Source organism: Neoarius graeffei, chromosome 25, assembly GCF_027579695.1.
Source record: "Neoarius graeffei isolate fNeoGra1 chromosome 25, fNeoGra1.pri, whole genome shotgun sequence".
NCBI lineage: Eukaryota > Metazoa > Chordata > Actinopteri > Siluriformes > Ariidae > Neoarius > Neoarius graeffei.
Window position 1 is genome coordinate 9,190,150 of NC_083593.1, and position 144,179 is coordinate 9,334,328.

The following is a 144,179-nucleotide window of genomic DNA, read 5'->3' on the forward strand; positions in this document are numbered from 1 at the left end:
AGACGTTGTATCGCAGTTGTGAATGCCCATGGAGGACACACCCGATATTGACATGATTTCATTAAGTTGTGACTCACAGTTTTTGATCATGAACATTGTCGTCGCATTTCCGGTGGAACCGATTCCATGACAAACATGATCTGTATGCTATAGCATCTTTAATGACAAGATAATTGAATACAATCGTTATTTCAAACCTATTTTCCAAAATGTTCAAATTATTGACTTTGAAACGAGTGTAAAGTTTTTATTTTTGTTGAGTATATTATGTCAGTTATAACCTTTTTTCTAGCTTCCTAGATGATAAACAAATGTTCTTTAGGTGTGTGCATTTTATATCTAACTAATACTACTGAGGCCATACACAGATAGCTACTTAACAGTTATTCAACGAAATGGAGTCGTACATGACCTGACACAGCTATAATTAATGTACGACGAGATTGAGTGGAATAACCGCTTTATTCTATCCACATTCACTGGATTTTGAGAAACACAGCATTTTATTTTTATTTTCTGCAAATTCGATAATTAAAACTTTATACAAAACGTCCGACAAAATCATTTCTGCTTAGAATGTAAACAAACTTGCAAAATGACAGGAGCAATTTGTGAAAAATGCTATAATAATAATTCTTGAAAAATAAAAGATACATTCTTACCAGCAAATACTTTCATTCCAAATTTTGTTGCTTTTTTTTGTTTTGTTTTTATTTTGTCCTCAGTTGGTTCAACAAAATGCGCCGCCATTTTGTTTTTCTCTACTCACCGTATATGAGCTAATCAGAGCATGCGATTGCTCATATCCAGTGGATGTGGATAGAATAAATTCTGTTATTTTCTATACATAGTGATTTGTATTTACGCCCCACCCTGGAATCAATCAATCAATCTATCTATCTATCTATCTATCTATCTATCTATCTATCTATCTATCTATCTATCTATCTATCTATCTATCTATCTATCTTTCACCCAACTGCCTCTACACATGCCCTCCATTGCTCTTTATCCATCCATTATCTGTAACCGCTTATCCTATACAGGCAAGCTGGAGCCTATCCTAGCTGATTATGGGCGAGAGGCGGGGTACACCCTGGACAAGTCGCCAGATTATCACAGGGCTAACACATAGAGACAAACAACCATTCATACTCACATTCACACCTACAGTCAATTTAGAGCCACCAATTAGCCTAACCTGTATGTCTTTGGAATGTAGGGGAAACCGGAGCACCCGGAGGAAACCCACACAGACACGGGGAGAACATGCAAACTCCACACAGAAAGGCTCTCGTCAGCTGCTGGGCTCGAACCCAGAACCTTCTTGTTGTGAGGCGACAGCGCTAACCACTACACCACCGTGCTGCCCTCTCTTTATCCATCATTAACATTCTGAGTTCTCCTGTACTATCCATTCCAGTATCTTCTTGCAAATTCATCTCATTATCTCTAGCCGCTTTATCCTGTTCTACAGGGTCGCAGGCAAGCTGGAGCCTATCCCAGCTGACTACGGGCGAAAGGCGGGGTACACCCTGGACAAGTCGCCAGGTCATCACAGGGCTGACACATAGACACAGACAACCATTCACACTCACATTCACACCTACGGTCAATTTAGAGTCACCAGTTAACCTAACCTGCATGTCTTTGGACTGTGGGGGAAACCGGAGCACCCGGAGGAAACCCATGCGGACACGGGGAGAACATGCAAACTCTGCACAGAAAGGCCCTCGCCGGCCACGGGGCTCAAACCCGGACCTTCTTGCTGTGAGGCGACAGCGCTAACCACTACACCACCGTGCCGCCCCTTCTTGCAAATTATTAATGTAATTTCTTTTTCTTCTTCCCGTGTTGGTATATCCATCTGATGGTTCCCACAAAACAAGATCACTTGCTATCTCTTCCTTCCAACCTAAATATGGTCAATGGGTGTAATTTGGTTATTGTAAAAGATAAACGCTTAACTCTAAATGCAACCAAAGGTACACAACATACTTCTTCCCATGTAAAAGTTACTCTAAATAAGCTATGAAAGTTGTACCATTTTCCAGCAACAAGAAAAAGTACAGTTTGGTACCATTATCACTATCATTAGTGTACTATTGTAACATGGTTCACACAATCCAAAATTGGTCGGAATTTATATTATCCAAAGTTACAGCTTACATCAAAATTTTAACCATTGGTTGCTTATGAATTTGACATAATAACACGGACTCAGTTACGAAGTCCAAGGTTGACTCAAATAGTCTTGTAGTTGATCAGATTCAGTTTTGAAGTCTGTTTTGGGCTTTGGATCATTCATTCATTGGACTTTTGGGAGACAGGAAGATGAGTATGTTTGGGCCACACACTTCATCGCCTACTCTATTAATCAAGTTGTCATTTGCCCAATGCGAGCTGTCTTTTGGGTAATGATGAGACTTATTGCCCTGAAATTGTCAATGCCGTTGGGCTGAAACATTGTACATTCCATTCTGGAGGCAATCAGGTTCCCGTTGGCTCTGTTAACCTGGCTTTTGGCAATGTGTTCCGGGGTCAGGACTCTCGGCCTGTTAAGATAAGACTGGAACATAATTGGTATTTGGGGTTCTTTATAGGACTGTTACCGCTCACAGCCTGTGCACAGCTGCTGCTCTGGAGTTTGGCAGCGGTGTGGAAACCAGATGGCCTGGGAGGTATCTGCAGGGTCTGTGCTATTGACACACTGCCCAATAGATAAGCAGAGAAGCCTCTGATGTAGGAATGAACAGACAGGAAGGAAGAACGGTGCATGGCACCAACACTGATCAAGAAGGTGAAAGTGAGAATAAGGTGAAAAAGGAGAATATGAAAGTGGAAGATGAAAAGGAAAGACTAATCAAGAATCAAGTGCAGCACTGGCTGTAATCAAGGTGGTTATGAAGGGCAAGAGCAAATCTCCTAGAATATGTATGCTGATACTCTCGGTGACCCTGTGCAAGGTTTTTATTGGAGTAGCTGTACGATTTTTTTCATTCTTAGCATTGCTCTTAATTACTGATATCTTCGGAATGTCATTTGAAAAAAAAAATTTCAATAGTTAGTCCTGCACTAAAGATTTATTTAACTCAGTTGTGGATATGCTTTATACTAGACTGTACATATACTGTAGGGAACAAAACAGAGAACTTTTGAGATGTCTGTATTAAGATAAATAATATTCAAGGTCTAGATCGCCTGGAGATTCTAGATCACTGTTTAAATTTTAAGCAAGTTTTTCATTTTGATGTTAAACATTTTAACTTTTTAGCATTTCCTTGAGTCTTTTACTGGTATCTTCCATTGTAGCACGTGTTCAGGCCACATTCCTATAGGCTGGACTCCGCAATATAGTACATAGCTTTCTTTTGCTTTTGATTTGCTTCAAGTCAAAGTCCCTCTCACACCAGAATCTGGTCTTCCCAGGCAGTCTCCTGTCCCAGTACTAACCAACTCTTTAAAGCGTATGGGTGCGGCGCTGATCTCCGTTTCGATAGCCCTTGGCCTCTTGCCTATACAGCAAGGGTTACAGTGGGGGGTTAGTCCTCTGGTAACCATGAGAGTTTGACTTCCCCACTCATGGTAGTAGGTACCATTTTTATGATGGTCTTTGGTATGACCCAATCGCAAGTAGAACTTGCGATCTCCCGGTCAAGAGGCGGACACGCTAACCAACAGGCCAACTCGCAGTTTTGATTTGCTTAGTACAATACTAATCTGCATCTTCTACTTCTGGTTATGCTTCATGGACTACTGGATGTCCCAGGAACCCAATTTGTGAACAATGGTTTTAAACTAGCAGAATGAACAGAGGTGGCACGGTGGTGTAGTGGTTAGCGCTGTCGCCTCACAGCAAGAAGGTCCGGGTTCGAGCCCCGTGGACGACGAGGGTCTTTCTGTGTGGAGTTTGCATGTTCTCCCCGTGTCCGCGTGGGTTTCCTCCGGGTGCTCCGGTTTCCCCCACAGTCCAAAGACATGCAGGTTAGGTTAACTGGTGACTCTAAATTGACCATAGGTGTGAATGGTTGTCTGTGTCTATGTGTCAGCCCTGTGATGACCTGGCGACTTGTCCAGGGTGTACCCTGACTTTCGCCCGTAGTCAGCTGGGATAGGCTCCAGCTTGCCTGCGACCCTGTAGAACAGGATAAAGCGGCTAGAGACAATGAGATGAGATGAGAATGAACAGAGAGTGCTTAAGTTTGAAAATTGCTAATAGTTATTTCTACTAACCAGATTTTCTAACTAACATAGCATTAGTACGATTACTGTTGCATTTATACAATTAACAAATTTGTTCAACACCAGCAGCCTGCTGCTTCAGCGCTATACCAGGTCGATGAACCTCCAATTCCTTCCCCCGCATGCTTGTTAAAGGTAAATATGTCTCTGGCTGGTGTGATATATGGTATTGTTCGATGTGTGAGTGCAAGTCAGACAGCACTATCCTGCTAACCTTCCATTCCCACACTGTTAGGGAGGGTCACAAGGGTTTGTTTACCCCATCCACCATTGTTTACTGCCATAGAGCAGAGACATTTGCCACTGTGGAATAGCATCCTGGAGCTGCAGTCCAGAAGGGGAGGGAGAGAGAGAGAGAGAGAGAGAGAGAGAGAGAGAGAAAGAGAGAATGGGGGGGGGCGAATACTGTATTGTTGTCAGAATGGCATGATATACTGTATATTTATATATAGTGTATAATCGATACACAGTTCTGTGCAAAAGTCTTAGGCACATGTAAAGAAATGCTGTAGACCAAAAATGGCTTAAAAAACAATGAAATGTTTCAGCATTAAAAAAAAAACCCTATAAACAGTAAGCAGTAAGCCATAATAAATGAAACAAAGTCAATATGTGGTGTGAGACGACCTTTTGCTTATAAAAATAGTAGTCTCAGGTACAGTGAGTGCAGTTTTATAAGGAAATGAGCTGTAGGTTTTACTGAGCATCTTACAGAACCAGCCAGAGTTCTTCTAGACACTTTGACTGTCACATTCGCTTCTTAATTTTGCACCAGAAAACCACCCTGAATGAAGAAATCATCTCATCTCATCTCATTATCTCTAGCTGCTTTATCCTTCTACAGGGTCGCAGGAGAGCTGGAGCCTATCCCAGCTGACTACGGGCGAAAGGCGGGGTACACCCTGGACAAGTCGCCAGGTCATCACAGGGCTGACACATAGACACAGACAACCATTCACACTCACATTCACACCTACGGTCAATTTAGAGTCACCAGTTAACCTAACCTGCATGTCTTTGGACTGTGGGAGAAACCGGAGCACCCGGAGGAAACCCACGCGGACACGGGGAGAACATGCAAACTCCACACAGAAAGGCCCTCGCCGGTCACGGGGCTCGAACCCGGACCTTCTTGCTGTGAGGCGACAGCGCTAACCACTACACCACCGTGCCGCCCATGAAGAAATCAGTGATTATTTATTTATTTATTTATTTAATGAGTGACGTACTCCAACAACAATTTGCCTCAAACCGATTGTCCGCATGTTAAATCAACCCAATTAAATTAATCATTAGAGTCAGCTGAGCGAACACAAGCCAGGCTTGATTACAGCCAGCTCTGCTCAGTGTCCACCTTTCCGCCTTATTTATTCTGACCCTTACCAAAATCCCACAATCAAAAGAAATTCCCAGAGCAGCCCATGATATGAGAACTATCATGCTGAAAAGGGCAACAGCGCCATTTTTTTAAGTCCCACTAAACCACGGTCTCCCGAAGGAGAACACTTGAAGCAAGCAATGAATCTTCTTAAGATTGGTCAGTCTGGCAAAGTTTCTCCATGAGTGCAGTGCTGCAGACTTCTTTGGCTTCAATTAAGGTCAGCGCTCGTGGCTCTTCAGTTGGAGATGGACAAAAAATGGGGGTCATGCAGGAGCAGAAAGATAGAAAGTGCTGTGAAGGGAGAAATTCTGTATAACTGTATATCATATAACACTCATCTGAGTTGTCGGTTTGTTCGCCTTTTGTGAAAATGTGAACTGGGCATTCGTGAAAGTATATTTTTTTTGACAGTATGTCCAAACAAAAAAAGAAATGTCACTTTTATTTTCCATTCAAAGCAAGTCATTGATATGCTTTATTCCTTTTATACCACGGCAATTTGTAAGCAATGACTTTTTATTTATTTATTTAATAACCAGTTCGTAACAACTCAAACAACTCAACTATACACATTACCGTGTATAATTGTTCATAACAAGTCGTACAGTTCCTCAACTTTTGTTTTCATCTTCGTGGGTGAATAAAAATTCTGAATGAATGTGGGCTCCTTTTATCGACTTCTCTTACATTTTAAGAATCGTGACAGTGAAAGACAGAAAGTTAAAAATTTGAGTCAAATTAGAAACCAGCTAAGAAGATGACAAGGCAGACAGTTTATTCTAATTAAGCTCTCTGGGTAGGAGGGGCTTACTCTGTCTCCCCTGTCAATCACGGCGACATTAGCCAATCGTAAACGCCTGTGGACTGACGTATGAGGAAGAGGGCAGATAGCGCTTTCCTCTGAGCATGTGATGCCACCCTGTGATTCAGCATGGGCATGTGTTCACCTTTCTTTGAGTTATTTTTTAAATTAATTACATTATTTATTTATTTATTTATTACAGATTTAACAATTTTAAAGAATTTTTAAAATCCTTTTATAGTTACATTATATTATGTGTTGGACCTTCTGCAAAACAAGTACTTACCATTCAGCAGCTGCAAACAATTATTTCCTCACCGGGTTCTCTTTCTTCGCTCTTGATGTTAATAAGATGGAAATAAAGTACAGTACTCATCCTTAGAGTTTATCATAGCTAAATAAATAAATAAATAAATAAAGCAGGGGCGGCACGTTGGCGTAGTGGTTAGCGCTGTCGCCTCACAGCAAGAAGGTCCGGGTTCGAGCCCCGTGGCCGGCGAGGGCCTTTCTGTGTGGAGTTTGCATGTTCTCCCCGTGTCCGCGTGGGTTTCCTCCGGGTGCTCCGGTTTCCCCCACAGTCCAAAGACATGCAGGTTAGGTTAACTGGTGACTCTAAATTGACCGTAGGTGTGAATGTGAGTGTGAATGTTTGTCTGTGTCTATGTGTCAGCCCTGTGATGACCTGGCGACTTGTCCAGGGTGTACCCCGCCTTTCGCCCGTAGTCAGCTGGGATAGGCTCCAGCTTGCCTGCGACCCTGTAGAAGGATAAAGCGGCTAGAGATAATGAGATGAGAATGAGATGTTTTTCATTGTTTCTTTGTAGACACACCTTTTAATACATTTATTAATAGTTCTGGAAAAGTGTTGAGCAGTTGATATACATCCAAGTCCCTGTGAATGAGCTGTTACTGTGGAAACAATAATGCATTAGAATATTTACTTCAATATTTCATTCATGACCTCTGAATTTTGTTGCTGACTTGAAATACCCACACGTTTCTTCTTATTTCAGCCCTATGTTCAGCCATAAAGTACTCAAAGTGTGTGTGTGTTCTAAATCAAGAACTCTCTCTCAGCCAAACACAGGCTCCCTATTCATATCTCCTCAGCTTTCAGAACTCATCTCTAATATTCACACGCCCAAAGATTAATAACTATGATGTATTGATCTTCGGTGTCTCATTCTCATCTCATTATCTCTAGCTGCTTTATCCTGTTCTACAGGGTTGCAGGCAAGCTGGAGCCTATCCCAGCTGACTACGGGTGAAAGGCGGGGTACACCCTGGACAAGTCACCAGGCCATCACAGGGCCGACACATAGACACGGACAACCATTCACACTCACATTCACACCTACGGTCAATTTAGAGTCACCAGTTAACCTAACCTGCATGTCTTTGGACTGTGGGGGAAACCGGAGCACCCGGAGGAAACCCACATGGACACGGGGAGAACATGCAAACTCCGCACAGAAAGGTTCTCGCTGGCCACGGGGCTCGAACCCGGACCTTCTTCCTGTGAGGCGACAGCGCTAACCACTACACCACCGTGCCGCCCCATCTTCGGTGTCTGCTCAGCAAATGATCTTCTGCGGATCCAGTTAAGTATCTATTGCTTAAGTATCTCTCGGTGCTAAATGAGAAGACAGCGTGCGGAACTGGATGAACAATACATTCTGCAAGAAGATATTGAAAAATGCAATTCTGATCGTCTGGCCATGAGCTGGAGCTAAGCAGAAAGCTTTGTGGGTCGTCCAGGAAGACAGTCATCTAAAACACAAAGGCAGGTCTACAGCAGAATGGATTAAAAGAAAAAAACACCAAAGAATAAAAGTTTTAGAGCAATGCTGTTAGAGGTAGTGGAGATCCAGAGATCAGCAGTGTATGGCTGAACACCTGCTTGTATTTTTTTTATTGACGAAATAAGCTTTGGACTATAATTTGTTGTGATATGGAATGATACTGAAAGAAGTATCAGGCTGCACAATAAAACACAATACAATAATGGATAAAATCAGGAAAGGGCCAGCACTTTTTCAGAGCACCGCTTCATTATGCTGAGATTGAGCTGCAAATCTGCAGCTGTCAGCATCAGCATTAAATCTGAATGAAACCCTCCTACAGAGGAATGTGGACGACAAAGAACACCTGCCGAGAGAGGAAATGGATCTCATTTGAAATCTCCAGAGCTTTATTATTACTATTATTTTCCCCCCCACATTGCATATTTGTGTAATCGTCCTTTTTTCCTGCGAAGGTGATCTCGTTGAACAGATAAAGGACGAGATGTCTGACAAAGCTCATCCAAGTGAGCCTAATTGGAGTCAGACATGACAGAGGAGATGACTGTGGCTCCCTCAGAGCGAGATGTCCACTCCTTTTGTACAAAAGAGTGGCAGATTTCCTGTGTGTAATCCTAGACATCCGAGCTTTTCATTTCAGTGGATCCTGCCGTGTCAGTTCAGCCCAGCGGAACCCACATGCCAGGTTTTTCTATCAAAGAGGATTTGATGGAGCTTGTGCATAAGAACTGGAAATGTTGAAAGGGTCGCATTGTGTCAGTGGGGAGCAGTAGGATAAGAGGATAGACTAATGGTGGGAGGAGGGCAAGTGGGAGTTACTAAAAAAAAACCCTGAGAGTATCATTCTCTCAACTCACTAATGAATCCTATTTTTTCCCCCCATCAGAACGACATTTTTGTGAATTTTGGTTCTTTTCCAGACTGATAGTGAGCTTCTTAGGGGCTCTGTGTAGTCCTCCAACTAGTTATTACCTCTGCCAATTTTGTTGGAGGAGGTTATGTTTTCACCTCTGTTTGTTTGTTCCAACGAAACTCAAAAAGTAGTGAACAAATTTTGATGAAAGTTTGAGGAAAGATCGGCTATGGACCAAGGAACAATTGATTACATTTTGATGCAAATCCATATAGGTATGCAGATCCAGGATTTTTTTGTGCGTGTTCCCAGTGTAACTCAAAAAGTAGTGAACAGATTGATGAAATTTGGTGGAAAGGTGAGCCATGGGCCAAGGAACATTTGATTAGATTTTGATGCAAATCTGACTAAGTATGTGGATCCAGGATTTTTTTTTTGTCTGTTCCGAATGTAACTCAAAAATCAGTAAACGGATTTTGTTGAAATGTGGAGGAAAGGTAGGCCATGGGCCAAGGAACTATTGATTAGATTTTGATGCAAATCCATCTACGTATATGGACACATCCAGATATGTATGCGGATCCAGGATTTTTTTTTACTGTTCTCAACGTAACTCAAAAAGTAGTGAACGAATTTTGATGAAAATTTGAAGAAAGGTCAGCTATGGACCAGGGAACAATTGATTAGATTTTGATGCAACTCCATATACTGTATGTATGCAGAACCAGGCTTTTTTGTGTGTGTGTTCCCAATGTAACTCAAAAAGTAGTGAATGGATTTTGATGAAATTTGGTGGAAAGGTTAGCCATGGGCCAAGGAACAATTGATTAGATTTTGATGCAAATCCGTATATGTATGCAGATCCAAGATTTTTTTTTTGTGTGTGTGTTCCCAATGAAACTCAAAGTCAGTGAACAGATTTTGATGATATTTGGAGGAAAGGTGAGCCATGGGCCAAGGAACAATTCATTAGATTTTGATGCAAATCCAAGCATGTGGCTTAGCGGAGGTATGCACTCTACAGAATGCCCTTCTAATTCATATCTATATCTGTGTTTGGATTTAAGCCCAAAGTTGGTATAACCTAAACTACTGCTTTCTTTAAAAATATATAGTATAATAATAATATAAACCCTACCACTATGACCATGGGGGAATAAAAGCAGTTTCTCAACCACAGTTACATCAATCAAGAGATGTGCACTGAACTGTTAGACTGTTTTTAATCTTGGTCACACAGTTATTATACTGGTTTGTACCTCAAATGTAATTGGTTGTAGTTCCTAAAATAGAAACAAACTAGTCATTCAAACCACCATAACCCTGACCAGGCAGCTACTAAAGATGAATGAACGGATGCTAAATGCATCACCGTGACTCACATTCACGTTATTTAATATCAAATTTCTTCCTACGAGCTTCATATCTAACCGCATGAAAGAAAAAAACCTTCTGTCCGCATGATGTGAGAATCCAGTTCCCAATGGTTACCTTTATTCTCAACCAGATGCCCTGGTTGGGCAAGCTGTTTAAAAAACAAAAAAACAAAAACACACCAATCCTGAGCCTCCTATTTATATATATTTAGAACACATTATCTTTTTGGGGCGGCACGGTGGTGTAGTGGTTAGCACTGTCGCCTCACAGCAAGAAGGTCCGGGTTCGAGCCCCGTGGCCGGCGAGGGCCTTTCTGTGCGGAGTTTGCATGTTGTCTGCGTGGGTTTCCTCCGGGTGCTCCGGTTTCCCCCACAGTCCAAAGACATGCAGGTTAGGTTAACTGGTGACTCTAAATTGACCGTAGGTGTGAATGTGAGTGTGAATGGTTGTCTGTGTCTATGTGTCAGCCCTGTGATGACCTGGCGACTTGTCCAGGGTGTACCCCGCCTTTTGCCCGTAGTCAGCTGGGATAGGCTCCAGCTTGCCTGCGACCCTGTAGAAGGATAAAGCGGCTACAGATAATGAGATGAGATGAGACATTATCTTTTTGTTCTCAGTAATGATTTTGCATTCGCCTCTGTCCCCAGAGCGTCTCTGCACACTACAGAAGCTTCAGAGACTTAGGTTAAGGAGATCAGCAGGAAAAAAAAAACCTTCCTTAACAAAAAGGATTGTTTTGAGATGTAGGTGCCTGGAGGTTCGAAGTGAACCAAATCTATTGAGAAAAGGCGCTTCTGGGTAAAGGATTAAACAATTTAGTATGTAATTGCCTGTCGTGCTAAGACGACTGAGAATGTCAAACCTGTTCCTGAAAGAAACCAACAGCGTCGTGTTCGACACAACACTCGACTTACTTGCTTAATATAAATGTAACAGAACATGTTTTGCAGTTGGCGCACTGCGATTTTCTCTAAGCTCAGTCATTTAACATGAATAAGGCTCCTGAGGTAAAGGAGCAACACATTCGTAAACCAATGTGAAGAACAAAAAAAGAAAAAGAAGAAGAAGCACACTGAAGAATCAGAAAGAGATCATTGTCAGTGCTGAAAGTGATGGGGAAGTTGCAGGACTTGAAAATATTCTGAGCACTTTACCCCATCCTGCCCTTGTTACCAGAATAAAAGAGGCTGCATCATGCATTCCAATAGAAAGAGAGTGATCACTACTGAGCGACACATTCACTCAGGAACTATACAGTCTTTAGCAGGAAGAGAGACTTTAGAGACTTCATACTGACGTTTAACATGCAAACCCATACCCATCCACAAGGTTTTAGCAAATAAAAAAAACCCATACTGTCATTAATGTTTATTATTTACTCTATAGTATAGGATTTCTAATACAGAATCAGCATTAGTGTTTAATCTGCGTCTGAACCTCTTCCTTTAATTTACACTCACCGGCCACGTTAATAGGAACTTGTTCTTGATTCCAAGTTTCCTGTTCTTGGCTGCAGAAGTGGAACCCAGTGTGCTCTTCTGCTGTTGCATGCTGAGATGCTTTTCTGCTCACCATGGTTGTAAAGAGTTGCTATGAGTTACTATATCCTTCCTGGTAGCTCGAACCAATCTGTGGTGGGTTTCCCAAAAGCCTCTTAACACTAAGAGCATCTTAACTAGGAGAGAGAGTGTTCATTGTGTTGCTCACTCGACCATTTAATGATGATCTTTGTGCTACGATGCTTTTGGGAAACTCGGCCGTTTCCCTCTGACCTCTCTTATCAACAAAGCATTAGTTTCCACCCACAGAACTGTCGTTCACTCACTCGATGTTTTTTGCTTATCGCACCATTCTGTGTAAACTCCAGAAACTGTTGTGTGTGAAAACCCCAGCGGATCAGTAGTTTCTGAAATACTCAAACCAGTCCAGCCGGCTCAACCCAACACCCATACCACAGTGAAAGAAAGTCACACTTTGAGATCACAGTTTTTTCCCCATTCTGATGTTTGAACATTGTGAACATTACAGTGGGGCAAAAAAGTATTTAGTCAGCCACCAATTGTGCAAATTCTCCCACTTAAAAAGAAGAGAGAGGCCTGTAATTTTCATCATAGGTACACTTCAACTATGAGAGACAGAATGGGGGGAAAGAATCCAGGAAATCACATTGTAGGATTTTTAATGAATTAATTGGTAAATTCCTCAGTAAAATAAGTATTTGGTCACCTACAAACAAGCAAGATTTCTGGCTCTCACAGACCTGTAACAACTTCTTTAAGAGGCTCCTCTGTCCTCCACTCGTTACCTGTATTAATGGCACCTGTTTGAACTCGTTATCAGTATAAAAGACACCTGTCCACAACCTCAAACAGTCACACTCCAAACTCCACTATGGCCAAGACCAAAGAGCTGTCAAAGGACACCAGAAACAAAATTGTAGACCTGCACCAGGCTGGGAAGACTGAATCTGCAATAGGTAAGCAGCTTGGTGTGAAGAAATCAACTGTGGGAGCAATTATTAGAAAATGGAAGACATACAAGACCACTGATAATCTCCCTCGATCTGGGGCTCCACGCAAGATCTCACCCCGTGGGGTCAAAATGATCACAAGAACGGTGAGCAAAAATCCCAGAACCACACGGGGGGACCTAGTGAATGACCTGCAGAGAGCTGGGACCAAAGTAACAAAGGCTACCATCAGTAACACACTACGCCGCCAGGGACTCAAATCCTGCAGTGCCAGACGTGTCCCCCTGCTTAAGCCAGTACATGTCCAGGCCCGTCTGAAGTTTGCTAGAGAGCATTTGGATGATCCAGAAGAGGATTGGGAGAATGTCATATGGTCAGATGAAACCAAAATAGAACTTTTTGGTAAAAACTCAACTTGACGTGTTTGGAGGAGAAAGAATGCTGAGTTGCATCCAAAGAACACCATACCTACTGTGAAGCATGGGGGTGGAAACATCATGCTTTGGGGCTGTTTTTCTGCAAAGGGACCAGGACGACTGATCCGTGTAAAGGAAAGAATGAATGGGGCCATGTATCGTGAGATTTTGAGTGAAAACCTCCTTCCATCAGCAAGGGCATTGAAGATGAAACGTGGCTGGGTCTTTCAGCATGACAATGATCCCAAACACACCGCCCGGGCAACGAAGGAGTGGCTTCGTAAGAAGCATTTCAAGGTCCTGGAGTGGCCTAGCCAGTCTCCAGATCTCAACCCCATAGAAAATCTTTGGAGGGAGTTGAAAGTCCGTGTTGCCCAGCGACAGCCCCAAAACATCACTGCTCTAGAGGAGATCTGCATGGAGGAATGGGCCAAAATACCAGCAACAGTGTGTGAAAACCTTGTGAAGACTTACAGAAAACGTTTGACCTCTGTCATTGCCAACAAAGGGTATATAACAAAGTATTGAGATGAACTTTTGTTATTGACCAAATACTTATTTTCCACCATAATTTGCAAATAAACTCTTTAAAAATCAGACAATGTGATTTTCTGGATTTTTTTTTTCTCATTTTGTCTCTCATAGTTGAAGTGTACCTATGATGAAAATTACAGGCCTCTCTCATCTTTTTAAGTGGGAGAACTTGCACAATTGGTGACTGACTAAATACTTTTTTGCCCCACTGTAACTGAAGCTCTTGATTTGCAGGGGCGTAGCTAGGGAGGGGTCCTGGGTTGCCCAAGACCCCCCCCCCCCCCCCCCTTGTCGGACCATATATTTTTTTCAGTAGCCGCATAAGAATATTAGAAAAGCGCCCATTGTAATTTTTCTAACTATTTTTTTTTTAAACTAGATTGTCACCTCAGCCTCATTAGGGTTTCTATAACCTTGTATGGACTTCCTGTGGTTTGGGCACAAAAACCCAGTTTGTCAGAGTGTGTGCGGGACAGGCGGATGTAAGTGCTGATATGTTAAATAATACACAGTGCGTTAAATGCACACAACAGGCAAACAGTCCGAAACAGCAGGCAAAGTCGTAATCGAAGAAACAGGCAGGAGGTCAATCGAGGCGCGGACAGAATATCAGAGGCAAAACTATACAAGATCAACGGACGAGAAACAGGAGTTGAAAAACCAGGAGGTCAACAGGGACAGGAAACAAGGCTCAGTAAGGCACACTAGACGTGGTGTAATACTTTGCATTGTCCTTGCATGGGCGCAGCCCTTAAATAGCCCAAATGTAGTTCACTGATTAAAGACAGGTGTTCTTTGTTAATGGCGCGTGTTCCGGAGCTCGTTAGGCGCGCGCGCAGCCCAAGGCACGCAGGACTGACACAGTTCTGTGCAAGCGCAACACGATCGCACTAGAAAGCATGGTCAAGCTGCCAGTGTCGCTGCAGTCTTTTTAGTTGCGAATTACAAGTATTTCCTCATGTTAATAATTCGCCATGTCAAAACAAGCGAAACTTTCCTCCTTCTTTCGACGTGAAGACAGGTAAGCAATTCATTATATATTTTTTTCCATCAAAATTGCATTTTGTGGCATTGAAGCTAAGTTTTAGTGTGACGTTTCTAGAACACATCATCAAGAAAACGTAGAAGAAACAGCAATAATGGAAGAGCCGGTTTCTAAGCTGCCTAAAACTAGCAATGGTAATTATTTTTTGTTACATCATGTACTCAGGCTGCCAGTCAGTGTGTGACCCCCGCTTTGAAAAATCCTAGCTACGCCCCTGATTTGTATCTGCATGATTTTATGCATCGTGCTGCTGTCAATAGATTGGATGATTAGAGAACTGCATAAAATAAACAGCAGGTGTGTGCATTTTCCTAATAAAGTGGCCAGTGAGTGTATATTAATATCAAATTGTAGCATTTAATGCTTTATAGATTTCATTTCCTTTTAAGGCTAACATTTAATATTGCACAAATAACCTCGTCACCGGACATTATAAGCATACATGTAAGGACAGTGTTGAAAAATAACACTCCATTCAAGCTGCATGTATTGGAGCTTTATACAGAGCAGGAAGAAAAAAAAAATCCTGACCCGGCCATCTGCATTAGCCTTTGGCTATCTCCTTCCTCCTTAACTGTAAATTCAAATGCTGTACAAGCATTCGTGCCACCGCCTTTAGTTAATTTAAAATAAAATAAAATAAAGCTGTCCACGTTGTTTGTCAATTCAATTCATTTAATTCATAGGGTCCTATTTCTCCTCCTGATTCGTAATGTAATATTCTAACTTTACTACTCAGAGAGAAAAATGCAAAGCTGTCCCTCGGCTAATCAGATATTAATGGAATAATGTATTGCTGCTGATGGTGGAGAAAAGTCATGTTGTAACAGTATACAAGGAATAATAAGAGAAATAAAAGAAAAGAAATATAAGGCAATATGGGCATGGGTGTGCTGTTAGAGGAAAACGAGACCGTCAACGACGGTGTAGCTCACGCCGGCCCAGATTTCAGTAGAAGCTATATGCACCCCAGGTTTATTCCTCTTACATCACAACAATTTGCCAACAAGTATGTTTTTTTTAATTAATTAAAGAATGATAGTACAACCCCGATTCCAAAAAAGTTGGGACAAAGTACAAATTGTAAATAAAAACGGAATGCAATGATGTGGAAGTTTCAAAATTCCATATTTTATTCAGAATAGAACATAGATGATATATCAAATGTTTAAACTGAGAAAATGCATCATTTAAAGAGAAAAATTAGGTGAATTTAAATTTCATGACAACAACACATCTCAAAAAAGTTGGGACAAGGCCATGTTTCCCACTGTGAGACATCCCCTTTTCTCTTTACAACAGTCTGTAAACGTCTGGGGACTGAGGAGACAAGTTGCTCAAGTTTAGGGATAGGAATGTTAACCCATTCTTGTCTAATGTAGGATTCTAGTTGCTCAACTGCCTTAGGTCTTTTTTGTCGTATCTTCCGTTTTATGATGCGCCAAATGTTTTCTATGGGTGAAAGATCTGGACTGCAGGCTGGCCAGTTCAGTACCCGGACCCTTCTTCTATGCAGCCATGATGCTGTAATTGATGCAGTATGTGGTTTGGCATTGTCATGTTGGAAAATGCAAGGCCTTCCATTTTAAATGAGCCTTGGCCCAGAGAAGACGTCTGCGCTTCTGGATCATGTTTAGATACGGCTTCTTCTTTGAACTATAGAGTTTTAGCTGGCAACGGCGGATGGCATGGTGAATTGTGTTCCCAGATAATGTTCTCTGGAAATATTCCTGAGCCCATTTTGTGATTTCCAATACAGAAGCATGCCTGTATGTGATGCAGTGCCGTCTAAGGGCCCGAAGATCACGGGCACCCAGTATGGTTTTCCGGCCTTGACCCTTACGCACAGAGATTCTTCCAGATTCTCTGAATCTTTTGATGATATTATGCACTGTAGATGATGATATGTTCAAACTCTTTGCAATTTTACACTGTCGAACTCCTTTCTGATAATGCTCCACTATTTGTTGGCGCAGAATTAGGGGGATTGGTGATCCTCTTCCCATCTTTACTTCTGAGAGCTGCTGCCACTCCAAGATGCTCTTTTTATACCCAGTCATGTTAATGACCTATTGCCAATTGACCTAATGAGTTGCAGTTTGGTCCTCCAGCTGTTCCTTTTTTGTACCTTTAACTTTTCCAGCCTCTTATTGCCCCTGTCCCAACTTTTTTGAGATGTGTTGCTGTCATGAAATTTCAAATGAGCCAATATTTGGCATGAAATTTCAAAATTTCTCACTTTCGACATTTGATATGTTGTTTATGTTCTATTGTGAATACAATATCAGTTTTTGAGATTTGTAAATTATTGCATTCCGTTTTTATTTACAATTTGGACTTTGTCCCAACTTTTTTGGAATCGGGGTTGTAATTTTTACCTTCATGCCAGAAAGAATCAAAATCGGTGAAGAATTGAGGGAGAAGAAGCAATTTGTGTGGAAACTGCTCGTTAAAGCTTAATTACTCCATATCTTCACTATTAATTGCAATTATACAAATTTGACTAGAAGCCACATGCACTGCAGGCAGACCTACTTTCCTGCCAAAAAGAATAAAAATGGGTGAAGAATTGAGAGAAGAAGTGATTTTTATGAAATGTGGACGACACCGGACGGACGACAGACGACACATCACCTGTTGGCTGAATGAGCTAATCATCATCGACTAGGGTGGGGTGGTGTGATGTGGCATGACGTGGCATTACATCACAACAATTTACCAACAAGTATGTATTTTTTTTAAATTAATTGAACAATGACAATAATTTTTAGCAGTTTATTGTTACTTTAACTGGTCTGCAAAACAGGTTATTTCCGGTTATCAGTTACATTACAGGTGATGTAAACAGTCAGTCATTCATTCAATCACAACCCTCATGAAAAAAAACATCAACAACGATGATGACAACAACACACACAGCTTTTCAAGTTACTGAGAAAGAATCCTGTCGCAAAAAAAAAAAAAAAAAAATTACAACTCACTGAAACTGGAGACGTCGTAAATCATACAGTATGCTTTGCTTTCTTTAATAAAACATTTGCTGAAACCTGTTTATTATTAGGCTTAGGTTATGTAGCACATCCGCTACACAAGATCCAAGTCCCTGGGTAAGCTGTTACTATAGAAACGATTGCAATATTACAAGGAGTACATTAATACAAACTTGTGATTTGAATTATGGCAAACATTACTGTCAGAGCTGCTGTTAAAGAAAATGCATAAAACACATTCAGACCAATCAGAATCAAGACCACAACAGCACCGTGGAATATAATGATATACTGAGAAACAATCGATTATTCCGTTCATATATTCATATATCATGTTGTTCTGGATTGTTTTGTTTATCCGAATAACAACATACAAGACCTTGAATCATTGTTATAATTTTAAACTAAACAGAAGCATGACTATAACCATATAATACATTATAAATGCTTTAAAAAATTATATTCGTATATTTTTTTTATTGCACATTGCATATTTTTATTTGCCCGATCTGAATTCACAACCAGGACTGATTACAATGATGTTCTGGTTTTCAGCTAAATTAAAACCGGTAAATAATCCTTCGTCGGAGTTAACGATGAGAAAATTAATTCCGTGAGACGATTTCATTGCTTCGGTAACAGACACATACAGTACATCCCTTCCATGATCTATTGGGTCAGCTTGACAGGCCAAAGTGGCCAGTGTTACTGATTGGCCTGAGCAATTGTTTGTGTAAGATAAGGGGGGGAAAAATAATGGAAAGGTCAACAAACTGAGGTTATCTTAGCGCACTCTCTCCCAATCAAGAGTGGTGCCAAACAAACAATTCTGACCCTATATCAAGAGAGGATGTATTTGCTGTATGGCAGGATACATGAATATTAAAATCAGATCATGGGGAGAAAAGAGAGCGAGAGAGAGAGCGAGCGAGCGAGAGAAACCACAACTCCTCATAAACATACAGCTCGATGGGCAAAATTCACACTGACAAGCACAATAAATTTCCTATATAAATCCTTTATACATGGGTCTATCACAGTAAAAACAGTTGTATTGAACACAGCTAGAGGCTTAGCTTCCACTGGAAGAAGAAGAAGAAGGAAAAAAAAATAGTGCTGCAATTAAATGCCGCATAGAACAACTACAACAACAAAAATGAGAGAGTGACAGAGAGCTACACACACACACACACACAAATATATATTCATAAAACATCTTTCTTCTCTTATGGTCTGTTCCTCATCCTTCTCTCCTCTCCTGGAAACTTCTGAGCCCAAAAGACTAAGGGGAATATTCAAACAAGTTCTGGAGTCAACTTCAAAGCAGAAATGAAAGAAGCAGCACCAGACACAGGAAACTGGAGGTCAGTAGTGTTCGCTGGGCGTTCGAACGAAACCAGCGTACTTCCTGAGAATCGTCTGCAAGCCAGAATGAAAGGGACACACAATCAGTGCATGTGCACACCCACACCCACACACCAAGCATTTGAGATGCATGTTGAGGGGAAATGGGACCATTAACACATGCTTAGACCTGAAAAACAAGCCCCTGCTGACTAATCCTGTAAGGGTTCTCTGGAATTAAGTGCCAGCCAGTGGGGATTCGCAACTCTATTTGGCCAGTGAATGAGGTGTGAAGACCTTTTTTTCGCAGCCTATTCCTGTTCCAGACAATCGCTGATAAAGAGCGGCTCGGCTCCGAGGAGGACTCTCTTGCTTATCAGGATATTAATGAGCGAGATAAACGTCTGGCATGGAGAGCTTGGAGCAAACCAGTAAGGTAGTGAAGCTCAAAATATGCATCGCTACAGCACAAATCCAGCGGGACTGAGAAAGGAAGTCGAATATACATCCCATTATATACAAACCATTTCTCATCTCAGTGTTTGGCACGTACGAGGTTTTCCATGGAGCCAAAACTGTCGCACTCTATTATTAATGCAGTAATGAATGATAAATCAATAGGTTACAAGAGTGCATTGTTTTAGACTTGGGTAAATTGTGGATCGTGTTTAATAAAGTACTAAGATACGTTGGCTAAAATACTATCGTTAATTTCGCCATACTGCTTAGTACAGCAGATGTAGCCAAAATCTATACTATACTATACTATTTTGCCATACTCTTTAGTCTTAAATCTTATTATTAGTAGTATTCTGATTTAGACTTATTTTAATTGTTTGCATACTATCTAGTATGATGTAGACAAACTGTCATACAATACTGGCATACTATGCTTGGACGTTGGACATCCAGAACAAGACTTTGTTCGTCAAAAAGTTACAATACGATTTCATATCGTATTAAACAGTAGGCCTTGTGTGTTGTTTTAGACTGAAGCAAATTGTCTACTATTTCAGCGTACTCTCTTGTACAACAGTACGGTGTTTAAAGTGCATATTCTGGACCAATTTCATTTTTTTTTTTTAATATGAAAGGTATGTCCCTTTACACACTCATCCAGAAGGGTAATTTTGCACAAGGCCATCTGTCTACAGCAGAAAAAAATAAAATAACAAAACGCGCCTGGAAAAATCCCAAGGGAGTCTGGAGCCAGATTCGTGACGTTACCTGCGGAAGCGCCAGCAGGCTGAGAGAGCTTTGCACGGTTTCAGTGCACAGCCTGTGTAGACCGAGCGCTCCCATTTCTCTCTCATTGTCCGGTCTTTTGGAAAACGATGAGTACTAATCTAATCAAGATTGGTGTTGCTACACCCTCCTATGATACATCTGTTAACCATTTTAATAATTACGCGATAACGTTGAAGAAATTTGCAGAAAACCACCAGGTCGTTTTCTCAAAAACAAACCAGCGCTGACGTAGGATTCAGAGGGAGGCGTCCCGCATGCGATGTCATGAAAATCAATGTTTGCCAGGAAATCCAAACGCCAAGTTTTTTCAGAGGCGGACCAATTCGCCTCAAATGGCTTGATTTCAACTGAATTTTTCTGGTATTGCGCAAGGTAAAAAAATTGCAGAGAATGCAGAATGTTACAGATATTTGACCAAAGTTTAATATAAAATAGGAGAATTACATTGATCTTGCTCCTGAATTTATCCGTGATATGCACTTTAAGATGCAGCCCAAACACCAGCCTGTTATACTGGCGTACGTTTTAACGTGGTGATTTTGTAGCAGTAGTGGGTTTTTTTTGACAGACTGTTTGCATACATTATATGTGACCCCTCACCGAATCCAGGGACACATGTCGGCCGAAACGAATCCGAGATAATCGCAAAAGAAGCATTTTTTTCTAAATTTGTGATTTTTGTTTTTTTTCCATCATGTGCAAGTTGAGATCTTGAAGAATGCAATCAGTATTTCAGATAATAGATTGTTTTGTTGGAAAAGCATACATTTTTTGTTGCAAATTGTCTCGTTTTTGTCAGGACTGTAGCCTGCTGGGGGGTGTGGGTAAATTACCATATGGGCCATTCACATGATGATTTAAGTCTTTTTTTTTTTTCGCGAATCAGCTGTATGATACGAGCTGAGCGCATGGCTACTTAAGCTGCATACAGGCGTGTGATTTCACTATGGAATGAGCAAGCTAAACAGAGCGCAGAGGAGCTGAAACACCGCGACGCAAACAGACACACGGTATTTACATCGGAGATCACCATTTCTAGCAAAAAAAACGCAACCTCGTTTTCCAGATTGAATGGAATACTTGAATGATCGGATGATACACGGACCGTTCTAGGATTACACTCCATCGGAGGCATTGGTGTGTGCAAGGCGCCGTTTCTCTTTCTGATGGGGTGAGTTTATTAATCTAAGGCTGTGTGGTTATTTTTGCATGTAACGGAGAGTGTTGTGGTTTGGTTAAGCCTAGGTCACAACCGGACGTACGATTTTTTGGCCGTGCGATTTTTGGCGTTTCCCAAATCGCTGCGTTTTTTTTTTTTTTGTTCATGGAGAAAGACGCGCGTTGGCCGTAAGTTTGTCTTGCAACCTGAAAAAACGTAAGCGCCTGTAGTGTTTGTTTGACATGACAAAGAACCTCTGCGGCCGGTCTGCGGCTCGAAAATCAGCACGTCACATGCGCGCTCTCGTGCGTTTCATGCGCGATCTCGTGCGTTTCTTGCGTTTTTTGCATGTAGACCACGTAGGAGCACGTACGGCCGGTTGTGACCGAGGCTTTACATGAAACTAGCGTTGTGTTAGTTGTGTCATCATCGTGCTATCTTTCTTTCTTACGGTGTGAGTAATTTTTCAACCACAAAACGTTAAAGTATACTTTAGGACTTATTTTTGTACTTCATAATTGTGTTGGGCATACTTTGCATGGAAGGAAAATTGACGTGGTGATCTTTGTTTACATGAAAGTAGTATCGCGCTAGCTCGTAGGGGGTAGGGCTTTCCTTAATATCATGCAAATGAGCACCATTATGTGCCCGCCCTACACCCAGAGTAGCTGAGATGGAAAACTTTGAGGGCGATTTTCTCCCTTTTCTGTTTTAAGAAGTATACACTTTCAAAAGGCCACACATTCTTCAAATATTGTCAGATCTCCACATGGAAGGCATCATTGGAAAGCTTAGAAACTGTACTTTCTGAATCTGTCAATAACTCAAAATGCCCCCGGGCCGACATGTGTCCCTGGATTCTGTTTTCTGATACATATGCTATCTGGTACTTACAAGTCAAAATATTCTCATGTTATTATCACTCTGCCGTTCTATTTGGATGTTACTGTACTATACTGGCAGTACACTATGAAAGAGCACCAGTGTGATCAAATGCACGTCATTTCGTCCAAAGCTTTTTTCATACACGCTATCAATTATTTTATATTTCAGGTATTTGTTCGAAAAAAGGAGGAATTCTCAATGGAATTCGACTGAAGCAAAACGCATTTTTGTAAAGCAAACGAGTGCCATAGTGCGTGCGCTTCGACACTAAAGAGTGTATTAAGAGGTGTAACCATGTCGGCTTGTGCCACTTGCTGACCCTGGGATGAGTTTAACTCCCTTGTCATTGCAGGTTGCTCGCTTGCATGTCTATGTTTCCGGCTGGATCATATTAAATCTTCAGGCGTGGAGCAGCACTCTTAAAGGGGCTTCGTTCGCGAATACCAGGCCGAGGCACGGTCCTACCGACCCGAGATCGTGCTCTTTCGTAGGGGGAGGCTTAGAGGGAGGTGCCTGTAAAATTTGGCTTCGCTGTGAGCTCCGTCGGCCGAGTTATTCATTTTTGAAGCCGCCTGGATCGTATTAAATCTTACAGCGATTGCTTTACAAAAATGTTTTCCGCTTCCGTCAAATTCTATTGAGAATCCTTCTTTTTCTAACAAATACCTGAAATAGAAAATCATTGAGAGTGTGTATGAAAAAGGCTTTGGATGAAACGTCTCAACTATTGGACGAAGTGTCCTGATCCTGCGTGATCAGCGTATCATCGTTGTGCTTACCACAGTCACCATGAAAGACCTGAGGGAAGCAGTGCAACACTCCATATCCACATCTGCAGTACGAGCAGCCTTTCTGAACCCATTCTCCATGAGGTATAACCCCACAGTTCCTGTGAAAGGACAACAATCCAAACCCAACTGTTAAATTCTGCATGACAGTAGTACTAATGTTTTATTTAAGCTGTACATAGCGGGCGAGTCGGTCACCTGACACGTTCGTCATACTCGCAGCTCCGCCCGGTGAAATGCTTCGGACAAGCGCAAAAACTCCCCAGAATGCAGGTCCCGCCGTTCTTACAGCAGTTTCTACTCTGTGTAGCACCTTCAGGAAAATAAAATATAAAGAAGTATAAATGAATGAATTATTGTTGTTTTTTTATTGCACTTCTAGATTTGGCGGCACGGTGGTGTAGTGGTTAGCGCTGTCGCCTCACAGCAAGAAGGTCCTGGGTTCGAGCCCCGGGGCCGGCAAGGGCCTTTCTGTGCGGAGTTTGCATGTTCTCCCCGTGTCCGCGTGGGTTTCCTCCGGGTGCTCCGGTTTCCCCCACAGTCCAAAGACATGCAGGTTAGGTTAACTGGTGACTCTAAATTGAGCGTAGGTGTGAATGTGAGTGTGAATGGTTGTCTGTGTCTATGTGTCAGCCCTGTGATGACCTGGCGACTTGTCCAGGGTGTACCCCGCCTTTCGCCCGTAGTCAGCTGGGATAGGCTCCAGCTTGCCTGCGACCCTGTAGAAGGATAAAGCAGCTAGAGATAATGAGATGAGACTTCTAGATTTGCACAGAACTAAACAGTCGTTACTCATACATCTGTTAGCAATGATGCATTAACGTGTGTGGATCTGTTCAACATTCCACAGCTCGAAGATGTTAAAGCACTTATTTTTTTTTTTTTAAGATTCCCTGACACACTTAGTTGTAAGATCCTTAGGGACGGCAAAGCAATCAGATTTTGTGTTTATTTCAGCTCCTAATTAGGGTGTGCAATATGGCAAAAAAAAAAGAAAACCAAAAAAAAAAAACCACATAAAACCAAATATGATATTATTAAGAACTGCACAAAACATAACCCAAAACAAGTTTGAATGAATCTAGCCCTTGAGCACAAAAAATAAATTGATTAACTTCAAAAAAAAAAGTTTGAGTCCTGCAGAGTTTGGAGCTTTCTTGGCTCAAATACATTTGATCCAGCTCATTAGTTACAGTATAAACCAGTAGGGAATCGCTAAACTGTGCTTGGACGTTGGACATCCAGAACAAGACTTGTGCTATTTATGACATTACCACGAGTACACAAGGCTTATCACTTACTTCCAGTGAGTCCAATAAAAGGTAACACAGCTCCAGAGCCCCGGTGCTGGCCAGCTGCAGACGGCGCGTTCATTTCATTAAACTGATTCTGCACGTCGCCGTGTTGATCACGCCTTCCTGAAACCTTAGCATTCCCACATCCTACTCCTTCACAACCTGGATGAGGAAAAACATGGCTGTCTTAGGAATGGGAATCGGTTCCGATAAAACAAACCACCTGCTGTATAAAAACAACAGATGCCGACGGAAATGGCCGGAAGGTACAGTACATTACCCGATCCCAGTGTGACTGTTTGGCAGGCCAAAGCTGCACACAGCAGGACCCTGTGGAGATCCACGAAAGGTGTTAGAGCCAAATTCACAGAGTTTGTGTACTAATCTATACAGGGCATGTCAAAAAATTTGATATCATTTTACAATCTAATAACTTTGCCAATCTGTTCATCTCATCTCATTATCTCTAGCCGCTTTATCCTGTTCTACAGGGTCGCAGGCAAGCTGGAGCCTATCCCAGCTGACTACGGGTGAAAGGCGGGGTACACCCTGGACAAGTCGCCAGGTCATCACAGGGCTGACACATAGACAAACATTCACACCTACGGTCAATTTAGAGTCACCAGTTAACCTAACTTGCATGTCTTTGGACTGTGGGGGAAACCGGAGCACCCGGAGGAAACCCACGCGGACACGGGGAGAACATGCAAACTCCGCACAGAAAGGCCCTCGCCGGCCACGGGGCTCGAACCCGGACATTCTTGCTGTGAGGCGATAGCGCTAACCACTACACCACCGTGCTGCCCCCCAATCTATTCAATTGACCTCAAATTTTAAAAGCGTGTCAAAATGTGTCAACAGGTCAAAATGTTATGTTTAATGTTTTTATCTTTTTAGGTGTAAAAATGTCATTCGCTGGAAAAGAAAAGGCGTTTTGTGAGTTAGAGTACGCTCGAACACAGTCAAACAAGACTGCAGCGTGCATTTATGAGAGAATTCTCTAAAAATGCTCCAACTGCAGCGCAGATTTGGACACGGCACAAAAAGCTCAAAGAGGAAGGCTGTCCGTGTGTCCGTGTCTCAGGCGGCGGGAATATTGAAAATTTGTGAAATCGTTCATGAAATCTACATACCTTTAAATTTCTCATTCAGATTTTGAGGAATAAATCTTATATTGCTCAACATTAAGCCTGTTCTCTCTGGTGACGGTGGCAGAGAAGAGGACTATGGACAAACTACTGAACATCATGGACGATGCCAGTCACCCTCTGCACACCGTCATCAGCAACCAGAGGAGTCTGTTCAGTGACAGAACGCTCCTTCCCAAGTGCAGGACTAACAGACTTAAAAACTCCTTTGTCCCTCATGCCATCAGACTGTACAACTCCTCTCTGGGGGGGAGGAGGAGTAACAGGAGGACAGAGGACGGGAAGGAGCAGTAGCCTAGCCTGGCAAAAAGCAATACCGGACAATGTGCAATATAATGTGCAATACCTCTCCTGCTAGATTTTTTTTATATTTAATTTTTTTATATTTGTATATGTTAATACTTAATTTATCTAGAAGTTTTTCTCTATTTTCTATTTATTCTGTAATGATGCTGCTGGAATTTTAATTTCCCTGAGGGAACCCTCCCAAAGGGATCAATAAAGTTTTATCTAATCTAATCTAATCTAATCTAGGGGCGGCACGGTGGTGTAGTGGTTAGCGCTGTCACCTCACAGCAAGAAGGTCCTGGGTTCGAGCCCCGGGGCCGGCGAGGGCCTTTCTGTGCGGAGTTTGCATGTTCTCCCCGTGTCCGCGTGGGTTTCCTCCGGGTGCTCCGGTTTCCCCCACAGTCCAAAGACATGCAGGTTAGGTTAACTGGTGACTCTAAATTGACCGTAGGTGTGAATGTGAGTGTGAATGGTTGTCTGTGTCTATGTGTCAGCCCTGTGATGACCTGGCGACTTGTCCAGGGTGTACCCCGCCTTTCGCCCGTAGTCAGCTGGGATAGGCTCCAGCTTGCCTGCGACCCTGTAGAAGGATAAAGCGGCTAGAGATAATGAGATGAGATAATCTAATCTAATCTAATCTGTCTCATTTGTCAAGGCAAGTTTATTTGTAGAGCGCTTTTAACAATAAACATTGTCCCAAAGCAGCTTTACAGAATTTGAATGACTTAAAACATGAGCTAATTTTATCCCTAATCTATCCCCAATGAGCAAGCCTGTGGCGACGGTGGCAAGGAAAAAATTCCCTCAGACGACATGAGGAAGAAACCTCGAGAGGAACCAGACTCAAAAGGGAACCCATCCTCATCTGGGCAACAACAGACAACATGACTATAACATTTGCTAGACTCTATAGTTTCTGGGATATTTACAGTACATATCAAATAATAATAGCAGGGGCGGCACGGTGGTGTAGTGGTTAGCGCTGTCGCCTCACAGCAAGAAGGTCCGGGTTCGAGCCCCGTGGCCGGCGAGGGCCTTTCTGTGCGGAGTTTACATGGTGTCCGCGTGAGTTTCCTCCGGGTGCTCCGGTTTCCCCTAAAGACATGCAGGTTAGGTTAACTGGTGACTCTAAATTGACCGTAGGTGTGAATGTGAGTGTGAATGGTTGTCTGTGTCTATGTGTCAGCCCTGTGATGACCTGGCGACTCGTCCAGGGTGTACCCCGCCTTTCACCCGTAGTCAGCTGGGATAGGCTCCAGCTCGCCTGCGACCCTGTAGAACAGGATAAAGCGGCTACAGATAATGAGATGAGATAATAATATCACAGGGTGGCACAGTGGTGTAGTGGTTAGTGCTATCGCCTCACAGCAAGAAGGTCCTGGGTTCAAGCCCAGCAGCTGGCAAGGGCCTTTCTGTGTAGAGTTTGCATATTGGTGCTCCGGTTTCCCCCACAGTCCAAAGACATGTAGGTTAGGCTAATTGGTGGCTCTAAATTGACCGTCGGTGTGAATGGCAGGCAAGCTGGAGCCTATCCCAACTGACTATGGGCGAAAGGCAGGGTACACCCTGGACAAGTCGCCAGGTCATCACAGGGCTGACACATAGACACAGACAACCATTCACACTCACATTCACACCTACGGTCAATTTAGAGTCACCAGTTGACCTAACCTGCATGTCTTTGGATTGTGGGGGAAACCGGAGCACCCGGAGGAAACCCACGCGGACACGGGGAGAACATGCAAACTCCACACAGAAAGGCCCTCGCCGGCCCCGGGGCTCGAACCCAGGACCTTCTTGCTGTGAGGCGACAGCGCTAACCACTACACCACCGTGCCGCCCATACTAAAAAGTATGCCAAAATAATATGGTAACATGTACAAAATACAATACTACTGTACTAACTAGTATGCAAAAATAGTCCAAATTACACACTACTGTAAGAATTATGCTTTTGTACTTTATTAAAGCAGGATACCAAACTAGTATATTAATATTTTAAGGGGGGGGGGGGGGAAGCCCACCATAGTGTTTTGTCAAAAGTAATATGAGGACATTTTAGGTTAGTCCAAAACAACACATTACTATACAAGTAGTGTACCCAATTATAATACTTACATACTGTAGTGACTGGAGGTTTGCAAAAACAAATGAGAAACATATCCTTACCTGAGCAGTAAATTATTCATTCCTGTTCGGGTGAAGAAAAAAAAAAAAGAAAAGAAAAGCCCACTGTGACAACTTTGTCCTTTAAAAAGTGCAGAGTAAAAACCTCACTGCTAGTTTTATTCTCCAAGCATTCTTCAACCTCCTTCTTGCAGTCCCTATGACGTCACTACAACACTCACACACCCCGCGCTCTTCATCCTGATTGGTTGTTGATCGTTTGGCTCGACCAATACCGAGCGCTCACTGAGTATTCACCTCACGCGCAGTTCACACCTGTAAGCCCCACCCCCTCCGGCTCTATAGACATGTATGAGGTCACACACAGGCAGCGCCGGAAATTATGGAAATATCGAAATGCAAAGAGAAAGAGTTCCGGCTGTTCAGCCTGAGCTCCCTCAAGTATCGACTCTTACTCATACTGTATAGAAATGCACATAGAAATAAAGATACAGATTTCTACAGTATCAGTCAAAAGTTTCAGGTGCTTGAAAGTTTGTGAACCCTTTAGAATTGTCTACATTTCTGCATAAATAGGACCCAAAACATCATCAGGTTTTCACACAAGTCCTAAAAGTAGATAAAGAGAACCCAGTTAAACAAATCAGACAAAGATATTAATTATACTCGGTCATTTATTTATCGAGGAAAATGATCCAATATTAGAGTAGAGTGGGGAAAAAAGCCCCCCTTAAGGAAAATTCAGTTTTTCTCCAAGTTGAAATGAACCATGTGTTGTTTTAATCATAGTTTTTGACAACAGTGACATGAACAATAATGCCACCTAAAGTTTGCCTAAAGTTAATACTTAATTTTATTTTTAACAAAAACAAACATTGTGCCAAGGGGGCCTTTTACCCCCCAGTGGGGTAAAAGGCCCCCTGAGGTGGGGCAATAGGCCCCCTCATTCAAAAAAAGCTGTTTGGATAGCAAAAGTGTTTACTTAAGCCTATAATGTGAAAGAAACAAGAAAATATCCCTGAATTAATGAATAGATGCATTATTTTATTATATTTTGCATTTTAATTTCAATATAATTTTGTGTGGATTGAACATGAATTAACAAAGAACAAGCTATTCATTAATTCAGGGATATTTTCTTGTTTTTTTTGAGTGAGGGGGCCTATTGCCCCACCTCAGGGGGCCTTTTACCCCACGGGGGGGGGGGGGGGGGGGGGTGTAAAAGGCCCCCTTGGCACAATGTTTGTTTTTGTTAAAAAAAAAATTAAGTATTAACTTTAGGCAAACTTTAGGTGGCATTATTGTTCATGTCACTGTTGTCAAAACTATGATTAAAACTAAACACATGGTGCATTTCAACTTGGAGAAAAACTGAATTTTCCTTAAGGGGGGCTTTTTCCCCCACTCTACTCTAATTATGATAAAAGGAAACGATGCCCCCTGGGGGCCATTTACCCCGCCATTAAGGGGGCGTTTTACCCCACAGACTACATTTTTACAAAAAAGGGTCTTACTTTCAAAATGTGATTCAACTTTTTATACCTAATGTATTTTTTTTAACGTACTGACTTGTCTACTCATACCACATACACAGCTGTGATATCTGACGAAATAGCAGCTATCTAAATACAGTTTTACTGATATCTGAAAATTATATCACTTACCATGAAATTTGATTTCTCTCCACTGCGTTGCTGATATGCGATCCACAGTGGATATTTGTATATCCCCGTTGTCAAGCCAGTCCATAGCAACAATAGAAATGTAACTTTGTGCCATCTGGTGGTTATTTTGGGTAAAACAGGCCGGGGGCCTTTTACCCCACGGGGGCGTATTACCCCATTCTACATATCTGTGAGTGGCAAAAGTATGTGACCCTCTAGGATTAGCAGTTAATTTGAAGGTGAAATTAGAGTCAGGTGTTTTCAATCAGTGGGATGACAATCAGGTGCGAGTGGGCACCCTGTTTTATTTAAAGAACAGGGATCTATCAAAGTCTGATCTTCACAATACATGTTTGTGGAAGTGTATCATGGGACGAACAAAGATTTCTGAGGACCTCAGAAAAAGCGTTGTTGATGCTCATCAGGCTGGAAAAAGGTTACAAAACCATCTCTGAAGAGTTTGGACTCCACCAATCCACAGTCAGACAGATTGTGTACAAATGGAGGAAATTCAAGACCATTGTTACCCTCCCCAGGAGTGGTCGACCAACAAAGAGCACTCCAAGAGCAAGGCGTGTAATAGTCAGCGAGGTCACAAAGGACCCCAGGGTAACTTCTAAGGCTACGTTTACACTAGACCCTATCTGTCTCGTTTTCTTCGCGGACGCACTGTCCGTTTACATTAACCCCCCTGAAAAAGCGGGGAAACGGGAATCCGCCAGCATCCACGTATTCAATCTAGATCGTATCAGCTCCGGTGCTGTGTAAACATTGAGAATACGCGAATACGCTGTGCTGAGCTCTAGCTGGCGTCTCATTGGACAACGTCACTGTGACATCCACCTTCCTGATTCGCTGGCGTTGGTCATGTGACACGACTGCTGAAAAACGGCGCAGACTTCCGCCTTGTATCACCTTTCATTAAAGAGTATAAAAGTATGAAAATACTGCAAATACTGATGCAAATACTGCCCATTGTGTAGTTATGATTGTCTTTAGGCTTGCCATCCTTCCACTTGCAAGTAATAAGTGATATGCGCTGGGATCACACACACAGCGGCTCAGTCCCGAATCGTGGCTTGTTCACTTCACTCGCGCGCTGTGTGAGCTGCGCAGGGCCGGAGTGCGCACCCTCCAGAGGGCACTCGCTGTTCAGGGCGGAGTGATTTGGAGCGCAGGATGCCTGCGGAGCCGAGCGTATCCGCGTATTGGTGTTGCTGTGTGCACGGCTAACGGTTTTAGTGTCAACGCGAATCGTTTTAAGAACGTTAATCTGATGATCCGCTGATTCGACGTAATGTAAACGTAGCCTAAGAAACTGAAAGCCTCTCTCACATTGGCTAATGTTAATGTTCATGAGTCCACCATCAGGAGAACACCGAACAACAATGGTGTGCATGGCAGGGTTGCAAGGAGAAAACCACTGCTCTCCAAAAAGAACATTGCTGCTCATCTGCAGTTTGCTAAAGATCACGTGGACAAGCCAGAAGGCTTTTGGAAAAATATTTTGTGGGTGGATGAGACCAAAATAGAACTTTTGGTTTAAATGAGAAGCGTGATGTTTGGAGAAAGGAAAACACTGCATTCCAGCATAAGAACCTTATTCCATCTGTGAAACGTGGTGGTGGTGGTATCATGGTTTGGGTCTGTTTTGCTGCATCTGGGCCAGGATGGCTTGCCATCATCGATGGAACAATGAATTCTGAATTATACCAGCGAATTCTAAAGGAAAATGTCAGGACATCTGTCCATGAACTGAATCTCAAAAGAAGGTGGGTCATGCAGCAAGACAACGACCCTAAGCACACAAGTCGTTCTACCAAAGAATGGTTAAAGAAGAATAAAGTTTATGTTTTGGAATGGCCAAGTCAAAGTCCTGACCTTAATCCAGTGGAAATGTTGTGGAAGGACCTGAAGCGAGCAGTTCATGTGAGGAAACCGACCAACATCCCAGAGTTGAATCTGTTCTGTATGGTGGAACGGGCTAAAATTTCTCCAAGCTGGTGTGCAGGACTGATCAACAGTTGCCGGAAATGTTTAGTTGCAGTTATTGCTGCACAATGGGGTCACACCAGATACTGAAAGCAAGGGTTCACATACTTTTGCCACTCACAGATACGTAATATTGGGTAATTTTCCTCAATAAATAAATGACCAAGTATAATATTTTTGTCTCATTTGTATAACTGGGTTCTCTTTATCTACTTTTAGGACTTGTGTGAAAATCTGATGATGTTTTAGGTCATATTTATGCAGAAATATAGAAAATTCTAAAGGGTTCATAAACTTTCAAGTACCACTGTAGGTTTTTCTGTATTTTTGATATTTCAATTTTCTACACTGTAGAACAACACTGAAGACATCAAAACTATGAAAAACCATCTTGAACATATATGGAATTATGTGGTCAACAACAAAAAAAGTGATAAAAACAAAACGTTTCATATTTTAGATTCATCAAAGTAGCCAGCATTTATCTTGATGACACTTTGCACACTATTGGCCTTATCTTAACCAGCTTCATGAAGTAGTCACACAAGAGTAAATAGTAAATAATATTTTTATACCCAGGTGTAGCCCTATTCATTCGACAACTGTCATAATCCATATTATATCAAGAACCGCTCAACGAAGTAAAGAGAAACAACATCCATCATTACTTTAAGACATGAAGTATCTTTTAATTAATACAAATAATAAAAAATGAAATTAAATTATTTAAAAATTAGAACATGGTTCTATGTGAAATGCAAAAAGAAACACCAGATTGTGGAAAAAGTAGGACTTTTTCCACTCATGGTACTAACACAAATCATAAACACAAAAAATATAGAAATACGAAATTAAATTCAAGAATAAATATGTAATATAATATAATGGTGTGGAATAATAGCATATTGTATACTATGGTATAAAAGTATAATAGTATATAATATGTTTATCATATGTAATAAAAAATACACCGAGAGAAAATAAAGTTGCAGATTTAATTAAAAAAAAACCCCACAACCAATCGACACAGGCTATATTTATTTTAATCTCCGCATCATTAAAATGAAAAGTCTGTCAGCCTTATGCTAAAAGTATTTTCAAATTAAACATACCAGTTTAAATGATCTGCATTTTATTCCTTTTTTCAGACAAAAGTATTTAGAATGATGAAACTTGGGCCCCTAGGCAAGGCCCTTAACCCTATTGGCTCAACCTATCCACATGGACCCCATATAGAAGTGGGAAAAAGACAGAAGAAGAAGAAGAAGGTAGTAAATACTTCGCAGTGCTGTAATGAACAGACTAGAGAACTTCTCTGTTAGTTGTCTGCAAAACTTCTCATCCATCTTTAATTTTTTTTGTATCAACATTTATCATACAGAGTCATTAAGCATGCAGACTTAAAGCTTTCAGAGTGAGTGATTGGTGACATGATGATGTGCCAAATGGGCCATGAAGCACTTGATTACAACCAAGAACACAAGACCTGTGATTTAATTTTAGGATTTAGTTTGTTGCTGCAGCTACATTTCCAAGTGAACCACTTCCAGCTGCATGTGCAAATTAAAACTGTGGTGTGATGTTGCCATCAAACACATGAAGTGAAACTTTGGATCATCAACTATTATTCACTTCTTGCTAATTAGCAACCAAACATCTTCCAGAGGGAAGGGAACATACCGTACTTAGTTTGGTATTTAAAACTATACAGAAAACACTCTTAAAACTGATATCTCTTTCATAGAAACTGATGACTTCAATTCTGGGATGATTTATTATTATTTTATTTTATTTTTTCAGAATTAGGACATTATATACAGTACAGTACAGTACTGTACAAAAGTCTTAGGCACCCTATGGGTCATCTCACACCAAATATTGACTTTGTTTCATTTATTATGGCTTACTGATTTCTGTTTATAGTAATTTTTTAATGCCGAAACATTTTATGTCGCCATTTTTGGTCGACAGCATTTCTTGACATGTGTCTAAGGCTTTTGCACAGTACTGTATATATTGGTACTTCATTGTGATATACTGAAATACAACAAAAGATTAAAAAGTCATGTAACCATGACTGAAGATATACACAGGAATAAATTTGATGTATGGAGTTGTTAAATTCAGACATACTGCATAGGTGTTGAAGAGCCCTCCTGTTTACTTCCTGGTTTTTCCTGCGCCACCTTGAGATACCCCCTATAAACGCTCCACACCTGTAATTAATGGTGTGTTTATCCCTTTTCGTTTGCACTGTGTGTCCCTGTGAGGTCATACATACAGAGACAATGCAAACACATTTACTGTTCTCCGATGCATCCATGGATTCTTGTTTCTTAGTTCTGACTATTAATTCTTGCTCTGATCTCGTAGTTGCTTTGCCAGCCTACCTTGTTGTCCAGTCCCTTTTCTTAGTTAGTTATGTGTTCAAAATGGCCTATAATACTTATACTATTCATCCTTAACCCCTGTATCCAGTTTCCCATATGTGAACAAGATTGTTTCCACTTTGACAAAGATACCTCGATATAATAACATTTTAGCTTGGTCCAAAACAACATAGCCCACTCTTGCACTAAACAGTATGCTAAAATAGCTTGCAAACAATGTACATACATTCGAAATAACATACCACTGGCTTACTACTTAGTACTATGATGCTAGTACTGTATGTTGTTGTAACTTTTCATTCTGTCTCAAATGTTATAAATGAGAAACGCGTCCTTAAGCCTGCCTGAGCAGTAAATTACTCATTCCTCTACCTTTGTGATGTAGCGCATCAAACAATACAACACGGTCATTTCATTTCCGAAATAAAACCTAGAAAACTGTGGTGAAGATGGTAATAACTACAGCTATTATGGTTACATGTAAAGACTATGACTGTGTTGTGGTATGTTTCCATCCAAATGTAGCAGATAACTGAAAATCATAGCTCATTCATTCTGCTAATTTATTGTCTAAGTGAATAAGCTAATGCTAACTGAGAAGTATTAGCAGCAGCCAAATGCAGTAGATAGTTAAAGGCCCGGTCCCACTGCACTTACGGATGCAAAGAGGATGTAAAACATAAAAAAATCTTTGCCATCCGTTGGAAAACGCTATGCATCTGTTGTGTACTCATTGCATACGTGCTTCATACGCTCTATCCATCGAGCATCCGTCCACTGTGATTTCATCCGCGCAAAAAGTTTTGAGCTGCACAAAACTTTTAGAACGGATGAACTTTCCGCCGTGTACGATGTAAATCCACGACATATACGAGCAACACACGTTCTATGTCCGTCATCATCCGTTAAACGTCTGCTGTATCCTCTCTGCATCCTCTGGGCATCCTCGCAACTCACATCCGCTGCAGCTGAAAACGGAAAGAGGGAGGAAAGATAAGGTACATGAAACGTCTATTCGTCGTTAGTAGCACGGAAATAGAAAGGATGTAAGCGTATGCATCTCGTATATAAAGTTTTCAAAACGGACAAAGCATTTATATCTGGGATGTATCTCGTATATTTAGGATGTCTGGAGTATGTCTAGAGTATGTAGAAGGACACCTAGCGCAGTGAACGGTCTGCATCCGATATACATCCGTGCAACATCCCCTTTGTTTCCGTTAGGCGTACGTGATGCATACCCTTCATCCGCTATGCATCCGCTCTTTCTGCTATGCGTCCGCTTCTCAGTTATCACCGGTAACCCCTTCGGAGCTGTCATCCACTTCCATCCGCTTTCATCCACTAGGCTTCCTATGAACATGCGTTTAACATCCCCGCTATATACTACCCACGACCGTTCTTTTCCGTTCTGTTTTCGCAAATTTTCGCCAATTTTGTCCATTTCTGGGGCGGATGAAAACGGATAGAGCCACCCCCGAAATTTTGCTCGTCCGCTGTGTCCTTTTTGCATACGTTTTGTGTCCATCGGCCAGTGGGACCGGGCCTTAATATGCGAGTTTTTATTCATTGCTGTTGCTATGCTTGATATAAAAGTAATACCTTAATTCATTTATTAAAAACAAAGCTACTGTATGTAATTCTTAAAGACCCACTGACAGTCATTTCGTATTAATTTTTAAACAAACAATATATGACTCTAAAGATAAATTCTGGTTTTAATTCTTGGTTTAACTGTCCGTTTTAAACATCAGAAGTAATTTTAAATTTCGCGCAGGGAGATTGACCTGGATATGAACTGGGCTCATTCAGAGATGCCGGAAGTGACGTCACATCAGTGTGTCGTTTTTGTTTACAAGTCACTATGTTGGTTCAGTTCTCACAAGTCTTGTGATACTGAGCTGTGGTTTTGTTGTGATTTCCTTGCGTGAAAAAGTTAAATGGCGTCTAACCGAAAAGGGATTATATGTGTGGCTTACGGGTGTTCTAACACCACGTTGGAAGGAGTGAAACTCCATTCCTTTCCTTGGAAAAAACACCCTGAAATAGCAAAAGAGTGGGAAAGAAACGTTTCTAAAACACGTGCGAACTGGAAGTCAACAAAATGGTCACGTCTCTGTTCAGCACATTTCGAGGAGCACTGTTTCACTTTGTCGTCCAGAACTCGAAGAACGTTTGATCCAACTTATCCACTGGCGTTGGAGGAGTCAGCTGTGCCGACATTGTTTGATAGGCCCGGGCCGAATCAATCTGTCAAAAGAGAAACAGATGACAGCAGACCCCCCGAAGGGGCAGTCAAAAAGCGAAAGTCCGGTGGTGCCTTTGCCAAAAGAGAACGAGCCAGGGCACGTGGCTATGTGTTGTTATTCAATACATGTATGTTGTTTAAAATTTGTTGTAATGTCACAAATGCGTCTTATACCATTGCATATTACTTATCAATAGGCCAAAGCAGCTAATACCAGTAATGTACAACAACTGAAAGGCCAATACCTTGTTTCATATATTTAGTTAGGATAATATACATGATATATGTGTGGAGTGATAGATATAAGATGTCATCCGGCATGTTTTTTCCTATACCATAAAAGAAAAAAAATTACAACAAATTCCTTTCATCACCCCCTCCTCCGTGTCTTATTATAGAAATCGAAATACTGACAGACTATAATATATAAGAGAATATATAATATCTATAATATATGGGCGGCACGGTGGTGTAGTGGTTAGCGCTGTCGCCTCACAGCAAGAAGGTCCTGGGTTCGAGCCCCGTGGCCGGCGAGGGCCTTTCTGTGTGGAGTTTGCATGTTCTCCCCGTGTCCGCGTGGGTTTCCTCCTGGTGCTCCGGTTTCCCCCACAGTCCAAAGACATGCAGGTTAGGTTAACTGGTGACTCTAAATTGACCGTAGGTGTGAATGTGAGTGTGAATGGTTGTCTGTGTCTATGTGTCAGCCCTGTGATGACCTGGCGACTTGTCCAGGGTGTACCCCGCCTTTCGCCCGTAGTCAGCTGGGATAGGCTCCAGCTTGCCTGCGACCCTGTAGAAGGATAAAGCGGCTACAGATAATGAGATGAGATAATATAATATATATAATATATAAGAGAAGTGATCGTCTTCGACATGAGCCATGTTTTGTTTTCATGCAATCCAGATCGACATACACTGATGTGACGTCACTCACCCTAGCGGCAAAAACGGGCAAATGGCTCATGGCGCTTGTAGAAGCCGGGGCAAAAAACACAAAATCGGCTCTGAAATTCTTGAATTTCTACAAAGACGACCCTTTATTCAAGTTGAGTTTTGGATATTTTATTTCACAATACAGCAATAAAACAATAAATATACATATTACGTGGTGTAAAAAGTTGTGTCAGTGGGTCTTTAAATGTCTGTGTCAAATTACGTGTGACACACGAGAGAACTAGAAGGGCACACGGTAGAGTGCATATCTCCACCAAGCCACATATTATCAATATCAAAATTAAAGTACTTGAACGCAAGATAATACTAAAGCTGTACACCAAATTTAATCAAAATCCGTTAACTGCTTTTTGAGTGATGTTAGGAACAGACCAAAAAAAAAAAAATCCTGGATCCACATACATATCTGGATCTTGGATCCACATACATATCCGGATTTGCATCAAAATCTAAGCAGTTGTTCCTTGGCTCGTGGCTCACCTTTCCACCAAATTTCATTAAAATCCGTTCACTAGTTTTTGAGTTACGTTGGGAAGAGTCAAACAAATGGAGGCAAAACCATAACCTCATCCAACAAAGTTGGCAGAGATAAACATGGCTGTTTATGCTTCTTGTGGTTTTATTTGAAAAATGAATCATATTGTTTGCACACGTATATGATTGCCTTTGATTGTTTTGGTTACTGAATGTTTTTTGTTACACTAGGTTGTGAAATCTTGCATTTGCTTTCTATAAGGGAATAAAAGCATCTGTGAGACAACTTCATGTAATTATGCGCTATTCACATAACACTGTAGTTCCACAAAAGCAGTTTTTAGGAAAAAAAATACCCAGGACACCTTGCATATCAGTATTTATAATCAATATTTGTGTCACACAGGCAGAAGAGGACACAGGTGCAGGTACAATAAAGCTTTATTAAAGCTTTCAGACAAATCCAAGACAATAGGCGAAAACAGAATCAGGAAATAGGTGATGGTCAGGCAATGTGCATGCAACATAACCTAGGCAAGACAAAGATAAAAAACCAAAACAAAAAGCAGAAAAACAACAATGAACAATATATAACAATAATAAGGCTTAACATTGACAGGAACACTGAGCAAATAATTTGCAAAGATTAGCAATGCTGTGTGATTGAGTCAAGGTGTGTGCAATCAGTATGAGGGTGAATGTGAACGGGACAGAGTCTGTGGTGTGTGAGGATTGTTCTCGCTGTGTTCTGTTGTAGTTAGACGCCGATTCCAGTGTTGACATGATGATGTGATGTTCAGTTGTGTAAAAGATTTACTTTCTGATTAGTTTTTTCATCCTTCGTTGGTCTAGTTTCAGGAATTCATCTCGTAGACTAGGTCAGAATTGCAAAAAGGGGCTTAAATAAGGAGTTGCAGGCATTTGTGAGTAAAAGTTGGCAAACAAACTTTTCTAAAGGTATTTTTTGCGCTGAATCCATTTTTGCTGTTTGCCAAGCTGTATCTCATACGTGGAGCCCAGTAGAGGGCACATTTGCATATAATTTGCATATTTCGAGTATTTCAATATAAAACTCTTCAATGTTGTACAGTATGAAAAAAGTAAAATAGCAGAAAGTTGCATATACCTCTTGGCTAAATAAGTACCAAATTTGGCTTCAATTGGGTGAAAGGAACTCTCAAAAACAGACTTTAGGTAGTGTGTGTGGTCCAAATTACCATATTAAATTATAAAATTTGTGGTCTTGAGTTTATAGACTATATAATAGACTATATAAAGGGTAATTCTTTCTGCTGAATCCATTTAGGCAGTCTTTTTATTTGTAACTCAGTAGAGTGGCAGTCTCATAGGCTAAAAAAATAAACAAATTTCTCAGCTCTGGCTCAAAAATAAAATCTTAAATTGCGACAGAAGATTTATTGGGTACAGAAAAAAAATAGGCTAATATTTAAAATACATAATATTTATCTCAGAATATTTTTGGTGAACACTGAACTTTTTATCCATTTTTTTAATATATATATATATATATGTATTTTTTTTTTTTTGGTCTTTCTTGCCTTTATGTAGGACATTTAGAGGGCGAGAGGAAATGATTGGGAGAGAGAGATGGGGAAGGATCGGGAAATGACCTTGGGTCAGACTCAAACCTGGGTCCCCGGATTTATGTTACAGCATCCCAGCCAACCAAGCCACGGCGCCTCCAGAACTTTGATTTTTTTTTTTACTTGAATGCATCCATATAGAAACATCAAAATCATATGTACATAAATGATCTGTAACTATGTAATGTAACTAGGGTGATGGTTTAACATATAAACATATATTAACATAAAACCATAAACAACAACATGACAAGATTCTCCAATATGACTAATTTTCACAAAACAGCAAAAATACCACAGACTGTGATATCATGCCTGGCCAATGATCTTAAAATGAAGTTAACTAAACTAAAATTCAGCAATTGCTACATTCTGCATCACTTGTTTTACACTTACATGCAGCAGAGCAACGTAAATGGGACTTTTTGCACATACATCGTGCACTCATACATCTTGAGGTGCAGCTGCAGCTGATCATATGGAGGAAAAACATATCTCGATTTCTTCTATATCTCGATATACGATATATATCTCGATATTTTCAAATCCCCCTAAATAAATTAAAAATAAGTAAAACTTCTGCTAGTAGGGACAGGACTGTATCAGTTTTTAAACTGCTGTGGGACAAAACTGTCTGTGCTGCTGCTCCGCAGTAAGATGTTTGCCTACTGCAGCATGGGCGATCGAAGCATGGGCAGTCTGAGTGAAGTCGCTGGAGTACCCAACCGAAGGCATGCAGTGGAAATATGTGAAAACACAATCAAGTAAATGCTACTGCACAATATTAAATGCTACTTATCTTTCAACTAACAGTGTTTTGAGGTGTTACAGAGTGATAGGGTGACCAAACCTCTGTAATTCCAAAAAGTAATTTTTTTTCTCGATTAATTCGACATCTCAAAATCCATATTGAGATACTTGTCCATCTCGATACATCTTAAATATCAATATATTGCCCAGCCCTATGATTAGCAATATTTAAACACTGTATGGAAATAGAAATGATGGCAAAAAGTGATTTTATTTTGAATTAAAGTTCTTGTGGATAAGTTTGAAGTTAATTTACAAACTCTGATGTGATGGCAACAGTTTCCTTGCATCCTCAATGAAATGACTCAGGAATGTAAGATTTTCTATTTGTCTGCTTGAAATATAGGGATAAAAGAAGACATATTCAGGACAACAATAAGAAATGAAAGTGCAATTGTCCTTGTCACATACAAGTACCATAATTCTCACTACAAATAAACCTCCTAGACTTGATCATTATTGTTGTACATGATGTAAAATAAAAAAAACGGAATTTACTGAAATTTTAGAGGTTGTCTTAGATTTTGTGCTCTACAGACTTCCACATAAGAGATACAGCTTGGCAAACAGCAAAAATGGATTCAGCACAAAAAATATTTTTAGAAAAGTTTGTTTGCCAACTTTTACTCAAAAATGCCTGGGGGTGTCACATTATCTGAAAATCGACCTAGTCTATCGATCTAAAGAGAGTGATGCAGCGGCACTTTAGTCCTTCAATCAGTCCAGCTTTCTCACGTCCTCATTTATACACTCATAGTCCTCCAAGTTATATACAGTGGGGCAAAAAAGTATTTAGTCAGTCACCAATTGTGCAAGTTCTTCCACTTAAAAAGATGAGAGAGGCCTGTAATTTTCATCATAGGTATACCTCAACTATGAGAGGCAAAATGAGAAAAAAAATCCAGAAAATCACATTGTCTGATTTTTAAATAATTTATTTGCAAATTATGGTGGAAAATAAGTATTTGGTCAATAAAAAAAGTTCAAATCAATACTTTGTTATATACCCTTTGTTGGCAATGACAGAGGTCAAACGTTTTCTGTAAGTCTTCACAAGGTTTTCACACACTGTTGCTGGTATTTTGGCCCATTCCTCCATGCAGATCTCCTCTAGAGCAGTGATGTTTTGGGGCTGTCGCTGGGCAACACGGACTTTCAACTCCCTCCAAAGATTTTCTATGGGGTTGAGATCTGGAGACTGGCTAGGCCACTCCAGGACCTTGAAATGCTTCTTACGAAGCCACTCCTTCGTTGCCCGGGTGGTGTGTTTGGGATCATTGTCATGCTGAAAGACCCAGCCACGTTTCATGTTCAATGCCCTTGCTGATGGAAGGAGGTTTTCACTCAAAATCTCACGATACATGGCCCCATTCATTCTTTCCTTTACACGGATCAGTCGTCCTGGTCCCTTTGCAGAAAAACAGCCCCAAAGCATGATGTTTCCACCCCCATGCTTCACAGTAGGTATGGTGTTCTTTGGATGCAACTCAGCATTCTTTCTCCTCCAAACACGACAAGTTGAGTTTTTACCAAAAAGTTCTATTTTGGTTTCATCTGACCATATGACATTCTCCCAATCCTCTTCTGGATCATCCAAATGCTCTCTAGCAAACTTCAGATGGGCCTGGACATGTACTGGCTTAAGCAGGGGGACATGTCTGGCACTGCAGGATTTGAGTCCCTGGCGGCGTAGTGTGTTACTGATGGTAGCCTTTGTTACTTTAGTCCCAGCTCTCTGCAGGTCATTCACTAGGTCCCCCTGTGTGGTTCTGGGATTTTTGCTCACCGTTCTTGTGATCATTTTGACCCCACGGGGTGAGATCTTGCGTGGAGCCCCAGATCGAGGGAGATTATCAGTGGTCTTGTATGTCTTCCATTTTCTAATAATTGCTCCCACAGTTGATTTCTTCACACCAAGCTGCTTACCTATTGCAGATTCAGTCTTCCCAGCCTGGTGCAGGTCTACAATTTTGTTTCTGGTGTCCTTTGACAGCTCTTTGGTCTTGGCCATAGTGGAGTTTGGAGTGTGACTGTTTGAGGTTGTGGACAGGTGTCTTTTATACTGATAACGAGTTCAAACAGGTGTCATTAATATAGGTAACGAGTGGAGGACAGAGGAGCCTCTTAAAGAAGTTGTTACAGGTCTGTGAGAGCCAGAAATCTTGCTTGTTTGTAGGTGACCAAATACTTATTTTACCGAGGAATTTACCAATTAATTCATTAAAAATCCTACAATGTGATTTCCTGGATTCTTTCCCCCCATTCTGTCTCTCATAGTTGAAGTGTACCTATGATGAAAATTACAGGCCTCTCTCATCTTTTTAAGTGGGAGAACTTGCACAATTGGTGGCTGACTAAATACTTTTTTGCCCCACTGTACCGATGTATATACACCATGAACCAATTGATAGAATATGCTATTTTGTCATATCTGTAATTCACTACCACACACTGATTTGATTATTGTAGCATTTTGTAATTAACGCAATAATAATACTGTACTCTGAATTTGAAGTGTGACGTTTGAGCACTTCATTTAAAAAATGTAATGAGCTGTAGTGACATGTTTTAGCTAATTTTTCTCACCCGATATTTGGCTCCAGCATCTGTATCGCCTCACAGTGAGAGCATTAAGAAGACCCAAAGAAATCAGACAGATTTAGTCACTTGAGCATCCATTTGCTCTCAATCTTTCTAGTTAGTGAAGAAATGAGGGCTGTGCAGAGATAAAGGCAGCACAGAACTGTAATATATTATTATTATTTAACAAGTTGATTTAAACTTCTGTCTTCATTTGCCTACAACATTTAATATTCCCCTTTTTATATCCGAACTGTTTAAATGTGCCCACTTATGTTTGCTCCACTGCTGAATAAATAGAATCACCAAATAAAAGAGTTGTCTGAAAAATGATGTTTGGCATGTTTTTTTCCCTCTTCGCCTTCTTTGATTCCTTCCTTTTTTACCCATGGCTTGCTGTGTTTCAAATCTCTTTAATTGGTCGCAATTTCAACTGGGACTGAAAATGAACCCTTTTTGAAAAAGAAATTAAATGCAAATTATGTGTCTTGGGTCGATGCATTTCTCATTTCCCAGCGAAACACTGCTATGGGGAGCATTTCTCTTTTAAAGGTGTTAAAATTCATTGCATTCCTCTAATTGTCACTGGGAATGGTTTCGTGACACGGTTCTTTCTGATATTTGTTAATTAAAAGCATCATCAGTAACATCATCTAAAGACTTGAACGTCATGATAATTATCTAGTCACTTTGAATTGTTAATGTTTTTTCATACATAGTATATATAGTTGCGATCAGAAGTTTGCATGAACGTGTATATACACACATGTGCCACTATTATTGGCACCCCCTGAATTTGATACTTTGTATAGCCTCCCTTTGACCGTGAGTTGGCCTAGTGGTTAGCGTGGGAGATCGTGAGTTCTACTTGCGGTCAGGTCATACCAAAGACCATCATAAAAATTGTACCTACTACCATCTGGCAAGGCACGCTGCAATACAGATGCGAGTGGGGAAGTCAAACTCTCGCAGTTACCAGAGGACTAGCTGTCCCACTGTAACCCTAATTGTATTGGTGAGAGGCTGAGGGCTATCGAAATGGAGATCAGTGCTGCACCCATACGCCTTAGTACTGGGACAGGAGACTGCCTGGGAAGACCAGATTCTGGCATGAGAGGGACTTTGACTTGACAGCCTCCCTTTGCTAGTAAAACAGCACTGAGTCTTCTCCTATAACATGTTATAAGGTTGGAGATACAGAACAGGGCATCTGAGACCGTTTCTCTTTACAGAATCTCTCCAGATCATCCAGGTTCCTGGACCCTATCTTGTGCTCTCTCTTCTTCAGCTCACCTCACAGGTTTTCAATGGGGTTCAGGTCAGGGGACTGAGATGGCCATGGTAGAAGCTTGTGCTCAGTTAACCATCTTTGTGTTGATTTGGACATATGCTTCGGATCATTGTCCTGCTGGAAGATCCAATAATGGCCCAGTTTGAGTTTCCTGGCAGAGCCAGCCAGATTCTGATTTAAAAATGTCCTGGAATGTCATGGAGTCCATATGGATGATGCCATGTACCCTAACAAGGTTTCCAAGACCTTTGGAGTAAAAACAGCCCCAAAACATCACAGAACTTCCACCATATTTTACAGTTGGGATCGGGTTCTTTTCATTATAGCCATCTTTCTTTTTACACCAAACCCACCTTGAATGTTTGTTGCCAAAAAACTCAATTTTTGTTTAATTAGACCATAGAACACAGTTCCAGTCAAAGTTGGAGTAGCGTTTCACAAACTTCATGGGCTCACGTTTATGGTTAACTGACAGACAAAGATTTTTATCTGGCAGACCTTCCAAATAATCTGTTGGCATAGAGGTGTCATCTGATGGTGGCTGTGGAGACTTGGAAACCACAAGATTTAACTTTTTCTTGTAATTCACCAACAGTGATCCTTGGGGATTTTTCGCCTCTTTTACCATCCTCCTCACTGTACATGGGGGCAAAATAAACTTGGGTCCTCTTCCAAGCAAGTGTGTAACAGTTCCAGTTGGTGTCCATTTTTTTTTATATTATTGCCCTAACAGTAGAAATGGACATTTCAGGTGATTAACTATTTGCTTTATAACCATTCCCTGACTTATGAAGGTCAACACACGTCTCCCTCATTTGGTTTGCGTGTTCTTGTATCTTTCCCATGTTGATGGACGAATAAGGGATTTTGGCCTCTGTCTCCTCATATTTGTACCCCAATTAATCAGGAAGTCATGGATTACAGCTTAAAAGTTCCTCCACACTCCAATCAACTCAAAAATACTGTGCAATTTAAATGGGAAACATAACATAACAGTTATAATTTCCAAATATAAAATGAAAAACATCATTTTAAATTTCTCGCAAGGTCCTGAAGACTTTCCTATGGAGGAAAACCTACTGACTGTTACAAGGTACTGATACTGGAGGCTCCTTCTGTACATTTTGAATAAACGTCTCCTTATTGAAAGCCTCATAATGGTGTGTCGTCCGTAGGAGTCTCTGTGAATGAATCGTTACTATGGAAACGATGATATACCTGTATTGGAAAAAGCGTGTTTATATAAACCTGTGATTTGAATTATAGCTGGCGGTTACTGATAATTAATCATTGAATTTTTAACAGACTCAAGCGGTCAACAGCGCCGTCATGTATTTTTTTAAATAATATTTTACTCCTACTACATACTCAGTAGTTGCTGACCTTCAAAGTTAGACAAATCCCCTCATCAGTCTTTCAGTCAATGGTGTCAAAATGGGAAGATTTATATATGCTATTTAACACAACCTGCAATTAGCTAATGGGTATGAATTATGTTCATGATTGCACTATTATGAATGTGGCCAAATGGAGCAGGCCAGGCTTATCTGCAGGACAGGAAAAAGCACAGGAGGGTTGAATCAGTCCATTTTGTGCTTTTGACAGAGAGATGATTGCGCTTAATTATTGATGGTAAAATTCTGATGAACTGGAATGATGAATGATGGTGAATCAAGCTTGATAATTGATCAGGAAGCGATTAGGGCATTTTGTTCCCCTAATCCAAGGTCAGGGATGTCTCTGCGCAGCCCCCATGTCTTTACTGAGTGACTGGAGGCTTGGGGCTTTGTGACAGAAATGGATCGAATTGAAAGGTGATGTTTCTAGCCTGCTCTCAGGTGCACTTGTGTTTGACGGCCTGTCATGTTTCCTGTCAGAAGCATATGGAGGTAATTACAGCGAAGAGGCAGACTCGGATCTACCGTTTGTTCAAGATATCTCAACAGATTAAGCTTTTCATAATGCCCATGTTTGAAAAAAATGAATGTCAATATAATTGTTAAAGCAGAGGCTGAACGGAATCGATTGCTTGTCATTTGATCAGAGCTCATACAAATAAAGGGAAGGGCTGAGACTTTTTGGTCAATATTTTGGACTAAAAGTTGTCCTTCATCGTGAAATTAAAAGCGTCTTAGAGTCAGAGGGATAAAACCACATGATTGGCAGATGCTTTATTTAGGCCAAGTTTACATTAGACCGTATCTGTCTCGTTTTCTTCGCGGATGCAGTGTCCGTTTACATTAAAACGCCTGGAAACGCCGGGAAACGGGAATCCGCCAGGGTCCACGTATCCAATCCAGATCGTGTCTGGTCCGGTGCTGTGTAAACATTGAGAATACGCGGATACGCTGTGCTGAGCTCTAGCTGGCGTCGTCATTGGACAATGTCACTGTGACATCCACCTTCCTGATTCGCTGGCGTTGGTCATGTGACGCGACTGCTGAAAAACGGCGCGGACTTCCGCCTTGTATCACCTTTCATTAAAGAGTATAAAAGTATGAAAATACTGCAAATACTGATGCAAATACTGCCCATTGTGTAGTTATGATTGTCTTTAGGCTTGCCATCCTTCCACTTGCAAGTGGTAAGTGACGCGCATGCCCGATATGCACTGGGATCACACACACAGCGGCTCAGTCCCGAATCACTGCTCGTGCGCTTCACTCACACGCTCTGTGAGTTGCGCAGGGCCGGAGTGCGCACCCTCCAGAGGGCACTCGCTGTTCAGGGCGGAGTGATTTGGAGCGCATGATGCCTGCGGAGCCGAGCGTATCCGTGTATTGGCGTTGCTGTGTGCACGCGAATCGTGTATTGGCGTTGCTGTGTGCACGCTAATCGTTTAAAAAACGTTAATCTGATGATCCGCTGATACGGTCTAATGTAAACCCCACCTTAGACAAACATACAATTCCAGTCTATATAGTGCTGTGCAAAAGTCTTAGGCACATGTGAAGAAATGCTGTAGACCAGGGGTCACCAAACTTTTTTCTCTGGGGGCCACATTGTCGTTCCTGACTGTGATGGGGGGGCCGGGGTCGGGTCAGCTATATAACATAGAATTGTATGACCCAGACAAATACTGTATGACCACCAGCAGGCCTCATTGTGTAGTAGAGATTACTAGCCTGGCACAGCCATCCCCACTACTATATCAACACTACTATATCAACACTTGATTCCTGGCACATATTTGTTTATCTTTACTAGTGGTTTGCAAAGTAGTAATCGAGTCTTCACACTTTGTTTTAATTTGAAATACCACAGATATTCCATTTATTTATTTTCTAATAAAAATAACATCAAAGCTGTCACGGTAAGAAACATCTGCCTAGTTGAGGTGATTGACACTGGCAAAGGTGAGTGGAAAATTATAAATTGTAGGTAGGCCTGTTGATATTATTAATAATACTAATAATAATTGTATGCAGCACTTAATAAAGGTCAAATAAATAGGCCTATAAAATAAATACATTTTAAAAAACAGTGAAATTATAATAATATGAGCAATAGATCAATAGATCACAGCAGTTGTGCTGTGTCCTGCACGTCATTGCTCTCATCCATGGCCAAAGCAAAAAACTCAAATTTTGACACTTTCTCATTCAGCTGGTCATACACGTTGTCCCCCAAATCTTCAGTTTGCAGTAGGTGCGGAGAGACTCACCGTGTTGAGTGCATCCTTCTTGTCGGGACACACCTCCTCGGCCACAGCAAGCATGCATACTTTAACAAAGTCCCCATCAGTAAACGGCTTTCCATGGGTAGCTAGTAGGTGAGCTACCTTATAGCGAGCTCGGACAGCAGCCTGGTTGATCTGGGTTTGGTGAAGGAATACATTCTGTTGTACAGCCAGTCCGCATTTCATCCTCCGAATCCTGTCTTCTCTTGTTTGCCCTCGCAAACTAGCATACTCTTTGTGGCGGGTTTCGTAGTGATGACGCAGATTATATTCTTTGAAAACCGACACACTTTCTTTACATACAAGACAAACTGCACGGTCCTTACACTGAATGAAAAAATAATCGGTGGTTCACTGTTCTTTAAAAACTCTGCACTCTCTGTCAACTTTTTGCTTACCGCTAGCCATTTTGCTGTCCTGAACACTGACAGTTCTCTGCGCGTGCGCTGCCTGTCACTGCTTGATCGCGAGCATATGATGAAAATTCGGAAAATATGAATAGTTCATTTTATAACTAAATATCAATTTTAATTGATAAAATCAACAAAATATAAGATGCAGACATGTTATTATGTCCCAAAAAGCAATTTAAAAAAATAGGCCATGACCACTTTTGGGGATTGCCTCATAGGGCCGGTTCAAGTGGTGGGGGGCAGAGGGGCTGGGGGGCCGGTCAAAGGGGGGTGGCGGGCCGGAGTCGGCCCGTGGGCCGGAGTTTGATGACCCCTGCTGTAGACCAAAAATGGCTTAAAATAATGAAATGAAATGTTTCAGCATTAAAATAAATACTATAAATAGTAATCAGTAAGCCATCTCATCTCATCTCATTATCTGTAGCCGCTTTATCCTGTTCTACAGGGTCGCAGGCAAGCTGGAGCCTATCCCAGCTGACTACGGGCGAAAGGCGGGGTACACCCTGGACAAGTCGCCAGGTCATCACAGGGCTGACACATAGACACAGACAACCATTCACACTCACATTCACACCTACGGTCAATTTAGAGTCACCAGTTAACCTAACCTGCATGTCTTTGGACTGTGGGGGAAACCGGAGCACCTGGAGGAAACCCACGCGGACACGGGGAGAACATGCAAACTCCGCACAGAAAGGCCCTCGCCGGCCACGGGGCTCGAACCCGGACCTTCTTGCTGTGAGGAGACAGCGTTAACCACTACACCACCATGCCGCCCCGTGAGACAACCTTTTGCTTAAAAAAAAAGTAGTCTCAGGTACAGTGAGTACAGTTTTTAAGGAAATGAGCTGTAGGTTTTACTGAGCATCTTCCAGAACCAGCCACAGTTCTTCTGGACACTTTGACTATCACACTCGCTTCTTAATTTTGCACCAAAACCCAGTAGCCTTCATTATGTTTTCTTTTTTTAATCTGAAAAGTGCTCTCATGTAATATGCTGCTCAGATCCAAACTTTTTTTTTCTTTTTAATTGTGTGCTGGAAAGTGAACGTTTGAAACTCTAAAATGTTTTTGAAATGTTTTGACTTGATAATGTAGAGGTCATAAAATAAAAATCAAGTTTGTATAAAAAAAATAGGATGCCTAAGATTTTGGACATACGATTGAGAGTTAAGCACCCGTTAATGGCTTTCTTGCAATTTTCGAGATCTCAACTCACAGCCTTTCAGATAACCCACCTGCCTTAACTTCTGGAGTGACAACTTGTAATCATGTTTGGTTCCAACCAACGTGTGACTTATAAAACCAGTAGTGTTCACAGTAATACATAAATGCAACAGCTCTTCCACACCACAGCAGCTTCCACTTGTGCTAAGAATCCCAAATGCAGCCCCCTGGCTCCTAATTGGTCCACACGCCATGTCTGCCACGCCATTCTTTTTTAATTAGTTTAACTTTGAGATAAGGTCTCGTTAGCTGCCAGAAAATTATTTATAGGGTAACATTCACTGACATTTTAGCAAGTGGTCAAGCTTGTTATTTTATTCACCTGGACACATTGTAAGATGATGAAATCACAAGAACAGTGCCAGAGGAAAGTACAAACTGTACAACTAGGATACAAAAAATATTACTTCAGAATGTAATAAATATAAGACTTTAATAATAATAATAATGCATAAAAACTAGTGCTGTCAAAAATGTCGCGTTATTAACACGTTAACTTGACTCAATTTTAACGGCGATAATTTTTTTATCGCGAGATTAACGCTCTGTGACATGATGCCACGCCCCGCACAGCCAAAGTCCTCTGCCCTCCCCCGAAGAGCCACGGTGCTCGGCTTAGGTTTCGTTTTCCCATCGGCGGCTCCAGCCCCACTTTGCAGTGGCTGTGACAAGACGTGTTATGCTCTGCAATAAAAAAAAAAAACATTGGTACAACCAGTGTTCGAACTATGCCGATATTTTCGGGGGGTCCCTTTTTTTCCCTTGGGGGGGTGCTTGCGCTTGTCTCAGAGCGCGGATCTCCATCGCGCGCTCACTTCGGATATGCAAATGCTTCCTGTTACACACGATTGCTATGTCAATAAACATCATTTTGCCAATATTTTAGAGACCCCCCAACATTTCCCAAATCATGTTTTCAAGGGATCTCATGTCTGTTTCAGGGGATCTCGGATCCCCCGAGTACCCCCGTAGTTTGAACGGTGAGCAAGCCCATTCACTTTTTTATGCTGATAAGAGAATTACAATGGTTTTTCATGTGACAAAAATGTGCGATTAAATTGCGATTAATCGCGAGTTAACTATGACAGTCGCGACATTAATCGCGATTAAATATTTTAATCGCTTGACAGCACTAATAAAAACACAATGCATAAGATCACGCAGATATAAACAATAATGTTTATTGCTGTTGGTGATAGGCGGACTGGCTTGAGCATTCAAGAAACTTCTGGTCTCTGTAACAGTCTCTAGAGTTTTCACAAAATGGTGCAAAAAAACAAAAACAAATCCAGTTAATATCTTGTTGAGTGAAGCCAGAGGAGAATGACCAAACTGGTTTGAATGGTCAAAACAAGCACTGTTTACAACTGTGGTGAGCAGAAAAGCATCTCAAGAAGCACAAGACATTAAGACAAGGCTGATGGAATCCAGTAGCAGAAGACCACACTGAGTTTCACTTCTTCCAGCCAAGACCAGGAATCCGAGGCTACAGTGGACGGTTGGTCTGATGCATCTTGATATCTGTTGGTACATACAGATGGTAGGATCAGAGTTTATTCATCAACAGTATGAATCCAAGGAGCACACTTACCTTGTGTCAAAAGTTCAGGCTACTGGTGGTGGTGGTGAAACGGTGTGAGGAATTTTTTCTTGATACACACTGGGTATGTTAATACTTTATTAATCAAGCATCATTTGAATACCACAGACTATCAGAGTATTGTTATTGACTATGTGCATCAGTTTATGGGGTGCACATATTTACTTGGTCCACAATTTACCATCAAATAATGGCAACTTTGAGCATGTCAGAAAGCACAAATTGGTTCCATGAACATGACAATGGGTTCCTCACCAATCCTCAAACCTAAATCCACGAGAATGTGATCAAACAGGAGATACATAGCTCATTTAACTTATAAACATTTTCTATTCGCAAGCAATGTCCTGTCTTATAGAAATAATGATCTAATGATCATCAAATCATATTATGATTATTCAACCAGCAATCCGCAAACCAGCACTTTGCCTGTCCTTTCTAAGATGCATTTAAAGTAGTTGAGAATAAACAAAGCTTTCTATTCTTACCAAGAAACAAAGAGTACACACACAGCCATCTTTAGTCTAAAGGCATCAGAAGGTCTGAGCTAATTAGCGATGCCATTTTTATTTGGAAAATTGACCAAATAAATGACAGCCGAAGAGAGACAATTGACACTTTCCCCCCTAATGAGCAGCTTCTACTGTGACTCACAATGCACTTTCCTCATACTGCATAAAAGCTTAGAAATCAGGATGTCAGGTTTTCAACACCAGCCTTCAATGAAGAAAAGAAATGCAGTATTGTGTTATGGAATGAATGCTTTATTATTTAGTAAGCCTCTTTGCTGACATCTTGCAGGGTCAACACAAAGATTTATGTCCACTGAGGACATACAGAGAACATTTGTGAGTCGGGAAAACCTGATGGATGTTCCTGCAGCTGAAATCTGGAAACCATCAAAGATTGGAAGTCAGGTTTTGACCGAGGTATTTTGAAATCTAAGAAATTAAAATATGTGGATGTGGAATGATGTGGAAATGTTTTTACTTTGTCTTCTGTCTAACCTTGCCTTGGCTGTCTGCCTGCAAAGATCATGTTGTGTAAGGAGCTAGTCAGTCTGCTAGTATTGTAGTCAAGACCACCTAAACAGAGATCAAGTCATGACCAAGACCAGAATGTATCAAGACCAAGACAAGACCAATACTTTGAAGGGTTGAGATCAAGTTAAGACCAAGACCAAGGTAGAGCCAGACCGAGTCAAGACCAGGACCAGTGTGTGTGAAAGGGGGTAGGGAGGGGTGACAACCATTAACAGGAAGAAAATTTTCAAATTACAAGGGTCACGTTATTGGTTGCATTTGAAGCAGGAAATTTTACATCCAATCACTCTAACTAACGTTAACAAATAGATCAGACAACGCACAGGCAATTTAATGATATTCACGCAGTTGTGGTCTTGACCGGTCTTGAAATAAAATCTCAAGTCCTCTTTGTCTGAAACAAAAATGTGGTTGAATCCGAGACAAGACTCAGACCTTCAAAAAATGGACTTGAGACCGGTCTTGAGTACTACAACACTACCGTCTGCCTAAAGAAGTCTAAAACCTTGCTAGCTAGGTGTGCTTTTTTCTCCTAGTACAGGAAAGCCTAATCAATTCAGTTTGTAATCAGACACCAGTTGTCAAAGTGTCCACCACCTAATGCTGCTTTTCCACTACCAACGCGGCTGAGTCGGGCTGAGCCGTGCCGTGCTGAGTCGAGCTGAGTGGGGCTGTTGGAGTTGCATTTCGACTACAACCGCGCTGAACCGTGCTGGCTGGAAGTGGGTGGACACATTGGGTGGAGTTAGCGAAAGTGGGTGGACGTCAGGTGATGTCGTTAGGCTGCGCAAACAGTGACATCAGTGAGCTTTTAAGCGGTAGTCTCACGACCCGGAGAGTAAACAATAAACATGGAGGACATGGAGTCGTTAGTGTTGCTGGTCTTGGTGCTGTGGCTTGTTGTCACCGACAACGCCAACAGATACTGGCAAGAGCGTATAGATGAGGCAAGGCGCATAAGGCTTCATAATTCTCGTAATTCGTAATTCTCCTTCTTCCGGGTTTACGGTGTTTACAGATTCCAGCGTGCTCACGGGGCGTGTGTGGGCATGTGAGGACACTCCTCCTCACCAATCAGTGCACAGGGGAGTGTCTGCTCACGCCCCTAGCCTCACTCAGCTCGGTTTGGCTCGCTTCAGCCCCACTCCAAAACCGTACGAGTTTTGGGTGCTGAGCAGGGCTGAAGCGAGCCGAGTCGTGCTGTTCTTCGGTAGTCGAAATGCGAGCCGTGTCGGGCTGAAGTGAGCTGAAGCGAGCTGAAGTGAGCTGAAAAAGGGTAGTGGAAAAGGGCCATAAATGAACCAGCAATTGGATGTTAGCATGAAGAACAATCAGGCCAGTGAAGACACGTGTTTAGAGTGACTTTTACCTCCGGTGATGAGACAAAGGCTACATCCACACGACAACGGCAACGAGATTTTTTTTAGCGGGTAAAAACATATTGCGTCCACATGGGCAACGGATCAGTAAAATATCAGGTACATATGGCAACACAACGCTTGCTGAAAACGATGCAATACATATGCCACACCTCTACGTGCGCTGTAAGACGGTCTCATCGGAGACACCAGAACAATAGAAGAAGTAAGGACGCATGCGCATAAACTATTATGCGCGAGACTTCATATTAGCCACAAAGTCAGGAAAATCTGTTTGTAAAATTACATTATAATGACCAAATACAATGAAAAGTATTTTTCCAGTCTCACCTGTGAAAGGTAATCCCATGTGATCTCGTTTGGACAGCAAACCTGTTGGTGCAGTTAAACGCAGTTAATCTTTATTCTCCGCTTTGACCTATCCAAAATGGTGGCGAGGATGACGTATGATTCTACGCAGAAGGCGGCGTCTTTAATGGTCCGGAATAAATTGAATGATACACGTTGATGGATTAATTTGTTGTTTCTCACCTGTGAAAGGTAATCCCATATGATCTCATTTGGATGGTAAACCTGTTGGTACAGTTAAACGCAGCACATGAATCTTTATTCTCCGCTTTGACCTATCCAATATGGCGACGAGGATGACGTATGATTCTACGCGGAAGGCGGCGTCTTTAATGGTCCGGAATAAATTGAATGATACACGTTGATGGATTAATTTGCTCTTCTACGCCCTTTTTGAGGAATGTATTGTAGGACTTAAACCAACATCTGAAGAGGTGAGATCGCTCCTTTTTTTTCCCTATTTTTGCTGGCGGGATTGACTCTGCCCTAAGTGCAGAGTCTCTCTCTCTCTCACTTTGCACCATTACACAATAAATATTCACAGTGAAAATATTTTGTAAGCGCGTTTCATGAACCAAGTTATAGGATTTGTTGACAACTTGCATCGAGTTCGTTACACTTCTACCCGGCATGAAGCACTCACAGTCATGTGGTTGTGACGTCATCATAAACAAATCCGTTCTACTCATCCAGACGACTTCACAACGGCAACGTTGCCAGATCTTTCCACTCTGGAACCCGTTCTCAAAAAGATTGCGTTTTGGGCACCCAAAACGCCGGTGCCGTGTGGACGCCAGGCCTAAACGATAAGCAATTGTATCGGAGTCACCTGAATCCGTTGCCGTGTACATATGGCAATGCAACGCTTGCTGAAAACGATGCAATACACATGCCACACCTCTACGTGCGCTGTAAGACGGTCCCATCGGAGACACCAGAACAATAGAAGAAGTAGGACGCATGCGCATAAACCCCTTCTTCTACCCGGCGTGAAGCACTCACAGGAACAAACACACAACAACAACAACAACAACAAGATGGCTGCGACTACACGAGGAAATCGTGCCTTCTGTGTGTACAAATTAGTTTTATTAGTGTGCATAGTTTTATATAACTTAATTTTCTTATTGTGTGTGAACATTTTGAAAAGCATTTTTATATAATTTATATAACTTTTTATATTGTGTGTGAACATTTTGAAAAGCAGTCTTATCCAATAAAAAAAAGAAATTCAAGAAATGGTTCAGTTACTTGTTTATTTAAAAGATATACAAAAGTGAACGCAATGCAGTGGTTCATACAAAACAGTCTGTTGAAGGGTCTTCTGACCCTTTTCCCCTCTGCCTCCATTATAGTCAGGTAACTGTTGCTTTGTGTGGAAGGCTGTACTTTCTGTTCATCAAAGCAGGTGTAAATTGTCTGTCTGGCAGGTCAGTCAGGTTAATGTGTAAACAATTTCAAAAGATTCTTATCCAAGAATAAAGATTCTTATCCATTGTTGCTGTTGTTGTTACGAATGATGCGCGCGAGAGTGCTGCTTGTTCTAGTCATGTGGTTGTGACGTCATCGTAAACAAATCCCTTCTACTCATCCAGACGACTTCGCAACGGCGCCGTTGCCAGATTTTTCCACTCTGGAACACGTTCTCAAAAAATATCGTTGTGGGGCACCCAAAACGCCGGTGCCGTGTGGACGCCAGGCCGAAACGATAAAAAATTTTATCAGATTCACCTGAATCCGTTGCCGTGTGGACAGGGCCAAAGACTGACGTAGATGATGCTGATGATCAGAGTGACAGCTCATTTCCCAATTAAAACTTACAACTCCTTGGCAGTATGTTTTTTTATGTTGATTTCTATGTATTCTGGTTTCCATCCATCCATCCATCCATCCATCCATCCATCCATCCATCCATCCCACTGTCTTTGCAGTGAATGCTGCATGCTTAACCTTATTCTCTTAATCTACTATTAAAAAAATGTCAGTGATTGCCTTATTTTATTACCAATTGGAGGCAGTATGCCATGTCGGGGTATTTATTAGGGCAGGTCAGACAGTAAAAAGGTGAAACACATGAGGGCGCAATTGCAGAACGCTTTGTTCGGAGCTATTTTTACTCCTTTTTTAAGCATGATATACCCCTCATATATTATGTGAAAGCCAAATGCCATTCACATTGCCATTGTAATAGAAGTCATGGACATACAGTTCATTTGGGTCTGGTGTCAGGCGGCTTCAGTATACTGGACTTACTCTATTATGTCATGCTTATATAAGAGTGCATGGAATTAGTCATAGTCATTAAACGGGGAATGGAATGCAAATGAGATGTGCAATCTAGGATATGTGCATCTGGTAATGTGAAGAAATCACTTGAAAGGTTTTGAAATGTTATAAAACGCCACTCTATCACACCATTGTCGGTGCATAGAATTTAAGCGAGCTAGGTTTACTTTTTTAAATACTGAATACTGAATGATTCAAGACATACAGAAAATCCAACTTCTTAAAACTGACCATGTCACTCAGACACCTGTGACCTTGAACTTCATGCAGTTTTACAGAATAAAGTCAAAATTCAAGCCAAAGCACACAAACCTACTCAAAATAACCGGCCAAAAGTTAAATTTCGTCTTGAAACGAATGATAAACAGCGATATTTACACCAGAACAAGCCCTGTGCTCTGAGATTTACCTGTGTATGGAAGAGGATGACAAATTTAAATGCACTGATACCCTGTGGAAAGACCTAATACATATACAACAGTTTTTTTTTTTTTTTAAGAGCGTCATAAATCCCTGAGCCAAAGAATATTTTGGTGCCTGTAAGGAATGATTGGGATCAGGAGCCAGCTTGCTTGCACGACGTTAAAAATAGAACAACCAAGGGTCTCAATCACATGGTTAAAAGTTAATTACAGACAACAGTAGGCAATATATAAGAGCTGCCCCTAAAGCCTGTGAAGAATGGCTCAGATTTGGATGGGAAGTCACACGGGTGAGAAAACTTTTTTTTTCATAATACATTTTCTGCAAGCGTAGGCCTCTATTAAGATTTAACAAACTACGCTTAATTTAGTGGCATAAATAATTGATGCACATAGATGAAATTGGGTTGAATATTACCACTAAAAGACAATGAAGATAGTGTTTTATAATTACATAAAAAGGAAGAGAATCGTACAAAATTACTATAATTTTGTTGGAGCATATCTGAGAATTAATTGCAAAAAAAAAATTAATATAGAATGGTTTTGCATCTTACATTTTCAAATGCATTTTTTTCCCCCTGCAGTGGCTTCTTGTGTTTAGTTATCTGCTCTTGCTTAATCAGATTGAACAAGCAAACTGTTATTGAAAGAAACAGACTAATCCAGATAACATGAAATCAATTTCAGAACAAAATCCATGAAAGTTGTCATACTTCATACTTTCAGCCCTCTCCTTCTTCTTCTTGTAATGTAGGTAGTCCCTTGAGGACGAGGATAATGACTCGTTGTGCTGTCATTTGTGTGATCGCATGTGGCTATGAAGTCTGGAAGCCGAAGCACAAATGCAACTACACACAGGGCAATGGGCACCCGTCCGTGGCACAAGATTGGTGGCTGCTTTCACGTGCAGCAGCTAGATGTTGGCAACGTCTGTCTTCAGAAGATTGTAACTCTAACTTCCAGTGGTCAACTCTACCTGTTGCTTTGCCACTCCTCCATCCCTGCAGGACTTGGAGTGTGCACAACGAAACCTGTGTGTGAGTGCTTTTATAGTGGGAAGGCCTTTGCACGTAGACAGACCCACTCTCTTGGCCTCGGAAGCCTGAGTCCAGAGGCATGAAGAATCATTACGTCTGGAGACTTCGTCGACTGCAGTGTATGGCTGCATAGTCTGTTGTGCTCCATCGCGCCCTGAGCACTCCACAGTGCTTTCACAGCCATTTCACAGCCACAAGGATTTCCTCTGCCCGATCTGCTGAGACAGACTTCACATGCTGGGACGAGCAGATCCCGGATTCACTGAGGGTTTGAGACCCATCAGCTACCCTCACCTGGTTTAGCCGGCCAGTCGAAGCTGGCGCCCGGGGTGTGACCGCTGTTGCATGCAAACAATTATGGGGAGCCACAGTTGAGAGCTGGGTGTCAGGTGGGGATCAAAGACGGACAGACTACTCCTGGAGGAGTACAACGCACCTCCCAATCAGAAGTGCTACCTCTCCCTGAACACCCCATACACCCGCATGTCTGAAAAGATGAAGCCTAATTATTATTATTATTATTATTATTATTATTATTATTATTATTATTATGTATGAAATCTCCCATGCAGTTTGCAGGTCCAGCTTGCTTTAAACTGTTATGTAGAAAAGGAGAAAAATCTGGAGGTGATAGTTTCTGGTGTGTCACTTATGAAAAATGTCTGGGAAATTAGAGTCAGGGAGTATAGCCTAAAGCTAAACATGGAGATGGAAAGATTGGGAAAAATGCACTGGATAAGGAAGCTCTTAAATAATATCATTACATCCTTTTTTTCAGTTCTGACTAATCTATACAGCCACGAGACAATTAAAATGATTAATATATATGAACAATTACAGTGTGCATGCTTGTATACAGTAATAGCTTCATTTTTTTTCCTCTTAGAGTTAATCAGGATTGGGAAAATCACATGTCTGAAAAGATGAAACCAAGAAAGCTGGAAAGAATAGCCAACCCCCCTGAGGAATCTCCTGTGCAGACTTATAGAGACAAACAACTGGCTTTAGGCAGGCAGAATGGATTTGTGAGTAGTCGACAACACAAAAAAGATGGGATGAAAAAAGATAACCTTGTACTGTTGCTTAGCTTAAATGAATATCAGCCAGAAATGAAGATATGGACAAAAGCTTGGAAGATCTCACAGCCTTTGCCCCAACCAGAACAGATTTCTCCTGCATCCATCAGATTGGAGTCAACTGTGGAAAATCTTGACCTAGTCACCCAGACAATGAAGGAAAATTATGGGTACAATAATATTAACAAATTGAGCAAAAATAAGCCAATGTCAGACTGGAAGCAACTCTGGAAGTATACAAAGCAAAGGAAGGAATCTAATAGTGCAAGAAATGGGCCAAAACATATAAGCAATGGCAAACTAGGCAAGCTCCTGGAATCCCAAAGCCACAGTGAGGAAAGGCAATCATTTGAGTGGAATAACTCCTGGATATCAGTGAAACCACGTGAAGAAGAAATCATGACTTCTCATTGAAGTCTGTGAATAAGAGCCAAAACGTTAAAGAAAATAAGAATGAGTCCGACATTTTCTTGGGTGAATCTTGGAAGCATTTAAAGAAACAACTCCACAGCAAGTCAAAATCAGCATCAATATCTCTTCAGTCTGGTTGGGGAGACTTTTGGATGCTTTCTAAACCAAACTCCCAAATGCAACAAGAGAAGATTTCAAATCTCTCTGAACCCCAAGAAAATTTAATACTTGATCCTAGAATCTACCAACCAATAGTGAATGTTTCAAGAGAAGAAAAATACAAAATATTGTGGAGCTCCCAGTTCCAAGTAGAAAAATGTGCTTCCATCTGTATGGCAACAAACATCTCATCTCATCTCATCTCATCTCATCTCAAGCCACTTTATCCTGTTCTACAGGGTCGCAGGCAAGCTGGAGCCTATCCCAGCTGACTATGGGCGAAAGGCGGGGTACACCCTGGACAAGTTGCCAGGTCATCACAGGGCTGACACATATGGCCCTTTTCCACTACCCTTTTTCAGCTCACTTCAGCTCGCTTCAGCTCACTTCAGCCCGACACGGCTCGCGTTTCGACTACCTCAGAACAGCACGACTCAGCTCGCTTCAGCCCTGCTCAGCCCCCAAAACTCGCACGGTTTTGGAGTGGGGCTGAAGCGAGCCAAACCGAGCCAAGTGGGGCTAGGGGCGTGAGGAGACACTCCCCTGTGCACTGATTGGTGAGGAGGAGTGTCCTCACACGCCCCGCGAGCACGCTGGGATCTGTAAACACCGTAAACCCAGAAGAAGAATAATTACGAATTACGAGAATTTCTGAAGCCTTATGCGCCTCGCCTCATCTATACGCTCTTGCCAGTATCTGTTGGCGTTGTTGGTGACAACAAGCCACAGCACCAAGACCAGCAACACTAACGACTCCATGTCTTCCATGTTTATTGTTTACTATCCAGGTCGTGAGACTACCGCTTAAAAGATCACTGATGTCACTGTTTGCGCCGCCTAACGACATCACGTGACGTCCACCCACTTTCGCTAACTCCACCCAATGTGTCCACCCACTTCCAGCCAGCACGGTTCATCGCGGTTGTAGTCGAAATGCAACTCCAACAGCCCCGCTCAGCTCGACTCAGCCCAACTCAGCACGGCACGGCTCAGCCCAACTCAGCCGCGTTGGTAGTGGAGAAGCGGCAATAGACACAGACAACCATTCACACTCACATTCACACCTACGGTCAATTTAGAGTCACCAGTTAACCTAACCTGCATGTCTTTGGACTGTGGGGGAAACCGGAGCACCCGGAGGAAACCCATGTGGGCAACAAACATAGGTCACAAAAAAAAAAACCAACCCTTTTCAGACAACAAGGAACAACCAATGTAAAATATGATGGAAGGTGAATCTCATTTGTTCTCGTTATCTCTAGCCGCTTTATCCTGTTCTACAGGGTCGCAGGCAAGCCGGAACCATCCCAGCTGATTATGGGCGAAAGGCGGGGTACACCCTGGACAAGTCGCCAGGTCATCACAGGGCTGACATATAGACACAGACAACCATTCACACTCACATTCACACCTACGGTCAATTTAGAGTCACCAGTTAACCTAACCTGCATGTCTTTGGACTGTGGGGGAAACCGGAGCACCCGGAGGAAACCCACGCGGACACGGGGAGAACATGCAAACTCCGTACAGAAAGGCCCTCGCCAGCCATGGGGCTCGAATCCGGACCTTCTTGCTGTGAGGCGACAGCACTAACCACTACACCACCATGCTAGGAAGGTGAATTAAAACTAACAAAAAAAAAAAACAGTTGAAACAAAGTTTAAAGACTTGCAGCAAAACATGTTGAACTTGAAACTATTCCAATGATGCATAAACCTGCAAAGATGCTTGAGCTGAAGGTCAAGGAAACATGCATTTCATCATGGAAAGATTCCTGGAAGTCATCGAAACATCAACTCAGACAAGATAGAATCAAATGCAGACGTCAATACATGCCTCTCACCATGGAAACTGCCACCAGCACAACCTTCTCTGAACGAGTGGGTTAATTCATCGAGGTCCACAAACCTAATTGTTAACCTGAACATCAATCTCTAGCAACAAGGTTGGTCTGCTTATACCCAAACTAAACCTGTCAGACGGGCTTTGAGAAAATGAGCCACTGAGTGACAGAGCCCCTTGCAATAGATCTTCAGGGCCTCATGGATGGAGTGAGTCTTGGAGATCCACAACACTGTGTGGAAAGAGAAGGTATACAAAAGACACATCCATTCACCCAGTCTGTAGAAACCTAGGTACATGAGATCTCTGGAAGACTTCTCAATTTCTAACTAACCAGTTCCATCATGACAGACCTAAGACAGAATGGGAAGATTCCTGGAGCTTCTGCAGTTTCTGCTATGAGAACTGAGTGATACACCAACCTAACCAGTATGAACCACTAGTATTCAAAGCTAGAAAGTGGATTCATTGTGTGTCATGTAATTTAAGTAGATCATTTGAGCCTCCTACCATCAAGGAATCATTTCCCCTACAGGAGTGGAATAAATCATGGAAAACACAGAGGTCTGAGCTAAAAGAACTGCGTGACTCTGAACTTCTACCCCTCATTAAAAAGGAACTTCTGCAAGTTCCTGGATGTGTAGTATCACATAGCTTTTCCAAAGTGAATCTCCTGACTCATTATGCATACAGACTAACTTAATGGCTGATGTAGTGCAATATGAGAGTAAGTCTAAATGGGGTAGGTCATGGAAGATATCAAACCCTCACCCACCTCAAAGCATTGTTTCAGGGTTTCAAGCTGAGTCATCCCCATTCTTTGCACGTCACATGGTTTTCTGGTTAAGAAACAAGTCCAACTTTCCTCAGTCAGGATTGTGCCAAACTGCCAAAGTGGGGTGAATCCTGGAGGTTCATGATGGTTGACATTAAAACAGGGATAACTAAAGGCAAACATCAAGACAAAAGGGGAAAAAGATACTTGTATTCTGAAATTGACTAAACTGCACCACAAGTAAAATGATGGATTGATGCATATAAATAGCAAAGAGTCAGTGACATCCAAAATGTAATGCTAGGTACAAAGTCAGCCAAGGAAAATGAGAAGGTGATGCAGTGAAGTTTGCTGAATGGGCTGAATCATGGAAATTTACCAATGATTCATTAAGTGATGTGGTAGACAAATGGCCATTTCTGAGTGAATGGGCGGATTCCTGGAAGTCCCTATTTACCTCTTATTCACTGATGAATGGTCCAAAGACGAATAAAGGATGGTTTTAACTTGTGCAGGGAGAAAATTGGTTTGAGTAATTATAGGATACAGCAGTCAAAGTAGAAGAAGTGCTAACTATGACCTTACAGACACAAGCAAGTAAAAACTTATAAAGTGGAAAAGATTTGAGAGACGTTGGTGAAATATCATGATCTTGTACCATTATCTAATATGTTGGGGGAAATATATAATATTGCACTAGGACATCCATCCATTATCCATAACCACTTATCCTGTGTAGGGTTGCGGGCAAGCTGGAACCTATCCCAGCTGACTATGGGCGAGAGGCAGGGTACACCCTGGACAAGTCGCCAGATCATCACAGGGCTGACACATAGAGACAGACAACCATTCACACTCACATTCACACCTACGGTCAATTTAGAGCCACCAATTAACCTAACCTGCATGTCTTTGGACTGTGGGGGAAACCAAAACACCTGGAGGAAACCCACACATGCCCCTTTTCCACCAAAGCAGTTCCAGGGCTGGTTCGGGGCCAGTGCTTAGTTTGGAACCGGGTTTTCTGTTTCCACTGACAAAGAACTGGCTCTGGGGCCAGAAAAACCGGTTCCAGGCTAGCACCAACTTTCTGCTGGGCCAGAGGAAAGAACCGCTTATGTCAGCGGGGGGGCGGAGTTGTTAAGACCAACAACAAGACCGCGAAAGATCGCCATTTTTAAGTGACGAGAAGCAGCAGCTGTACAAACGTGAAGTCATCCATTATTATTATTGTTGTTGTTGTTGCTGCTGCTGCTTCTTCCGCATTGTTTTTGCTTCGATATTCATGCCAAGGTTTATGCAAATGTAGCGACGTAACTGATGTATACAGTGACGTAATGACGTATACAACGACGTAACTGACGTATACAGCGACGTAATGACGTGTCTTCTCTTAGCACCGCGAGCGATGGAAAAGCAAGCTGGTTCTCAGCTGGCTCGCAAGTTGAACGAGTTGTGAACCAGCACCAGCACTGGCCCCGAACCAGCCCTGGAACTGATTTGGTGGAAAAGGGGTAACAGACACGGGGAGAACATTCAAACTCCACACAGAAAGGCCTCCGTTGGCCACTAGGCTGAAACCCAGGCGACAGTGCCAACCACTACACCACCGTGCCACCCTGCACCAGGACAGGCATGCTATTTGGTCGCGAATCCACGAATTTGAATACATTTTGAAAATTTTGTGAAATGCCAAAATACTTAAAAATCGGGAGAGGTGTTGACTTGTGGTAAATGTGCAATTTAATATTTGCTATTTTGCATCAGATTCCATGTCCCATTCTGTGTTTTATAGACTGACTTTTGACTCCGATTATGCGTGTGTAACGAGGTTCGTGATTGGAAGAAAATGTGTCAAGCGTTAGTAATGTAGCCAATCGGCGGCGTGAATATATTGTAGCTCGTTCTTGCTTGTTTACAACGTGGTAACCGCATTTCGAAGTTAGAAAGTGAATATTTTGAACAGTGGCAAAAATTATTGACCGAAAAATAGAAAACCAAGCAAGGGAAGTTGATAGTGGGTGCAGAGTGAAATGGAATTGGGAATGGTGTTCAAAACCGTTAAGAGTCATTTATAACAATAAAGAAATGGACACCACTGCGGGCGAATATTACCGGAAAGTTGACCTTGCTGGTAAATGCAGGCGCATCTTGCGTGATGCAGAGACTAACTGTGCTGATCGTGGTTGTGTTGCCCTGGTCGACCATATCAAAACAAAAGCACATGCATGGAAACTGCATGAAAAATGGTCAAATCATCAACTGCCGAGTAATTTTTTCACTCGTCGCTGGGAAGATGCACAAAAACAAGATTTGACATATGGCATTAGCCCTGTTTACTTACAGGCCTCGGAAAAGCCTGCAGCTACACAGTCTAAGCGTCTGACACCGTTTGTGGACAGGAAAGCACATATTGAGGTAAGAAACCACTTTTTGCCAACGTTTTTGGCACTTTCCTCTTAACTGTCAAACAATGCAAAGAATATAAATGTATCCTAATTATAGAGAAAAGTTTCAAATTTAGAATGAAATGCTACTGATTTGACATTTAGATCTAGTTTTGAGTTACAATTGCAAAATCATGAAACTACCTCACTAAAGTAATTTTATGCAGATAAAACTTATTAAATATTTAGATCTACTGCAGGCTAAGTTTAACTAATCAAATGTAGTTTAGTGTACATTTGAGTCTTCGTAATACACAATAGAACAATTAGTGAATCTAATAGACTATAGGCCTGTATCCTTTTGCATGAAACTGTTAATGTTGTGGTTTAATGCTTCTCGAATTTAAATATTGTACATGTTGATATTAGCAGATATGTACTGTGATTTTAACTTTTAAAACTTATTTTTTCAGGCTTTAAACTTAGCATTTGCTGCAGAGAAAACTCTGGCCATGAGTGATGTAGAAGATCTTGTAGCCTTGTGTAAAGAAGTAGCTAAAGATAAAAAAAAGCCTTGGATGCACTTCACATGGCAAGAAGTAGTGCAACTTACAAGCTGATTCATGGACTGGGGAAAACTTTGAAAGACTGTTCACTGGAGATGATTAGATCACAACCATTCAGACAGTGAACCACCCAAGAAAAAGAAAAAGCATGCTGCCAACTTATGATGTGTAATTTTTCAGCAATATAATAAAGTTATGAACTATGAAATAATGTACATTGTGTTTTTGTATTAAGTAATTTTCAAAAATTCTATCCTCATCTCATCTCATTATCTCTAGCCGCTTTATCCTGTTCTACAGGGTCACAGGCAAGCTGGAGCCTATCCCAGCTGACTACGGGCGAAAGGCGGGGTACACCCTGGACAAGTCGCCAGGTCATCACAGGGCTGACACATAGACACAGACAACCATTCACACTCACATTCACACCTACGGTCAATTTAGAGTCGTCTGTTAACCTAACCTGCATGTCTTTGGACTGTGGGGGAAACCGGAGCACCCGGAGGAAACCCACGCGGACACGGGGAGAACATGCAAACTCCACACAGAAAGGCCCTCGCCGGCCACAGGGCTCGAACCCGGACCTTCTTGCTGTGAGGCGACAGCGCTAACCACTACACCACCGTGCCACCCTATGTTTCAGTAATATTTACTGAAAATAAACTTATCAAGCATCATTTCCATTTTTAATAAATTTTAGTAGCCTTCCACTAGTCAGAGGAGTGGAGCCAGTCAGATGAAATACCCCTCAGTGGTCATGAGATTTCCTGAAAGTGTGAAAAATGATGTTCTTGTAATTTGAAAGTTTGCATGCATTTTATTCTAAAAGTTTCTCAAATTTTAAAATATGTGCTATGAATTCTGCAAAAAGGTCGTGGCTTCTGGGGGCCTTCGGCCACCAGACCCCCCAGTGGGGCATTGCCCCTGCACCCCAGTGGGGACATAGCCTGCCCCCACACCCCCTGGCTTGACATTCACTTTTTTGTGGCATGCCTGTATTATAGATATTATAGATCATCAGCAGGTCAGAGTATAATTTTTATTCCTGGTTCACAGTGGATGCTGATTGAGGCTAATCATACTAATGAAAAATAAAATGAGCAATCCAGGCTGTTATATTTCCTGTTATTATTTTGTAGCCCATCTACTAATATGCACAATTTGTCAGCCGCCCTTTACTCTGTACGTAAAAGGAGCTCACACACTACAACATCAGTCTTAGACGCTGTAGTATTAGAGATTATTTTTCACAGGAATCTGCTTTACCTATGTGTGACTTAATTTATTTTGCTGGTTCCCAACCAATTTTGCTTGGTCACAGTTAGCAACTGCTATGCTTTTATTCAAAGTATTTGTGAAGGTCCAGCTTCATAAAATTCCATAAACAGTTACTTTGTAATGTAAATCTGGAGTGCGCATTCACCCCCAAAGTCAATACTTTGTAGAGGTACCTTTGGCTGCAATTACAGCTGCAAATCTCTTGGGGTATGTGTGTGTCTATTAGCTTAGCACATCTAGCCACTGGGATTTTTGTCCATTCCTCAAGGTAAAACTGCTCCAACTCAAGTTAGATGGGTTGCGTTGGTCTACAGCAATCTTCAAGTTATGCCACAGATTCTCAATTGGATTGAGGTCTGGGCTTTGACTAGGCCATTCCAAGACATTTAAATGTTTCCCTTTAAACCACTCCAGTGTAGCTTTAACAGTATGTTTAGGGTCATTGTCCTGCTGGAACATGAACCTTCATCCCAGTCTCAAACCTCTGGCTGACTTAAACAGGTTTTCCTCCAGAATTGCCCTGTATTTAGTGCCATCCATCTTTCCATCAGTCCTGACCAGCTTTCCTGTCCCTGCAGATGAAAAATATCCCCACAGCATGATACTGCCACCACCATGCTTCCCTGTAGGAATGGTGTTCTCAGGGTGTTGGGTTTGCACCACACATGGCATTTCCCATGACTGCCAAAAAGTTCAGTTTTAGTCTCATCTGACCACAGAATATTTTTCCATGTGTTTGGGGAGTCTGCTACATGTTGTTGGGCAAACTCCAAACAGGTTTTCTTATTTTTTTCTTTAAGCAATTACTTTTTTTCTGGTCACTCTTCCATAAAGCCCCGCTCTGTGGAGTGTACGGCTTAAAGTGGTCCTATGGACAGATACTCCCATCTCCGCTGAGGATCTTTGCAGCACCTTCAGTGTTATCTTTGTTGCATCTCTGATTAATGCCCTCCTTTGAGTTTGAGTCTGTGAGTTTTGGTGGGCTGGGCCTTCTCTTGCCAGGTTTGTAGTGGTGCCATATTCTTTCCATTCTGCTATAATGGATTTAATGGCACTCCCTGGGATATTCAAAGTTTGGGACATTTTTTTTAACCCAACCCTGAGCTATACTTCTCCACAACTTTGTCTCTGACCTGTTTGGAGGCTCCTTGGTTTTCATGTTGCTTGCTTAGTAGTGTTGCAGAGTCAGGGTCCTTCCAGAACGGGTTGATTTATACAGACATCATGTGATGGATCATGTGACACTTTGATTGCACACTGGTGGATCTTAATTAACTAATTTTGAATATCCCAAAGTGAGATCCCTTCGACTGGTGCGGGAGTATGAGAGGACTCAAGAATCATCAAGCAAGTCCAGTTGCTCTCTTCAACCAACCACAGATAACTATGTACCTGGACGACTGAGTTTCTTCACAGATACGTTTCTACGCACTTTGGGATGAGATCCCTTTGACTGGTGCGGGAGTATGAGAGGACTCAAGAATCGTCAAGCAAGTCCAGTTGCTCTCTTCAACCAACCACAGATTACTATGTACCTGGACGACTGAGTTTCTTCACAGATAAACAGGAGAGGTCAGAAATCGGGAAGAAAGTTTCATAGGCTGCCACGGGACCATGACAGGCGTGCAAAGTGGATTGCTGCTATCAGCCGGGCCGATGCAAACAACAAGAACAAGGCATGGGAACCGACTGGAAAGAACGATCAATGGCGCCTGTGCAGTGACCATTTCATCTCAGGTTCGCCATGTATTTATTTCAGTATATCCATGTAGTTATTCGCAACATAAGTTTATGACTTGCTCTAATAAAGAATTCCGGGAAGTGGGAACCTGAGAAAAGGGTTGGTGCGGGGGGGGGGTGGATTGGGTCTTTAGTGGTGTGACATTCAATGTAGTCTCTAGATGTAAAATAATTTTATACTTTTAAGATACTACTGATATATCTAGTATCAGCACTAGTACTCAATACTTAAGTGACTTACCCATCCAATGAGGATTGTTATTTTCTTGTTTGCAAGATGCCACATCTAAGGGCGGCTGACAAATCCTGAATTTCTGTAAAGATAACTGTCCAGGGATTTATAAGCACGCAGTGCTTCACCACTGAACAGCGAGGGAAAGTTTATGAGGTAATTATACACATCTGGGTATTCCACCTCTGGCAGTTCCATATCCACTGACATGGTCGTGAAAACTACGTCCGGTAAGCGATAAGGGTCACTAATTTGTAGGTCGTTTATTTTAGACATATATCTAGTTATCTGTTCATTAGAAAAATGAGCCGTGTAGTCCGTCGGTTGAAATTGATCCATTTTGTACACGAGTGCAGCAGTATTCAGCGGTGTTTTTTACCGACAAGATGGCGGCTGTGTACTTTCCGGTCACGTGACTGCAAGATCTCTATATTTGTTCTGTATTTTGGCTGATATTTTTTCAGTCTGCTTCCTTCACTGAACAAAGATATCATGAATAGGTATGGTAAAGTCTTCAGTTGCTAGCAATTTTTAAAAAATATTGTCTCAATTATAAAAATGAGCAAAAATGTAAAAACCATTTTTTCCCTCAGTTCACTTTTTCAGAATCATATCAACACACACACACACACACACACACACACACACACACACACACACACACACACACACACACAGAGTGCTGGAGTTTTTATGTGTCTATGTACCTAATTTGTTCGATTAGTATTCTCATAATTACAAAAATTTTCATGACTGAGAACTAACAAAGGTTCCCCTGAAATACTATCAATTTTGAATAACTCCTGGGAAAAAAAAAAAAAAAATCAGGCTAAGAACAAAACACACACGTTTAGAAGCCTGGTCACGTCCCTGTGACTCTATAGGCCTTTGGGAGGGTTTGGGAATGAAGATCGTAAGTTCAGGCGCAGTGGGGGAATTAATTCCCTTTTCAATTTTGTTTCAAAACAGTGACAAAACAAATACAAACAGTGTCAGTTCTTGGAAAGGAGAGCTTCTGTAATGCCATGGAAATGCCAGCAGGTGCAAGAGGCTGATTTTTCAGGCTCAAGCATCTGCACAGAGGAACACAGCTTCTATTTTTCCAATGTAATGTTTCCTGTTTTCCAAACTGCCTCATTCATATGCTGACGGTTTAGTTTACTGATGAACTGTATGCTGTGGGTGGTAAAAGAGAAGCAACTGGACTTGCTTGAAGATTCTTGAAGACGTTTCACCTCTCATCCGAAAGGCTTCTTCAGTTCTGTCTGACTAACAGGGAGTATCAGGTATTTATCCTCTCATGGATGAAAAGCAATCCTAAGGTGTCTTTGAGTCATCCTGTTGGTGTGGGTCACTGGGGGCTGGGTGTGAACGGCCTAGGGAATCGTTGGGGTGATCAATGGTTGTTGGTTCTCTCTGTCCTCCTGTGAGTCACTGAAAACAGCTGGGTTTTGTTCAGATGAACTGTATGTTTCAAAACTATTATTTTACATCACAGTGCTGGCTGTAATTTCTATCACAGTATCCAATACGTTGTTGTTTCTACAGTGACGTTACTTCATCTCATCTCATTATCTCTAGCCGCTTTATCCTTCTACAGGGTCGCAGGCAAGCTGGAGCCTATCCCAGCTGACTACGGGCGAAAGGCGGGGTACACCCTGGACAAGTCACCAGGTCATCACAGGGCTGACACATAGACACAGACAACCATTCACATTCACATTCACACCTACGGTCAATTTAGAGTCACCAGTTAACCTAACCTGCAGGTCTTTGGACTGTGGGGGAAACCGGAGCACCCGGAGGAAACCCACGCGGACACGGGGAGAACATGCAAACTCCACACAGAAAGGCCCTCGCCGGCCCCGGGGGTCGAACCCGGACCTTCTTGCTGTGAGGCGACAGCGCTAACCACTACACCACCGTGCCGCCCCAGTGACATTACTTATTATGGAAAAATGTCTAACTGATCTGGTGAAGTCTTCTGTAAGGAGACATTTATGGAAGGAGTCTCCAGTCTCAGCTATCAGTTTCCTGCCACAGCAAAGTCTTCGGGACAGAGGTGTCTTGGTAACAGGACAAGCTGTGTTTTTACATTTCGCAGATGGTAAAATGTATACACTCTTGTGCATGTTCTTGTTCTTTGGTTCTAGTCCTGTCTCCAACCATGTCCTGGCATTGGCTTGTTATCTGACTGTGTCCACCTGTTTCGTGTTTAACCCTTAACTAATTCGTTTGCCTGTTTATACTCTGTTGTATCTGAGTATCTTTTCAATGTCTAATGTGTTAAGCTCTGAGTTTTGTTTTTCATTTTGTTTCCCTCGTTTTTCAATTACAGTAGTTATATTCCTTGTTTGATGTTGCCTGCTTTGGATCTGCAGACCAAGATAGCCATTGCATAACATTTTTTTGTTTGTTTGCTCCAACCATTTCAATTTGCATGCAAGTTTATAATAATTATCTTGTTAAAAAATCCTCCATCGCCAAATTGTAACCTCTTGGCAGATACAACCAGGCTTTGGGTTAAAATACCTATTTGAACCTCATCTTCATGGATGACAGTTTATGTGGATTTATTTTAAAGCTAGACAGCCTTCATCATCATCATTCGGCTGCAGAGCAGGCAACCACTAGCTTCCTCCATTTCAGCTTGTCGTTGGCAAGGGATTCAATTTCCTTGTCGGAAATGAGATCATATCTTTCACTCATGACATTCCGGATGTAGGTTGGATATAAGCTGGCTTGTCTACCAGGCCTTCGTTTGCCGTGTTGTGGGACATACAAGGCATATGTCCTTGCTGGCTCGTCTGTGTTCAGACGAAGTTGTTGACTGAGGAAGGACAGTTGGCGATGTTAATGAGTGGCTCCACCTCCAGGAGTTGGTATATAGTCAGGTTAGAGACTCTGTCAGAGCGTTTGATGCCAAGCATTATAACACGAGGTTGCGTATGAGTTGATTTTATTACTCATGTCTTGTGAGATGGCGGCACGGTGGTGTAGTGGTTAGCGCTGTCACCTCACAGCAAGAAGGTCTGGGTTCGAGCCCCGTGGCCGGCGAGGGCCTTTCTGTGCGGAGTTTGCATGTTCTCCCCGTGTCTGTGTGGGTTTCCTCCGGGTGCTCCGGTTTCCCCCACAGTCCAAAGACATGCAGGTTAGGTTAACTGGTGACTCTAAATTGACCGTAGGTGTGAATGTGAGTATGAATGGTTGTCTGTGTCTATGTGTCAGCCCTGTGATGACCTGGCGACTTGTCCAGGGTGTACCCCGCCTTTCGCCCGTAGTCAGCTGGGATAGGCTCCAGCTTGCCTGTGACCCTGTAGAACAGGATAAAGCGGCTAGAGATAATGAGATGTCTTGTGAGACGTGACATAGGCCTTTGTGATGTGTTTATTTTGGCAATATCTCAAGAAAAAAAACAGGCCATTCTGTGGCTGGGAAGTTATTTAATTTGAGTGGATTAAAGCAAATAATTTGCATGAAATTGCTCACTTTGTGCAGTCAAACAGACAGAGGAAGTCCGTGTGCACATCTACAGGTTTACCTTTGAGCGTGCACTGACAGTTCCGTCATTCTGTTGCTAAACGAACAGCTGATCACACCAAGGTGCTCGCTGACCGCTGATGTTTATTAGCTTGGTCCTGCGTTTCCTTTCCTTCATATATAACGTCTTTTCTTCTTGCTTTCCGTTACTGTAGTCAGTTTTTCACGTTTCATTCACACACTCATGTCCTCCATTTTTCTCTCCAGTTTCAAATTTGTATCCCACAATGCCTTGCGCAAACGGGGAAAGCCCACCATGTCATACATGATGTAGTAACTTGAATTGGGTCATGATGAAGCAGGAAAAAATGTCAGAGGATTTAGGGCCTCATGAAGATAAATTCATTAAAGTGCATATCCTGGACCAATTTCGTGTTTTTTTATATGAAAGTCTGTCCCTTTACACACTTATCCAGAAGGGTAATTTTGCACAAGGCCATCTGTCTACAGCAGAAAAAAATAAAACAACAAAACACGTCTGGAAAAATCCCATAGGAGTCTGGAGCCAGATTCGTGACATCACCTGCGGAAGCGCCAGCAGGCTGCGAGTGCTTGCACAGTTTCAGTGCACAGCCTGTGTAGACCAGGTTTAGCAGCTAGCGATTTTGCATTGAAATATGGAATTGTCACCTGAGTGCAATGTTACTTCACCTTTGGATGAAGAATATAATGAGATGTCAGAATTATTTCTTACCCTGGCAACAGTCAACTTGTGAATTGACGATTTTCTTGGTCTTTTTCTTGGCTCTGCTTGGTCCTTGGCTTCGAGGGCCTCAGTGGATGTGGCACTTTGCCTTCTGTCATGGGAGAGGAACACGGCTGGCTTTTTTGGTGACGCTGACACAGATGGAGACGGTGTTGCTTTGAGCATTCTGACAGATGGAACTGCATCTTTTTTCAGATCAGGTTGCCTTGTGAAGCCCATTTCCCACTGCAAATAGTTCTCAAAGTCGTCGGGCCTTGTGAAGCGAGCACCGCAAATAATGCTGTAGTCTGTAGCATGTAGCCAATTTTTCTGGGTGCCTCACATGAAGCGCTCCCATTTCTCTCTCGTTGTCCGGTCTTTTGGAAAATGATGAGTACTAATCCCATCAAGATTGGTGTTGCTACACCCTTCTACAATACATCTGTTAACCATTTTAATAATTACGTGATAACGTTGAAGAAATTTGCAGAAAACCACCAGGTCGTTTTCTCATAAACAAACCAGCGCTGACGTAGGATTCAGAGGGAGGCGTCCCGCACGCGACGTCACGAAAATCAACGCTTGCCAGGAAATCCAAATGCAAAGTTTTTTCAGAGGTGGACCAATTCGCCTCAAATGGCTTAATTTCAACTGGATTTCTCTGGTATTGCGCAAGGTAAAAAAATTGCACAAAATGAAAAATGTGACAGATATTTGACCAAAGTTTAATATAAAATAGGAGAATTACATTGATCTTGCTCCTGAATTTACCCGTGATGTGCACTTTAACTCTTCTATTTTAAAAAACCTAATAAAATTGGAAGTCTATGATTCGAATTTGGTTGCTTTCAGTCCACTAAGGAAAAATAACTGGCTGTTGGGGGAAAATTCTTTTCATGACCTACACTTGAAAAATCTGAAAAGCAGTCTACCTTTAAATAGTTTTAGGGTGCGAATACATGTTCTCGAGAAAAAAAAAAACTATCATTATGAGCACCAAGGCAGAAGAAAGGTAACATTCAAAAAAGCACTGAATGAAGGAAGTTCAGTAAAAGGATTTTCTACCTTACATTTCTTTTATGTCAGTGCTGCTGTGTTCACTGAATTTGAACTAGTGATTGTTCTTATAGATGGCATACCAGGCATAGAGCAAACCCTCCAAGCTCCAAACCCCACTGCGTGCACATGCACCACTCTCAGGACTGTGTGTGTGTGTGTGTGTGGTCACAGGTAATGATGCAGCCACATTTCAGGCCATGGCCTCTCGTCTATGTGAACCCCACTGACCCTCTCAGCTCTGATGGCTGGCTGTCTCTGAGCCTGCTGCCTGTAGAGCATACATGCTTTTCTAACAGCCAATTTAAACCAGTCCCTGTCAGCAGTCACAGCAGCAGCAGTCTCCCACCATCTCGACGCACAAAGCCAGATTTATCACACACAGGAAGCTCGAGAACCATGAATTTATGAAGTGTCACCCTGCTGTGGACTCAACAAGATTGTGTTTCGATGTAATTGTTATGAGATCATGAAAATTTAACAGCGTTTTAATATGATAAACAACTGATTGTTCCTTTAATTATGCTTGAACACTTTGTATTTGAACGAAAGGAGGCTGCGTGTTTCAGTTTCATACGATAAATCATAACGAAAGGTACGATCATGAGCTTTTCGATAACTTATCATCAAGCACTGTTACCAATTTACAAAGAATTCACATTTATATTTATTCATAAATATGAATACAGGCGGGCGGCACGGTGGTGTAGTGGTTAGCGCTGTCGCCTCACAGCAAGAAGGTCCGGGTTCGAGCCCCGTGGCCGGCGAAGGCCTTTCTGTGTGGAGTTTGCATGTTCTCCCCGTGTCCATATGGGTTTCCTCTGGGTGCTCCGGTTTCCCCCACAGTCCAAAGACATGCAGGTTAGGTTAACTGGTGACTCTAAATTGACCGTAGGTGTGAATGTGAGTGTGAGTGGTTATCTATGGCTACATCCACACGACAACGGCAACGAGATGTTATTTAAAAATATATCGCGTCCAAATGGGCAACAATCAGTAAAATATCAGGTCCATATGGCAACGCAACGCTTGCTGAAAATGATGCAATACACATGCCACACCTCTAGGGGCGCTGTAAGACGGTCCCTTTGGAGACACGAGAACAATAGAAGAAGTAAGGACGCATGTGTATAAACATAAATTATTATGCGCGAGACTTCATATTAGCCACAAAGTCAGGAAAATCTGTTCGTAAAATTACATTATAATGACCAAATACAATGAAAAGTATTTTTCCAGTCTCACCTGTGAAATGTAATCCCATGTGATCTCGTTTGGACGGCAAACCTGTTGGTACAGTTAAACGCAGCTAATCTTTATTCTCCGCTTTGACCTATCCAATATGGCAGCGAGGATGACGTATGATTCTACGCGGAAGGCGGCGTCTTTAATGGTCCGGAATAAATTGAATGCTACACGTTGATGGATTAATTTGCTCTTCTACGCCCTTTTTGAGGAATGTATTGTCGGACTTAAACCAACATCTGAAGAGGTGAGATCGCTCCTTTTTTTCCCTATTTTTGCTGGCGGGATTGACTCTGCCCTAAGGGCAGAGTCTCTCTCTCTCTCTCTCTCTCTCTCTCTCTCTCTCTCTCTCACTTTGCACCATTACACAATAAATATTCACAGTGAAAATATTTTGTAAGCGCGTTTCATGAACCAAGTTATAGGATTTGTTGACAACTCGCATCGAGTTCGTTACACTTCTACCCGGCGTGAAGCACATGTGGTTGTGACGTCATCGTAAACAAATCCGTTCTACTCATCCAGACGACTTCACAATGGCAACGTTGCCAGATCTTTCCACTCTGGAACCCGTTCTCAAAAAGATTGCGTTTTGGGCACCCAAAACGCCGGTGCCGTGTGGACGCCAGGCCTAAACGATAAGCAATTGTATCGGAGTCACCTGAATCCGTTGCCGTGTGGACAGGGCCTATGTGTCAGCCCTGCGATGACCTGGCGACTTGTCCAGGGTGTACCCCGCCTTTCGCCCATAGTCAGCTGGGATAGGCTCCAGCTTGCCTGTGACCCTGTAGAACAGGATAAAGCAGCTACAGATAATGAGATGAGATGAGACTTAAATGGTAGAAACCAATCGGATCTGTAGTGGAAGTTCATCAATGGCGTACTGCTGCACCATCGGTAAGTAGACGTCTGGCGTCACTGTTCAGGTGTCAAAAAAGTAGGGCCCAATTATGCCAGCAGTGGTCACGACGCACTACGGATTCAGGAGAAAAATAATCCATTAGCGTTAACATAATTTTGACTAACCCTGTATAAGGATTACTTTTAATACTTGGGTACAAATACTTTTGCAGTAAATAACCATCTGAAGTCTGGAACCCATAGACATCACCAAATGCTGAGTTTCCTCCCTTGAGATGCTTTGCCAAGCTTTTACTGCAGCTGACTTCACTTGCTGCTTGTTTATGGTTGTTGTTGTTTGGGTTAAAGTCAGATGACTGACTCGGCCATTTAAGAACATTCAATTCCTTTGCCTTAAGGAGCTTTTCGGTTGCTTTTGCTGTATGTTTTGGGTCATTATCCAGCTGTACTGTGAAGCGCCGTCCTATCAGTTTTGCAGCATTTGACTGAATCTGAACTTTAAACGAATGCCACACGCTTCTGTGCTTATGATCTCGAGTTTGTCTTGCTCAGGTTTCGGTTTGTTTCTGTTTCAGATGTTCTTTGCAGAGCTGGTGCCGAGTTAATAACCTTTCAAGCTGCGTTTGCATCCATATCAAGAGTCGATTCATGGCACATTTCAAATCCGCTGTGATGGTGTACAGAAGCAAAAGTATGAAAATGGTGGCACTGTCCAAATACTTATGGACCCAATTGTATTCAAGACGATGTAAAACACTGTGTGTCCAGATTTCATCCCGGGAGGTGGAAAAAAACCAAAACAAAACCCTGTGCTCCAAAGAAAACAAGATATCACACCTCTCTCTGTCACTCTCTGGGTGTGTTTGCATGCGCTGTAAACAACACATGGCACTGCTTTGTCTGGAGCTGCAAACCAAATTTGGACGGAGTTCAAGCACATGCACAGCGTTTTGGAATGACACTGGAACAATGAGTGAGTGCAGCACAGCTGATATGAGAAAGCTTCAGCAGGTTGTGATCAAGAAAAGAACTCACAGTCTAATATTTCATTAATATAATCCAAAAAACCAAATCAAATCAAATTCTTAGATTTTTCTGTATTTTGACTATTTTACTTTTCATTATTTTGCTATTATTACTCATTCATATGGCAGCACGGTGGTGTAGTGGTTAGTACTGTCGCCTCACAGCAAGAAGGCTCTGGGTTCGAGCCCAGCGGCCAGCGAGGGCCTTTCTGTGTGGAGTTTGCATGTTACATATCTGTGACGAATCTCAGTCATCCAGGTACGTAGTAATCTGTGGTTGGTTGAAGAGAGCAACTGGACTTGCTTGAAGATTCTTGAAAACGTTTCGCCTCTCATCCTAAAGCCATCCTCAGTTCTGTCTGACTAATAGGGAGTATCCAGTATTTATCCTCTCATGGATCATCATAGAATCCGAATCATTTCTGTATCCGAATCCATCCATTTTCTGAGGAACTGAGGATGCCTTTAGGATGAGAGGCAAAACGTTTTCAAGAATCTTCAAGCAAGTCCAGTTGCTCTCTTCAACCAACCACAGATTACTATGTACCTGGATGACTGAGATTCGTCACAGATATGTTTCTACGCACTTTGGGATGAGATCCCTTCGACTGGTGCGGGAGTATGAGAGGACTTCCAGAAAACTGGCAGACATCTTAGCCAGAGAGGATCGTTCATTTTTGTCAACCTGGAACGACCATCACTGAACAGAGGTGGGTGTCCCCTTGTAAAAATGTTTTTTAGAATTCTATAGAAACTCTATAGAAAATCCTATAGAAACCCCTCTTTCTATACAATCTCTATAGAACGCTATAGAACTAATACTCTATAGAAAATAGTTTCTATAGAAGTTGTATAGAAATAGTATAAATTCTATAGAAGTTGTACTCTATAGAAAACAGCTTCTATAGAATCTCAACAGAATTCTATATAAATAGTAGTCTATAGAAAACGATTTCTATAGAATTGATACAGAGTTCTATAGAAGCTCTACGTTATTAGGGCCAACAGAATTTTATAAATTTCATAATGGTTATTTCCATAAAAACACAATTTGGTGGATTTTAAAGACCCTACAGAAATTCCAGTCTGAGACAAAAGGCCTTGCATCCAAAGAACAACTTTAGTACTTATCTCCAATAAAAATAAAGGTTCTTTATTTCATTTACTTTATCTCACATAATAACACTTCTGATCAACAACTCAATTGATCCAAATGTAAATTACAGTTTAAGACATAATTTAATAAATGTACTTCCAAAATAAACGCTGATATATGCTATACATTAATTTTCAGTCAAGCTCAATGGCATTTGGAAGAAGTGAAACAAACGTCTTTCTTTGTATTTTCATGTAAATATACTTATTTGCTATATCAGATAAATTACATGCTATCAATTCATTAGTGATTTCAACCTCTCTAATTTGATGCCCCTTAACTTTATATATACCTGTATTTAATTGAAACATTATTTGAGTAGATGTTAAACGTCGAAATATACAGTACAATTCTTTTTTTACAGTTACATATATCATCTTCACATTCATTTTTACACACTGCAACCACTAACTGCCTTTGATAGCTTTTTCTCAAGATGAATTTGGAGATGAATCTGTCCAATTTTTATAATTTGGTATTCTCTCGTGTTACTGTTATGATTATTTGTTATACGATCCAGTATTCAGGTGGTGGACACAGTTTTAGTTGCTCACTGTATTTTCATGGGTAGGTCTTTGAGTATCTATTATGCAGGTGACTTCAATAACTATAGCAATCTCTATAGAATCTATAGAAAATTATAGAAATTGCTGTAGAGATTTTCACAGTACTCTATAAAGAATTCTATAGAAACTTCGTTAAATTCTGTTGACTTTCTATAGGAATTCTATAAGATTTCTATGTATAATCTCTATAACATTTCTATTAAAACACTATAAAATTTCTATTAAAACTCTATAAAGTTTCTATTAAAACTCTATAAAGTTTCTATTAAAACTCTATAAAGTTTCTACAAAAAGTCTATAAAAATTCTATAAAATTTCATTTAGAAATTTCATAGAATTTTTATAGATTTTTTTCTATAGAAATCTATAGAAACTTTTACCAAGGGTCTATGACATCTTTTATCAGCCACCTACAATGCAGCCATCAGCATTCTGATTCGGATTCTATGATGATCCATGAGAGGATAAATACTGGATACTCAGACAGAACTGAGGATGCCTTTAGGATGAGAGGCGAAACGTTTTCAAGAATCTTCAAGCAAGTCCAGCTGCTCTCTTCAACCAACCACAGTTTGCATGTTCTCCTCGTATCTGCGTGGGTTTCCTTCGGGTGCTCCGGTTTCCCCAACAGTCCAAAGACATGCAGGTTAGGCTAATTAGTGGCTCTAAAGTGACCGTAGGTGTGAATGTGAGTGTGAATGGTTGTTAAGGCCAATTTATGCTGACAACCCAGTCCTCGCAGACAGCATCGCAGACAAGAGGGCTCTGATTGGTCCACTCTACATCTGCTGTACACGCACTTCCGCTTCCCTACTTTCCTGGTTTGGTTTGTTTTCACGACCGCCATTTTTAAAAACACGAGCGAAGATGGAGCAGCACGAAGAGCGGTTGATCGAGGAAGTGAGGAAGTACGTACATCTATACGACTCCAGTTCTAGACATTATAAGTTACCGGAGGATAAACACTCCACTAACCACACCCACCAACTACTCCTAGCGATTTCGCGACTTCGCGCCCCCTTGCGTTCTGGCGGTGAATAACATCACGCACGCCTATTACTCCCCACTCAACGATAAATTACAACTGTCTGCGAAAAGCTATCTGCGAAAGCCTTGTCGCAAGAGCATGCAGAGGCCTTTAGTCTCTATGCATATGACCTGGCGACTTGTCCAGGGTGTACCCTGCCTCTCGCCCATAGTCAGCTGAGATCGGCTCCACGGCCCTGCACAGGGTTAAGCGGTTACAGAAAATGGATGGACTCACTCATAAACAGTACAAGTCAAAAGTTTGAACATCCCTATTCATTAATAGGTTTTTCTATATATTGATATTTCAGTTTTCTATACTGTAGACCAATACTGAAGACATCAAAACTATGAAATAACATCTGGAACATGGATGGAATTATGTGGTTAAAAAAAAGTGCTTAAAAATAAATCACAAAATATGTTTCATATTTTAGATTCTTCAAAGTATCCAACATTTACCTTGATGATGCTTTGCACACTATTGACATTATCTTACCCAGCTTCATGAGGGAGTCACCTGGAATGCTTTTCAATTAATAGCTGTGCCTCATCAAAAGGTAATTAGTGCAATTTCTTGCCTTCTTAATGCATTTGAGATCAAACAGTAAATAGTAAATAATAAAAATACAGTAAATAGCTCTTAACCTGGTGACTTGTCCAGGGTGTACCCTGCCTTTCGCCTGTAGTCAGCTGGGATAGGCTCCAGCTTGCCTGCGACCCTGTAGAATAGGATAAAGCGGCTACAGATAATGGATGGATGGATGGATAAATAGCCCTATTCCACAAGTGTAGTCTTCTTCTTCATGCTGCTCCTGTTAAGGGTTGCCACAGCTGATCATTATGATCTGCATATTTAATTTGGCATTGGTTTTACACCGGGACGCAATCCTCCCCAATCTATCCGGGCTTGGGACCAACACTAAGTATGCACTGGCTTGTGCAAACCCCAGTGGCTGGGTATTTTACCTAATCTTCATGTCTTTGAACTGTGGGGGAAACCAGAGCACCTGGAAGAAACCCACGTAACACAGGGAGAACATGCAAACTCCACAGAGAAAAGCCTCTATTATCCGTGAGGTTCAAACCCAGAACCTTTTTGCTGTGAGGTGACAGTGCTAACCATTGCTAACCACCACCATGCCACCAACTGTAGTAATCCATATTACACTACCGTTCAAAAGTTTGGGGTCACCCAGACAATTTTGTGTTTTCCATGAAAAGTCACACTTTTATTTACCACCATAAGTTGTAAAATGAATAGAAAAATATAGTCAAGACATTTTTCTGGCCATTTTGAGCATTTAATCAACCCTACAAATGTGATGCTCCAGAAACTCAATCTGCTCAAAGGAAGGTCAGTTTTATAGCTTCTCTAAAGAGCTCAACTGTTTTCAGCTGTGCTAACATGATTGTACAAGGGTTTTCTAATCATCCATTAGCCTTCTGAAGCAATGAGCAAACACATTGTACCATTAGAACACTGGAGTGATCTCATCTCATCTCATTATCTCTAGCCGCTTTATCCTGTTCTACAGGGTCGCAGGCAAGCTGAAGCCTATCCCAGCTGACTACGGGCGAAAGGCGGGGTACACCCTGGACAAGTCGCCAGGTCATCACAGGGCTGACACATAGACACAGACAACCATTCACACTCACACCTACGGTCAATTTAGAGTCACCAGTTAACCTAACCTGCATGTCTTTGGACTGTGGGGGAAACCGGAGCACCCAGAGGAAACCCACGTGGACACGGGGAGAACATGCAAACTCCGCACAGAAAGGCCCTCGCCGGCCATGGGGCTCGAACCCGGACCTTCTTGCTGTGAGGCGACAGCGCTAACCACTACACCACTGTGCCGCCCTGGGCCTCTATACACCTATGTAGATATTGCACCAAAACCCAGACATTTAGTAGAATTTAGCTAGAATAGTCATTTACCACATTAGCAATGTATAGAGTGGATTTCTGATTAGTTTAAAGTGATCTTCATTGAAAAGAACAGTGCTTTTCTTTCAAAAATAAGGACATTTCAAAGTGACCCCCAACTTTTGAAACGTAGTGTATATCAAGAACTGCTTAACTAAGTAAAGAGAAACGACATCCATCATAACTTTAAGACATGAAGCATCTTTTAATTAATAAAAATAAAGAAAAAAGATTAAATATAGGTTTTACAAAGCTCTAACATTAGAGTACTTCTATAAATTATATATAAACATTTCCTGACAAAAACTCAAACAGTTGAAGGATAATTTCTCCCAGATTTGAAACACATTTTTTTTTAATTCTTAATTTCTTACTTGTACAAATAACCTGGAAAATATGTAGAATATACAATCAAGCCTAATTGTATTAAGTGGTTCAGAAAACCTGTTTGGAAAACTGTGTTAGGGCCCGGTGTGCTTGCCTCGTTAGTCATTTTATAGACATTTCCCAAGGCCTTTTACTCCAACCCCATCTCAGTCTGTAATCAGCAAGCGCCCAGCACAGCCAGATCATTAAAAAAATCTTAACAAGAAACACAGCAAAACCAGATTAAACACTGAAAATGGACAGAGAATTAGGCCCTGTCCACACGGCAACGGATTCAGGTGACTCCGATACAATTGCTTATCGTTTAGGCCTGGCGTCCACACGGCACCAGCGTTTTGGGTGCCCAAAACGCAATCTTTTTGAGAACGGGTTCCAGAGTGGAAAGATCTGGCAAGGTTGCTGTTGTGAAGTCGTCTGGATGAGTAGAACGGATTTGTTTACGATGACGTCACAACCACATGACTGTGAGTGCTTCACGCCGGGTAGAAGTGTAACGAATATCACCAGGATATCACCAGGAAAAAGCCTTACAGAGCACTAGTGAGAGTGAAACACGAGCTTGGATATTATTATTATTATTATTATTATTATCATTATGTTCAGTGTTAGTTCACAGTAGTAATGCAAGAAGCAGAATAGTGACAGTAAGAGTGAAGCAAAAACATGCAATTGTACAAACACTGCAGCTCTACAGCAAAATATTCATTTATGAAATGGTCTGATTCTTAACACCAGTAGTGCCAATGATCTTCTCATTGCGATGCGAGTTGTCAACAAATCCTATAACTTGGTTCATGAAACGCGCTTACAAAATATTTTCACTGTGAATATTTATTGTGTAATGGTGCAAAGTGAGAGAGAGAGAGAGAATAGCCCTTAGGGCAGAGTCAATCCCGCCAGCAAAAATAGGGAAAAAAAGGAGCGATCTCACCTCTTCAGATGATGGTTTAAGTCCGACAATACATTCCTCAAAAAGGGCGTAGAGGAGCAAATTAATCCATCAACGTAGCATTCAATTTATTCCGGACCATTAAAGACGCCGCCTTCCGCGTAGAATCATACGTCATCCTCGCCGCCATATTGGATAGGTCAAAGTGGAGAATAAAGATTAGCTGCGTTTAACTGTACCAACAGGTTTACCGTCCAAACGAGATCACATGGGATTACCTTTCACAGGTGAGAAACAACAAATTATTACATCAACGTGTAGTATTCAATTTATTCCGGACCATTAAAGACGCCGCCTTCCGCGTAGAATCATAGGTCATCCTCGCCGCCATATTGGAAAGGTCAAAGCGGAGAATAAAGATTAGCTGCGTTTAACTGTACCAACAGGTTTGCCGTCCAAACGAGATCACATGGGATTACCTTTCACAGGTAAGACTGGAAAAATACTTTTCATTGTATTTGGTCATTATAATGTAATTTTACGAACAGATTTTCCTGACTTTGTGGCTAATATGAAGTCTCGCGCATAATAGTTTATGCGCATGCGTCCTTACTTCTTCTATTGTTCTCGTGTCTCCAAAGGGACCGTCTTACAGCGCCCCTAGAGGTGTGGCATGTGTATTGCATCGTTTTCAGCAAGCGTTGCGTTGCCATATGGACCTGATATTTTACTGATTGTTGCCCATTTGGACGCGATATATTTTTAAATAACATCTCGTTGCCGTTGTCGTGTGGATGTAGCCTTAGGCTACGTTTACATTAGACCGTATCTGTCTTGTTTTCTTCGCGGATGCACTGTCCGTTTACATTAAACCCCCTGGAAAAGCCAGGAAACGGGAATCCGCCAGCGTCCACGTATTCAATCCAGATCGTGTCAGCTCCGGTGCTGTGTAAACATTCAGAATACGCGAATACGCTGTGCTGAGCTCTAGCTGGCGTCTCATTGGACAACGTCACTGTGACATCCACCTTCCTGATTCGCTGGCGTTGGTCATGTGACGCTACTGCTGAAAAACGGCGCGGACTTCCGCCTTGTATCACCTTTCATTAAAGAGTATAAAAGTATGAAAATACTGCAAATACTGATGCAAATACTGCCCACTGTGTAGTTATGATTGTCTTTAGGCTTGCCATCCTTCCACTTGCAAGTAGTAAGTGATATGCGCTGGGATCACACACACAGCGGCTCAGTCCCGAATCACAGCTTGTTCACTTCACTCGCGCGCTCTGTGAGCTGCGCAGGGCCGGAGTGCGCACCCTCCAGAGGGCACTCGCTGTTCAGGGCGGAGTGATTTGGAGCGCAGGATGCCTGCGGAGCCGAGCGTATCCGCGTATTGGCGTTGCTATGTGCACGGCTAACGGTTTTAGTGTAAACGCGAATCGTTTTAAGAACATTAATCTGATGATCCGCTGATTCGAAGTAATGTAAACGTAGCCTTAGTGGTGTTGCTCCTGGACGGGTATTTGAACTGTTTGAATGGTCTGCTTTACATAACAAATAAAAATGTCATTGTGTGTGTGTGTTTTTTTTTTTTACATTACAAAGAAATACAGGACAGCAAATGTACTCATGACCATTCTCATAAATCAACATGCTGCATGTTATAACTTGGCTTTCATGCAGCTGAACACTCGTCTGTGCATGAACTTGATGTCGTGGTACTTCTTAGCTAATGCGAACTCTAGTTAGCAATTGATTGTCGCTCTGGGGGCAGAATTGGGGAGGGGGTAGGGTAAGGTAGGGGGAGTGGGCTCAAGATGTAAAAATCATTCAAATCTGATTGAGCTACAAACGTTTAACTGTTAGAGATCTGATCTGGACAAAATTTTGACAAATCTTGCCTTTAAATAACAAGTATCAGCTAATTAATCAGATATCAGCCATGTGCAATGTGGAAAATGGACATAAAATAAATAAATGTGCCAAAAGTCTGTTTGTATCGATGTACAAGTGGAAGACAATAATCAAGCATGCACAGCCTGAAGAACTGCTCAGCACTGAATTATTTCTCATCACAGTGGAATCGTAAACATACAACAGCATAACAAAAGCAGCCCTAAACAGCATGCGTCCAACAACGTGCAGGAAATCCTGAAACCTCCTTTTTTGATAAACCCAGAGAAAAACGTCAATCCAAAGTAGTGCTGAGATGCTGAGCGCACGGAAGACCTTCAACCCGAATCTTTAAAAGTAATGTGCTCCTATGACTACGACGACGACGACAAAAATACAGATTTAAACATCTGAACTAATAAATAAATCGTAAGAATAATTATCAGAGAGTTTCTTTGGCCTCGTATGAATGGGGATGTTGAGAATGAGAATATTTTCATATTTAAATTAAACCATTAAAGATCCATAAATCTTCACCTACATCTCCAGCTATCATTGGGCATTCATGACATTTTCATTAGAAATCCATTAATATTTTCAAAAGCCGTGCAGGAAATGTGTACATTTTTTCTGAAGTTTCCTGCATTGTCTTTATATGAAAGACTGAATGATGTTTAATTCTCATTGGTAAGTTAGATTGCTTAAAAAAGACTACATCTTGGAAGTTATTATTTTTGTCTTTACTAACAGCGCATTCATAAAGTATGAGAAATCTTTTATACTATGTCCACTTTTACCTGTTGATAGGTGTAGCTAGTGTATTAATTGGACCATATGAATGCTATTGAACTGAAGTGCTGGTGCTCCTTTTGCTTTCAAAATTAAACCCTAAAAAAAAAAAATTCATAATTGATAGTTGTGCTCCAATAACATAACCTCGAGTTTTGAAATGAAGCCTTTCATGGATTCTCCAGCACGGCTTTATTAAAGATGTATGCAGTGATTATGAGTGATGCGTTATAAAGTTCTAATTTAAATCATGTTCTGGATTCTAACAAGAAAATTGAGCGAATGGCTTTTGAATAAATGTATGGTGTGGTAATATTGCTGCATTTGTGAGGAGGTTTTTTTATTTATTAAAAACTATTTTCATGTGAGTTTATCCATCTTGTCCCATAAAACTCATGCTACTACAATACTACATTCTTATTATATAGCATATGTCTTATATGCAATATGTGTCTTATACAGTACATGTATTTTACTCATTCATTCGTACATTTTTAACGTTATTAGATGGGTGCCGTCTTGTGAAATCTGGAAATCTGTAGTCACAATTATAACTTATCCCTGCTAAGCTGTTTCTAAGCAGGCATATGATAATGCTTGCACAGCTTGGAATAGTTGCCATTAAATTATTTCTGATCAGGATCACACTGAAATAGTAAAACACTTGGACATACAGTGGTGCTTGAAAGTTTGTGAACCCTTTAGAATTTTCTATATTCCTGCATAAATATTACCGAAAACATCATCAGGTTTTCACACAAGTCCTAAAAGTAGATAAAGAGAACCCAGTTAAACAAATGAGACAAAAATATTATACTTGGTCATTTATTTATTGAGGAAAATGATCTAATATTACATATCTGTGAGTGGCAAAAGTATGTGAACCTTTGCTTTCAGTATCTGGTGTGACCCTCTTGTGCAGCAATAACTGCAACTAAACGGTTCTGATAACTGTTGATCAGTCCTGCACACCGGCTTGGAGGAATTTTAGCCCGTTCCTCCATACAGAACAGCTTCAACTCTGGGATGTTGGTGGGTTTCCTCACATGAGCTGCTCGCTTCAGGTCCTTCCACAACATTTCCATTGGATTAAGGTCAGAACTTTGACTTGGCCATTCCAAAACATTAACTTTATTCTTCTTTAGCCATTCTTTGGTAGAGCGACTTGTGTGCTTAGGGTTGTTGTCTTGCTGCATGACCCACCTTCTCTTGAGATTCAGTTCATGGACAGATGTCCTGACATTTTCCTTTAGAATTCGCTGGTATAATTCAGAATTCATTGTTCCATCAATGACGGCAAGCCGTCCTGGCCCAGATGCAGCAAAACAGGCCCAAACCATGATACTACCACCACCATGTTTCACAGATGGGATAAGGTTCTTATGCTGGAATGCAGTGTTTTCCTTTCTCCAAACATCAAGCTTCTCAATTAAACCAAAAAGTTTGATTTTGGTCTCATCCATCCACAAAACATTTTTCCAATAGCCTTCTGGCTTGTCCATGTGATCTTTAGCAAACTGCAGATGAGCAGCAATTGTCCTTTTGGAGAGCAGTGGCTTTCTCCTTGCAACCCTGCCATGCACACCATTGTTGTTCAGTGTTCTCCTGATGGTGGACTCATGCACATTAACATTAGCCAATGTGAGAGAGGCCTTCAGTTGCTTAGAAGTTACCCTGGGGTCCTTTGTGACCTCGCCGACTATTACACACCTTGCTCTTGGAGTGATCTTTGTTGGTCGAGCACTCCTGGGGAGGGTAACAATGGTCTTGAATTTCCTCCATTTGTACACAATCTGTCTGACTGTGGATTGGTGGAGTCCAAACTCTTTAGAGATGGTTTTGTAACCTTTTCCAGCCTGATGAGCATCAACAACACTTTTTCTGAGGTCCTCAGAAATCTTTTGTTCATGCCATGATACACTTCCACAAACATGTGTTGTGAAGATCAGACTTTGATAGATCCCTGTTCTTTAAATAAAACAGGGTGCCCACTCACACCTGATTGTCATCCCATTGATTGAAAAAACCTGACTGCTAATCCTAGATGTTCACATACTTTTGCCACTCACAGATATGTAATATTGGATCATTTTCCTCAATAAATAAATGACCAAGTATAATATTTTTGTCTCATTTTCTTAACTGGGTTCTCTTTATCTACTTTTAAGACTTGTGTGAAAATCTGATGATGTTTTTGGTCATATTTATGCAGAAATATAGAAAATTCTAAAGGGTTCACAAACTTTCAAGCACCACTGTAATTGGGACACCTATATGTGTATACTATTGATACTTAAAGCGAGTGGGACTTCACTGGCTTTCATTGGATTTTACGGTCTTTTATTGAGCTTCATTGGGTTTTATTGGATTTGTTGGAGTTTTATAGCAGTTTATTGACTTCCATTGGATTTATGGTGTTTTACTGGGTTTCTTTGGGGTTTATGTTGTTTAATTGGGTTTCAGTGGGTTTATAGTATTTTATTGGGTTTCTTTGGCTTTTATGGTGTTTAACTGGGTTTCATTGGGTTTTACTGGATTCCATTGGGTTTAATTTGATTTAGGATGTTTTATTGGGGTTCTTTGGGTTTTATTGGATTTTTTGGGAGGGTTTTATTGGGCTTCTCTGGGATTTATGGTGTTTAATTGAGTTTTATTGGATTCCATTGGGTTTAATTGGATTTAGGATGTTTTATTTGGGTTCTTTGGGTTTTATTGGATTTCTTGGGGTTTTATGGTGTTGTATTGGGTTTTTTTGGGTTTTATTGGATTTCTTGGGGTTATATGCTGTTTTATTGGATTATATTGAGTTTCATTGGATTTATGGTGTTTTATGGGATTCCTTTGGGGTTTATAATTGGGTTTCATTGGATTCTATTGGGTTTCATTTGATTTATGATGTTTTATTGGGTTTCACTGGGTTTAATTGAAATTCATTGAGTTTTATGGGATTTTATTGAGTTTCATTGGGTTTCACTGGGTTTTATTGGAGGTTATTTGGTTTTATTTGTGATTTATTAGTTTTCATCGTTCATAAATCTAACAGCTAATATATCAGAACTTGAAATCACACATGTAAAAATAAACTTTTTTTGAATTGAGACTTTTGGCTTGTAGTATCAACAGTATCATCTAAAGAAGGGTAAACATAAATAAATGGTCTGGGGAGTCAACAAAAATCCATCTGTGGTAGAAGTTTACCAAATGTGGACTAGAAGAAAAACAGCACATATCAAAGCTTCTGCAAATCTTGAAAGAGTAGAAAGAAAAAAGGAACCAGTGGAAAAGGGAAACAATGATTCAGAGGATTTATTTCACATGTTTTATAAATATAGGTAAAGCTTTGATCATATTTTGTTATTATATTATCTTATATTATTAAATAAAATTATCTTTTATCATCATCATCATCATCATCATCATCATCATCATGTTGTCCTGCCTGCAAAAAATATTAAGAATTAAGATGATACAATACTTTAAAAAACGGTTATCACTCATGAATTTGTATGCGTAGCAAATTCAGGAGTCTGAACCTACTACAGGAGGAAATTCAAGTCTAATTACATCACCCCTACTTGTTAAAATGGTTGAATTTTGCAGTAGGTCAGCTTACTCTCATGCTGAATTTTTGATGCCAGCATCTGAAGTTGAGCCAAAATGCCTACTGGCTTGTTCTCAGTATCAAAAAATCAGAATCAGAAAATTCTCTTCGGGGCCACAGATATATCTACAGCAAATATTTTCTTACTCACCCACAGCAGGCTGAATTTTATTACAGCTTTCTGTTAAATGATTATTAATAGCCAGTGGCTTTGGCATTCCTATTATCCTGTGGTCAGATCTGACTGTGGAGTTGCATCAACATGTCAACACCATGTCAACAACGTCTTAGAAACGGTAAAATTTCTGGAGATCACAAATTTAAAACATCAACCTTGAGAGACATTGAAAGTGTAACTTTTCATGTTCTGCTCTGGATGAACAGAAAGGGGACACGGAGAGCATGTTATTGAGGAGAAAATTAATGCAGCAAAATACAATTTTGTGTGCAATTTGCTTTTTTTGACAGGTTCAGTAAATATTTTTTAAGATTGTGCTTTGGGGATAATGTCTAGAAAATAGATTCATTTGTTGGTGAAAGCATTTTAACATCAGAGTTAAAAAAAAAAACCCACCCAAACAACCCACTTTCCTGCTGTGCAAATAATGCAAACGGTAAAAAACAACAACAAAACTTTGAAAATTGCTATAAAAAAGCAAAAGCTTGTAGTATGGTACAGTATCTGTTACCTTGTATTCAAACAAAATGGTTTCATTTTATTACAGAGACATAAATGCTGTCATTAATCTGAACAGTTTCATAAATTCAGAGGCAAAAGTAACAGAAAAATCTGTGTGTACTGGATATAAAAGAGGTTTTCTTTTCTTTTGGCTTGTTGTATATGCTGAAATCGGTATGATGTTGAAATACAGGCCCGTATCCTTAACATGTAGCAACCTGGAATGTTCCTATTCTAGGTACATTTTAAAAATTGAAGGAGAAGATGGCTGATGGGAAAGAGAAAGCAGAGAGATTTTGCATGCAGCTCCGTCTCAGTAATGCACTCAAGCTTACAGCTGCTTCCTCCAGGAGACGCCACATTTAATTTTCAAGTACATCAAGAACTGAGGAGGAAACATCAAAAAAAAAAAAAGACTGCTGACGATGGCATAAAATGGAACTTGAAGGACAGTAAAGATAATCCTGGAAAAATTTAGGCAGCTGAGTATACCGTAGATGTCCAGATTGTCAAAGTAAAAAATAAAAAAGTGTGTTCCAAAGACAAAATTCTAATTTATTTATGTTTTGTTTTTATGGAACAGCAAAAGCATTGACAATTCCGCTTCTTACAAAAATGTCTCTACTGTGATTGTGAGCTAAAACAGTAAGCTCTTGAATAAAATATATGTTATAGGTTCAACAACAACAACAACAACAACAACAGTTAAAAGAAAGCTCCCTGCTCCGAATAAAGGCAGTAACTACAGATTATTTTTGATAATCCAATAATCTATTGATTATTCCCTCATCTCATCTCATTGTCTCTAGCCGCTTTATCCTGTTCTACAGGGTCGCAGGCAAGCTGGAGCCTATCCCAGCTGACTACGGGCGAAAGGCGGGGTACACCCTGGACAAGTCGCCAGGTCATCACAGGGCTGACACATAGACACAGACAACCATTCACACTCACATTCACACCTACGGCCAATTTAGAGTCACCAGTTAACCTAACCTGCATGTCTTTGGACTGTGCGGGAAACCGGAGCACCCGGAGGAAACCCACGCGGACACGGGGAGAACATGCAAACTCCGCACAGAAAGGCCCTCGCCGGCCACGGGGCTCGAACCCGGACCTTCTTGCTGTGAGGCGACAGCGCCAACCAGTACACCACCGTGCTGCCCCTATATTAAATCTTTCTTTAAAAAACGTAAATTATTTAAAAAATTTTAACTAATAAATATTCATTGCATTTCAGCTGACCGCTGCTATAACTGAATTGTTAACTAAGCTTAATTAAATAACAGTTCATTTACTGCAATACATGACTGACATAATCAGATAATCTGTCACAGCATGAGAATATTATCACGTGCTGATGTCAATCAAATAAGAAGCACGAAGGAACTAAAAACTAAAAGAGTAAAATTTTGTTGTGTGTACATGACGTGAGGTGAATCGTTTTTCACTGGGTGGAATGCAAAGCTTTTTCGGTTTTCAAAACCTGGAATCAATGAATCGATTCTTTTCTTGGATTTGATTACTGATTCAAAATGTAAATATTATTTATGCAGTCGATAATGAAATTTGGTGCTATTTTTATTATTTAATTTTGTTGATTAGTTGCGAACAACTATTTGCTGACACAGTGGTGTAGTGGTTAACACTGGCGCCTCACAGCAAGAAGGTCCTGGGTTTGAGCCCAGTGGCTGACGGGGGCCTTTCTGTGTGGAGTTTGCATGTTCTCCTCATGTCTGCTTGGGTTTCCTACGGGAGCTCTGGTTTCCCCCACAGTCCAAAGACATGCAGGTTAGGTTAATTGGTGGTTCTAAATTGCCTGTAGGTGTGAATGTGAGTGTGAATGGATGTCTGTGTCTATGTGTCAGCCCTGTGATGACCTGGCGACTTGTCCAGGGTGTACCCCGCCTTTCGCCCGTAGTCAGCTGGGATCGGCTCCAGCTTGCCTGCAACTTTGTAGAACAAGATGAGTGGCTATAGATAATGGATGGATGGATGGATGTGAATGGTTGTGTGTCTCTATGTGTCAGCCCTGTGATGATCTGGCGACATGTCCAGGGTGTACCCCGGCTCTCACCCATAGTCAGCTGGGATGGGCTCCAGCTTGCCCGCAACCCTGCACAGGATAAGCGGTTACGGATAATGGATGGAATCTCAAAGAATATCTGAGTTTTGTGTCATAAACATACAACTTTATTCTCAGAAATTTGTTTGTTTCTTGGAATATTACCCCTCCTTCAGCTACCATATTTTTTAACCTTCTATGGCCCCAGTAGGCCACTATTGAGGTATTTCACCTGACGTCACAGGGTCACGTGACGCCCGGTGTCCACCATTTTGGACGGCAAGCTAGCTAATGTCAACAACAGTAGCTGGTATGTTACTGTAGCAATATTTACGTTCAGTCATTTGGATGACTGTTAAAACCTTTCAGTCTCAAGTTGTTCCTTTACTGGATTTACTAGTTTACTGAGCTAGCACGCGATGGCTCCCGGCTTGGCCGGCGAGCGCCCGATGGCTCCCGGCTTGGCCGGCGAGCGCGCGATGGCTCCCGGCTTGGCCGGCGAGCGCGCGATGGCTCCCGGCTTGGCCGAGCGCGCTAGCTCAGTAAACTAGTAAATCCAGTAAAGGAAAAACTTGAGACTGAAAGGTTTTAACAGTCATCCAAATGACTGAACGTAAATATTGCTACAGTAACATACCAGCTACTATGTTGTTGACATTAGCTAGTGCTAACAGCTAGCTGCTAGTACACTGCTACAACTACACCGACCCTAATAATACAGTTCTTGGTCATTGCCTGGTAACAGCAAATTTATAACGGGCCATGTCTCAACAGACTAAGAAGTTATTTCAATGACATTTAATAACATTTTGTTTATCCTGAGGACCGAAAGTAAATGAAAATGTGAACAAACCTTAGCTGTAATCAGATGGCGACCACCGGCTCCAGGGACGACCCGCTGATGTAGGCATGTTACCCAGCCTGACACAAAATATTTGTAGGCATCCAAACTCGTATACGCTTTCAGATCAATACCTGTGTATGGCGATGGGTTTTTAACGACATAGGTATACAGATCATGTGGGCCGAAGTCAGGTAAAGACGAGGGCTTCGTGTACTTCCGTACGTCAGTGAACAATCCTGGTGGAAGCAGGTAAACGTCGTTCTCTAAGCCTGCTAACCTCAATTTTTGCAAATACCTCTCCCTCTGCTCGCCCTGTAAATGCCCTGCGTCGCTGGATAGTGAAGGTGTTTTCTGCATCTCGCTCCTTTTTCTTTTATGTTTTTCGTTTGTCGCCTTCCTCGCATTCAAACTGATTCGAGCCGTGCCGTCCAAAATGGCAGCATCACATGACTTGGTCACGTGAGTGAAATACCTCAATACATGACTTGCAACCACGTGATCAAAATGTGCTACTGTCACGCGCCGCCCCGGACATCTGCTCCTGAGCTTGTGGATCTTCTACTTCAGCTCCAATCCGGATCCGAGACGGGAATTCCATCCTGCCTGCTTCCCCGTTCAGCGAGCACTCACCTGCATTCACTTCCTGATCATCACCGCTGCCTTTTTAAACGCCGTTCTCAGCCACAGACGGCGCCAGAATGTCTCGTATGTAGACTCTAGCCATTTTTTGCCTCGAGAGGGTTTTTCATGGTTTTTCCCTCAAGTGTTTTTCATGTTTTTGCCTGCCTCGTTTTTCAAGTCAAGTTTCACATTTTCTTTTTATACCTGGACTATTTTCGTTATTGTTTCTTAATCAAGTTTTGTTTACATTTTTGCCATACCTTTTTTTGGATTAAACCCACTATGCTTCTTGGATTACTGTCTGTGTGCATGTTCTGCTTTTGGGTCCTAATTCACCACCCCTCCAGCAACCCTAACAGTACATTCTGGCCAGCATGGATCCAGCAGAATTTGCCCATCTGAGAACGGCCGTCCAACAACAAGGGACTCTCCTTGGGACCCATCAACAAAACCTATGACAAGTCAATCAGAACCTCGCCATCTTGTCCGACTCACTCAACCTCCTCACCATGCAGATACAGCATTATCAAGCCGTGCCTACCCCTGCCCAGCCGTTTCTGACTCCAGCTCCTGCCACCACCTTTCTCCACGAGCCGAGACTCCCAGCGCCTCAACCCTACGATGGAGAACCAGGTACTTGCAGATCTTTCTTGCCTCAATGCTCATTAATCCTAGAGCTGCAACCTCTGGTCTTCCCCACAGAACGCTCCCGAGTAGCATATACCATCACGCTCCTCACCAGCAAGATCAGGGAGTGGGGAACAGTGGTCTGGGATGCTGAAGCACATTTCTGCTCCAACTAAAAAGATTTCTATGATGAGATGAGGTGAACTTTTGACTGCTCTTTGTCCGGCCGGGAGGCGGCTAGAGAACTCATGGAGCTGCGACAGGGGTCCTGGGCTACCTCAGACTATGCCATCGAGTTCCAGATGTTGGTGGCATCGTGTGTTGGAATGAGACCACCCAGGTCGACGCATTCCTGCATGGCTTGTCTGACGCCATTAAGGACAAGCTGGTATTGTGGGAACTGCTGTCGGACCTCTCCGGCCTCATGGACTTCGCCAACCATATCGATGCCCATATCCAGCAATGGAGGAGAGAGAAGACTCACCCCAGCTTCACCTCCTCTCCATCTCCTGCCTCGTCCATCGAACTCATGCAGGTAGACCGGGTTCAGGTGTCAGCTGAAGAACAACAGCCCTGGCGGAGCACAGGGGCCTGCTTCTACTGTGGTCAGCTGGGACACATCTGCCGAGCCTGCCCATTAAAAGGACGAGCCCACCAGTGAATCGAGGGGCCCTGATGGGCAACGCTCAAAACCAGCCCCCTGCTGATCGACCGTTACTCCCTGTCATCATCATCCTTGACAACCAGCATCACCACCTCCAGGCCCTCGGACAGGAGCCTGATCTGCTCTGCCACCACCAAGCGTTTGGGAATCCCGCTACTCGCTCTCGACGTTCCCCTCACCGTCCTGACATTCAATGGCACCAGCTTGACCACCATCACCCACCTCACTGCCCCGCTCATTCTGAGGATTTCTGGTAATTACTCTGAAACCATCCAACTTCATGCCATGAACGACCCCCATGTACCCATCGTTCTAGGATTGCCTCGGTTAATGCAGCACAACCCCCACCTCAACTCACATCAAGCCCGATGGTCTCTCTTCTTCACCCAATTCCGGTTCACGCTCTCCTACCACCCAGGCTCCAAGAATGGCAAACCTGACACCCTGTCCAGAATATTCTCTTCCTGGCAGGAGGAGTCTAGAATGCCCGAAACCATCCTCCCTCCATGCTGTCTGGTGGGGGCCGTCCTACTTGAGGTAGAGACGTTAGTGCAGAAGGCCCTGGAGCAGGAACCTGGGGCTGGTAACTCTAGCAATATACCACGTAACCATCTGTTTGTTCCCTGTTCTGTGTGAACCCAGGTGCTGCAGTGGGGTCATGGCTCCAAGTTGGTCCCGACTTCTCATCGACCCTGGTCACACATTGCCCTTGACTTCATCACAGGACTCCCCAACTCAGGTGGCAACGCATGCATTCTCACAGTCATTGACAATTTCTCTAAGTCAGTCCACTTCATCCCTCTGTCCAAGCTTTCCACAGCTAAAGAAACTGCCGAACTACTCATCCTTCACATCTTCCGCATACACGGACTCCCCTCTGACATCATCTCTGACCGGGGTCCTCAATTCACTGTGCAGTTCTGGAGGGCCTTCTGCAAACTCATTGGGGCCACCCATAGTCTCTCATCAGGGTTCCACCCTCAAACCAACGGCCAGGCGGAATGGGCAAATTAAGACTTGGAAGTGGCACTCAGGTGCATGGCGTCCAGGGATGCCGGTTCTTGGAGTAAGTACCTACCTTGGGTTGAATATGCTCACAACACTCTGCCTTCATCTGCCACAGGTCTCTTGCCCTTCCAATGCTCCCTAGGCTACCAACCACCACTCTTCCCAAACCAAGAGGAGGAGGTTGCCATACCCTCAGCCCAGACCTTCATACGCTGCTGCAGGAGGACGTGGGCTTTGGCCCGGAGAAGACTCCTACGCGCCACCCTAGCATCCAAGAGGCAGGCCTACAAACGCCGCTCTAAGGTGCCCACATACCGGGTGGGGCAGCGAGTCATGCTCTCCATGCATCATCTGCCTCTCAGAACCATCTCCCGCAAGCTGGCTCCCAGATATGTAGGACCCTTCCTCGTCAGTAAGGTAATCAATCCATGTTCTGTCAAACTGGCATTACCACTCACCATTCACCCCACGTTCCACGTATCACAGTTGAAACCTCTGGTCTCCAGTTCTTTGAATCAAAAGAAAGCTTTTGAATCTCACCTGAGATAAAAAGATTACTGCAAATGCGCTGTTTTGGTTTTAGCCTCTGTTAGATAAGCCCTGCCGATGTTGTTCAGCTGTGCTCGTCTCCTCTCCGTACTAAGCCTCAGAGTTTCCTCGCCCTCTTTCCGAATCACGGACAGAATTCTAAAAAATCAGAATGTGCCACGGTTACGAGTATTGTTGTGACTATAACCATATACAGCACCATATATGTATATATGACTATAACCATATATGGCATAGCTAAAAGAACGCTTAAAGCAGTTGAAAAACAAATGGCCCTTTTCCACTACCCTTTTTCAGCTCACTTCAGCTCGCTTCAGCTCACTTCAGCCCGACACGGCTCGCGTTTCGACTACCTTAGAGCAGCATGACTCAGCTCGCTTCAGCCCTGCTTAGCACCCAAAACTCGCACGGTTTTGGAGTGGGGCTGAAGCGAGTCAAACCGAGCCGAGTGGGGCTAGGGGCGTGAGGAGACACTCCCCTGTGCACTGATTGGTGAGGAGGAGTGTCCTCACATGCCCACACACGCCCCGCGAGCACGCTGGGATCTGTAAACACCGTAAACCCGGAAGAAGAAGAATTACGAATTACGAGAATTTCTGGAGCCTTATGCGCCTCGCCTCATCTATACGCTCTTGCCAGTATCTGTTGGCGTTGTCGGTGACAACAAGCCACAGCACCAAGACCAGCAACACTAATGACTCCATATCCTCCATGTTTATTGTTTACTATCCGGCTCGTGAGACTACCGCTTAAAAGATCACTGATGTCACTGTTTGCGCCGCCTAACGACATCACGTGACGTCCACCCACTTTTGCTAACTCCACCCAATGTGTCCACCCACTTCCAGCCAGCATGGTTCAGCGCGGTTGTAGTCGAAATGCAACTCCAACAGCCCCACTCAGCTCGACTCAGCACGGCACGGCTCAGCTCGACTCAGCCCAATTCAGCACGGCACAGCTCAGCCCAACTCAGCCGCGTTGGTAGTGGAAAAGCGGCAAAAGAGAGTTGTGCATGTGTGACTATGCTTTGTATGGAATGTCACTTGACCTCGCATTTGTATATCCACCAACATGACCAACATCCAGGTTTCTATTTTGTTTTGACGTCACTTGCAAGTCAAGGATACATTTAATTTAGGAACTATTTCTTCTTTAGTGTTCTGTCTGATGGCAGGTCCACTCTGATGGCTTCAGCCATTAAAGTTTCCAGGGAAGAATTACAGTAATGGTTTCCCGTTGCCTTCTACTAGATTATTATAGAGGTTTTCTCCTCTCAACCATTCACACACATATTCACGCTGATGGGCAATTTAGAGTAGCCAGTTAACCTAACTGCATGTCTTTGGATTGTAGGGGAAACCGGAGCACCTGGAGGGAACCCACACAGACACAGGAAGAACATGCAAACTCCACACACCAAATCAGTTCCAGGGCTGGTTCGGAGCCAGTGCTGGTGCTGGTTCACAACTCGTTCAACTTGCGAGCCAGCTGAGAACCAGTTTGCTTTTCCATAGTTCGTGGTGCTAAGCGGAGCCACGTCATTACGTCGCTGTATACGTCATTACGTTGTTGTATACATCAGTTACGGCGCTACGTTTACATAAACCTTGGCACGAATATCGAAGCAAAAACAACACGGAAGAAGCAGCAGTGGCAACAACAACAACAATAATAATGGACGACTTCGCGTTTGTACAGCTGCTGCTTCTCGTCGCTTAAAAATGGCGATCTTTCGCGGTCTTGTTATTGTTGTTGGTCTTAACAACTCCCCCCCCCGACATAAGTGGTTCTTTCCTCTGGCCCAGCAGAGAGTTGGTGCTAGCCTGGAACCGGTTTTTCTGGCCCCAGAGCCAGTTCTTTGTCAGTGGAAACAGAAAACCCGGTTCCAAACTAAGCACTGGCCCCCAACCAGCCCTGGAACTGCTTTGGTGGAAAAGGGGCAACAGAAAGGCCCCCATCGGCCACTGGGCTTGAACCCAGAACCTTCTTGCTGTGAGGCGACAGTGCTTCATTTAGGAACACACTTAAAAAATAAAGCCAACAAAACAAAACATAATATTCTATTTTCCTTAGTGGAGGCTGTAAACCATCATGATGTGTTAATATTCAATATTATGACAAACTGTGCGAATGGATTGTTTGTTGTGACTTACAATTCATCCATGTGAAATTGGGCTGCCCAAGTCTTATGCCTTGGGAATGTTATCTTTATTTATGTTTTATCTTGTGCAAGAATAGGTTGGATTTGTGATTTAACATCTCAACATTTTTGTGATTAAATCGCTGTATATGAAAGTACTGCCTGAAAGTGTTGGTATTTATGAACCTGCTTACTCTGAATGTTGTTTTGTTGATTATTGTAAACAGAAAGGCCAAAAATGTCAGTTTTTATGAAGCTAACTCACACTTCTTGTCTGAAAAATGCAGCTATGTTCCTAGTGTACTGAAGCACAACAACATGTGTTCATTGCCAGACAGTTAATGCGGACTATTTCTGAGCCAAACACTGCTAATGCTTGGATGTTCTCATGTCTCTGATGGAATAATAATTATTAAGCTTTTTATCACGCATTGCCAATTTATGGCGGAAAGGCCCTCATGGAAATGCAAAATAAATTGAACTGACTGTCATTATGTTCACGCAGACGACACATCCAGATGAGTTAAACATCACTTGCAAATGGATGCTTGTTGTATTTCCTAGCCATAGTGCACCTTTCTCAAGTGACACCCTTATTACGAATAAAACAATCTGCCAATTATATTGTTTTGAAGTACGAGACACCAGCGTTAATTCTGATGCTTGATATCAACCAATATTTATTTCTTCATCAGTGTTCCAGCACACATTGCAACACTAACAATGCTTGATTTTCTCCATATTTTTTTTTTTTTGGGGGGGGAGTGGGAGATGCAGATTTTGCACTGCATGAATAGCTTGCTAACGAGGGTAATTATCCATCAGATTTCTGTGCCGGAGTCAAAATCTTTAGCTAATACAATTAGGCAAATAAGAAGAAATGGGTTGTCAACGACAGCTTGTGTTAATTAGAAAAAATTTAATGAATGTCAGACTTTATTTAAAAGGAAAAATGTCCCTAAAAAAGACCATTTTAGGAAAAAGACCTAAAATGTCATCGACAGCCTATTTTTTTCTTATTTTCTTGACAATTAGCTTTTTTCTTTTGTTAACTTTCTCATTTTAGATTTGTCTAAGTTTAGCCAAATCTGTTGTGCATCTACATAATCGTCCATTTCAGTTTTGAAACTTTTCTCAACAAAATTATTTTCCTAATGATCAAATATTGTGGTTCTTTAACACTTAACCCAGATGATGAACAGCAACACATACACAAAAAAAAAATACCGTCCATCTCTTTCTTTCTTCCATTTCCTTGTTGGCTTGGTGATGTGGATATTCTGGTCTCTGGCATGCAGAGTCTTTGTTGTAATGACAGCGCGACTGAGGCTTTGGATGTCAATATGAGTACATACATATGGTATAAGTAAGGAATAAAACATGACAGGGGAGTGATGTTCCAGGAAAATAATCAATGATGGGGCATCTGGCATCCCAATGCATACACATTTATAAAAATCCACTTATTCTTCGGCCTAGACAACGTGGAGCGTCCACCATACAATTCCCTGTGTAGTATAAAACGATAACTTATTAAAAGGAATGCATTCGAATGGTTTATAGCTAAGAGTGAATGTTCTGGAACATCTGCGAGATGCGTTAGTTACAATTATCACTTATATCCATGATAAACAGTCATTCACCAGCTTGTCCTTCTCTCTCTCTTTTTGTCTTTGACTGACGCCTGAGGCTCCTCCCATAGATGTTAAATAAATGTCTCCGACAACAAACCTCACACCTCACCGCATCAACGATTGTACATTTTGATTTGTTAAGCAACATGTTTTTCAAAATCTGTTTATTGGGGCTTCCGGTTATGACATCACACTGAGAGGAATGAGGCCAAACAGGTCCCTACCAAACTTTCTAAAAAGTTACTTTTAAAAAGGTATATTCACAGCCATTTTTAGCTGAAAATACGGTGAAGAGCTGATAAGTGTATCCAGTATAGAAATGTCGACGTAAGGTGCCAAAAAGCATAGAACTCAGAAAACAGGTCGTGGACAAGTGGCTAGCAAGGCTGCTAACAAAAAATGGAAATACCCCAGATGCTAACGCAGGCCTTCCAATTAACGTCGCTGCTATTGCAACAGAGCTTACAACTAAGGTGGCAGCTATCGTGGAGGAGATGATGTCCACGTTCTCCAGTAAATTGGATATAATTACAACTAAGATGGAACAAGACTCACGGCGCCTGGAGGAAGCTGAAGGCCGTATATCCAATGCAGAGGACTTCACAGCTGATCTGGAGACCAGGTTGGTGGATACAGGAGCCAAATTTGCTGCCCTGATTAGCTGGATGGATGACCAAGAGGCGCGCTCCTGGAGGGATAGTATTTGGGTCTTTGGTGTTAAGGAGAGAATTGAGGGGAAGAACCCACTGTTCTTTTTTGAAACCTGGCTGCCCAAACGTCTTAACATGCAAACTAAAAAGGGCAGGGTATGACTGGATAGATGTCACAGAGGCTTCGGCCGCTCTATGCCACGTGTGCCCCGAGTCGTTGTCATGAAACTCCACTACCTGGCTGACAAGATGAAAATACTGGTGCTCAGTAACAAACATTATAATGCATAGGGCCAAATTACTCAATTCTGATTGGTCAGTCAAGGATGGCTTTCTTCCTTAACACGGGGCCATATTTCTGAAATGCTATTGGCTAGTTCGTTGCTTGGTTACAGTTACAAAAATGAGCAAATTTTGTCAACAAAATGGCTGACTCTGCTGACTCAGCAGTGCTGCGTTTCTCTATATTTAACGAAGAAATGATAAACCAATTAAAAGCTGCAAGTGAAAATGAAAATACCAAAAAAAGTAAGAATTTTTGGCTTTCTGTGTTTAAGAAATGGGCCGCAGAAAGAAAAATAAACAACTCTCTAGTGGCATATGAATGCTGTGAGTTAGACAAGGTGCTATTGCAGTTTTTTTGCGTCATGATGAAAGACGCTCTAGAAACTGATTCAAACATGCAAGATAGTCTTGCGCCCTGATTGGTTCAGAAAACGTGAATGACAAATGTTGTGAACTTGAATGGCTTCCGAAGTATGAATTTGGCCCTATATATTATAAACAAGTAATCGTATGGTTCCTCGTAAAATTAAGGATCAATTTCACTCGTGATTTTGAAGTTTTGAAATTGCCCTCATCGCTTCGTGACTCAGGCAATTTTCAAAACTTCGAAATCACTCATGAAATTAATCCTTAATTTTACTCGGCCCCATACGATTACCTATACAAAGCTGGAATACGATGGGGCCAAGATTACCATCCGACAGGATATCCTACAAAATGTCCTACAGCAGCAGAGAAAGTTCAATGCATTATTCCAGAAGCTAATCGCTAATAACATAAGGTTCAGAATGCAGTACCCGGCGACCCTCCGCTTCACTCACAATGGCAAGGATTTCTCGTTTGACACGGTTGAAGAAGCGGAGAGCACCGTGGAGGCGCTGGATGTGGCTTCGTGAGTGAATACATTCTGGATTTTCAGGAACTGTTCCGAGTTTCAGTGAAATGAACATTATCGTGACTGCTCATAGAGAACCTGTTTAAAGCGACTGTTACACCCACCGTGTGTTACATTATGGTGGATACACATACCAAAGGCTGGACATATGAAAGTTTGGGCTGGGGGCAAGTGAGTGTCACATCGGCTACGTTGCATGGAGCGCATCTGTGGACTTTGCCCTACATGCACTCACAACATGCGTTGTTTCTTCCCAGCTCCGGGGAGCCCTTTGCTTTGCACCCCCTTGAGGACGGTTCATTTTTTGTTATGGACAGATGTTTTTATGTCCGCTGTTCTGAGTGATGAGTACTCATTCTTCATACTTTCATTGCTTCGAGATAACTTGGAGATCAGTGTCTGATGCCTGAACACTTTTGTTATGTTGTTTGAACATTCCCCCACTTTTTTCTTCTTTTGTTTTTCCTCTTTTTCCAGACAAATGTAGTTCTTATCGCCCTATTAGTCTGACCAATGTGGACAGCAGAATTTTCTCTAAGATATTGGCAAAAAGACTTGAAGGTTACCTTCCGTACTTAATTGAGCCAGATCAAACTGGATTTATAAAAAATAGTCTCTCACTAATATGAGAAAATTGCTTAACATCATTCAGCATACATATGCTAATCAGACGCAAGGTCTCATAATCTCCTTGGATGCTGAGAAAACTTTTGATCATATAGAGTGACCATATTTATTTACAATTATGGAAAAATCCGTTCTCGGGGAGGGCTTTATTAAACTTATTAAGTTAATATATTATTCACCCAGAGCCAGTGTATTGGTAAACGGAGTTAAATCAAGTGAATTTGAGTTGGGGAGGTCTACACGTCAAGGAGATCCCATCTCTCCACTTATCTTTGCCTTAGCAATGGAACCATTGGCAGAAACTATTAGAAGTCACAGTAATATAGCAGGGTTCCAAATAAATTCTGTTACTTATAAGATATCATTGTATGCTGATGATGTTCTGCTGTTTATTGCCAAGCCAGAAGAATCTATACCAACCCTAATGTCAACAATTCAATCCTTTGGTTCTACCTCCAGGTATAAAGTAAATTTTGATAAATTGATGGCCATGCCAGTAGGATATGGCAAAGATGTAACAGATCTGCCTAATTTCCCATTTTCATGATCTCCCTCAGGATTCTCATACCTAGGAATCACCATAACCCCAAACATTAAAAATTTGTTGAGACTGAATTTTCAATTAGTACACAAAGATATTAAAAAGGACCTTATCAGATGGATGGACCTGCCAATTTCCTGGATGGGCAGAGTAAATTTAATAAAAATGAATGTATTACCACAGCTGCTCTATCCCATGCAGATGTTACCTATATATATTCCAAAGAAGATAGCAAAAGACATTGAAAGGGATTTTGCAAAATTAATTTGGCAAGGGAAAAAGCCTCGACTGAGTATGAAAACTCGGCAGTTACCAAAAAACAGAGGCAGCCTTGCATTTCCAACTATTATATTGTACAACTGGGCCTGTCATAGTAGACTTATTCATGAGTGGGTTCACCGTTATCTGAAAGCTGGTGAAGACCCTCCTGAATCATGGGGATGTCCACCCTTTGGATTATTAGCTGAGCTCACGAATCAAATGAAACCCCAACCTAAACTAAAGGACAATCCAATACTCCAAAATTCCATCAGAATGAACAAATATGTAGGTATGAAAGGCTCTATTTCTCATCTGACACCACTCATGAATAATAGAAACTTCCTTCCAGGTATTAAAAGTGCTGTATTTTGTATATGGTATGAAAGGGGAGTGAGAGTGATTGGAGATTTATTAGACGACAATAATGTGCTTATGTCCTTCACAGGGCGGCACGGTGGTGTAGTGGTTAGCGCTGTCGCCTCACAGTAAGAAGGTCCTGGGTTCGGGCCCCGGGGCCGGCGAGGGCCTTTCTGTGCGGAGTTTGCATGTTCTCCCCGTGTCCGCGTGGGTTTCCTCCGGGTGCTCCGGTTTCCCCCACAGTCCAAAGACATGCAGGTTAGGTTAACTGGTGACTCTAAATTGAGCGTAGGTGTGAATGTGAGTGTGAATGGTTGTCTGTGTCTATGTGTCAGCCCTGTGATGACCTGGCGACTTGTCCAGGGTGTACCCCGCCTTTCGCCCGTAGTCAGCTGGGATAGGCTCCAGCTTGCCTGCGACCCTGTAGAAGGATAAAGCGGCTAGAGATGATGAGATGTCCTTCACACAAATTCAAAACAAATTTGGAGTCCCACAAAAAGACTTTTTTACTTATCTTCAAGTTCGACACTATATCAATACAAACATCAAACCAAATCAGGATGCAACTTTGTCAGGACCCCTTGAAAAGCTAATAACCAATTTTCGATTAAATAAAGGTCATATCTCTTATTTCTATGATGGGTTACAGAGATATACTGGGCACAATATTAGGAAGCTTGTTCAGCGATGGGAAGAAGACTTAGAGTGTTTATCATGAAGATTCTTGGGAGACGAGCATCCAGGCCATACATTCTCTGTTTCTTAGCAATAAACTGAAGGAAATGCAATACAGAATATTCCATAGACAACACAGAACACCTCATGTTATGAATAAAATAGATCCGGGTAGATCACCACTGTGCCTTAAGTGTAAACTGACATCTGGGACATATATACACTGTTTCTGGAATTGTCCAAAAATATCTAAGTTCTGGTCATGTATAACAAAGGAGATAAGTGTAATATTAAAACACAAGATCTGTAAAGATCCGGGCCGGTTTCTACTGGGGCTGCCACCTAAAAGTAAAGTGTTGGATGCAAGAAGTAAACTTTTAGATAAACTTTTGCTTTTGGCCAGAAAATGTATTTTATTTAATTGGATTCAAGAAAAACCTCCCACTGTGACTCAATGGTATAAGGAAATCTTTCGAGTCTTACCAATGGAGAGATTAAAGACCCACTGACAGTCATTTCGTATTAATTTTTAAACAAACAATATATGACTCCAAAGATAAATTCTGGTTTTAATTCTTGGTTTAACTGTCCGTTTTAAACATCAGAAGTAATTTTAAATTTCGCGCAGGGAGATTGACCTGGATATGAACTGGGCTCATTCAGAGACGCCGGAAGTGACGTCACATCAGTGTGTCGTTTTTGTTTACAAGTCACTATGTTGGTTCAGTTCTCACAAGTCTTGTGATATTGAGCTGTGGTTTTGTTGTGATTTCCTTGCGTGAAAAAGTTAAATGGCGTCTAACCGAAAAGGGATTATATGTGTGGCTTACGGGTGTTCTAACACCACGTCGGAAGGAGTGAAACTCCATTCCTTTCCTTGGAAAAAACACCCTGAAATAGCAAAAGAGTGGGAAAGAAACGTTTCCAAAACACGTGCGAACTGGAAGTCAACAAAATGGTCACGTCTCTGTTCAGCACATTTCGAGGAGCACTGTTTCACTTTGTCGTCCAGAACTCGAAGAACGTTTGATCCAACTTATCCACTGGTGTTGGAGAAGTCAGCTGTGCCGACGTTGTTTGACAGGACCGGGCCGAATCAATCTGTCAAAAGAGAAACAGATGACAGCAGACCCCCCGAAGGGGCGGTCAAAAAGCGAAAGTCCGGTGGTGCCTTTGCCAAAAGAGAACGAGCCAGGGTACGTGGCTATGTGTTGTTATTCAATACATGTATGTTGTTTAAAATTTGTTGTAACGTCACAAATGCGTCTTATACCATTGCATATTACTTATCAATAGGCCAAAGCAGCTAATACCAGTAATCTACAACAACTGAAAGGCCAATACCTTGTTTCATATATTTAGTTAGGATAATATACATGATATAAGTGTGGAGTGATAGATATAAGATGTCATCCGGCATGTTTTTTCCTATACCATAAAAGAAAAAAAATTACAACAAATTCCTTTCATCACCCCCTCCTCCGTGTCTTATTATAGAAATCGAAATACTGACAGACTATAATATAATGCAACTTTCTTCAAATTAGACGCTCCAAGAAATAGAAGACTCAGAACCCAATGTACATGTGCCAGATCATGCAGAGGAGGTTATACACTGATGTGACGTCACTCGCCCTAGCGGCAAAAACGGGCAAATGGCTCATGGCGCTTGTAGAAGCCGGGGCAAAAAACACAAAATCGGCTCTGAAATTCTTGATTTTCTGCAAAGACGACCCTTTATTCAAGTTGAGTTTTGGATATTTTATTTCACAATTCAGCAATAAAACAATAAATATACATATTACGTGGTGTAAAAAGTTGTGTCAGTGGGTCTTTAAGTGCCAAGTTAAAAGGAAACAACAATTTTATGGATATATGGCGGCCTCTGATAGAACACTTGCCCAGAGATCTAGGTGATGTTATCCAGAAAGGAAAAAGCTCATTGGATTAATACTTTTTTTTAACAAGATCTTCCTTTGTTTGTTGGTCGCTTGACAATGTGTTGAATGGATGTTGTCTCTTGGGTATCTGACAAACAACTAATAAGGTATACAAGACACCCCCACTTTTTTTTCTCCCCCTCCTCCCCTTTTTATTGTATTTATCTTTCTGTATCTATTGTCTCCAACTCGGGCTCGTGACAGTTTTCTTTTTCTTGCTGATGTTGTTGTTGTTGTTTGTTTGTTTCATCTCATTATCTCTAGCCGCTTTATCCTGTTCTACAGGGTCGCAGGCAAGCTGAAGCCTATCCCAGCTGACTACGGGCGAAAGGCGGGGTACACCCTAGACAAGTCGCCAGGTCATCACAGGGCTGACACATAGACACAGACAACCATTCACACTCACATTCACACCCACGGTCAATTTAGAGTCACCAGTTAACCTAACCTGCATGTCTTTGGACTGTGGGGGAAACCGGAGCACCCGGAGGAAACCCACGCGGACACGGGGAGAACATGCAAACTCCGCACAGAAAGGCCCTCGCCGGCCATGGGGCTCGAACCCGGACCTTCTTGCTGTGAGGGGACAGCGCTAACCACTACACCACCGTGCCGCCTGTTGTTTGTTTATTTGTTGTTAAAATAAAAAAATCTGATTATAGAAAAAAATCTGTTTATTATTAATCTTAGATTATGCAGAACATTAGCCAGACAAATTCCCATGAATTAACTGTTGTGGTAGAAACAATAGAAACAAGGGCTGTATCTGAATGCTCAGTGTGTACTAACGTACCTATTACATGAATGTTCTATGAGTATGCAAGTGAGTACAAAGTAGTGTTGTAGTCAAGACCACCTAAACCGTGACCAAGTCATGACCAACACCAAAGTGTATCGACGCCAAGAGAAGACCAAGACATTGACGGGTTAAGATCAAGTTAAAACCAAGACCAAGACCAAAACCAAAGCAGGGCGAAACCAAGTCAAGACCAGGCCCATACCAGTGGGTGTGAAGGGGGCAGGTAGAGAAGGGTGACGGCTGTTAACTGGAAGAAAAATTTCAAATTAGCAATGAGTCACATTATTGGTCGCGTTTGAGGCAGGAAATCTTACATCCAATCACAGTAATGATGTTAACAAATGAATCAGGTCATACACAGGAAATTTAGTGAAATCCCCACAGTTGTGGTCTTGACCGGTCTTGAAATAAAATCCAGAGTCCTCGATGTCCAAGACCGAGTAAAAATGCGGTCGATTCTGAGACCTTCAAAAGTAGTCTTGAAACTGGTCTCGAGACCAAGATTGGTCTCAAGTACTACAGCACTAATACTAAGGACACAATTCGTACATACTCTGCCGCCATCTTACTTGTCTTCTGACCCAGATGTTCACAGATGACATATACCCACATACTATACCGCAAAAATGTAAAAAGTTTATTTCTCCAACTTTTCTTGATACATTTGTTCACCCCTTGAGACACCACTTGGACGCAACCGGCATCGCTTTGGTCTGCCATCTTCTTTCTATTTTCCTTATTCTTCTTTGGCTATTCAGAAGCTCCAAATGAATTACGGGATAGTGTAGTGTGGTACGTTTTGTTTGCACACTACAGATGTAGATCATCTGGCTACCACTGAACTACTGAATATTCAGACATCCTACATACTGCTTTTTGCATACAAATAGTATGGAATTATGCATATTCAGATGCACCTGAGATCTCTAGAGAAAAAATGCAATAAAACCTTCTGATCAATCAGATTCGAGAATTCAACTGTGTTGTACCGTGGTGTAAGCAAAAAGTAGTCAGCACTATATAACTTGTGACCAGGCTTGTAGTATTCGAGTCTGACTCATGCCCTAATTTTAAGGACTCCTGACTTGACTTGGACTTGAGCCCTGATGACTCGGACTTGGACTTGTGCATTAACTGCATTCGGACTCGTAAATTGGAGATGAGGACTCAGATTTTTTCTTTCTTTCTATGTAACGTCATAATAATTTGGTGTAAGATATTTATATTTATATCTACATTAATTTTTATACTAATTTTGTGCAAGAGAATGCACATTCACCTGTTCATACATCATGTTCAGGAACAAACTAATGTTAATGGCGCTAAAATGCCTGGAGAGACGCCCCTAGGATTGTTCGCTTTGCTTATACAGACTTCTCTTGTTGTAGGAAAAAATGCACTGCTGTGTGTTCCATATGTAGAAGAACTATCGAGGAGACGACGGGGACAACCTCGAACTTCAATCATCATTTGGCAAGACTCCACCCAGAGAAGGAAGTGACATGCTATGTTTATTGCCCTGTTGATAACGGGGCTTGCTGACCAATGAACTACAACCCCGATTCCAAAAAAGTTGGGACAAAGTACAAATTGTAAATAAAAATAGAATGCAATAATTTACAAATCTCAAAAACTGATATTGTATTCACAATAGAACATAGACAACATATCAAATGTCGAAAGTGAGACATTTTGAAATTTCATGCCAAATATTGGCTCATTTGAAATTTCATGACAGCAACACATCTCAAAAAAGTTGGGACAGGGGCAATAAGAGGCTGGAAAAGTTAAAGGTACAAAAAAGGAACAGCTGGAGGACCAAATTGCAACTCATTAGGTCAATTGGCAACAGGTCATTAACATGACTGGGTATAAAAAGGGCATCTTGGAGTGGCAGCGGCTCTCAGAAGTAAAGATGGGAAGAGGATCACCAATCCCTCTAATTCTGCACTGACAAATAGTGGAGCAATATCAGAAAGGAGTTCGACAGTGTAAAATTGCAAAGAGTTTGAACATATCATCATCTACAGTGCATAATATCATCAAAAGATTCAGAGAATCTGGAAGAATCTCTGTGCGTAAGGGTCAAGGCCGGAAAACCATACTGGGTGCCCGTGATCTTCGGGCCCTTAGACGGCACTGCATCACATACAGGCATGCTTCTATATTGGAAATCACAAAATGGGCTCAGGAATATTTCCAGAGAACATTATCTGCGAACACAATTCACCGTGCCATCCGCCGTTGCCAGCTAAAACTCCATAGTTCAAAGAAGAAACCGTATCTAAACATGATCCAGAAGCGCAGACGTCTTCTCTGGGCCAAGGCTCATTTAAAATGGACTGTGGCAAAGTGGAAAACTGTTCTGTGGTCAGATGAATCAAAATTTGAAGTTCTTTATGGAAATCAGGGACGCCGTGTCATTCGGACTAAAGAGGAGAAGGACGACCCAAGTTGTTATCAGCGCTCAGTTCAGAAGCCTGTATCTCTGATGGTATGGGGTTGCTTTAGTGCGTGTGGCATGGGCAGCTTACACATCTGGAAAGACACCATCAATGCTGAAAGGTATATCCAGGTTCTAGAGCAACATATGCTCCCATCCAGACGACGTCTCTTTCAGGGAAGACCTTGCATTTTCCAATATGACGATGCCAAACCACATACTGCATCAATTACAGCATCATGGCTGTGTAGAAGAAGGGTCCAGGTACTGAACTGGCCAGCCTGCAGTCCAGATCTTTCACCCATAGAAAACATCTGGCGCATCATAAAACGGAAGATACACCAAAAAAGACCTAAAACAGTTGAACAACTAGAATCCTACATTAGACAAGAATGGGTTAACATTCCTATCCCTAAACTTGAGCAACTTGTCTCCTCAGTCCCCAGACGTTTACAGACTGTTGTAAAGAGAAAAGGAGATGTCTCACAGTGGTAAACATGGCCTTGACCCAACTTTTTTGAGATGTGTTGTTGTCATGAAATTTAAATTCACCTAATTTTTCTCTTTAAATGATGCATTTTCTCAGTTTCAACATTTGATATGTCATCTATGTTCTATTCTGAATAAAATATGGAATTTTGAAACTTCCACATCATTGCATTCCGTTTTTATTTACAATTTGTACTTTGTCCCAACTTTTTTGGAATCGGGGTTGTAGCTAGTGTTAACCCTCTCTCATGTTATTTGCCCTGTTGATAGTGGGCGGGGCTTGTGTATGACTGGACTTGGATCAATAGTGGACTTGACTCAGACTCGACTCGAAATTTTCTGTAATGACTTGGACTTGAACACTGGGGACTCGAGCCTGGACTCGGACTCAAGGTTTAGTGACTCGATTACAGCACTGTCAAACAGTAAATAGCAAATAATAAAAATACAGTAAATAGCCCTATTCCACACCATAACTGTAGTAATCCATTGTAAAAATCCATAGTAATCCATATTATGTCAAGAAGCACTCAACTAAGTAAAGAGAAATGACATCCATCATTACTTTCAGACATTTTAATTCATCAAAATAAAGAAAGCCATTGAATTAGAAGGCGTGTCCAAACATAAGCCATGCATGATGAGGTTTTATTTCTCAGGAGAATAGCATTAATTTTACAGCATGGATAGCGATAACGACAGTGTTCACAGCGAAAGCGAGTTTTACTACCCTGAGGAAGAAGAAATAAAAGAAAACGTTTCAGGAGAAAGCTAAAAACCTCTAACTTGCTAACGCCGAACAAAAACATGGCTGAATCCTGAATGACTCAAGTTTGTATAAATAGGGGACTACATAGGTGGCAAAATGTAGTTTTTTTCCTGCCATGGAAGTGCACTTGTATACCGAGGAGGAAGCCATTTGCATTACAGCCGTGAATGAGGATTCAAAATGGCGGCTCGGCTCGGTTTTCCCTTTCGGGCGCTCTCGTTTTCTGTTAGAATTTGGTAAAGAAAAAAATAAATATATTATTTACCAGCTTAAGGTCGGTCCGTATGGTGAAATACCGTGACCTCGGCCTTGAATACTGACCTCAGCCCAGAGGGCCCCGGTCAGTACTTTCAAGACCTCGGTCACGGTATTTCATGATACGGACCTCCCAGCTGGTAAATAACATATATCTCATCTCATCGCATTATCTCTAGCCACTTTATCCTTCTACAGGGTCGCAGGCAAGCTGGAGCCTATCCCAGCTGACTACGGGCGAAAGGCGGGGTACACCCTGGACAAGTCGCCAGGTCATCACAGGGCTGACACATAGACACAGACAACCATTCACACTCACATTCACACCTACGGTCAATTTAGAGTCACCAGTTAACCTAACCTGCATGTCTTTGGACTGTGGGGGAAACCGGAGCACCCGGAGGAAACCCACGCGGACACGGGGAGAACATGCAAACTCCACACAGAAAGGCCCTCGCCGGCCACGGGGCTCGAACCCGGACCTTCTTGCTGTGAGGCAACAGTGCTAACCACTACACCACCGTGCCGCCCCTAAATAACATATATTTCTTGAAAAATAAAAAAGATACGTTCTTACCACGAAATACTTTCATTTCATATTTTGTTGTTTTATTTTGTATATTTCGGGGTTTTGTTTTTGAGTAGTTTTTATTTCATCCTCGGTTGGTTCAGCAACACGCTCCGCCATTTTGTTTTTCTCTACTCACGGTATATGAGCTGATAACCTAGTAGTAGAGTCACCAATCAGAGCACACGATTGCACAATACAATATTAGCATGATATATCAGTGCGTTTAACGTGTGCACTTTGACATCAAGCTTTGGCCTGTTTGCTCCTCATCAGGCGCCACTGATATGTTGTCGCGTCTTTTCCGTCCCTTGTCACATTTTATGCACATCCATCGAAACCTAAATCTCCACAGTGGACCACTTAGAGACGAGACTTAATGCTGTCTGTAGCCTGTCATTGGTTTTTTTTTATTCCAGCTGTCACTCAGAACGGCTATAAAAATGGCAGAAGAACGTGAAAGAAACTGACAAGTCGAAATGGTCATGGATAAAGATATTTCAGGAAAAGTATTGCAGGGTGACACTGAGACATTGGGACTGGCATATAAGGAGTTAGGGGAGGGGGGGTGCTGTGTGCACCATCTGGCTGCCATTTGTCTGTTTTTTTTCTCTGTATTTGTCACTAAAGGGAGCAAGTACTAGGCTGGGCCATGATCAATGCATCTCTGTCAGCATGTCCAAGTGATTACAGGTTATTATGTGTGGAGACGGATATTCAGGGAAGGCAAAGTGGCCCAATCAGACCAGTTAAACACGTCAAAACAAAGAAGCGTGACATTAAAGTAAATGGATTTTATTTATGGATTCACTTATTTATGGATCATGTTATGCATGTGTCATATACACTATAGATCTGATACTATTTTTTTTTTGATTGAGTTTTTGGGTTTGTTAAATGCCAGAAAGATCAGAATCTACTCCAAATCTGTAACATGGTGCTGCTTTGAGTCAAAAAGCGCCATTTTAATGCATTTTTAACACTTAAATGATTTTCTAGGAAGAAAAGTTCTCTTTTAATAATGATGCCGAATGATCATTTAAGAAATAATCTAGAATAATAATTTTATTTTAATTAATGATTTTTTTGGAGACCCCAGCACACCTTGTAGCTTACATGGCCTATATGGTGCTGCAGCTGTAGAACGGAATCAGAAATATGTGCGCAACACTGTTAAGTTGTTTCGCTGAGAAAAATCCATGTCGCTTGTTCAATACCTGAACTTTTTGGGCCAGTTCCAAGTCTTTTTGTGCAGATTTTGAATCGGAATTTTGCACGCACCTTTTAAGCGACGAAGTAAAAATGTTGCGATTGCACGACTTCTTTTGTTTTATCCTTACAGGTAGACTGCCTTTCAGATTTTTCAAGTGTACAGTGGTGCTTGAAAGTTTGTGAACCCTTTAGAATTTTCTATATTTCTGCATAAATATGACCTAAAACATCATCAGATTTTCACACAAGTCCTAAAAGTAGATAAAGAGAACCCAGTTAAACAAATGAGACAAAAATATTATACTTGTTCATTTATTTACTGAGGAAAATGATCCGATATTACATATCTGTGAGTGTCAAAAGTATGTGAACCTTTGCTTTCAGTATCTGATGTGATCCCCCTGTGCAGCAATAACTGCAACTAAACGTTTGCGGTAACTGTTGATCAGTCCTGCACACCGGCTTGGAGGAATTTTAGCCCATTCCTCCGTACACAACAGCTTCAACTCTGGGATGTTGGTGGGTTTCCTCACATGAACTGCTCGCTTCAGGTCCTTCCACAACATTTCCATTGGATTAAGGTCAGGATTTTGACTTGGCCATTCCAAAACATAAACTTTATTCTTCTTTAACCATTCTTTGGTAGAACGACTTGTGTGCTTAGGGTCGTTGTCTTGCTGCATGACCCACCTTCTCTTGAGATTCAGTTCATGGACAGATGTCCTGACATTTTCCTTTAGAATTCGCTGGTATCATTCAGAATTCATTGTTCCATCAATGATGGCAAGCCGTCCTGGCCCAGATGCAGCAAAACAGGCCCAAACCATGACACTACCACCACCATGTTTCACAGATGGGATAAGGTTCTTATGCTGGAATGCAGTGTTTCCTTCCTCCAAACATAATGCTTCTCATTTAAACCAAAATTTCCATGTTGGTCTCATCTGTCCACAAAACATCTTTCCAATAGCCTTCTGACTTGTCCACATGACCTTTAGCAAACTGCAGACGAGCAGCAATGTTCTTTTTGGAGAGCAGTGGCTTTCTCCTTGCAACCCTGCCATGCACACCATTGTTGTTCAGTGTTCTTCTGATGGTGGACTCATGAACATTAGCATTAGCCAATGGGAGAAAGGCCTTCAGTTGCTTAGAAGTTACCCTGGGGTCCTTTGTGACCTAACTGACTATTACATGCCTTGCTCTTGGAGTGATCTTTACTGGTCGACCACTCCTGGGGAGGGTAACAATGGTCTTGAATTTCCTCCATTTGTACACAATCTGTCTGACTGTGGATTGGTGGAGTCCAAACTCTTTAGAGATGGTTTTGTAAGCTTTTCCAGCCTAATGAGCATCAACAATAATTTTTCTGAGGTCCTCAGAAATCTCCTTTATTCATGCCATGATACACTTCCACAAACATGTGTTGTGAAGATCAGACTTTGATAGATCCCTGTTCTTTAAATAAAACAGAGTGCCCACTCACACCTGATTGTCATCCCATTGATTGAAAACACCTGACTCTAATTTCACCTTCAAATTAATGGCTAATCCTAGAGGTTCACATACTTTTGCCACTCACAGATATGTAATATTGGATCATTTTCCTCAATAAATAAACGAACAAGTATAATATTTTTGTCTCATTTGTTTAACTGGGTTCTCTTTATCTACTTTTAGGACTCGTGTGAAAATCTGATGATGTTTTAGGTCATATTTATGCAGAAATATAGAAAATTCTAAAGGGTTCACAAACTTTCAAGCACCACTGTAGGTCATAAAAAGAATTTTCCCTGACACCCAATTATTTTTGTTTAGTGGACCAAACATGCCTGAATTCAAATCATATACTTCCAATTTTATTCATTTTTTAAAAATAGAACAATTAATGAATTTAAGGCCACATGGCCCTAAATTCTCCGCTATTTTTTCCTGCTTCACCATGACCCAATTCAAGATACTACATCATGCATGACGTGGTGGGCTTTCCCCGTTCGCGCAAGGCATTGTGGACTACAAATTTGAAACAGGAGAGGAAAATGGAGGACATGAGTGTGCGAATGAAATGTGAAAGACCGACTACAGTAACAGAAAGCGAGAAGAAAAGCTGTTATGTTATATATAAAGGAAAGGAAGCGCAGGACCAAACTAATAAATATCGGCACTCAGAGAGCACCTCGGTGTGATCAGCTGTTCGTTTAGCGACAGAATGATGGAACTGTCAGTGCACGGTCAAAGGTCAACCTGTAGATGGCAGTAATGCAACACTGTGGATGCCAGCTGCTGTAAAACCCAAAAGAAAAAGAAAAAGAAGAAGAAGAAGCAGGTAAACCTGCGCATGTGCACACTGACTTCCTCTGTCTGCTTGACTGTGCGAAGCAAGCGATTTCATGCATATTATTTGCTTTAATCCCTTCAAATTAAATAACTTCCCAGCCACAGAATGGCCTGATAATTTTTGAGATATTACAGAAATAAACATATATCACAATGACCAAATTTCAGAGGGAACTAAATTTCACTGATTTTATGAAATTGAAAGGCCGTCTAGCTTTAAGGATCCTGGTCTCAATGTACTAGCCTGGGCCCGCCCATCCTAAGCGTGACGCAACACGAGGGCCTGTTGCGAGCTTAGTCTGGCCAGGCAAGCTATCTACAGCTCTTCCAAGCTCCCGAAAAATCGGGAGCCAATCAACTTTGAGCATCTCCAACGGCCCTGGGTAGAGGCGTGTTCAAGGCACTGACGTAGTAGAACTGCGACCGGAAGCCAGATTGTTTACAGAATCTATGCCGGAAGCGCTTCATTCACTAGAAACATTACGAACATGGAGCAAGTTCTCATTGAAAACGGAGCAAAGAGCAGCCCTGGAGGTATTTATTGAAAGGAAGGACGTTTTCGCCTTGCTCCCGACCGGCTTCGGTAAGAGTTTAATCTAACAGTTAGCCCCATAGCGTCACATACGTCAGAGGAAAGAGTGATGTGATTGGTTTAAGCTTCGTCACAGCCTTTTCTGGCTTCGACCAGTAGCAAACTGAGGCATTTCAGGGAGGTAGGTCACTTTGGGAAACGGTTGGGCTTAATATCTTTGCCAGACCAAATGCTCGCAGAGCTTTGAAGTCGCGTTAGCCAGACTATCAATGTACACACCCAGTCTCAGTCTGAAGGTTTCTGGCAAACTTAAAAAAAAAAAACAGAAACCCCCCCAGAAGTCTACCTTCTATTTGTATGGAATCACAGTAAATTATGTATTTGTTAATCTTTTGAATATGCTTCGAGTTTTGTGCAATTTGGCATTACTTCCTTGTAAGCATTTGTAATCAAGCCCTAATAATGTCTCATAAAGATCCAATAATAAAGGATCATGATTACCATAATTACACCACTGTCATGAGCAAAAATGGCCTGTGCATAATTATTATTGAATAGAAAAAAAATTATGAACACTTCAAAGGCCACTGGGTGCATCACGAAAATTACAATTGAACATAATAAGTAAAAAAATACATTTCACCAGGACAAAATGCACATACACTTTCTCACTATTCAGGCACTAGTTGGTGAAGAGTCACCACACGAAGGAATTCAAACACAATTAAAACGCAACTGGAGCTTCATGAGGCATGACACCGACGTAATGTTGAATTCTCAAACCTGATTGAATTCAAATCAGAGATTTATATGTAAGCAAAAATGTACTTACGAATTTGAAACAAAAATATTGATTTAAAAATGATTTTATAAAAACAGTCAGTTGGATAATACTACTGGAACTGCTCCTATAGCAATGTAAACTTTGTAGCCTTCTTAAGATTAGCTTAATTAGCATTATAATTCATTTTTTACTGTGACTGACTAGTAAAATTAATATTCGGAAAATCTTCCATGACGTTTTTGATGGAGTAATGTTTTGTTTTGCCATACGGTGTCACGAATGACCTGACGTTGTTAATTTGATTATTAAAGCAACACAATAACCGGACTTCTTCCTGAGGATTGATGTGATTGGATGTGGTTCTCCAGTGTCTATGGGTGCGTTCGAAATGCTGCCTGAGGATGATGTATAACAAAACAGCGAGGCATCACGGACCATTAGAAACTGATCTTACTTTTGTTTCCTGTCTGCTAAGATGTCTTCAAACTTCCCTAGTTGAAGGCAACATTGATGTATCATTGATGCTACCTACACTGCCCTGCCAAAAGCCTTCACTGTGGCGTCGTTTCGAGAAACTTATGCGATGTCACGATGTTTATTTCAGTCCAGAGTTGTATTCATTTATCACCAAGATCTTGTGTTGAGAATGGGAGAGTCGAACCACTGCGTAAAGTCTTCTCCAGCACATCCCAAAGATTCTCAATGGGGTTAAGGTCAAGACTCTGTGGCGGCCAGTTTATATGTGAAAATGATTCCTCATGCTCCCTGAACCACTCTTTCACAATCTGAGCCCTAATTTTATGCCTGTGCCATAAGGGAAGAAAAAATTCATTGATGTGATGATAACCTGGTCATTCAGTACATTCAGGTCGTCAGCTGACTTCATTTTATTGCCCCATAACATTGCTGAACCTCAACCTGACCAACTGAAGTAACCCCAGATCATAACACTGTCTCCAGAGGCTTGTACAGTGGACACTATGCATGATGGGTTCATCGCTTCATGAGCTTCCCTTCTTACCCTGACACACCCATCATTCAGGAATAGGGTCAATCTGGACTTATCAAATCACATGACCTTTTTTCCATTGCTCCAGAATCCAATCTTTACGCTCCCTAGCAAATCGAAGCCTCCTGATTAATCTCACTAACAAATGGTTCTCTTATGGCCACACAGCTGTTTAGTCCCAATCCTGTGAGTTCTCATCACATTGCGAGTGTGGAAATGCTCTTAATTTCACTATTAAACAGCTGTGAGATCTACTGTTGAATTTTTTTTTACAATTCGACTTCACTGAGCATTTAAGTGATCTCTGATCATGGTCAGTCAGGATCTTTTTGTAACCACATTTCTTTCCACGAAGTTGATGGTTCATCACTATCCTTCCAGGTTTTAATAATACGTTGGACAGTTCTTAACCCAATTCTAGTCATTTCAACAATCTCCTTAGTTGTTTTCTTTGCTTGACACAGGTCAATAATTTGATGCTTCTGAAACACAGGAACATCTTTTCCATGACCACGGGATACGTCTTCCAACATGTTTGTTTAAGAAATGAGAAGCTACTCACTGCATCAGTTAGGGATAAAAAGAATTGTTGCCAGCTGAAACATATTAATCACTGCAGTAATTATCCAATCAAAGGCTCTTGTGCATTTGCTTATTTAAATCCAAATGGCGATTTTTTTTTTTTTTTGGCCAGGCAGAGTCAAGTCAAGTCAAAGTGCCTTCTACACCAGGAGCTGGTCTCCTCAGGCAGTCTCTTGTTCCAGTACTAACCAGCAATTTGAGGCATATGGATGCAGCGCTGATCTCCGTTTCCATAGCCGTCAGTCTCTTGCCTATACAGCTAGGGTTACAGTGGGGGGCTAGTCCTCTGGTAACCATGAGAGTTTGACTTCCCTACTCACATGTGTATTGCAGCATGCCTTACCAGATGACAGTAGGTACCATTTTTATGATGGTCTTTCGTATGACCCAACTAGAATTTGCAATCTCCCAGTTGAGAGGCAGATGTGCTAACCACTAGGCCAGCTAGCGGTGGCTGGGCAGAGTATTGCCCATAAATCTGTTTGTCAGCTCCCTCAAGCAATGGAAAAAACAAACAAACAAAACAACAACAACAACAACAACAAAAAAAAACACGACACACCGAACTTCACAGAAAAGTTTTTGGGCTTTTTTTTTCCACATCAATTTTTGAAAAGTTACCAGGAAATAAACATTGTACAATACTATCTTATAACACCATGACTGCACCCAAATAAATGTTTGATATGATTTGTGAGGCACCTGTTAGCCAACTAGCTAACTCTTTGGTTTAGTTCCATGGCATGCTGGGCCCTATACTACGAACGGAGGTTAACCTACCCAGAAGTAACCCAGGGTTCCCCCGCTAAACCGGGGTTGACAAAACCTGGTTATCTTGTTTGGGGTTAAATGGTACTACGACGCCAGTTATGAAGTTGATTTGTTGAACCTGGTTTAACCTAATCAGGGTTAATGTGCGTTCACGTTAAAGGGGAGGTTATCAGCGCAAATCACCACTGTTCACAATGGCACGGTCGCCGTACCTCACGGAGGAAGAATGCACTGTCATAATGCAAAGCTACGAGGAGTTCAAAACAACATTAAGAGCAAAATCTAACACAGCGGCTGCCAATAAGGAGCGGCAAGCATGTTGGCAACGAATTGCCGATCGGGTAAATGCGCAAGTACATTCTCCCTTCTACATGTTCCAGAACAGAAGTATAGGATGAGAGAAAGCTTCATGATCAATCATGAGTCACAGAAAATGGTCCTTCGACGTGGCCCCAGTCATATATAGCTTGTTTAATGTCTGAAAAATCCTGAATAAAATTTGGTATGGTAAATTCATGGAGTAGCCTACTTAAGCTGATATGTGCACAGAGTCACATGAATTAGGATGACTGACTGTTCAGTCCCTTTGACTAAGTTGGTGTATGTCCTGTGAACATTTCAGAGGCAACAGCAGTGCCAAACGAACCTGGCAACAGGTGAAAATGAAATATAAAAACATCATTCATAATGGTAAGTGTGTGTGTGTGTCGTTCTTTTTCTGTACTGTGTTTCAGATGAAAAAGCTTTTGCCCAAGGACAAGAAGTAGGCTAAACAGCATTTGCCTTTTATTTATTCAAGTTTTATCTGTTTGCCTAATAGTTCAAATTGTTTTGTATATAGTTTATAATGTAGTTGTGTGATATTAATGATAATATTGTGGGAAAACTACTTTGCACGGACGTTCATTTAATTTATTCTATCGTCATTTTGTTTGTTCTATTTTTGTGTATTTTATTTATTTCTGTTTGTCTAGTTGTATCTATTTTTCTAATAATATATTTTTTGCATTAATTGTTTTTTCCTATTAAAATAATCTTGTGTTCTTGTTATAACTTTATCTATTTATCTGACTGTTTAGTTGTATCTATTTTTGTTACAATTTCAATATTTTTAATATAAGTTTTTTTCTATTAAAATGTTCTTGTGTTATATTTATTGTAGTTGTATCTATTTTGTATCTCAGACTTAAATATTTTTGTAAAACAAGTGTTTTTCTATAAAATATTCTTGCGTTCTTGATAACTATGTTCTTGAGTGGGTTCTTTTTTTTTTTTTTTTACAGAAAAGCCGTTCTGCATGGACATTCATTGAAGCCCTCATTGTTTTTTAATGGTTATTTATGAGCGTTTAGGGGTTACAATAATGTAAGTCTAGGTTGCTTTATATAAAAGGTATGTCCAGAAATATTGTCACTGTCTAAGCAGAGGGATCTGGCTTCTTTAGACGCTGTCTTCTTAAAACTGAATAAATATTTAAAAAGAGCCAAATGAGCCAGTCTTTTGAACGGCTCTTTTCAAAGAACGGATCACAAAGATGCGGATCCCATCAAAGAGCCATAAATCCCATCTCTAATCTGCGCTCCGATATCGCACGGGTCATCCAGGTACGCTGGCATTGTCTCTAGAGGAAATGTCGGTGGAGAGGTGGTGTTTAAAAAGGGTGTGGTTAATCGGAAACCTCGGGTTAACCAAGAACATAACCTGAGACGAGCAGGTTTGAGATGCAGCGTAAGTTGCCATGGCAGCATACCTCGGTTTGAACATAGCCAACTTTCGTAGTATGGGTTAATCGGGAAGTTACGCTGCACGTGATCAAGTTACTCTCGAAGTTACCCTGGTAAGCCAGAAAACCCGCTTCGTAGTACAGGGCCCTGATGTCACACGTTACCATAAACACTTTCCTGAAAGGTTGTTTGAAATTAACGCCCTTCGAAGATGCCTTGAGTCAAAAGTCCTACCCTATGAGACACTTGTCTATTACCACATTCTATGTTCAGAATAGTAGCCATAGCAATGGTCTGTTATTCATAGCAGCAGTCTGCTATTCAAAAATAACCATTCATAACAATAATAATTGACCAATCCGAATCAAGTATTCAACAAATCTGTGTATAAGTACTAATACATGGTTGTTTGTATGCTAGCAACTTATTCAGAAGGACTTGTATGACAGACGCTCCACAGAACCTAAGTCTGATAATAAACAGATTTAAAAATGTGTTGTTATTGGACAAATAAAAATGTACAATCATTGACATGGTGAATGTTTTTGTTTTGTAAAGAGACTTTTTTTAGCGTTTATGAAAGGAGTCTTTTGTAAGAATCAGTACATTTTCTACCAGTGTGTTTTTCGTCTTATTAACTTTGAGAGCTAAAAAGACAAGTTGGTGATGTGTGACTGTTTACAGCTACTATATCATAAGTGATAACAGGAATCAAATTGTTTCGCAGACGTACCAAAGCATTGATAAAAAATAATGATAAAAAAAGTGTTAAAAAAAATTAGCATTGGCAAATCGCTGTGGGTCAACAAGAGAAAAACCACAGCTGTTATTAGAAACTTATCAACTTCAATGTGGTGTCAGCCTGCATCACATGGCATTGCTGATTATTTTCTTATAACAGCATGCCATGTTGTGTTTCTCTCTTTATATTCCTTTCCTTATATGTTTTATAGTATTTGTACATGGTTTAGGTTTAGTCACCTATAATACAAGCGAGTTCTGACAATATTTCCCAAAATTTCAGAACATACAATAAGAGTCCTTGCTTTTGAAAAGACTAGAGAATTGGATTTAACAATGTGGTCATTTTCTCCAGCGCTCCAGAGAACACGATCACAGATTGAAGACAGAACTGACTTCCTGTGCTGTTGATTAAAAGAATATTCAGGGCTTTTGTGAGAGATGAGTCTTTGATGCCTCTTGACCTTGGGTGAGATGCTTTGATGAGAGTCTAATATCAGTCTAATAGCACATTCTCAGCATTTCTCAGCATGTTGCCTGTGAATACATACATCTTGTCTCGTCTTCATTCGCTTATCCCGGGCTGGGTCGCGGAGGCAGCAGTCTGAGCATGGAAGCCCAAAGTTCCCTTTCCCCAGACACCTTTGCCAGCTCCTCGGGAAGAACACCGAGGCGTTCCCAAGCCAGCCAAGAGACATAGTCCCTCCAGCATGTCCTGGGTCTTCCCCAGGGCCTCCTCCCAGGGGGACATGCCTGGAACACCTCCCCAGTGAGGCGTCCAGGAGGCATCCAAAAGAGATGCCCGAGCCACCTCAGCTGATTCCTCTCGATGTGGAGGAGCAGCAGCTCTACTCCTCGCTCCTCGCAAGTGACTGTGCTTCTCACCCTATCTCTAAGGGAGCGCCCAGCCACCCTGCGAAGGAAACTCATTTCGGCCACTTGTATCCGCAATCTTGTTCTTTCAGTCATTACCCAAAGCTCATGACCATAGGTGAGAGTCGGAATGTAGATTGACTGGTAAATCAAGAGCTTCGCCTTTTGGCTCAGTTCCTTCTTCACCACGACGGACCGGTAAAGCGACCGCATCACTGCGGAGGCCGCACCGATCCACCTGTCGATCTCACGCTCTATCTTTCCCTCACTCGTGAACAAGATCCTGAGATACTTAAACTCCTCCACTTGAGGCAGGACTTCTCCACCATCCTGGAGAGGGCAAGATACCCTTTTCCGGTCGAGAACCATGGCCTTGGACTTGGAGGTGCTGATTCTCATCCCAGCCACTTCACACTCGACTGCAAACCACCCCAGTGCATGCTGAAGGTCCTGGTTTGAAGAAGCCAACAGGACAACATCATCCGCAAAAAGCAGAGATGAAATCCTGTGGTTCCCAAACAGGATTCCTTCCGGCCACTGGCTGCACCTAGAAATTCTGTCCATAAAAATTATGAACAGAACCGGTGACAAAGGGCAGCCCTGCCGGAGTCCAACATGCACTGGGAACAGGTCTGACTTACTGCCGGCAATGCGAACCAGACTCCTGCTCTGTTCGTACAGGGACCGGACAGCCCTTAGCAAAGAGCCCCGAACCCCATACTCCCGAAGCACCCCCCACAGAATACCACGAGGGACACGGTCGAATGCCTTCTCCAGATCCACAAAGCACATGTGGACTGGTTGGGCAAAATCCCATGAACCCTCGAACACCCTATGAAGGGTATAGAGCTGGTCCAGTGTTCTGCGACCAGGACGAAAACCGCATTGTTCCTCCTGGAGCCGAGGTTTGACTATTAGCTGAATTCTCCTCTCCAGTACCCTGGAGTAAACCTTCCTGGGGAGGCTGAGAAGTGTGACTCCCCTATAATTGGAGCACACTCTCCGGTCCCCTTTCTTAAAAAGAGGGACCATCACCCCAGTCTGCCACTCCAGAGGCACTGTTCCCGACTGCCACACGATGTTGCAGAGGCGTGTCAGCCAAGACAGCCCCACAACATCCAGAGACTTGAGATACTCAGGGCGGATCTCATCCACCCCCAGTGCCTTACCACCGAGGAGCTTGCAAACCACCTCAGTGACTTCAGCTTGGGTAATGGACGAGTCCACCTCTGAGTCATCAGCCTCCGCTTCCTCAATGGAAGACGTGACGGTGGGATTGAGGAGATCCTCGAAGTATTCCTTCCACCGCCCGACAATGAATACGTACATTATGTATTTATTTCTCAGTACTACTAGTATGATTATTAGGGGTATGATATTATACCACAATAACTACTGTATTTCTATAAAAGAATGTGATGCTATAATATTAATATTAAGCTACACTATTATATAATATAAAATTTATTATATTATATAAAATTTGATTAAATTTTGATGCAAATCTGGATATGTATGTAGATCCAGAATATTCTAATATATGGCTTGGCAGAGGTATGCACTCTACTGAGTGCCCTTGTAGTTTCATAAAGCATTGTACACATTGGTATACTTATTTGCAAGAATCACTGGACTTTATTACTAATTGTTACTAGGGTGAGCATGAACATCTCATCTCATCTCATTATCTCTAGCCGCTTTATCCTTCTACAGGGTCGCAGGCAAGCTGAAGCCTATCCCAGCTGACTACAGGCGAAAGGCGGGGTACACCCTGGACAAGTCGCCAGGTCATCACAGGGCTGACACATAGACACAGACAACCATTCACACTCACATTCACACCTATGGTCAATTTAGAGTCACCAGTTAACCTAACCTGCATGTCTTTGGACTGTAGGGAAAACCGGAGCACCCGGAGGAAACCCACGCGGACATGGGGAGAACATGCAAACTCCGCACAGAAAGGCCCTCGCCGGCCATGGGGATCGAACCCAGACCCTCTTGCTGTGAGGCGACAGCGCTAACCACTACACCACCGTGCCGCCCCGAGCATGAACATGAGTCAAAAAAATAAAGAACATCATGAACAAAGATTAAGGCTTGGCACATCAGGGAACAATGGTAACATCAGTGTTGGTGTGTTTATGATTCAGTTTGGATGAGTGCAATAATTAATTGATGAATGTCAATGTACCAGTGAGTGTGTAGGCTGGGTGTTGTAGTCCAGGGTGGCTGTGTCTGCAGGCCATGAAGCCAATTCCACTGTCCATATGACACCTTTGTATACCATTTTTACAGTTCTGGGATTTTGGTGTTGGAATGTAATTCAAAACCGAACTTTCTAGACAGGTGGCAGCCCAGACATTTCCCTTTCAAAAGACATTTTCCTTTAAAATAATAGTATTGTATTGTCTTTCATCACCATTGCAGAGCTTCATTAAATCCATCAGATATATTTCAATGGCTCATCATACCATTATTTTTCATTTGTTCTTCCTTTCAAAAGCTCAATACAGTAACATCTTTAAGAATGATCCAGACAGTAACCCTTTTTCTTGTCAGCCAGTGAAGTTTTTCCCTTTCCTATAATAATGCACAACATAATAGTTAGCAGTATATCATTTATCTCCTCATTTTCTTTCAAATGACTGCATTCCCTATAACTAATATTCTCAACCGAGCAAAAGTATAATAATCAGATTTTAGGCAATGGAAAAAAATGTACTAAAATATGAATAATTCCTTTATCAGCAAACGCATTAGGTTAATAGAGATGAGACCAGTGAATCTCACACCACTGCACAGAAGTCTTGTACGTCTCTAATTCCGAATGCAATATTTTCTCATGGGTGGCACGGTGGTGTAGTGGTTAGCGCTGTCGCCTCACAGCGAGAAGGTCCGGGTTCAAGCCCAGTGGCCGGCGAGGGCCTTTTTGTGCGGAGTTTGCATGTTCTCTCCATGTCCGCGTGGGTTTCCTCCGGGTGCTCCGGTTTCCCCCACAGTCCAAAGACATGCAGGTTAGGTTAACTGGTGGCTCTAAATTGACCGTGAGTGTGAATGGCTGTCTGTGTCTATGTGTCAGCCCTGTGATGACCTGGCGACTTGTCCAGGGTGTACCCCACCTTTCGCCCGTAGTCAGCTGGGATAGGCTCCAGCTTGCCTGCGACCCTGTAGAACAGGATAAAGCGGCTAGAGATAATGAGATGAGAGGAGATATTTTCTCATGTCAATGTCAACATTTTGGCTCTGTTTGCACTTTGTGATGCAGATATTGATGGAAAAATCTTGTTCTGCTTGCTGCAGTATGTGGTGTGTTCCTCATCTTTATTAGTACGCGTATAAGTTTAGGAATTGTGAGTCATTTGACAAATTGATGAATGGATTTCAGACAGCTGATAACCTTAGGAGATATATATTGATGTTCCAGAAAAGTGCAAGCATGTCATTTCCTTGCTAGGCCTGGTATATATTAGCACAAGCAAAGACATGTAAATCAAAGACAGTGTCTTGCAGACGTATACACAGTCCGAGCTTCACTTGCAAATGAAATCCCACCTAATGGATTGCCATTTTCATTGCGGTCATACAAATACCATCACGCTTATTGAGGATCTTTCCTACTGATAACTGTCCTTTGCTGTATAACCAAATTCTAATGGCGAAGCAGAAAATAAATATTGGCACATGCTGAAAAAACCAATATCTTCTCATTAGATTTGGGAATGCTAAAGATGTTAAAAGTAGGATATGTTCAAAGAAGCATGTGTGCACAAAATCCACATGTGAACAGTACCATAATGATCCAAGAACTAATTGTTATGCATGCCAACACTCTCTAACTCCAACTCCATACTAGCCCTTTAATGTTCTACCTGCTTTTATTTATCTCATCTCATTATCTGTAGCCGCTTTATCCTGTTCTACAGGGTCACAGGCAAGCTGGAGCCTATCCCAGCTGACTACGGGCGAAAGCTGGGGTACACCCTGGACAAGTCATCACAGGGCCGACACATAGACACAGACAACCATTCACACCTACGGTCAATTTAGAGTCACCAGTTAACCTAACCTGCATGTCTTTGGACTGTACGGGAAACCGGAGCACCCGGAGGAAACCCACGCGGACACGGGGAGAACATGCAAACTCCGCACAGAAAGGCCCTCGCCGGCCACGGGGCTCGAACCCGGACCTTCTTGCTGTGAGGCAACAGCGCTAACCACTACACCACCATGCCGCCACTTTTTATATATATATATATATATATATATATATATATATATATATATATATATATATATATATATATATATATATATATATATATATATATATATATATATATATATATATAAACACACACCAGGCTTATAGTACTCGAGTCCAGGATTCGGACTGAAGTCCAACTCGTGCCCTAATTTTAAGGACTCATGACTTGACTTGGACTTGAGCACTGATGACTCGGACTGGTGCATTAACTGTATTCGGACTCGTAAATTAGAGATGAGGACTCTGATTTTTTCTTTATTTTTTGTAACATGCCATAATAATTTGGGATAAGATATTTATATCTAGGGGCGGCACGGTGGTGTAGTGGTTAGCACTGTCGCCTCACAGCAAGAAGGTCCGGGTTCGAGCCCCGTGGCCGGCGAGGGCCTTTCTGTGTGGAGTTTGCATGTTCTCCCCGTGTCCGCGTGGGTTTCCTCCGGGTGCTCCGGTTTCCCCCACAGTCCAAAGACATGCAGGTTAGGTTAACTGGTGACTCTAAATTGACCGTAGGTGTGAATGTGAGTGTGAATGGTTGTCTGTGTCAGCCCTGTGATGACCTGGCGACTTGTCCAGGGTGTAGCCCGCCTTTCGCCCGTAGTCAGCTGGGATAGGCTCCAGCTTGCCTGCGACCCTGTAGAACAGGATAAAGCGGCTAGAGATAATGAGATGAGATGAGATATTTATATCTACATTAATTTTTGTACTAATTTCCTGCAAGAGTGTCACACCTGTGTGCCTTGTTGTGTGCATCAGATAGACTCTTGGGCGTGCTCCGGAAAGTGCGCATGCCAAGCGGACTTGCGCACACGCCGTAAACGACTCACACCTGCACAGGATTAAGCCGCAATCAGTGCGCCTATATAAAAACTGAGAAAACACACTTACTTTGCGAAGTATTGAGTTGCGTTGCTGACACATTACCGAGCCTTATTTCCTTTTTTGGTTTCCTGATCCTTGATTTCCTGTTTCTTGTCTTTGATTCTGCCGAGTCTACGATCGCCTGTTTGTGCCTCACTTGACCTATTGCCTGTTTCACTGTTTTATGATTTTGCCTGCCGTTCTGGATTGTTTACCGGTCTTCACTTGTATTAATAAACACACCTTCTGCACTTACATCCGTCTCCCAACCATCTCTGACAGAATACTTCACACTCCCTGACAAAGAGAAGCACATTCACCTGTTCATACGGCATGTTCAGGAACAAACTAATGTTAATGGCGCTGAAACAGCCACCGTCAACATGGTGCGGTTGGAGTCTTGTTCTCGGACTCGACTCGAAATTTTTTTAATGACTTGGACTTGACTCGGACTTGAACACTGGGGACTCAAGACTGGACTTGGACTCGAGGTTTAGTGACTCGACTACAACACTGCTACATGTCGAGTACTGTGCAAAAGTCTTAGGCACCCTATTTTTTATTATACAAACTTTGTTACAGATTTCTAGTTTATGATTTCTACATTATCGAGTTAGTACAAAAACATTTTAAAGCTGCAAACATTTGTTTTCCAGCACAAAATTAAATGATACATAAAAAAAAAGTTCGTATCTGAGCAGCAGGGCGGCACGGTGGTGTAGTGGTTAGCGCTGTCACCTCACAGCAAGAAGGTCCTGGGTTCAAGCCCTGTGGCCGGCGAAGGCCTTTCTGTGTGGAGTTTGCATGTTCTCCCCGTGTCCGCGTGGGTTTCCTCCAGGTGCTCCGGTTTCCCCCACAGTCCAAAGACATGCAGGTTAGGTTAACTGGTGACTCTAAATTGACTGTAGGTGTGAATGTGAGTGTGAATGGTTGTCCGTGTCTATGTGTCAGCCCTGTGATGACCTGGCGACTTGTCCAGGGTGTACCCCGCCTTTCGCCCGTAGTCAGCTGGGATAGGCTCCAGCTTGCCTGCGACCCTGTAGAACAGGATAAAGTGGCTTAGATAATGAGATGAGATCTGAGCAGCATATTGCATAAGAGAGCACTTTTCAGATTAAAAAAGAAAACATAATGAAGGCTGCTGGGTTTTGGTGCAAAATGAAGACGCGAGTGTGACAGTCAAAGTGTCCAGAAGAACTGTGGCTGGTTCTGTAAGATGCTCAGTCAAACCTACAGCTCATTTCCTTATAAAACTGCACTCACTGTACCTGAGACTACTATTTTTTTTTAAAGCAAAGGGTCGTCTCACACCAACTATTGACTTTGTTTCATTTATTATGTCTTACTGCTTACTGATTATCTCATCTCATTATCTCTAGCCGCTTTATCCTGTTCTACAGGGTCGCAGGCAAGCTGGAGCCTATCCCAGCTGACTACGGGCGAAAGGCGGGGTACACCCTGGACAAGTCGCCAGGTCATCACAGGGCTGACACATAGAAACAGACAACCATTCACACTCACATTCACACCTACGGTCAATTTAGAGTCACCAGTTAACCTAACCTGCATGTCTTTGGACTGTGGGGGAAACCGGAGCACCCGGAGGAAACCCACGCGGACACGGGGAGAACATGCAAACTCCGCACAGAAAGGCCCTCGCCGGCCACGGGGCTCGAACCCGGACCTTCTTGCTGTGAGGCGACAGCGCTAACCACTACACCACCGTGCTGCCCCTTACTGATTATAGTATTTTTTAAATGTTGAAACACTTCTGTGGCAGCGGGGGCGTGGCCAAGTGTTGGTTTGTGAATGGGGGGCGGGGTCAGGGAAGGTGAGTGGCAAAGTCATTACACCTGCTGTCCATTAATGTTGTGTGTGTGTTTTGCAATGACAGAGGAAAGAAAAGGAGGAAGAGAGCGAGGGGAGGGGGGCAGCTCTTCTGACCAGAGCACCAGTGTGTGCGTGTCTGTCAGAGTGAATGCGTAAAAGTAAATGCTGAAAAGCAGTAAAGAAAGTACAAAAATAAAGCCTGTGTTGACACTATTCCCTGCCTGTCCACACTTCAGTATTCCTCCCATGCTACGTAGAGTCGTACTACAACTTCATTTCGTTTATTTTTAAGCCATTTTTGGTCTACAGCATTTCTTTACATGCGCCTAAGACTTTTGCACAGTACTGTGTGTGTGTGTGTGTGTGTGTGTGTGTGTGTGTGTGTGTGTGTGTATATGCCAGACAATAAGGATGGATGCCTCTGCTTTATAAAATGACTCCTTTGATTTGACTGCTGCTTTGATAAAACCAATTTTAAAAAAATAAGCAATTATATGAATCACAGTACTAGATTCAATTTTCCTCGATCTTTTTGTCTCTCTTCTGGGCTTCCCTCAGTCATGAAAGGAACACCAGACTGAAAAAATAAAAAATAAAAATAATATCGGGTGTGCATTAGTGAGTACAATGTGCAGACAGGCAAGCATGGGCTGCTTTCCCTGAGGCATGTCTCATGAGAAAGCAAGACCAAACTGTCAGCAAATGTCACCAGACCTCTCCTAAAGAATAAAAACCCCACAGCGTTAATTGGGATGAACAACACTAAAGAACTGTCTCTGGGCTTGTGACGTTTAGGAATTTGTCATCCAAGTTGCTTGTCTGAAATTATCAAAATGATTAAAAATAGGCCAAGGAGGCTGGCTAGGAGTTGTAACTTTAATTATCACCTCATTTGTGTATTTTAACACAACTGTCAGCACTTCCATGAATCTCTTCCGAGGTCAGGATGAAAAAGGAAGAGGAAAAGATGAGCGCTCAGCAGATGACAGAATAAAAAGTTTAAGCTTCTAAGAAGAACAAACTGCATCAGAAATTACAGGAGTTTTTCCTCAGTAGGAATAGCTCAGGGGTCTTATGCTTTATCAAAGTGTACAGAGAACAAGTTCTACATTTGTGTGTACTGACTGCCTGTATGCACGGTGGTGTAGTGGTTAGCGGTGTCGCCTCACAGCAAGAAGGTTCTGGGTTCGAGCCCAGTGGCCAATGGGGGTCTTTCTGTGTGGAGTTTGCATGTTCTCCCCGTGTCTGCGTGGGTTTCCTCCGGGTGCTCTGGTTTCCCCTACAGTCCAAAGACATGCAGGTTAGGTTAACTGGTGGCTCTAAATTGACCGTAGGTGTGAATGTGAGTGTGAATGGTTGTGTGTCTCTATGTGTCAGCCCTACGATGATCTGGCGACTTGTCCAGGGTGTACCCCGCCTCTCACCCATACCCCTTTTCCACCAAATCAGTTCCAGGGCTGGTTCTGGGCCAGTGCTGGTGCTGGTTCACAACTCGTTCAACTTGCGAGCCAGCTGAGAACCAGTTTGCTTTTCCAAAGCTCGTGGTGCTAAGCAGAGCCACGTCATTACGTCGCTGTATACGTCAGTTACGTCACTGCATTTGTATAAACCTTGGCGCGAACATCGTAGCAACAACAACACGGAGAAGAAGCAGCAGCAACAACAACAATAATAATGGATGACTTCGCGTTTGTACAGCTGCCGCTTCTCGCCGCTTAAAAATGGCGACCTTTCGCGATCTTGCTATTGTTGTTGGTCTTAACAACTCCGCCCCCCTCACTGACGTAAGCGGTTCTTTTCTCTGGCCCAGCAAAGAGCTGGTGCTAGCCTGGAACCGGTTTTTCTGGCCCCAGAGCCAGTTCTTTGTCAGTGGAAACAGAAAACCCGGTTCCAAACTAAGCACTGGCCCCGAACCAGCCCTGGAACTGCTTTGGTGGAAAAGGGGCACCATAGTCAGCTGGGATAGGCTCCAGTTTGCCTGCAACCCTGTACAGGATAAGTCTCATCTCATCTCATTATCTCTAGCCGCTTTATCCTTCTACAGGGTCGCAGGCAAGCTGGAGCCTATCCCAGCTGACTATGGGCGAAAGGCAGGGTACACCCTGGACAAGTCGCCAGGTCATCACAGGGCTGACACATAGACACAGACAACCATTCACACTCACATTCACACCTACGCTCAATTTAGAGTCACCAGTTAACCTAACCTGCATGTCTTTGGACTGTGGGGGAAACCGGAGCACCCGGAGGAAACCCACGCGGACACGGGGAGAACATGCAAACTCCGCACAGAAAGGCCCTCGCCGGCCCCGGGGCTCGAACCCGGACCTTCTTGCTGTGAGGCGACAGCGCTAACCACTACACCACCGTGCCGCCTACAGGATAAGTGGCTTTGGATAATGGATGGTTGGCTGGACTGTCTGTATGCACACACACAGCTGTACACAAGGGATGATAAAGCCATCTGACACATTCTACATTACTCAACCCCAACCACACTCATTTGCACAAAGACATGCCCCCAAATGACCATATATGGTAACCAGCTTCACATCATCATCAACAACTTCTTCTTCTTCTTCCACCTTGTTCCACTTACATGTGTGGGGTCGCTGCCATGTGGACCTTGACATGTCGTATTCACTTGAGCATAGTTTTACGCTGGATGCCCTTCCTGCTGCAACCCCACCATTTTCCGGTGATCAGGACCAGCACCAGATGGTGGCTGGGTTCCCAGACAACCAACTATTCACATACACATTTACATCTATGTAGAATTTAGAGTAGCCAATTAACCTAACCTGTATGTCTTTGGACTGTCGGGGAAACCGGAGCACCCGGAGGAAACCCACGCAGACACAGGGAGAACATGCAAACTCCACTCAGAAAAGGCCCCCAGAGGTCAGCCACTGGGCTTGAACCCAGAACCTTCTTGCTGTGAGGTGACCGTGCTAACCACTACACCACCATGTTGCTGCATAAATTGAAAAGTATATGTATATATAAATAAATAAATAGTGTAAAAAAAAAGACAAGAAAATAAATGTCATGTGTTAAAATCATGTACAATGCAAATCAGAAAAAGTTGGGATGGTATGGAAAATGCAAATCAACAAAAGAAAGCAGTGATTTTCTAAATTCACTTTGAATTGTGTTTCATTGCAGATAGTCTGAACCCAAGATATTTCATTTTTTGTCGGGTCAACTTCATTTCATTTGTTAATATACATCCATTCCTATGTTTCAGGCCTCCAACACATTCTAAAAAAAGTTGGGATGGGAACAATTTAGGGCTAGTAATAAGATAAAATAGTTAAATAATGATGTGATTTGAAACAGCTGATGTCAACAGGTGATTGTAATCATCATCTGGTGCAAAATCAGTATCCAGGAAAGGTCTAGAATTTCAGCGCATAAAGGGCAAGGGCACAAGCCTAAGCTGAACACCAGTGATCTCTGATCCTTCAGACCGCACTGCATCAAGAACCATCATTCATCTATAGCTGATATAACCACATGGGCTCGGGATTACTTTGGCAAACCTTTGTCAAGCTACAATACAGAGTTACATCCACAAACGCCAGTTAAAACTTTACTGTGCAAAAAGGAAGTCTTATGGTAACTGTGTCCAGAAGCGCCGTCGACTTCTCTGGGCTTGGAGGCATCTGGGATGGACCATCACACAGTGGAAACGTGTATTGTGGTCAGACAAATCAATATTCCAGGTCTTATATTCTACATCATATTTCAACAAGACAATTCAAAACCACATTGTGCACACATTACAAAGGCATGACTGAGGAAGAAGAGGGTGCCTGTTAGGGTGGTCCCGAAATGTATGGGAAAAATTTTTTTTTACCAAAACATTCCGACCACCCTACCATTTTTTTTACATAGGCTAAAAGAAGGCAACAAGCAAAATTTCAGAAAAATTGGTTAATATTTAGAGGTGCCACACGAGGTTGCAAATCGGGTTAAGCCATTAACATTAGTTGGTGCGTAGACTGTTGCAGAGAAGATCTCAAACCCCCAAAAAGTCACAGTTCTAGAGGGAATATGCCACTCCTATGAAAAAGAAGAGGCAGGAAGAGTTTATAGACTGATAGAAGGTTAACTTTCATGCACTAAGGGGTTCTTAAACAATGAGCACTGATCGTAATATGCTGATGAAGTTGTGAATGTTTTTCTTTCTATGTTTTTCAGATGGCTAGCAACAGTAATACAAGTAGTACTGGTGGTGCAAAGCACAAAACCAGAAAGGACAATTATGTTTGGTTAATTGGTCGCACTTCCAAGGAACTGTCTGGGAGAAAGCTTCCTTCTGCTAGGGAAGTCCTTAGTGTGTTCTTTTATCTCCACAAGATACCATAATACCGAAGGGTTTCGAAAATCACAGACAAGTAATAGCTATTGTTACTTTGAACACAGGAAGTTATATTACTGTATTGTTTGTATTAATATGAAACAGTTAATAAGCCACATTATTTTATATTGTGTCTTGAGTGAAAACTTTAATGGCTTTGTGGCACCTTTAAACATTGTTCAATCTTAACCAAATTTCACACAATAACTTCTTTTAGGCAATGTAAAAAAAAAAGGTAAGGTAGTCATAACAAAATCCTAAAAAAAAAATTTGGGGACCACCCTAGTGCCTGTCTGTTCTGTCACCAATAGAGAATGTGTGACGAATTTTGACACAAAAAATATGACAATGACAACCCCAGATTGTTGCACACCTTAAGACTTGTTTGTAGGAAGAATGGGACAAAATAACACCTGAAACACTTCATCACTTCAGTCTTCAGTCCCTAAACATGTCTTAAGTGTTGTGAGTTGGAATGGAAACATCTCATCTCATTATCTCTAGCCGCTTTATCCTGTTCTACAAGGTCACAGGCAAGCTGGAGCCTATCCCAGCTGAATATGGGCGAAAGGCGGGGTACACCCTGGACAAGTCGCCAGGTCATCACAGGGCTGGAAACATTATCTCATCTCATCTCATTATCTGTAGCCACTTTATCCTGTTCTACAGGGTCGCAGGCAAGCTGGAGCCTATCCCAGCTGACTACGGGTGAAAGGCGGGGTACACCCTGGACAAGTCGCCAGGTCATCACAGGGCTGACACATAGACACAGACAACCATTCACACTCACATTCACACCTACGGTCAATTTAGAGTCACCAGTTAACCTAACCTGCATGTCTTTGGACTGTGGGGGAAACCGGAGCACCCGGAGGAAACCCACGCGGACACGGGGAGAACATGCAAACTCCACACAGAAAGGCCCTCACCGGCCACGGGGCTCGAACCCGGACCTTCTTGCTGTGAGGCGACAGCGCTAACCACTACACCACCGTGCCGCCCTGGAAACATTATAAAGTGGTAAATGTTTTACTGTCCCAGCTTTTTTTTAAAAAATGTTTTGCAAGAAACAAAATTGAAATGTGTTTATTTTGAAAGAACCAAAAAAAAAAAAACAAATCATGTATTTATGTATATTATATGGACACAAGCGGCGGCACGGTGGTGTAGTGGTTAGCGCTGTCGCCTCACAGCAAGAAGCTCCGGGTTCGAGCCCCGTGGCCGGCGAGGGCCTTTCTGTGCGGAGTTTGCATGTTCTCCCCGTGTCCGCGTGGGTTTCCTCCGGGTGCTCCGGTTTCCCCCACGGTCCAAAGACATGCAGGTTAGGTTAACTGGTGACTCTAAATTGAGCGTAGGTGTGAATGTGAGTGTGAATGGTTGTCTGTGTCTATGTGTCAGCCCTGTGATGACCTGGCGACTTGTCCAGGGTGTGCCCCGCCTTTCGCCCATAGTCAGCCGGGATAGGCTCCAGCTTGCCTGCGACCCTGTAGAACAGGATAAAGCGGCTAGAGATAATGAGATGAGATGAGAACCCAAAAAAAATTCATGAGGTAAAACAGCAAGTAATATGCTGTTGTATTATTTTGAGTGCAATACAGGTCAAAGATTATTTATAAATCGCTGTTTTCGGTTTTAATTTTAATTTAACGTCCTAATTTTTTTTCTGACTTGGGTTGTAAATGAATCATGTGTAAAATCACATGAAAATAAATGAGTCATGTGTACAAATCATTCCTATTCTTGGGTTTCACGTGACCTCACATCCGCCTCATTAGTTATTCAGAACTTTAGCTGGTGGTCTACCAAAGCTCAGTTGACAAAGTGTTTGTACGGAGAAGGTGCATTGCTCGCATGAAAAATGCCATACACTTGCATTGTTTTAGGTTATTCGAATCGATCAAACTGTGAAACTGATAAAAGTTTCTTCAGGGTTCACCGTGAATGAATAAAAAAGGGTGAACGAACACAGGATTTCACAAAAAGACGTCGAGAAAGGTGGCTTTTGAACCTCTCGCTGAAATTGAAGGGAGCCAAGTTGAAGCATGCTCGAGTTTGCAGTGATCACTTCGTGAAAGGTTTGTATATCCCTCTCGGCTATGTCGTTACTGTTTTCCAAATATTTTTCTTGAGATGTGTTGTTATTTTATGGTACTTTTTTTAGTCACAAAGCACTAAAGTCCCCAGCTGTTTCTTTGTTTACTCCTCACTCGATGGCTGCTATACTGAAAACAACGCATGTCTTGCTTTCTTTAACAGGGTATAGTGGTCTTTTCAATGGTGATGACATGGACTGGGCTCCAACACTGAAATTAGGTCATGATAAAGTCAAACAGCAATCAAAGGAAGATAAAGAGTGCAAAGTAAGAGCAAAATCTTTGTTTTAAAATCTATGCTTTAAAAAAAAACATACTTACATGGGGGGGAGGGGGGGCGGCACGCTGTTGCCTCACAGCAAGAAGGTCCGGGTTCAAGCCCAGCGGCCAGCAAGGGCCTTTCTGTGTGGAGTTTGCATGTTCTCCCCATGTCCGCATGGGTTCCTCCAGGTGCTCTGGTTTCCCCCACAGTCCAAAGACATGCAGGTTAGGCTAATTGGTGGCTCTAAATTGACCGTAGGTGTGAAATGTGAGTGTGAATGGTTGTCTGTGTCTATGTGTCAGCCCTGCGATGACCTGGCGACTTGCCCAGGGTGTACCCCACCTCTCGCCCATAGTCAGCTGGGATAGGCTCCAGCTTGCCTGCGACCCTGTAGAACAGGATAATGGCCCTTTTCCACTACCCTTTTTCAGCTCGCTTCAGCTCACTTCAGCCCGACACGGCTCGCGTTTCGACTACCAAAGAACAGCACGACTCAGCTCGCTTCAGCCCTGCTTAGCCCCTAAAACTCGCACGGTTTTGGAGTGGGGCTGAAGCGAGCCAAACCGAGCCGAGTGAGGCTGGGGGCGTGAGGAGACACTCCCCTGTGCACTGATTGGTGAGGAGGAGTGTCCTCACATGCCCACACACGCCCCGCTAGCACGCTGGGATCTGTAAACACCGTAAACCCGGAAGAAGAAGAATTACGAATTACGAGAATTTCTGAAGCCTTATGCGCCTCGCCTCATCTATACGCTCTTGCTAGTATCTGCTGGCGTTGTCGGTGACAACAAGCCACAGCACCAAGACCAGCAACACTAACGACTTCATGTCCTCCATGTTTATTGTTTACTATCCGGGTCGTGAGATTACCGCTTAAAAGCTCACTGATGTCACTGTTTGCGCTGCTTAACGACATCACGTGACGTCCACCCACTTTCGCTAACTCCACCCAATGTGTCCACCCACTTCCAGCCAGCACGGTTAAGCACGGTTGTAGTCGAAATGCAACCCCAACAGCCCCACTCAGCTCGACTCAGCCCAACTCAGCACGGCACGGCTCAGCCCAACTCAGCCGCGTTTGTAGTGGAAAAGCGGCATAAGTGGCTACAGATAATGGATGGATGGATGGATGGATGGATGGATGGATGGATACTTACGCAGGCAAAAACAATACAGGCTAATTGGTGGCTCTAAATTGACCGTAGGTGTGAAATGTGAGCGTGAATGGTTGTGTCTATGTGTCAGCCCTGCGACGACCTTTGTGTAGCGACTTGATACCAAGGTCCTTTACCCAGCCACATACAAAAAAGTTGTAAGCTGCTATACTCTTCCACGCTTTCATCTGTTTTGCAGTGTAGAAGGACGTCTGCAACACCAGGTAGTTCGAGATGTCGGGGAACTTGACTGAAGGGTAGTTTTCGAGATCGTATGACAAATCCTTCTTTCCCAGACTGTCGGGGTCGATTCCATTGCACATAGCAATCTTCTGAATAGATCTAAAGCAAGCAGTGGCTTCTAGATTACGAGCATATTTTGATAAGTTATCGCTAGTTGTTTGCACTACGGCAGCCATTTTGGTTTGCTTGACCACCAGCTGTTGAAGTGAAATCGCTAAGAAAAGTCACGTGATTGAAACCCAAGAATAAATAAATGAATTGTGTGTGAAAATCATGTTTAAATAAATGAATCTTGTCAAAAACCTATGTGTAAATAAATGGATCATTTATAAAAATCTTGTTTAATTAAATGAATCATGATTAAAATCACAAGTCAAAAAAGAATGCAAAATCACATGGACGAATAAAACCACATATACTACACATGTGAAAAGATTCATTACACATGAAAAGATTCATGAAAAAATTCACAAGCTTGAGAAAAAGAAAAAGAAAAATGCCAACACAACTGCTTTTCTGGTATTGCTGATCAGAAGAAACCAGCACTAATCAGTCCGATGTCTCTACATTAAAACTGGTGCCTAAGGCTGCTCTTGCAAAAACACAGTGCCTTTTCTCAGAGGAAGATTTCAATGACAGGATTAACATGCCGACTGAGCAATAACGAACACGGAATCATTGACTGGTTGTTGTTGTTTTAATAAAACATACCTTCGATCCATGAAACTTGGACAACAACATTTGTTTATTTGGCATGTTGTATCAGAATCTCTTGGTAGCAAAGTATGGAGTTGAGCCAGCATGTGGTTAGAGGCTCTCTCCACAGACATGCACCGCAAGCCTCCTGCTGCCTTTAGATACGAGTACGACTCATACCGGTGTAGACAGACTTGTGACATGGCACATTTGTACATTAGCTTAAGGCAATTTCCAAAACAAAGAGAATGATCAGAATCAAAGGCAGTGGGGATTGTCAACCTGGAGCAGCGATGCGATTGTGATTTTTTTTGGCTTTGTACAAACCTTTTGACATTGGGTCTAATAAAATTCCCTTTCTTCCAACTTTGTCATTATCCCCCAGCACAGGGTAAGCATAGTATGAACTAGAAATGTACCCCAATATTGAACGATAACGTGTTCTAAATACAGAAATGAATAGGAGTTGCACTATTCGTTTCTTTTGTTCTGATAGAGAGTTTGCCAGAAAGGTTCACAGGGCATTTGGTTGAGATTAGAGATGGGGTGAGCAGGTGGGGGTTTGGGATTTACAATAAATAAAACTTTCACAAGCTGGGGGCGGCACGGTGGTGCAGTGTTGCCTCATACCCCTTTTCCACCAAATCAGTTCCAGGGCTGGTTCGGGGCTGGTGCTGGTTCACAACTCGTTCAACTTGCAAGCCAGCTGAGAACCAGTTTGCTTTTCCATAGCTCGCGGTGCTAAGGGAAGCCACGTCATTACGTCGCTGTATACGTCAGTTACGTCGCTACGTTTGCATAAACCTTGGCGCGAATATCGAAGCAAAAACAACACGGAAGAAGCAGCAGAGCAACAACAACAACAATAATAATAATGGATGACTTCGCGTTTGTACAGCTGCTGCTTCTCGTCGCTTAAAAATGGCCATCTTTCACGGTCTTATTGTTGTTGGTCTTAACAACTCTGCCCCCCCGCTGATGTAAGCGGTTCTTTCCTCTGGCCCAGCAGAGAGTTGGTGCTAGCCTGGAACCGGTTTTTCTGGCCCCAGAGCCAGTTCTTTGTCAGTGGAAACAGAAAACCCGGTTACAAACTAAGCACTGGCCCCGAACCAGCCCTGGAACTGCTTTGGTGGAAAAGGGGCATCATAGCAAGAAGGTCCTGGGTTCGAGCCCAGCGGCTGACGGGGGCCTTTCTGTGTGGGTTTCCTCCGGGTGCTCCAGTTTCCCCCACAGTCCAAAGACATGCAGGTTAGGGTAACTGGTGGCTCTAAATTGAACATAGGTGTGAATGTGAGTGTGAATGGTTGTCTGTGTCTATGTGTCAGCCCTGTGATGGCCTGGCGACTTGTCCAGGGTGTACCCCGCCTTTCGCCCATAGTCAGCTGGGATAGACTCCAGCTTGCCTGCGACCCTGTACAGGATAAGTGGCTACAGATAATGGATGGATGGATGCACAAGCTGGAAGTTTTTCCTTTCATGTCCGGCATGAGCACACAGTCAGATATAAAGCTTGAGGGACAAAGAAAGACCATGTCCATTAACATGAATTTAATGGAAAGCACTGTGCGATGTGACCATGAGTTGGCCTAGTGGTTAGCATGTCCAGCTCTTGACTGGGAAATCGCGAGTTCTACTCACGGTCGGATCATACAAAAGACCATCATAAAAATGGTACCTGCTACCTTCTGGCAAGGCATGCTGCAAAACAGATGTTAGCGGCCTTGACGGGCCCTCGCACGTGTGGTTCCGCAACCCAGGACATTCCGCCACCCAACAAAACAGTCACATGTCATATATTCATCAAATGTTCAAAGGTGACGTGCATGTTGCAAATGCCATGACTGTTTGACGGATGAGAGATAGACAGACAAAGACAGTAAGTGTGTGTGTGTGTTTCTGTGGTGTAAAAATGTACATTTGCATATGTACAAAACTATACGTGTCTCCACCTTATCTCCATCTCACGCTGTAATCTTAAGTCATCTTAGCTTTCCTGTGTCCGCAGTGTGTGTGTGTGTGTACATGTAGAGTTTTCATATGTCTGCAACAAAATGCACAATGATGGCAGTAATAACAATACATTATTCATTCACAAAGAAAATTGGTGTCCTTAAAGGTTGGATTTTTCCTCATTTTTCAATTAAGACATTGTATTAAAATCAATTCCCAAAAGATGATTCTTTTAATTCCTCGTTTTAGTCAACTTTAGCATGTGTATGTAAAGTTCTGGTTTCAACTGTAAATCCATCAATTATTATTATTATTATTATTTTTTTTGCAATTTCCTACTTGGCCAGATGGTGGCACTGTCCTAGGCATGTGGATTACACATGGGAACATCATCACAATCATGACATACAATATGTTGTTAAGTTTTCGATCAATTAGTTAAGGCAATGCCAATTTCTGGCATATTTTCTGCTTGGCCAGGTGGTGGCGCTATAACAGGCAGGTCCATTGAGTGTCTATATATCATCATAATCATAACATCTATTAAACTAAGAAGTTTCTGACCATACATTCAATGCACTGTGCCTTTCTGACACATTTCCTATATATGTGGCAAGATACTAAAATCATAAGGCCATTTCAACATATTACAAGATATCAAAAATCCCTTCACAATTTAACATCAGCAACATCTTGGCATCATGCGCTATGGAGTTCCTGAGCCACGCCTGGGGCCAAATCTCTGTGGCTGAGTAGCAGTTACAATGACTGATGTGTGTACCAAATTTTGTTCGTTTTGAAACATGGGAACCAGCTCAAAAAAGGCCAAATGAGGCAGGAAAAAAGGGAATAATAATAATCCTTCCAAATACAATAGGGCTTCGCACCGACCGGTGCGCAAGGCCGATGCGGCCCCACGCACCTCGGTGCTCGGGCCCTAAAAATGGTACCTGCTACCTTCTGGCAAGGCACGCTGCAAAACAGATGTGACTGGGGAAGTCAAACTCTCACAGTTACCAGAGGACTAGCCCCCCCACTGTAACCCTAGCTGTATAGGCAAGAGGCTGAGGGCTATGGAAATGGAGATTGCTGCACCCATATGCCTTAAATAGTTGGTTAATACTGGGACAGGAGACTGCCTGGGAAGACCAGATTCTGGCATGAGAGGGACTTTGACTTGACTGTGCGATGCACTTACAGCATGTATCTACTCAGCTCTTGGTCCAAGCACTGATCCTCTCCAGCTTGGACTACTGCAACTCTCTCCTTGCTGGCCTTCCAGCTTCTGCCATCAGACCCCTGCAGCTCATCCAGAACGCTGTGGCTCGCCTGGTCTACAACCTCTCTCATTCTTTCCATGTTACCTGCACTGGCTACTTATCACAACTTACATCAAATTTAAGACATTGGTGCTAGCTTACCAGACTCTCAAGGGGTAGCACACCTCCAGAGTCTGATCTGCCCCCACACACTAGCCAGATCCCTACACTCTGCTACTACTGGTCGCCTGGTCCCTCCTCCTCTCTGTTCCTGCCCAGCCCACTCAAGTCTACTGTCTGTCCTGGTTCCCCGTTGATGGAATGACCTTCCCATTGACGTCAGCACTGCCGATTCCCTGATAACCTTCAAGCTCAGACTGAAGACTCACCTCTTCAGGCTGCACCTCTTCCCTTCTTCCTTGCCCACTGTGTAAGTGCACTTCAGTCTAGACCAACCCAGGTTGTGTACTGTCTCGCCTGGGGTTAGTCGTTTGAGTTCTCTATTTAGTTATATTTTATATGGTTGGTTTGTTTCCTTGGCTGTTTGAGTATTGGTACATCAACAGAATATTACACTAGGTATTGCTGTCACTTGTTCAGTTGGCATTAGAACTTTCTTGTCTAGAAGTTCATCACTTCATATACTTGACTTTTGCACTCATTGTATGTTGTTCTGGATAAGAGAGTCTGCTGAATGCAATGTAATGTAATGTATCTTTAGTAACTGCCTGGTCAGGGCTGTGTAGGTTTAAAATATGTTATTAGTTGGAAAATATTGTGGTATTTTAAAAAACAATCCTTAGTCCCTCCGCTAACTGAAAACAGTTCTGAACTCAAGTGATGTAGCTGAGGTTGAGGAACTGTCAGAGCCCGAATTCATGCAGACACCACCAGGATTTCTCATCTCATCTCATTATCTCTAGCTGCTTTATCCTGTCCTCCAGGGTCGCAGGCAAGCTGGAGCCTATCCCAGCTGACTACGGGCGAAAGGCGGGGTACACCCTGGACAAGTCGCCAGGTCATCACAGGGCTGACACACAGACACAGACAACCATTCACACTCACATTCACACCTACGGTCAATTTAGGCTACATCCACACGACAACGGCAACGAGATGTTATTAAAAAAAATATCGCGTCCACATGGGCAATGGATCAGTAAAATATCAGGTACATATGGCAACGCAACGCTTGCTGAAAACGATGTAATACACATGCCACACCTCTAGGGGCGCTGTAAGATGGTCCGTTCGGAGACACCAGAACAATAGAAGAAGTAAGGACGCATGCGCATAAACTATTATGCGCAAGACTTCATATTAGCCACAAAGTCAGAAAAATCTGTTCGTAAAATTACATTATAATGACCAAATACAATGAAAAGTATTTTTCCAGTCTCACCTGTGAAAGGTAATCCCATGTGATCTCGTTTGGACGGCAAACCTGTTGGTACAGTTAAACGCAGCACATGAATGAGGCATTTTTATTCTCCGCTTTGACCCATCCAATATGGCGGCGAGGATGACATATGATTCTACGTGGAAGGCGGCGTCTTTAATGGTCCGGAATAAATTGAATGCTACACGTTGATGGATTAATTTGCTCTTCTACGCCCTTTTTGAGGAATGTATTGTCGGACTTAAACCAACATCTGAAGAGGTGAGATCGCTCCTTTTTTTTCCCCTATTTTTGCTGGCGGGATTGACTCTGCCCTAAGGGCTATTCTCTCTCTCTCTCTCTCGCTCTCTCTCTCTCTCACTTTGCACCATTACACAATAAATATTCACAGTGAAAATATTTTGTAAGCGCGTTTCATGAACCAAGTTATAGGATTTGTTGACAACTCGCATCGAGTTCGTTACACCTCTATCCGGCGTGAAGCACATGTGGTTGTGACGTCATCGTAAACAAATCCGTTCTACTCATCCAGACGACTTCACAACGGCGCCGTTGCCAGATCTTTCCACTCTGGAACCCGTTCTCAAAAGATTTCGTTTTGGGCACCCAAAACGCCGGTGCCGTGTGGACGCCAGGCCGAAACGATAAACAATTTTATCGGATTCACCTGAATCCGTTGCTGTGTGGACAGGGCCTTAGAGTCACCAGTTAACCTAACCTGCATGTCTTTGGACTGTGGGGGAAACCGGAGCACCCGGAGGAAACCCACGCAGACAACATGCAAACTCCACACAGAAAGGCCCTCGCCGGCCACGGGGCTCGAACCCGGACCTTCTTGCTGTGAGGCGACAGCGCTAACCACTACACCACCGCACCGCCCCACCGGGATTTCTATTTCTTGGTTTTTCATTCAATGTTTCCCATGCCATAGACCACGCCCACTTAGGGTTTTAATCTGAATTACAGATACAGACATGGATATAGGGAGCCTTTACATGTACAAATACAGATATGTGCACTGCCTTCATACCTAGTATGACTATACAGTCCTTGATGAAGAATGACATTTAAGTTGTCCGATGTCAGTAGTATTAATAAAACAGGATCTAATATTGATGGCAGTAGCAAGTTAGGAGCATGTGTTTAACCAGATAAATAAAGACAAATAAGTGATGATTAAACACAAGTTATTTGCCATCTGGACTTATGAAAGTAAATATCTTTTTGAGGTTAACACACTAATCCATCTTCCAGACTCATAATTTCAAAGTTTTGCTGCAAATCTTCTCTAAGCATCTTATTCAAATTCTGTCATGTTCCTTTCCCTGGTAAAACAGAGGATTAAAACAGAAAAGCAACAGGTCTTACTGTGGAATAAAAACACTAAGAAATGGATGTTATATAATATACAGGTTTTCTGTGGACTTGGAACAAGAACATAAAACCCTTTACATGGTCAAATGTTGGATTATATATAGTTCTAAAACCTACAGGCTTTCCTGAACAGATTTATTTTTATATTTTGTATCTCAAGTATATTTAAGATTCTCACATTTTGATATCTGGCCAAAGTGAAAAGGGAGAAAAAGGCACTTGAAGATTTTATTCCATTGAAATTCCACTGAAAGATGGCATGTTTGCATCGACATATATAGACAAGTTATAAATATGCGTGAAGAATATCTAATGACGTTTTGGTAGCCTTTCGGGTGTTCAACATGTGCATCTTTATTTTCAGTTTTCAGTTAATTTATTTTGTGCTTAATTATAGCATAGCTAATCCTAGCACTGGATTAACCTAGTCTTTTTCTTTCCCAGTGAACAAATAAATGCTCCTGCGCATGCGCAGCAGAAAACTTTCTCATTGCATCAGCTCCGACGTGTGACATGTTGTCTTGACAACATGCAATATTGTACACCATATTGCACGCTCATTCTCCATTGGATAGAGTGACGTAATACATGTAGGATAAGTGATATGCTAACAATATTGCATGCTGTCAAACCAAATTAATGAAACCCGCTAGAAGCGAATAGAACACGTGTTTTTATTCCATGAAAAAAGTGCCCTGTATGGAAAAATAATTCCCGATATTTCACTCCAATGA

General features: G+C 42.1%; 1 protein-coding gene across 1 annotated transcript; it reads right to left on the bottom strand.

Annotated features, from left to right (window-relative positions):
* Positions 1 to 19,230: 19,230 nt before the first annotated feature.
* On the bottom strand, positions 19,231 to 94,108 carry tdgf1 (teratocarcinoma-derived growth factor 1). The gene is made up of 7 exons (XM_060909606.1): positions 94,071 to 94,108; positions 73,617 to 73,737; positions 24,912 to 25,011; positions 24,638 to 24,793; positions 23,535 to 23,649; positions 23,328 to 23,437; positions 19,231 to 19,331 (listed from the first exon to the last, which is right to left on the bottom strand). Exons 1-7 carry the CDS (start codon positions 94,106 to 94,108, stop codon positions 19,231 to 19,233), a joined length of 741 nt encoding a protein of 246 aa, XP_060765589.1.
* Positions 94,109 to 144,179: the final 50,071 nt, after the last annotated feature.

Excerpts from the sequence above, each read along its gene's own strand:
- tdgf1 (XM_060909606.1), bottom strand. The coding sequence starts at position 94,108 with ATGGACGAGGCAGGAGATGGAGAGGAGGTGAAGCTGGG. Across the intron at positions 23,650-24,637 it reads TTTTATTGGACTCACTGGAA|GTGCTACACAGAGTAGAAAC; the intron begins GTAAGTGATAAG and ends ATTTTCCTGAAG. Across the intron at positions 23,438-23,534 it reads GAGTATGACGAACGTGTCAG|GAACTGTGGGGTTATACCTC; the intron begins GTGACCGACTCG and ends GTCCTTTCACAG.